The sequence below is a fragment of the Melanerpes formicivorus genome, unplaced genomic scaffold, assembly GCF_026170545.1.
Source record: "Melanerpes formicivorus ecotype bairdi unplaced genomic scaffold, bMelFor1.0.p_v2 SCAF_182, whole genome shotgun sequence".
NCBI lineage: Eukaryota > Metazoa > Chordata > Aves > Piciformes > Picidae > Melanerpes > Melanerpes formicivorus.
The window spans coordinates 271620-413493 of record NW_027142534.1 but is presented as its reverse complement, the minus strand read 5'-3'; the positions used below and the strand labels follow the sequence as shown (position 1 = coordinate 413493).

At 52.7% G+C, this 141874-nt stretch overlaps 3 gene segments (V, D, J or C); all 3 read right to left on the bottom strand.

The window, feature by feature from the left end:
• Window positions 1–35830: 35830 nt before the first annotated feature.
• Window positions 35831–130751, bottom strand: LOC137457531 (T cell receptor alpha chain MC.7.G5-like). The segment is given in 7 exon segments: window positions 35831–37256; window positions 37683–37788; window positions 38910–38957; window positions 39422–39685; window positions 56332–56407; window positions 126193–126488; window positions 130559–130751. Coding segments are annotated over 7 exon segments (870 nt in total).
• Window positions 77118–81365, bottom strand: LOC137457532 (T cell receptor delta constant-like). The segment is given in 5 exon segments: window positions 77118–77744; window positions 78903–79022; window positions 79343–79432; window positions 80104–80382; window positions 81313–81365. Coding segments are annotated over 3 exon segments (453 nt in total).
• Window positions 130752–135168: 4417 nt separating the features above from the next.
• Window positions 135169–136081, bottom strand: LOC137457549 (T cell receptor alpha variable 1-2-like). The segment is given in 2 exon segments: window positions 135169–135545; window positions 136033–136081. Coding segments are annotated over 2 exon segments (426 nt in total).
• Between the last annotated feature and the right edge of the window lie 5793 nt (window positions 136082–141874).

The following is a 141874-nucleotide window of genomic DNA, read 5'->3' as shown; positions in this document are numbered from 1 at the left end:
TTCACCTCTGCATGTTGACTCGATTCACCTTCTCCTTCAGCAGCCTCAACAACTTGTCGTGTAGGACTCCATACAGCAGCTTTCCACTTCCGATGGTTTCCTGCCACACAACACGATCCATCATAAACAGAGCGTAAGGCCTTTCATCTTCAGGTAACTCCTTGTATGGTGGTGCCTCTTGGGCATGAACCATTTCCTCAGGTGATGCTGCAAAATCTCTGCCTTCTGGCCAGTCCATAATCTCTTCCAGAATTCCTGGGTGGTTTGGTTTTCCCAGTCCAGCTCGCTGTGTAATCAGTGCTACCCACTTACTCCATGTAGCACTGTGGCATGATGAGTGGAAGGGATGTTTCCTCTGAACATCCAATGCAGCACAGGCAGCCTGGGTGCTAAGAGGAGAGGTGCTTCTGTACCCACTACTTCCAATGCAGCCCAGACTCCCTCATAGGCTGCTGAGATCTCCTTCGCAGTTGGTGTATAGTGGGCTTCTGATCCTCCATATCCTCTACTCCCAAATCCCAATGGCCGCCCTCGGGTTTCCCCTGGTGTCTTCTGCCAGAGACTCCAAGTGAGACCATGCTCCCCAGCTGCGGTGTAAAGGACACTCTGCACCGATGGTCCTGTACGGATGGGCCCAAATGCCACTGCAAGAGCTATCTCCTGTTTGATCTTGTCGTAGTTCGGGCTGGGTGCCCTCTGCTACAGGGGTGTTTCCTGTGTCCAGGAGTCCAGCCCAGTGGGTGGACACAGGAAATTAGGTTCCTACCATGATCCCTTGCACCACTGTAAGTTTTATGGTGGGGTATGGCACTTCCTCTTTCCTTCCTCTTCGCCACCTGGTAACTGGAGATCTCCCGGCCATGGGCCTGATTAGGCCCAAGGCCACGGGGGGATGGGCAGTCTCAGATCTGGCCAGCTGAGACTAGCCTAGTAGTGGTGGGGGGGAAGGAGGAGCCCTGGGGGTTTTGGGTGCACCCTCAGGTGGGGATGGGATCTTTCTGGGTCTGTTTTGGGGTTTCTTCTTGTCACTGTGTTTCTAGTTCTCTGCACGCACTCACTGTTCTCTATTTAACCTTTCCATCACTTTTGCAATCTGTTTGTCTGAGTCGTCATTTCTGCGCATGGTGGGGAGGGGGTCTGCCCCAACCCATTACAGATCTGTTCAAAAGCTTGTTGCTGCTCACTGCCCCATTCAAACTGATTCTTCTGTCGAGTTACTCGATAGAGAGGGCTGACAAGCTGACTGTAGCCTGGAACATGCATTTTCCAGAACCCCACAAGCCCTAGGAAGGACTGTCTCTCTTTCTTGTTGGGCAGCAGAGACATGGCTGTTATCTTGTTGACCACGTCCATAGGTACATGACGGCCTCCATCCTGCCACTTTATTCCCAAGAACTGAATTTCTTGTGCAGGTCCTTTGTGCTTTTCTTTAGAGCAAACCCAGCCTTTAAGAGTATCTGAATTATTTTTTCTCCCTTCTTGAACACTTCATTTGCTTTATCACCCCACACAATGATGTCATCAATGTACTGGAGATGTTCAGGGGCCTCACCCTTTTCCAGTTCACTCTGGATTAGTCCATGACAAATGGTGGAGCTATGCTTCGCCCCCTAGGGCAATCAATTCCAGGTGTATTGAACACCCCTCCAGGTGAAAGCAAATTGTGGTCTGCACTCTGCTGCCAATGGAATTGAGAAGAACACACTGGCAGCGTCAATAGTAGCGTGCCATCTAGCTACCTTTGACTCCAGCTCATCCTGGAGCTCCAGCTCATCCGGTACAGCAGCACTCAGCGGTGGTGTCACTTTGTTCACGCCACGATAGTCCACAGGTAATCTCCATCCTCCATCAGATTTTGGCACTGGCCATGTGGGGCTGTTAAAAGGTGAATGTGTTTTGCTGATCACTCCCTGGATCGATCTCCAGCTGGTGAACCAGTTCACGAATGGGACCCAGGGAGTCTGGGTTTGTAGGATACTGCTGTCAGTGCACTGTTCTAGTAGCAATTGGCACCTGTTTTTCTTCAACCTGAAGCCATCCCACAGCAAAGGGACTTTCTGAAAGGCCAGGTAGGGTAGACAGCTGTCTGTCTTCTCTATATTCACCGTGGCCACCCCAAAAACCCACTGATAGCCCTTTGAGTCCTTGAAGTATCCTCTCTTGAGGTAATCCACACCAAGAATGCAAGGGGCCTCTGGGCCAGTCACAATGGGATGTCTTTCCCACTTGTCCCGTTAGGCTCACGTCAGCTTCTAGTACAGACAGCTCCTGGCAGCCTCCTGTCACTCCAAAAATCCAAAGAGATTCAGCACCTCTGTGTCCTGATGGCATCAATGTGCACTGTGCCCCTGTGTCTACCAACACCTTGTGTTTCTGTGGCTTTGATGTGCCAGGCCCTCGAATCCACACAGTCCAATACACTCAGTCATCCCTCTCCTCCTCCTGGCCGAAGGCAGGGACCCTCTACTCCTGGTCCTCATCAGAGCATTCACTATCTGATCTGGGTGGTACCTGGCCAGAGGTCCCCTCATCAGGATCAAGGGGTGTAACCTCAGTTCTTTTCCTCCTGAGAGATTGTTGCATTACTCTCTTGGCTTTTTACAGCAGATACCTTTGCTGTTTTCTTAAATGATCCCTTTTTAACTGTTGTTTTCCCTTTCAGTTCACACCCCCGAGCTTCCAACTTGTAAGTGGGTTCACCATCCCACTTCCTCATGTCCTCCCCCTGGCTGCGAAGGAAAAACCAGAGTATTCCACGTGGTGTGCCTCTGGGGCTCCCTTTCCCTCCAACTGAGGCAGGAGGGGACAGATTTCTTGGAGTACACCTGGTGGATGGGGCACTGGCTCGTGGGAATGAGTTGGTACAGAGGCTATCTTCAACATTCTGGAGCCAGGCTGACACAGTCTCCACAGACCGTGCGTCCTCCTCCAAACAGTACATCAATGCTAGGCTGTTAGAATACAATGCTGGAGCACCTTGGATCACTTTCCTCCACATGGCCCGTGTGCATGGGATGTCCTCTGGATCTGTGGAGACACTTTGATCATCTAAATCACTATAGATAACTTCCAACACCGCTAATTCTCTTAGGTATTGGATTCCTTCATCTGCAGTATTCCACTTCCCTGGAGAACTCATAAGGTCCTCCGTGCATGGGTACCTGGCCCTCACACTTAGCAGGAGTCATCTCCAGAGGCTGCATATGCCTGTCTCCCTTGCAATGCCTTTCTCAATACCTCTGTTTCTAGCAATGGGTCCCAACTGTTGGGCCTCTTTCCCTTCCAGCAGTTGGCTGTCAGCCCCATTATCCCAGCACCAGAGCAGCCAAGCAGCAGTCCACTCTCCTGGCTGGCAACTATAATCCTTGTCTATGTCTCTCAGTTCTGCTGAGGTTAAGGACCGAGTAGCCTCTGCTTCTTGTTTAATCTCACTCACTTCCTCTGATTTCCCCCTTGATGGATCAGTCTCTTGATCATGATCTTCCTCATCCCTTACCAATCAATGAGAGGGACCCGTTGACCTCCTTGTCCACTGTTTCTTTTTTACGACTGGGGCAATGTCTCTGGTTGCTGTTTGAGTCCCATCTCCACCATGGTGTCCTCAGGTAGTGTTTGGGTGCCTGCCTCAGCCATAGTCCTCAGAGTATTGAGCTGTGGCTCGGTAAGCACAGGCCAGGCCCCAGTACAGTGCAAGAAGTTGTTTGTTCTCATTGGGATAAGCCAGGCACCCTTCTATCAGATGGCAAGTCAGTTTAGTAGGATCGCTCGCCTCTCCTGGGGTCAAGTCCCAGGCTATGGGAGGTGATAACCCTCCTAGAACCTGCCCAAGTCCTTCCACACACCCTGCCACCCGGGGACTGACCGCCTCAAGGCACACTTCAATACATCCCCACCCAAAGGCTGTCTCTTTTCATGCCATGATGGAATCAAGCTCCACAAAACCCGCCACACGCCAGTAATGTTGATTGGCAGTCCTAGAGAGCTCACATAAGGATGGATCAAAATCTTGGGGGCCTGCATAATAGAATTCTCTACATTCATTTCAGAGGGGGAGACAGAAATGATGACCTCTCTAGCATAGCTCCCACAAAGCAGCAGCCCTACAAGCAGGAGAAAGAAACACATAGCCATTATCTGCTTCGGCACGTTCCCAAACAAATGAAGTATCTCCACAACAAAGCAAAAGTTATCAACAAGCCAGGTGACCAGCACAGGAGCCTCTATCATAAGCAAGCTTATAGAAAGACTGCAGACACTACAGCTAGGTTGTATTTTCGTTTCCTGGTCAGGGAACCAAAAGGACTGTGGTGGTTTGGCTCTGGCCTGCAGGCCAGATACCCACCAAGCCGCTCTATCAATCCCCCTCTTAAGTGAACAGGGGAAGAAGGGAAAGAAAATATATCAGAAGCCAGGGATAAGATAGGAGCAATTTAATCACACTAATGAGCAAGCAGCAATAGACTGCATGGAAGCAAAAAGCAGAGAGAGAGAGGTCAGTCTCTACTGCCCAGCAGCAGGACAGTGGTCGGTCTCGGGCAGCAGGGCTCTCTAAGCTTGGGGGTTCCTTGGGAGGATAAACACCATGGACAAATCCCCACGCTTCCTTGCTTCACTTCCCTCTTATACCTGAGCTGACCTCATATGGTAGGGAAGACCTCTTTGGCCAGTCTGAGGCAGCTGGCTCAGCCGTGTCCCCTCCCAAGATCCTGCCCACCCCTCAATGTACTCTTGGAGCAGGGAAGTGTTGAAAGGACACAGCCTGGATACTGGATTCAGCCATAGCCAACACACTGCTGTGTTATCAACTACTGCTGCAAACCCCACAGCACTAGGAAGATGCTGTGAGGAGAATTAACTCCAGCTCAGTTCAACCCAATGCACTCTTCCCAGCTGCATTAACAGCATATCACTTCAAGTATGTGATACAAGTAAGGCAACTGCCCTACAGAAGTGTGGCAGTAGCTCCCCACTTAAAAGTCCTTTCCTACCTAGGGTCTCTCTGTGTAGTCTTTCCTCTGTGTAGCTTCTCTTGTCTCTGCTTGCTTAGATTGCTTCTTCCCCTGCCTCCCTGGTAGAGAAGAGCGGTGAGAGAAGAGGCTGCACCATGAACTCCAATACTGCAGCACAAAAATGTTCTCTTGCTTTAGTTTCCTTAGTGTACTCAGAAGGTACTCTCCACCTCCTGGTAGGAGAATGATCCATTTCATGAAACTGATCACAATTAAAGCACTCTGCAAACGATGTTTGGACAATGGCTATTTTAACTTGCACCACCTCCTTACCTCCACTTAGCACTGAGCAATTAAGCCTACAATACTTCTGACACTGAATTACCTTATTTCAAGCTTGCTTTCTTTCAACTGAAGCCTTGAATACTGATCATTTTTACAAGAGTGGAATCCACACAAAGCTTCACATGACCTATCTCCCACAAGTCAGCATCTATTTATACTTGTAATCAAGGTTTAGTATAGTTGCAAATTTAACCACCCCCTTCAGGGCTTCCCCTCCCCAATTTGACCCCAACTAAATGAGTCTCATTAGCTCTTTTTAAGCCACTCACCTTTGCAAGGCTAGCAAAGTAGCTGCAACATATGGACCAATATAAATGAATGTCCTTCAGTGGCTCCTTGCTACAAGCTGAGTGTAGCATACAGCAATACAAACATCACTAAGCCCTTTCAGTCACGCCAGTGAATTGCTCACCTCACAGCTTGGAAGAGATGTTGAATTGCCTTAGGGACTATGCCTGGAGAATCCTCATTTCCCATCATGGTGGATGCCTTCCCTGAAGCTATCTGTCCATAAGCAAATATTGTGCCCAGAAAGAGGTTTAAGTTTTGTTAAATACTGATGAAATGCATCACAAATGGGATTTAAACACAGCTTTAAAAGTTACCATTATAGCCTTGTACAGCTGAGTGCAGAATTGGAACTGCTACACCTTCACAGAACTGCTGAGTGCTGTCGCTTGAGCGAAACACAGGATCTCCAAACCCCAAAACAGAGCACGTGAATCCACTGCAGCACAACCCAAACCCAAGCTGTCAGCTTACTCAGTGTTTCTGACTTCAAATCCAGCAAGCTTGCATCAGACCACGGGGTAATTCAGACATAAAAAGTAACTGTGATAACTGCTAACACAGGTAAAAGGAAACATTAGACTCAGAACCAGGAGAGAGGCGATGAACAGCCAAGTCAAGCTAAGAAGCACGGACCCAGCAGCCCCGTTTAACCCTAAAAAGGTGTCCAGTTGACCTGCAAGGTTTCTGACAAGACAGACTACTTATTAAACTCTATCTTCCTGCTTGACTTTCTTGCTGTTAGAAAATGTTCCCAGAGAGTTTGTAGACATAAATAAAAGCAATTGTGATCAACATAGGTAACGGAGAAGCCTGGAGCTTGGGAGGAACAACTATAACTGCGTTAACTCTTTGCAGCTGCAAACAGACAGAGAGAAGGATTCCCACACGCCCAGGCACCTGCTGCAATCGGCAGAGCAACGAAAGAAACCCCGAGAACCACACGGAGCACGACTGCAGGGCTGCTGAAAGGGCAGAAGGGGGCAGGGAAGACCCAGAAGTGAAAGACCTTGAGCTATTGAAACCGGCTTTTGGGCTTGTAATACCTATGTCCTGCTAAGCCCTGTATCAGGAGTACAATTAACCTCGCAGCTCTCGGAAAGACCCAAGGCGGCCATGCGTGCTCTACTGAAGGAGGTCAGAGAAGTCCTTCTGCCTATCAGCAGTCAATTATGATCCAGCATCCACACTGTGCACTTTCCCCGTTTGGATTTGGGCTCCCACAGCCTCTTCTTCCTAAATGCTCTGGACTAACCCCAGTCCACTCGTAACTGGAATGCGTTTGGAAAGAACACAGATCCCGTATTCCAAAAGCGCTTACAGCACCGGCCGGGACACAAACAGCAACATCCGTGACGAAGCTGACTTCAAAGCTACATGGCTGCTACTGATGTGCAGTATGTCCCAACGGCACTTCTTCAGGATTACGATGCTGGGAAAGAGCTCAGGGGTACCACACAAAGCGAAGCCCTTAGGGTCGGGTGAAACGTTCAAGCAGTACAGTAAGGAAACTCCACGTCACCATCAAAACAAAGGCACTGCATTTGTGTTCTTACCATAGCTAAATACTTTTGTACCATGCACCTCAGAAATGGTATTGCTGTCACTCTCCCAGTGCAGTGACAATTTATCTTCTAAAGCCTTTTCCCTACAAGAAAACATATTCCATCAGTTCTACGAGGTTAGGACTGGGCTCCTGTGACACGGGTCCAACCCCTCAGGGCAAGGCTCTCCCTCCGGCCACCGCCAGCTCCGTTTTCTCAGGCTCTGTCCTTCCTCCATGGGGATGGACGCCGCATCCATGCCCCTGCCGGCCCCTCCTCGCAGGACTGTAAGGGCACCCCCGGGGGCCCCAGCAGAAGGTGCGAAGAGCCCAGCAACACCCAGGGAAGTCGAGGGGCGCCCGGGCCACGCTTCAGCCTCCCGGCCGGCCGGGGCCTCGGATGCGGCCGTCCCGCCCGGACAGAGTCTGAGCTGGCGATGAGCTGGCGATGAGCTGGCGATGAGCTGGCGATGAGCTGGCGATGAGCTGGCGATGAGCTGGCGATGAGCTGGCGATGAGCTGGCGATGAGCTGGCGATGAGCTGGCGATGAGCTGGCGATGAGCTGGCGATGAGCTGGCGCACACGCACGCAGACCGCGCCAGCAGCCTCGCCTGCCACCCCCGGGGCTAGCGAAACCGCTCACGCCTCCCGAGCGCAGCCGAGCCAGCGGCGCCAGGACCCCGCCGCTGCTATTGGCCCGCGCGGGGCAGGTGCCACGGCGGAGCGTACCACTCGCCTGGCGCTGACGGGGGGACCGCGGGAAAAGCCTCGTGCAGGCAGGCGGCCGAGGGGGCGCCGCCATCTTCCCACGCCCCCCGCCGTTTGCTCAGCGTCCTGCCGGCCAGGGGGCTGTGGGGTGGGTGGCCGCGGTGGGTTGCGGTCCCGCAGGGAGGGGCAGTGGCGGTGACCGAAGGGGCTGAACACTGCGGGTTCAGGAGTGTTCTTGCACATGTGAAAGCGACGTGTCCTGTCTCGTGTCACGGCAGTAAGGGCTTTAGCTTGGTTGTAGTTACAATTCACATAGGTGTGGCGGGTTCGGAAAACAAGCGTTCAGTGGAAGGCAGTCGGAGAGCTCGCAGCGGCGTTGTCTCAGGGGGCAGAACGCACTATGTGCGCCTGAGCTCCTGGGCAAAAGGCTGTTTAGGTTGGCCGTTAGAAGAAAAGCCTTCATGGAAAGGCTTCTCAGACACTGGAACAGGCTCTGCATGGAGGTGGTTGAGTCCCCATCCCTGGAGGTGTTCAGAAGATGCAGAGGGGTGGTTTCATAGTATCATAGTTTCATTCAGGGTTGGAAGGGACCACAAGGATCAGCCAGTTCCAACCCCCCTGCCATGGGCAGGGACACCCCACACTAGATCAGCCTGGCCAGAGCCTCATCCAGCCTGGGCTTAAACACCTCCAGGCATGGGGCCTCAACCACCTCCCTGGACAACCCATTCCAGGGCTTCACCACTCTCCTGGGGAAGAACTTCCTCCTCCCCTCCAGCCTGAATCTCCCCACCTCCAGCTTCCTTCCATTCCCCCCAGTCCTATCACTACCTGAGATCCTGAGAAGTCCTTCCCCAGCCTTCCTGTAGGCTCCCTTCAGATACTGGAAGGCCACAATGAGGTCACCTCAGAGCCTTCTCTTCTGCAGACTGAACAGCCCCAACTCCTTCAGTCTGCCCTCATAGGAGAGGTGCTCCAGCCCTCTGATCATCCTTGTGGCCCTGCTCTGGACACGCTCCAGCACCTCCACATCCCTCTTGTAATAGGGGCTCCAGAACTGGACACAGTACTCCAGGTGGGGTCTCACCAGGGCTGAGTAGAGGGGGAGGATCACCACCCTCGACCTGCTGGCAACACTTCTCCTGATGCAGCCCAGGATCTGATTGGCTTTGCAGGCTACAAGTGCACACTGAGAGCTCCTGTTGAGCTTTTTGTCCACCAGCATCCCCAAGTCTCTCTCCTCAGGGCTGCTTTCCAGCCAGTCCCTGCCCAGCCTGTATTTGTGCCTGGGATTGCCTCGACCCAGATGCAGGACCCTGCCCTTGCTCTTATTGAACCTCATGAGATTTGCTTGTGCCCACCTCTCCAGCCTGTCAAGGTCCCTCTGGATGGCCTCCCTTCCCTCCAGCGTGTCTGCTGCACCACACAGCTTGGTGTCATCAGCAAACCTGCTGAGGGTGCACTCAATGCCACTGTCCATGGCACCCACAAAGATGTTGAACAAGACAGGTCCCAGGACTGATCCCTGAGGGACTCTGCTTGTCCCTGGCCTCCACTGGGACGCTGGTTCTGAGGAGCTTGCTTTAGCAGCAGACTGGGCAGAGCGAGGTTATGGTTGCAGTTGATGATCTTGAAGGTCTTTTCCGACTGAAACAGTTCCATAATTCACTGTGCCGAATGCAGCCTTCGCCAGCAGTGGTGCTGTGGAGACAGGGAAGGACGGGGAAGGTAGCTCCAGAGAAGAGCCTACAGAAGTCCAACAGACAGCATGCACCAACTGCATTTCTGTTAAGGACAGCTAATGAATGACTAACTTCTGAGAAGACTATCCAGTTTTCAAATTTTACAACAAAATTGTCTCCCCCCCATATTTTACTCACCCTCCTCTTCATCCTCCTCCTCAGCATCTTCCCCATCTTGCCCAGCTACATCTGAGGCTTCTCCTTTGGATGCCTTGAAAGCCAATTCTTCTTCCAGAGTGGGGTCTCTCAGTGATTTCTGGCCCACTGGGGTATTCAGCTTGCACTGGCAGTGGCAGTGCAGGAGTGTGGTTCTCTGGACTGTATTTATGACCCCAGCCAAAGTACCTGTTACCAAATGTCCTGAGAAAGAAAAGTGAAAGATCACAAATGCTCCCCCTGACAAAGCTTCAGTGGAGACAACGTGCTTGCTTTGCTGTGCACAAAGTCACTGTGGTGCAGGTACACTAGAGCAGACACATTTGAGTGCTGTACCTTGATTAATACACCTTGCACCTACACATCTCCAAAGGCTAACCTGATGAAGGCTGTACTCTTCTCACTGTGTGACAATACCACTCCACACTGCTAACACGGTGCTGTTTCTGCCACCCCCTCCAGTGCCCCGTAGCAACTGTGCTGTGTGTAGTGGCAACAACAGTAGTGTAGTGGCAGCCCGCAAAGCCAATCAGATCCTGGGCTGCATCAGGAGAAGTGTGGCCAGCAGGCCGAGGGAGGTGATCCTCCCCCTCTACTCAGCCCTGGTGAAACCCCACCTGGAGTACTGTGTCCAGGTCTGGAGCCCCTATTACAAGAGGGATGTGGAGGTGCTGGAAGGTGTCTGTCAAGGCCTAAGCCCATGCTGTTGTCTATAAAGATGGGTTTCCATCCCAAGAACACTGAAAAAAGTAGAATAGGATAGGATAGGATAGGATAGGATAGGATAGGATAGGATAGGATAGGATAGGATAGGATAGGATAGAATAGAATTAGACCAGGTTGGAAGAGACCTTCAAGATCATTGTGTCCAACCTATCAATCAATCCAACCCACCTAATCAACTAACCCATGGCACCAAGCACCATTCAAGCCTCCTCCTGAACACCTGCAATGATGGTGACTCCACCACCTCCCCAGGCAGCCCATTCCAATGGGCAATCACTCTCTCTGTGTAGAACTTCTTCCTAATCTCCAGCCTAAACCTCCCCTGCTGCAGACTGAGATTGTGTCCTCTTGTTCTGGTGCTGGCTGCCTGGGAGAAGAGACCATCATCTGCCTGTCTACAACCTCCCTTCATGTAGTTGTAGAGAGCAATAAGGTCATCCCTGAGTGTCCTCTTCTGCAGGCTAAGCAATCCCAGCTCCCTCAGCCTCTCCTCACAGGGCTGTGTTCCAAACCCCTCCCCAACTTCGTTGCCCTTCTCTGGACTCGTTCCAGCAAGTCAACCTCCTTCCTAAACTGAGGGGCCCAGAACTGGACACAGGACTCAAGGTGTGGCCTAACCAATGCAGAGTACAGGGGCAGAATGACCTCCCTGCTCCTGCTAGCCACACTATTCCTGATGCAGGCCAGGATGCCATTGGCCCTCTTGGCTGCCTGGGCACACTGCAGGCTCATGTTAAGCCTACCGTCGACCAGTACCCCCAGGTCCCTCTCTACCTGGCCACTCTCAGCCACTCTGACCCCAGCCTGTAGCACTGCATGGGGTTGTTGTGGCCAATGTGCAGCACCCAGCACTTGGATGTGTTCAGTCTCCTGCCCTTGGACTCTGCCCATCTGTCCAGCCTGTCAAGGTCCCTCTGCAGAGCCTCTCTACCCTCCAGCAGATCAACTCCTGCCCCAAACTTGGTGTTGTCAGCAAATTTACTGATGATGGACTCAATGCCCTCATCCAGCTCATCAATAAAGATGTTAAAGAGTGCTACCCATAGAAGGTCCCTGAAAAAACGCACACATAAATATGTGCCATATGTGAATGTATGCTGCACATAGAGATATGCTGCATGTAGTATGTGCAATATAGTTATATAGTGAATGCTATTTCCCATGTATTTTCTGTAGAGAGATCATTCAGTTCAATCCCATTTCTAGTGACCAGTTCAAAGGTGCAGGTGAGGAGTGCCACTGAGATTCTGACACCCTATCAGTGCTGCAGCCTGCAGAGTACCTGAGGTACAACCAGAACATCCCTGCTGTAGGCTGCTCTGTGTGCGCTGTGCCCATGCAGAGAGCGAATCCACTAGTCCAGCCACAGAAAGAGGCTGAAAATCAGGGGTTTCTTCATATGTGCCCCTTCCTCCTTCCTCTTCCTCCTCTTCTTCTTCCTCTTCTGGAGACTGCGCAAAGGGCAGCAGCGCGAGGACCCCAACAGCAGCCCCTGTGTGGCAGCCACCCGTCAGCTGCAACCAGCCTCCAATCTCAAGCCAGCCACCCCAGGGAGCCTCGGGCTAGACCTGGCAGCAGCAATAGAAACAGTATTAATAGACTCTAAGCCAGTGAAAATCGCTACGGGAATAATGGGACCTGTAAAATACCGAGGACAGCCATGTGGAGCCTTGGTATTGGGACGTTCCTCAGCTGGCTTAAAAGGACTGTTTGTTTTACCCCGAGTTATTGATGCAGATTTCACTGGAGAGATTTGTGTAATTGCTATGGCATTTTCTCCACCACTGGTTGTTACTACAGGCAGTCGCATCGCACAATTGGTGCCAGCATTACAACTTACAGAAGCAGCCACAGCAATTTCTCAGAGCACAAGAGGAGAGGCAGGCTTTGGATCAACAGGAGGAATGGCACTGTTGTGTATGCCCATGGATCAACGACCAAAAGCTAACATTATTTTGGACAATGGACATGGACAACATTAGTTAACTGCATTAGTAGACACAGGAGCCGATATTGCCATCATCGACCGTTCAGTCTGGCCTGATAACTGGCCAGTTGCACCTATGTTGACAAGTGTGGAAGGTGTGGGTGGCACAGCGTCAGTCAGCAAACGTCGAGACAAAATTCAAGTGATTATTGATGGCCGCATTTGTGTATCCTTTCTGACCATAATGCAGCTACCTCCTAAGGTGGAAGCATTGATTGGCCGAGACATTCTTACTCAGACTGGGGCACGACTTGTAACTAACAGCTGTTTTTAACAGTGGTCACTACTTGGGCTTTCCCGATCCGTTTAACCTGGCTGACTGATGAACCAGTATGGGTCGAGCCGTGGCCGCTAAAGAGAGGAAGCCTGGAAGCAGCTCACCAGTTAGTTTTTGAACAACTGCAACAAGGTCACATTAAACCATCTGTTAGCCCATGGAATACTCCCATTTTTGTTATTAAGAAAAACTCTGGCAAGTATCGATCGCTTCATGACCTTAGAAAAGTTAATGATCAGATGGAAGCCATGGGAGCCTTACAACCTGGTATGCCAAATCCTGCAATGTTGCCAGCAGGATGGAACTTGCTTGTCATAGACTTAAAGGACTGCTTTCTCACTATCAATATTCATCCTGCTGATACCAAGCGATTTGCTTTTACTTTGCCAGCCTTAAATAGGGAAGCACCTGCCACACGCTACGAGTGGGTCGTGCTTCCCCAGGGAATGAACAACAGCTCCACCTTGTGTCAGCTCTTCGTTGATGCAGCCCTGCAACTAGTGCGACAAGCTTGGCCAGAAACATTAGTTTATCACTATCTGGATGACATCCTTATTGCACAAGAACAACCATTTACACATCAACAAGAATTGTTCTTAACAGAGCAGCTGAGAAAAAGTTCCCTTGTAATAGCAGCAGAAAAAATACAGCGAACTGCACCTAGGAAATACTTAGGATGGACAATATCAGATTCTGTTATACAGCCACAGAAAATTACTGTTCAGAAGGAACTCTGCACCCTGCATGATGTTCAGGAGTTTATGGGTGATATTCAATGGCTTCGTCCTGTGATTGACACCAGGAATTCACAACTGGAAATTTTAAGACCTCTTTCGAAAGGCACTGACCCTGCTACACCAGTCGTGCTGACACAACACCAACAGAAAGCAATCAGTGACACTGCAGAGTCTATTCTACAACAATCAGTATCACGGCGAATGTTTGACTTACCTATAGATTTGACTATTTTGGGTGAGGGTCTGTTTTTGTCTGGTGCTCTTACACAATCTGAAAAGAAAAAAGGGGAAAGAGTGTGGGTCTTGGAACGGATATTTGGGCCTTTGCAACCTCATAATTCAATCCAGACAAAAATGGAATCATTATCCCTGCTAATTCAGAAGGGTGTGGCAATGCCAGTGACGAGCAGTGTGAGCAATCTGGCAGTGCAGGCCTAGAGCCTGACATGGTGGTAGGCCATGTTCAGCATAAATGCAGAGTCAGCTATCAGTGGAGCAAAACAGTGCTGTGCCTGCAGCATGTAACTAAAACAAGACACTGGTAGCTATAAACATGGACAGTTATCTTGGCACAAAAGGACATGCACCTGCATCAACAACCTCATTGTGTCGTTAGTAGTTGGACCAATAATCTGTAATAGTGCAATGTGTGGTCACTCAGAGGGAACCAAGGGAGCTGTGCCAACGAGGCTCTCCGAGTTTATATAAGTTGTAGCAGTTGCCTTGCTACGCACTTCTGCCTTTCCTGTCTCCTGTTTCTTCTACACTTTACCGTGCTATACTTGCACTACAGGCCTGCTCCCTAGGCCTGCACCTCAGGCCTGCACCATAGGCCTGCAACACTGGAACAATAAAGGAACAAAACTCGATCACATTGGTCAGCCGTATAGATTCCCAATCTCCGTCGTCCTACAGAAGGGTCGCAAACGAGTGTTACAGGTGCCAGGACAGGAGCCAAACACAATCTTTGTACCTATTAGACAGGAAGATTTGAATTGGTTTGTACAACATTCAGTAGAGTTACAAAAGAGCCTTTTAGGACTAAGTGTACAAGTTGCTTTGTCATCAGTACCCTCTCCTTTAAAATGGGTAGCTAATCAGGAATGGATATCTGCACCAAAGCGAAGTGAGGATCCATTGATAGACGCACTTACTGTTTTTACAGATGCAGGAAAGAAACCTAGGAGAGCAGTAGTCACATGGCAAGAAGATGGGCAATGGCAGTATGTTCTTCTGGAAGCTGTTCCAGGAGACTTGCTGCAAACACTGGAACTTGCCGCCATAGTTTGTGCCTTTAAACGATGGCTACAGATTCCCCTTAATGTAATTTCTGACTCCTTATATGCAGTAGGGGTAGCACAGAGGATAGAAGAAGCCCTGCTACGAGATACCAGCAATCGCAGACTAGGCGAGTTATCTTTACAGCTACAGTTGGCCATTCGGCAGCGAGAAGCTCCCTATGCAGTACTGCATGTTAGAAGTCATCAAGGTACCATGGGATTGGGAGAAGGTAATGACAGAGCTGATAAACTGGTATTGCTGTCAGTACCAATGGATGCCTTTACCAAAGCTCGTGATGCACATGCTACCTTGCATCAGAATGCTAGAGGTCTGCATCATTCCTTTGGTATCACAATGGATGAAGCACAAAGACTTGTGAGAGCCTGCCCGCAGTGCAGTCGCCATGCAGGTCCGGGTCTTGGCCTTGGGGTAAATCCTCGGGGTCTCAGCCCGAATGAGGGATGGCAAATGGATGTCATACATGTGGCATGTTTTGGGAGGCTCAAGTACTCCGTGTCACCATTGATACCTTTAGCCATTTCACGTGTGCCTCAGCACAAGCTGGTGAAAAGGCAATTCATGTGCTCAGGCATCTGACACTATGTTTTGCTGTAATGGGAGTCCCTAAGCAGATAAAAACAGCCAATGGCCCAGCATATGCTGGACGCCGAGTTAATAGATTTTTGCAGCAATGGAGTGTGCAGCACCTCACTGGCATCCCACACTTACCCACTGGACAACTGTTGTAGAGAGGGCAAATCAAACCTTCAAATGTTATTGGGAGACATTTGACCATGTACAAGATCCACAGGAGAAGCTAGGGAGAGTTCTTTTTGTTTTGAACCATTTGTGTATCTTTGGAGAACAGAAGAACCCTCCTGCCCATCTTCATGGCTCTTTAGTACAGCAACAACCCTCTCCACAAATGTCAGTCATGTGTTGCCATCCTACAACTGGACTTTGGATGGGCCCAGCTCCCGTCTGGTATTTAGGCAGAGGTCATATGTGTGTGTCTACTCCAACAGGTCCTTTGTGGGTTCCCAGCAAGTGGACTCGACCGGTGCTTCCCACTACTCAGGTGACACAAGACAATGAGGATTCTTTTGCTTTTGATGATGCCCCTGATGGGTCTGACAATTACATCAATCAAGGACTAATATGTGGGTCACGTGGGCCAACCAAACGGGTAATCTGGGCTTTTGCCCAAGCTTGCAGTCTGCTGTGGAGCCTTTTAAAACATGCTTGGTGGGTGTACCTGATTTTGATGTTCATGCCTTCAGAAATTATAGTGTGTATGCTGGTTGTGCAAAGGCTAACAGCACCTCAGAGTGTGCCACAGGACTTATCGTGGGCCTGAATGTTACTTTACCCTGGGATCCACAAGAACTGCAAATATTAGGCTCTGGGCGGATTGGCCACACGTCCCATAACTGGACTCGTACGTGTCTTGTCTTTGGTGCGGTGTATGAAGCCCGGACTGCTCACTTGTATAATGCAATGCAGAACAGCTCTCTTGGGTGGGCTGTAGTTAGCCCTAGCCTGCAAGGGGAGTATAAGGTGTATGGTGACTATTGTGGATGGAATGATACAGGTAGAGGGTTAACTATAGCAGATGGCAAGATATATGTAGGGAGGATGATGTTTGGTGCTTATGGGGTGCCCAGGCTTGAAAGGGCTCAAGCCCAATACATGCATAACCAGCCTGCATTACAGTATTACACCAGGACTCTGTCTTATTTATGGAACAACAACACGGCCAAGGCTCTACCCCCTGGAATCTTTCTGATCTGTGGTGACAGAGCATGGCAGGGAATACCAAAAAACGCCTTTGGTGGTCCGTGTTATCTAGGTAGGCTTACCCTATTTGCTCCTCGATACCGAGATTGGCTTAATATTTCTGCTATATTGAAACATTGCCAGAAACAGTCCTTACACCACCTGGATGGAAGTTGTAAAGATGATGTAGCCTTGGGGACGGCTACAGCGAACGGTTTTGCCTCTCTCTTTGTTCCTAACATTGCTGTTAGACAGGCTTTAAGGCAAACTGAGAAATTGGCCTGCTGGTCAGTTAAACAAGCTAAGGTTACTACTGACATTTTAAACCAATTGCTTTTAGATCAGAACAGTTTAAGCCCTGCATATTTACAGACCAGAGGTGCTATTGATGTTTTGGTTTTAGCTCATGGTCATGGCTGTGGAGATTTTGAAGGCATGTGTTGTTTTAATTTGTCTGATCACAGTCAATCCATTCATAACAAGCTTGCTTGGTTACAGTATCACAGTCTCACAGTATAACTAAGGTTGGAAGAGACCTCGAGGATTATCGAGTCCAACCTATCAACACAGACCCCATGACCAGACCATGGCACCAAGTGCCACGTCCAATCCCCTCTTAAACACCTCCAGGGACGGTGACTCCACCACCTCCCTGGGCAGCACATTCCAATGACAAACGACTCGCTCGGTGAAGAAATTTCTCACCACCTCGAGTCTAACCCTCCCCTGGCGCAGCTTGAGACTGTGTCCCCTTGTTCTGGTGCTGGTTGCCTGGGAGAAGAGACCAACCCCTTCCTGGCTACAACCACCCCTCAGGTAGTTGTAGAGGGCAATGAGGTCACCCCTGAGCCTCCTCTTCTCCAGGCTAAACAATCCCAGCTCCCTCAGCCTCTCCTCATAGGGCTTGTGTTCAAGGCCTCTCACCAGCCTTGTTGCCCTTCTCTGGACATGTTCAAGCGTTTCGATGTCCTTCTTAAACTGAGGGGCCCAGAACTGGACACAGTACTCAAGGTGCGGCCTAACCAATGCTGAGCACAGGGCACAATGACCTCCCTGCTCCTGCTGGCCACACTATTCCTAATGTAGGCCAGGATGCCATTGGCCTTCTTGGCTACCTGGGCACACTGCTGGCTCATGTTCAATTATTAAAGATGTTAATCCTTTTGATCGATGGTTTCCATCTTGGTTTGGAAAGATGTCTCCTTGGCTGTTGGGCCTGCTCAAGGAAGGTTTGTGCTGGATTGCTATTGTTTTGTTGACTTTGCTTGCTTTGCGTATTGCACATGGATGTGTTATGCAAAGTGTACATGAGGTCATGTCTCAAGCTTTTCCTGTACAAAAGGAAAAGGAATTGTTGAGGAATGGCTTGAATCTAAGGGACATGGCTCCATGGAACCACTATTTGAGCAGAATGTGTAGGCCGTACTCCATCTTGTTGTTTACTGGTCACAGTTAGCCGTATGCTGATGTAGCCAGGTCATCGTGGCCCTGTAGCTGTGCTTGCACTGTGCTTAGAGACAACAGCATGTCATAGCTTTGTAGCTATGCTTCAAGATAACAGCTTGGAAACAAAGTACAAGTAAAACAAAGAACTAACTAGAGAGGAGCTTGTGAAATTGCACGTAGACCTAACTGCAAGTAGACTGGATATGATAATGTAACCCTGGGCTAATAGCCAATAGAATGATGACACTTGTGCATATTCAGCTGAGATGCTTTATAAGCCCTGCTTTCGAACAATAAAGTTGAAGCTTGCTTATCAATCATATTGATTGTGTGAGTTCTTCCCTTGCCGCCCCTCGCCGTGGGATTTCATCCCGACATTGGAGGTCAGACCAGGGACAGGGAGAATGACTTCCCCAGCATCCCCAGGAGCCACGTCCCCGATGGGAAGTGTGTACTGCCGCCCCGCAGTGGAGGCTTCAGATCACCCTCTGCTTTCCACTTGGCTCCCAGGCAGTGTCCAGCTGAAGTCAGCAATGCTTTCATGGGACAAAAGACACTCAAAACTGCAATCTGCTCCCTCCGGGATTCCTGTGTTCTTCAACCCTTTGGTGATGCCGATGTTCAGCTCTGGAGGACAAAAAGTGGCTTAGTACAATGACATGGGTAGGGGTGTGGACATTGTTAGCTCTGTGGTAAAGCCAAGAAGGCAAAAAACAACCAACCCAAAGCCTAGCCTTGGCTCCATTTGAATACCAGGCACTCCAAACTCATGTAGTCAAATCCTTTCCTAAGGCATGGATGTCTCATCTATAGAATCACAGAATCATTAAGCTTGGAAAAGACCTCAAAGATTGGCAGGTACAACCATGAGCCCAACCCCACCATGCCCACTCAACTGTGTCCTGAAGTGCCATGTCTGCACATCTCTTCAATGCTTCCAAGGATGGTGACTCCACCACTTTCCTGGGCAGCCTGTCTCAATGTTCCAACCAACAGCTGGTAGCTGGGAATTGACCAGATCTTCCACATACACCAACACTTCCAGGACCCCAGAGAGTCGAAGCTGCACATTAGTCAGTGCTGTCTGAAACAAATGACTTCCCAGGACCTGTGAGAGGGAGGATCTCTCCATGGTGCAGTCAAGCCGGGACACCTTACCTCTGACAAGTAGGTTTGCTGTGGCTTTGGACTTGCCAGTGGAGAGCTGCACGGTGCCTGTCATGCTGGCACTGGTTTGCAGGATGGTCAGCCTGTGGCTGGTGCCTTCTTGCTGCATGATAATGTTTCTGCCAGCCTGCAAGGCCTCTCCACACAGCAACCATTTGGGAGGTTTCACAGATGGAATGGAGGTCTCCCATTCAAACGTGGCCTCTTCAGGCTCGGTCACATCCTCGTCTCACAACTCCTTTACGATGCTAATGGATTGCTCTGGATCCAGGAGGGAACAGGAGAACAGGGATTTAGGAATCACTCATTAGCCTTCTGCACACTTCTGCAATCTTTACTGAACTTAGTGACTCAAAAAGCCTTCAAACATTCCTTTTTTCGTGCATCACAATAAACATCTACTGCTGGTTCTGGGTCAGACAGTGAGACTGTGACACTGCCTCAAGAGCATCCAGATCTTCTGAGTCCAAGTCCTATTTCTAAAGTCACCTTCCCACTCTGATCTAAAACACTTGGCACTAGAGAAAATAGAATCTATCCAATGCAGGTATTGATAGCAGAAAATATTTGAGGGAGCTACAGCTGCTTGGAACAACATCTACTCTGGAACAGGGATGTCCTTAGCAGAAAGTGCCACAGAGTCATTTGCTGCCTACAAAGACAGATGTTGCTGTCTGTATAGTCCTAAAAGGATGCAATAGCAATGACCTTCAGAAGAAATCAGCACTGAATGAACATCATAGAATGGCTTGGGTTGGAAGGGACCTTGAAGATGCTCTAGTTCAAATCCCTCTGCCATAGGCAGGGACACCTTCCTTTAGACCAGCTTGCTCACAGCCTCATCCAACCTGGCCTTGAACACCTCCAGGGAGGGGACATCCACAACCACCCTGGGCAACCTGTTCCAGTGTCTCACCATCCTCACTGTAAAGAATTTCTTCCTACTATCCAGTCTAAATCTATCCTTTTCTAGCTTCAATCTATTCCCTCTTATCCTATCACTACAAGCCCTTGCAAAAAGTCCCTCTCCAGCTTTCTTGCAGCCCCCTTCAAGTACTGGAAAGCTGCTCTGAAGTCTCTCCAGAGCCTTCTTTTCTCCAGGGTGAAGAATCTCAACTCTTACAGCCCATCCCAACATATATATACATAGTGACAATGCCAGCGACGAGCAGTGTGAGCAATCTGGCAGTGCAGGCCTGGAGCCTGACATGGTGGTAGGCCATGTTCAGCATAAATGCAGAGCCAGCTAGCAGTGCAGCAAAACAGTCCTGTGCCTGCAGCATGTAACTAAAACAAGGCACTGGTAGCTATAAACATGGGCAGTTATCTTGGGACAACAGGACATGCACCTGCATCAACAACCTCGTTGTGTGCCTCGGAAATCCATGAGGAATTAGTTCAGGACCTGCTGAGCCACTTGGACACTCACAAGTCCATGGGACCGTCTGGGATCCATCCTAGGGTGCTGAGAGAGCTGGCAGATGTGCTGGCCAAGCTGCTCTCCATCATTTTCCTCCAGTCCTGGCTCACAGGTGAGGTCCCAGATGACTGGAAACTGGCCAATGTGGTCCTCATCCACAAGAAGGGTCGGATGGAGGAACCTGGAAACTCCAGGCCTGGCAGCCTGACCTCAGTGCCAGGGAAAGTGATGGAGCAGATTATCCTGGCGGCAATAACTGCGCACCTGAAGGATGGCCAAAGGCTCAGGTCCAGCCAACATGGATTTAGGAGGGGCAGGTCCTGCCTCTCCAACCTGATCTCCTTCTATGATCAGGTGACTGCCTGGTGGACGTGGGGAGGCCTGTGGATGTGGTCTACCTGGACTTCAGCAAGGCCTTTGACACCGTCCCCCACAGCAAACTGCTGGCTAAGCTGTCAGCTCGTGGCTTGGACCACTACACTCTGTGCTGGGTTAGGAACTGGCTGGAGGGCCGGGCCGAGAGAGTGGTAGTGAACGGTGCCACATCCAGCTGGCGGCCAGTCACCAGTGGTGTCCCTCAGGGATCAGTGCTGGGCCCTGTCCTCTTCAATATCTTCATCGATGATCTGGATGAGGGGGTCGAGTCAGTCATCAGCAAGTTTGCAGATGACACCAAGTTAGGGGCAGATGTTGGTCAGTTAGAGGGTGGAAAGGCTCTGCAGAGGGACCTCAACCGACTGGACAGATGGGCAGAGTCCAATGGGATGGCATTCAACAAGTCCAAGTGCCGAGTGCTGCACTTTGGCTACGGCAATCCCATGCAGAGCTACAGGCTGGGGTCAGAGTGGCTGGAGAGCTCCCAAACGGAGAGGGACCTGGGGGTGCTGATTGACAGCCACCTGAATATGAGCCAGCAGTGTGCCCAGGTGGCCAAGAGGGCCAATGTCATCCTGGCCTGCATTAGGAATAGTGTGGCCAGCAGGAGCAGGGAGGTCATAGTGCCCCTGTACTCTGCTTTGGTTCGGCTGCACCTTGAGTCCTGTGTCCAGTTCTGGGCCCCTCAGTTTAAGAAGGACATCGAAACACTTGAACATGTCCAGAGAAGGGCAACAAGGCTGGGGAGAGGCCTTGAACACAGCCCTGTGAGGAGAGGCTGAGGGAGCTGGGGTTGTTTAGCCTGGAGAAGAGGAGCCTCAGGGGTGACCTCATTGCCCTCTACAACTACCTGAAGGGTGGTTGTAGCCAGGAAGGGGTTGGTCTCTTCTCCCAGGCAACCAGCACCAGAACAAGGGGACACAGTCTCAAGCTGCGCCAGGGGAGGTTCAGACTCGAGGTGAGGAGGAAGTTCTTCACCGAGCGAGTCATTCAGCATTGGAATGGGTTGCCCAGGGAGGTGGTTGAGTCATCGACCCTGGAGGCGTTCAAGAGGAGATTGGACGTGGCACTTGGTGCCATGGTTTAGGCATGGGGTCTGTGTTGATAGGTTGGACTTGATGATCCTCGAGGTCTCTTCCAACCTTAGTTATACTGTGATACTGTGATACTGTGTCATTAGTAGTTGGACCAATAATCTATAATAGTGCAATGTGTGGTCACTCAGAGGAACCAATGGAGCTATGCCAACAGGGCACTCCGAGTTTATATCAGTTGTAGCAGTTCCCTTGCTACGCACTTCTGCCTTTCCTGTCTCTTCTTCTCCACTTTACTTTACTGTGCTATACCTGCACTACAGGCCTGCTCCATAGGCCTGCACCTCAGGCCTGCAACACTGGATCAATCAAGGAACAATACTCGATCATATTGGTCAGCCATGTTGACTCCAATCTCCGTCGCCTCCGATAATACATATATATATATATATATATATATCTCGAGAGAGAGAGACAGAGAGAGAGAGAAATAGCTATAGATGGAGACAGACGTAGAGGGAGAGAGATTAGAGAGAGAGATGAAATAGAGATGAGAGATGACAGAGAAAGATGAGAGAGAGACACAGAGAGAGAGAGAAACCTGTTAAATAGTTTTCAAAGGAAACAACCAGGGCTTTTAGAACCAGCCTGTCCTCCTTCCAAAGCATCCTAGAGGGGCAAAAAAACCCCAAGCAAATAGAAAGCTTCCCTCCCTTCCACAAAGCAACTGGCACTGCTTTTGTCACCCAAGGCATCACCAGTGCAGGGCTCCTCATCTTCACAGCCTGCCTCGCTGATGATGAGTTGCCGACAGACTCCGGCGCTCACCACCTCGTCCTTGTCCCCGGGGGGAAGTTCCACATCCCTTTGGTACCACCTGACCTGGGCACTGGCACGAGAACCCTGACACTCCAGGAAGCCCTGGTGCTTCTCCAGGGCTATCTCATCCCTCAATGGCTTCACAATGTTTACAGGCAGCTCTAAAAGGAGGGGGAAACAAGCAAAGGTCAAGCAAACAAACACAACCCCCGAGTAATCAGCAGCATCTCCCCCCAAGCTGCCCTCACAGTCACAGGCTGATGCCTCAGGAATTTCCAGAGGCATTGAGTAGAAAACAGTGGAGTGGAATGGAATGGAATGGAATGGAATGGAATGGAATGGAATGGAATGGAATGGAATGGAATGGAATGGAATGGAATGAACCAGGTTGGAAAAGACCTTGGAGATCATCCAGTCCAACCTATCACCCAGCACCATCTGAGCAACTAAACCATGGCACCAAGCGTCCCATCCAGGCTCTTCCTAAACACCTCCAGGGATGGTGACTCCACCACCTCCCTGGGCAGCACATCCCAAGGGCCAATCTCTCTTGCTGGGAAGAACTTCTTCCTAACGTCCAGCCTAAACCTCCCCTGGCATAGCTTGAGACTGTGTCCTCTTGTTCTGGTGCTGCTTGCCTGGGAGAAGAGAACAACCCCCACCTGGCTACAACCTCCCTTCAGGGAGTTGTAGAGGGCAATGAGGTCTCCCCTGAGCCTCCTCTTCTCCAGGCTATGCAACCCCAGCTCCCTCAGCCTCTCCTCACAGGGCTTGCCCTGAGAGCTCTGGGTGTTGTTTAACTTCCTTCATCCTAGAAGTGAGGGGAGTTGGTCGATTTGTAGTGTGAGAGAGGTTCAGCAGCACAGGCACAAGAAGCAGAATTACCTTTCACAGTGAGCTGGGCAGGAGACTCTGCCTTTTCTGCTACAAATGTGATCTCTGCTGCATCCTGGACTTGGACAGGTGTGTAGGTCAGTGACTAGGTCTTGCCTGAGAACAGAGACACAACCAGACATAGGCTGACCTGAGCAAACAGCTTCACTCCCCAAGGCATGCTGGCAGACTGAGCATCACTCATCTGGTTTCAGGCCCTCACCACCTGCTTTCACAGCAGCAAGGCAAATCACTCCCACTCTACATCCCTCCATCAAAGGATAACTGAACCTCAGCTCCTCCAGGGACTGATTGAATGTGGTCCCCACCATCTGGGAAGGACTTGAAAGAGAAGGATCCCACCCATTATCAGAAGATACAAATTCCTCCCCTCTGCTGGTGGCATGGGATGGGCTCACACCACCAAATCTGCCTTAAGTTTTCACCATGTTCCTGTCCCTGCCTAGCTGCACCCCCAAAACAATAGGCTAACTCTCCTGAACCTTCCTCATTGGATTGGGAAGGTCAGACCCTTCTTCTCAGTCCTTCTTCTCAGCACTTACTCCACCCCACTCCCATTCAGGAACAAGATCCCCCTTTGTCCTCCTACCCTCTTGAGGCATCCTGATGTTGTCAGCAGCCTTCAGCTTGTTGTCACTTTTGGACCATTGGCTCTGGACCTCATCATGTGAAATGTCACAGACAGAAGATCCACTCTCATATTCATTCACTTCCACATCTTCCAGCGGGTTAACAACCCTGATCTCTGGGGCTGTGAAGGGAGAGAGGAAGATTTCCCTGAGCTTCATCATGCCTGGCTCTGCTGTGATCACCTTCTGCATGCTTGTAAACAGAACACATGGAGTGTGTGTGATTCCAGACCAACATCCCCTCCTGGCCACTTTCCTTCTTCAACACAGGAATCACATTCTATGCTTGACCCTAGAGGCACAGTACCAGCTCCAGCAGAGGATTTTATGGCTGCTAGAACTTTACACAGGCTTCAAAAGAAGTTAACCACATTAAGGAGTGAAAATCTGCCAAGGATTCCTAAACACAAGCCTCCCATCTCCTGCATCCTAATCACTGAGCAACCTGATCCAGCTGAAGATGTCTCTGTGCACTGCCAGGGGGTTGGACTAGGTGATCTTTAAAGGTCTCTTGCAAGCCAAAGGATGCTATTCTACAGGAAAGCTGGAGAAGGGATCTGGAGAAGGGACTGCAGTGACAGGACAAGGGGCATTGATTTTCACCCAGAGCAGGGCAGATTTAGATTGGACATTGGGAAGAAGTTCTTTAGTGAGTGTGGTGAGACACTGGAACAGATTGCCTGGAGACACTGTAGATGCCTCATCCCTGGAAGTATTGAAGACCAGGCTGGATGGGGCTTTGAGCAAGCTAGTGTAGTGGGAGCTGTCCTGGCAGGGGGGTTGGAACTGGATGATCTTTAAGCTCCCTTCCAAGCCAAACCATTCTATGATTCTATGAAACCTGTCCCATTCACATCCTTCTCTGCAAGCTTACAGCCTTGGTTGTGTGTCTGGACCACAGCAGCCACAGGGACATCTGCCACATGCTTTGCCCCAGCTGTAGCTTTGCTTCAGAGTCTCTTGCACTCAGCATATTCCTCTTTAACTCTGCACCTTTGCACTGACTCATCAGAACCAATTCATCATTTTGTGCTCCTGCAGCCCTTGCCTTTTGGAAGGGATTTCACCTTGACTCATCCTCAGGAGCAGGGCTCAGATGTAAAGCAGCCTGCATGCAAATAGCATCTCATCCCAGTGACAAAGTCAGGGAGGAAAGAGGAGTTCAACAGAGCAGTGGAACAGAACAAGTGTGTGTGAAGTTCTTGCCAAACCTAAGTGGCCACATGAGGACAGCATCTAGTAAGGAACAGGACACTGCCAGTTTGTCTTTTCAGAGCACAGACTCATAGACCGCTCTGAGTTGGAAGGAACCTTGAAATCATTTTTTCCCAACCCCTCTGCCATGGGCAGAGACATTTTCCCCTAGATGAGGTTGTTCCAAACTCCATCTCACCTGACCTTGAACACTTCAATGCAGGGGGCACCCATAACCTCTCTTAGGAAACTGTTCCTGTGTCTTACCATCTTCAGAGGGAGCCTAAGAGCTAATCTAAATCTACCTTCTGGCAGCTTAAAATCCTTGTTCCTCATCCCATCCTGACATTTCCCTGATGGAGGTCCCTCCCCATCTTTCCTGAGGGCCCCTTGAAGTAGTGGAAGCCTACTCTGAGGTCCCTCTGGAGTTGATCTTCTCCAGGCAGAACAACCCCAACATTCTTGGCCCATCCTCGCAGGGGTAGTGCTTCAGCTCTCCCATTTTCACCTCCCTTCAGATGCAGCTCTGGGACAAAACCATCTGCCAGGGCAGAGCAGAGCTGTCTGTGCAGCCCTACTTGTTCTGTGTAGTCAAAGCTACTGCACTAGAGATCACTTCCTACTTGAGTCAAACGTCCCATGGAGCTTTAGCGTAGCTGAGGTCTTGTCTTCAGCTACTTGACACATGGAGGTGCCCTGCTCTTCATATTCACCCTTGGGAATAATGAGGCTTCTTTTCTTTCCTTGGGAAGCAATCCCCACTGTTGACTTGGCCAGAGCTCCTTCCCATCCTAGAAGGGAAAATGCCAAACCAGATCACCATCAACTCTTCCACATCTGCAGATGTTCAGCTCTGGACTTAATTCACCTCTCTCCCATCATGAGACTGTGCCTCCTTGAACAGATGATGACACTTAGCATCACAGAGTGGTTTGGGTTGGAAGGCACCTTTCAAGCTCATCTCTACATGAGTCAGCAGTGTGCACTTGCAGCCCAGCAAGCCAATCAGATCCTGGGCTGCAGTAAGAGAAGCACAGCCAGCAGGTCGAGGGAGGGGATTCTCCCCCTCTCCTCTGAGATCACACCTGGAGTACTGTGTCCACTTCTGGAGCCCCTAGGACAGGAAGGATCTGGAGGTGCTGGAAGGTGTCCAGAGAAGGGCCATGAGGATGAACAGAGGGCTGGAGCTGCTCTGCTCTGAGGACAGACTGAGGGAGTTGGGGCTGTTCAGTCTGGAGAGGAGAAGGCTCTGAGGAGACCTAATTGTGGCCTTCCAGTATCTGCAGGGGGCTACGAGGAAGCTGGGGAGGGACTTCGGAGGGTGTCGGGGGGGATAGGACTTGGGAGGATGGAGCAGGTCTAGAAATGGGGAGATTGAGATTGGATGTCAGGAAGAAGTTGTTCCCCATGAGGGTGGTGAGAGACTGGCACAAGTTGCCCAGGGAGGTGGTGGAAGCCTCATCCCTGGAGGTGTTTGCAGCCAGGCTGGAGGTGGCTGTGAGCAACCTGCTGTAGTGTGAGGGGTTGGAACTGTCTGATCCTTGAGGTTCCTTCCAATCCTAATCAATTCTGTGATTCTAGTCCAACACTAGACATCTTCAAGTCCAACCTCTTCAACTTGATGATCTTTGACTTCAGCAGAGTGCAAAGGTTTCAAGGAGCAGCAATGGCTGAAGAACACACTTGGCTTTTGGTTGACCTCAGACACCTCTTTGAAGGCTTAAGGTGCTGTAAAGGGTTGGCAGTAAGCCCTTCAAACATTCCCTTGAAGACATGCTGCCCCATTTAAGGGAAGGATCATCTGAGCCTCAGGGAGGGTACATGAAATACCTGAGCTGATCCCCAAATGCCTGTCAGGTTCAAAGGGAATTGAGACTTCATCTTACAGAACAGTTCCCATTGAGGCTTTACATCCTTGGATGAGAACTTCTGGGCATGATGTCAAGCACAGGACTGTTACTAGCAGCAGCAGTGCTCACCTTCTGTGCAGGGCAGAGCAGTTTGGCTTTTCACCCAATAAGCACACCCAGTAAAGAAAGAGCACAGACTGTGATGAGCTGGGCAAATAAATGGACATGATGAGGAGAAGTGCACAGCACAGCACAGCACAGGCTGGAGGTCAGGAGGAAGTCTTACACAGAGAGAGGGATTGCCCATCAGAATGGGCTGCCCGGGGAGGTGGTGGAGTCGCCGTCACTGGAGGTGTTCAGGAGGAGACTTGATGGGGTGCTTGGTTGCATAGTTTAGTTGGTTGGGTGGTGGTGGATGATAGGTTGGATGCAATGATCTTGAAGGTCTCTTCCAACCTGGTCTATTCTATTCTATTCTATTCTATTCTATTCTATTCTATTCTATTCTATTCTATTCTATTCTATTCTATTCTATTCTATTCCTCCCTCTCTCTTCCTACCTCCCTTTTTCCCCAAAAAGGGTTAGAGAGAGAGGAAAGGTCATTATTAAGGAGGACATTCTGTTAGCTCAAAGCATAGGCAAGAATTAGTTTCTTATCTGTTAGTTCAAGGTCAGCTCTGTCCCACACAGCTGTTGCTCAGAGAGAGACAGAAGCAGGCTGAAAAAGACAGACTGAGCTGACTGAGATTCCAACTGAACTGAAACTTAAAGTTGCATTCTACCAAGCTACCACTGAAATTCGTTTAGAATATCTTGTCTTCATCATGTCACCAAAAGCCTTCAGCCAGAGTGTTCCAGCAGCTGTCCCTTTCTTGAAGGCACAGCCTAAGACAGTCACACACTGCAGTCTTCCTGCTGGTGACAAATACAGAGGTTCTTCTGACACCCAAGTTCCCTCATGCATGGCTCCCTGGCTTTACACTTGCAGTTTGTGCCCAGCAGGTTGTTTTTTCTGTGCCCCAGTTTCAGAAGGAAGCAGGAAAGAAGCTGCCATGGAAACTCAGTTGTCATCCACCCTTTTCATCTCCCTTTCTGCCCCTTCATCTCATGGCAGGTCCATTGCCAACATGCCCTCAGGCTTCAGAGCTCTGGGAGGGTTGGGTTAGGCTGTGGTTAGTGGTGTGGGGAGGAAGCAGAGGATGTCCTCCAGCACATCTCCAGGTCCACCTTCACACAGGCCCTCCCATGTAGACGTCGGAGATATGAATCAATACGGCTGACCAATATGATCAAGTATTGTTCCTTTATTGTTCCAGTGTTGCAGGCCTATGGTGCAGGCTGAGGTGCAGGCCTATGGAGCAGGCCTGCAGTGCAAGTATAGCACAGTAAAGTGTAGAAGAAACAGGAGACAGGAAAGGCAGAAGTGCGTAGCAAGGCAACTGCTACAACTTACATAAGCTCAGAAAGCCTCGTTGGCACAGCTCCATTGGTTCCCTCTGAGTGACCACACATTGCACTGTTACAGATTATTGGTCCAACTACTAATGACACAACGAGGTTGTTGATGCAGGTGCATGTCCTGTTGTCCCAAGATAACTGTCCATGTTTATAGCTACCAGTGTCTTGTTTTAGTCACATGCTGCAGGCACAGCACTGTTTTGCTACACTGCTAGCTGGCTCTGCATTTATGCTGAGCATGGCCTACCACCATGTCAGGCTCTAGGCCTGCACTGCCAGATTGCTCACACTGCTTGTCGCTGGCATTGCCACACTCCCATATCCCTCAGAGCACAGCTGGATGCTCCAGCTGCATGCACAGACTCCCTAAGGCCTGGTTCTGATCCAGCTGCCCAGCCACAGCGTTGGCCTCAGTCTGACGTGCTGGTCGACCCAAGGGTGTTGGCAGGGGCTGCCAGGCTGTGCCAGTGCCCTAGAGCTGCACATGAGTTGTTTTGAGCCCATGGAGGAGCTCACCCCTCAGACTGAACTTCATTCCCCCTCTAAAACACTGCCTGGTTTAAATTCAATAGCTTTGGCCCATAGCCATTGCCTCCTGAAGCCCAGGCTGGCTCCTGCCCTGAGGCCAAGGGCTCCTTTGTCCTGATGGAAAGCCAGAGCCCTGTGGTGATCTGCTCTGGGCACAGGACAAGATCCCAACTCCAGCTGGCTCCCCCACATCTCTGCCTGCATAGTTTACCTGGGTTACCTCCAGGCATGAGGTCTCATCCTGCTGCTGATCCTGCTTCGTGCTTCTTGTTCATGGTTTGTCCTGCAGGTGAAACCCTGGGTGGGGAAAGTGTGCCTTGAGGCTATGAGACAAATCCTTCTCCTCTGGCACTTGGGAGACCAAACAGGGGGTCTGGTACCTTCAGTCTCAGAGCTGAATCATGGTTTCCTGTTGCTTTTCAGCAGTTCCAGTTGTGTTGCAGCCCTGAACCCATTCAAGTGTGAAATCTCGCCCAACAGAGCCTCCCAAGAGTGAGGTGTGAGGAGCAGGATCTTCACTGTCTCAAAGGATGCTGCCAAGGCCTGTGGTTGGAACTGGTGGGCTCAGCAGGGCACATGAGAGACCAGTGACTTCAGCAAGGCTCTTGACACTCTCCCATCACATCCTCACAGGCAGGCTCTGGAAGTGTGGGTCAGATGAGTGGACAGTGAGGGGGGTTGAGACCTGGCTGAAGGACAGAGCACAGAGGGTTGTGACCAACAGTGCAGGGTCCAATTGCAGGCCTGTGGCCAATGGTGTTCCCAAGGGGTTAGTGCTGGCTCCAGTCTTGCTCAGGATCTTCATCAATGACCTGGATGAAGGCACAGAGTGGACCCTCACACACTGCTGATGACACAGAACTGGAGGGGTGGCTGACACCCCCTCAGGCTGTGCTGCCATCCAGTGTGACCTGGACAGCCTGAGAGCTGGGCACAGGAGCCTCCTGGAGTTCATCCAGGGCAAGTGTAGAGTCCTGCACCTGGAAAGGAATAACAACAGTTACCAGGACAGGAGAGGGGTGACCTGCTGGGAGGCAGCTCTGCAGAGAAGGACCTGGAACTCCTGGTGGACAGGAAGTTCCCCATCAGCCAGCAAGATGCCCTTGGACTCAAGAAGGCCAATGGGCTCCGGGGGTGCATGCAGAAGAGTGAGGCAGGTTCTCCACCTTCACTATGCCCTGGTGAGGCCACACCTGGAGAACTGTGTCCAGCTCTGGGCTCCCCACCTCGGGAGGGGCAGGGAACTACTGGAGAGGATCCAGTAGTGATGAGGGGTCTGGAGCACCTGCCTGATGAGGAGAGGCTGAGAGCTCTGGGGCTGTTTAGCCTGGGGTGAAGGTTGTGAGGATGGAGCTGGACACTTCTTGGTGGTGGCCAGGGCTAGGGCAAGGGGCAGTGAGTACAACCTAGAGCCCAGGAGGTTTCACTTCAGGAGAAGCTTCTCTGGTGTGAGGGTGCTGGAGCCCTGGAGCAAGCTGTCCCAAGTAGTTGTGGAGTCTCCTTCTGTGGGGAGATTCCAAACCCAACCTGCTGTGGGTGCCCCTGCTGTAGGAGGGTTTGGACTGGATGATGCTCAGAGGTCCCTTGAGCCCCAGCATCCCATCAGTGTTTCTATGACTCTGAACTGAACAACTGTGCCAACAGCTCCCCTCCGGCCCCAGGCTGCTGGGGTTTCCAAATGGAGCCAGCCGTGTGCTGGGAGCAGGCAGGGCACAGGGCTCGTAGCCGAGCCTGGCAGGCAGAGGCAGCCCCTCCCGAGGGCAGGAACCGCTCGGGCTGCCCTTGGCTTTTGGCAGGCCACCAGCGCCTCCCTGCGGCTCCCTGGGGCTCCGGAGCGCTCCGGGCTGGGGCCCTCCTGTGGCCACTCCTGAGAACTGCGCCGGAGCCCCTGGCCGGGGAGGAGCGAGGCGTTGCCCTGGGCTTCTGCCCTGCTCTTCCGCAGCTCGCAGCGCCTTCGCCTGCCGGACACTCAGCGCCAGAATCCGGCTCCTGTCGCAGCTACTCCCACATCGGAATGAGCTTCCCCAAGTCTGTAGCTACCTTCAAGCTCTGCACCTCATGAAGGCCATGCTCAGGCCCCTGCTCACGCTGCAGCAGAGAGCAGGAGAGGCAGCTTTTTGTGCAGGGCTGTCTAAGGAGGTGACAGATGCTGGGCAGGGCCTTTCCTCCTGCAAAACCCCTCGAAAAGATCCAGATTGGTTTCCTAACCATAGGTGGCACAGGAGAGAGTGAGCTAGAGATGGACCATGGCAACATCTCCCTCCCTGCCAGTGTGTGAGGATGCTCTGGGCTGCCTCATCTCCCTCCCCACTCTTGAGCAGAAGGGATTTTCACTGCCTGCATAGCAGGGTGCCAGCAAATTCTTGCACACCCAGCACGCTTTCTGCTGTGTGCTGTCCTCTCCTTTCCCCTGCCCCTGCTAAATGTAGCTCAGCCCTGCCTGCTGTCCCCAGAACAAGGCCCCCAGGCCCCAGGGCAGGCTGTGGTGAGGGGCAGGAAGGGAGGGTGTCCTCACCTCACTTTGGCTTGTGGGCTAACGGCTGCTGTTCCTTTCCACATGCTTCTCCTCCCTGCCGTGTGCCACACCAGCCCTGCTCCCCACACCTTGTTTTGTGCTCCACTTTCCAGAGGAAGTGGTTTCTGTGGTGGAGGAGCACCAAAAGGTGACCCAGATCTCGACTGTGGCGTCATGGAACTGGTGGTGTGTCCTCTTCCTGCCCCACCTGGGCCATGAGACCCCTTCCACATCCTGTCCCACTCTGTTATTTCCTGCCTTGGCTTTGCACTCAGGTTTTTCTTTCTCAAAATAAACAAGAAAGTGCCAAGTGGTGCTGGAGGTTGCAGGCTGTGGTGGTGCTGGGTTGCAGGCCTAGCATCTGAGCTAGACCTTTGAACTGGACCTATGCATTCAGCTTTGCACCACGAGTCAATACACCTAAGGCTCTCTGTGCATTCAGCACATCTTGTCACTGGGGTCTTTAGCCTGGAGATGTGGGGGGAGGCAGCACACTGCCCTTCCTCCTTGACCACACAGCAAGGAGTGGGGGTGAGGAGAGATGGCTGCTAAAGCTTAAGGAGCATGGAAACTTTTCTTCTGTGTCCCTGAAGGTTTCTGGGAATCTGTGAAGTCCAAAGGCTTGCTTTGCCATCCAAGCAGGGGCTAGGCAGGTCCCTCAAGCTGTGTCCCTGTCCTGTGGTGGACCTCCTCATGAGTGAAAGGCAAGCTTCAAGAGCTGTGTGGAATTTGGCTGTTAAGGAGGGGTGGGCTTCCCCCAGATGGGGAGAGGTGGGAGGGGCTGTTGTGTTAGGGGAGAGACAAGAAAATGAGTCCCTGGACACCTGTACTGTAAGATGATCAGGGTAACAGACCCAGGAGGCTGAGATTGTCCCTTGAAAGGGGTCACTCTTTCTCTGTCACCCTGTGAAAGGCCACTGCTGAATGGTCAGGGGGCAGCACCATGGCAGGAGGCCAAGGAGACTTTGTTGTGCTGCTGCTCAGCACTGTGGAGTCAGATCCCATGGCAGGGATACAGGCCTGGTCTTCACATGGGGACCTTCTCCCAGGTGAAGCACCAGGGCTTGGGGCTGAAAGCCTGAGGTCCTTGGTCTGGCTGGGAATCCAGCAGGGTGAGAAAGATCCCAGAGGGGCAACCAGCTCCACCAGGCTGGCAATGCTTCTCCTGCCACCCAGCCTGGGCAGTGGTGTGAGGTACAAGCAAGGCTCAAGCTCTGCAGGTGTGTTTCTCTCAGACCCCTCTCATTTCTCCCTCCAGAGGACTCTGGTGCTTCAGAAGATGGAGACATCAATTTCACAAAGAGTAAAATGTCTTTCCAGCCCTGCCAGTGACAAACAGAACCTGACAGGCACAAGGCTGGTCCCTTGGTGCCAGCAACACAAAGCAGGCACCGTGCTCTGCAGTGATGCTTGGGGCTGGGGACACTTAGAGCCAGGGCACTTTGGGCTGATGTGTTCCCCAGAGCAGCAGAAATCTGCCCACAGGAACCTGAGCTGCTTGCTAGTCCTCACTGTGGGCAAGCTGTGTTTTACCTTGGCCTTCAGAACTCTCCTGTGAGGAAAGGCAGAGACCTGGGGCTGATTAGTCTGGAAAGGAGAAGGCTAAGAGGGGATCTGATGGAGCAGGTCCAGAAGAGGGCCACACAAATGATCAGGGGGTCAGAACACCTCTGCTGTGGGACAGGCTGAGGGAGCTGGGGTTGTTCAGCCTGGAGAAGAGAAGGCTCCAGGGAGACCTAATAATGACCTTCCAATACCTGAAGGGACTACAAGGATGGAGAGAGACTGTTTCCAAAGGCCTGCAGTGACAGGACCAGAGGCAATGGCTTCAAACTTGAGCAGAGCAGATTGAGATTGGGTGTGAGGAACAAGTTCTGCACCAGGAGGCTGCTGGAACACTGCAGCAGGTTGCCCAGGGAGGTGGTTGAGGCTCCATCTCTGGAGATACTCAAGGTGAGGCTGGACAGGGCTCTGGGCAACCTGATCTGGTGGAGGATGTCCCTGCTGGCCAAGCTGTCAGCTCATGGCTTGAACAGCAACACTCTGTGCTGGGTTAGGAACTGGCTGGAGGCTGAGCCCAGAGAGTGGTGGTGAATGGTGCCACATCCAGCTGGCAGCCAGGCACCAGTGGTGTGCCCCAGGGATCAGTGCTGGGCCCTGTGCTCTTTAACATCTTCATTGATGATCTGGATGAGGGGGTCGAGTCAGTCATCAGCAAGTTTGCAGATGACACCAAGTGAGAAGCAGATGTTAGTCAGTTAGAGGGTGGAAAGGCTCTGCAGAGGGACCTCGACCGACTGGACAGATGGGCAGAGTCCAATGGGATGGCATTCAACAAGTCCCAGTGCCAGGTGCTGCACTTTGGCTGCATCAACCCCATGCAGAGCTACAGGCTGGGGTCGGAGTGGCTGAGAGCTGCCAAACAGAGAGGGACCTGGGGGTGCTGATCGACAGCCACCTAAACATGAGGCAGCAGTGTGCCCAGGTGGCCAGGAGGGCCAATGGCATCCTGGCCTGCATTAGGAATAGTGTGGCCAGCAGGAGCAGGGAGGTCATTGTGCCCCTGTACTCTGCTTTGGTTAGGCCACACCTTGAGTACTGTGTCCAGTTCTGGGCCCCTCAGTTTAAGAAGGACATCAAAACACTTGAAGGTGTCCAGAGAAGGGCAACAAGGCTGGGGAGGGGTCTGGAGCACAGCCCTGTGAGGAGAGGCTGAGGGAGCTGGGGTTGCTTAGCCTGGAGAAGAGGAGGCTCAGGGGTGACCTCATTGCCCTCTACAACTACCTGGGAGGTGGTTGTAGCCAGGAAGGGGTTGGTCTCTTCTCCCAGGCAACCAGCACCAGAACAAGAGGACACAGTCTCAAGCTGTGCCAGGGGAAGTTTAGGCTGGAGGTGAGGAGGAAGTTCTTCACCCAGCGAGTCATTTGTCATTGGGATGTGCTGCCCAGGGAGGTGGTGGAGTCCCCATCCCTGGAGGTGTTCAAGAGGGGATTGGATGTGGCACTTGGTGCCATGGTCTAGTCATGGGGTCTGTGGTGACAGGTTGGACTTGATGATCTTTGAGGTCTCTTCCAACCTTGGTGATTCTGTGATGCTGTGATACTGCTGCCTGCAGGGGGGTTGGACTGGATGAGCTTCAGAGTCCCTTCACACCCAAACCATTCTATGGTGCTATGGTCTGATCAAGTCTCTAACTACCTGAGGGGTGGGGGTCAGGATGAAGGGGCCAGGCTCTTTTTGGTGGTGCCCAGTGATAGAGCAAGGACCAACAGGTACAAACTGGAACCCAGGAGGTTTCACCTCAGCATAAGGAGAAACTTCCTTGCTCTGAGAGAGCTGGAGCCCTGGAGCAGGCTGCCCAGAGAGGTTGTGTAGTTTCCTGCTCTGGAGACTTTCCATCCCCACCCAAATGTGTTCCTGTGTCACCTGCCCTGGGTGACCCTGCTCTGGCAGGGGGTTGGACTTTATGACCTCTGGAGGTCCCTTCCAATCTCTAACATCCTGTGAGTCTGTGATTCTGTGACAGCAGAGTCTGCTCTTGGAGGGGAGTGAGGGAAAGGCTCACCAGGCACTGACCCAGGCTGCCCAGGGGAGTGGCGGTGTCAGCATCCCTGGAGATGTTTAAGAGCCATCTGGATGAGGAGCTCAGGGACGTGGTCTAACAGCTGTTGGGGAGATGCTGGGTTATGGTTGGACTCAGTGAGCTTAAGGTCTTTTCCAACCAGGCAATTCCATGGCTCTGTGAGAGGTGTTCTCTGTTCCACTCCCTGCCAGCCAGCCAGGCTGGGCTCTCCCAGACACAGCAAGGACGGGAACTGGGAAGGGACTTGCAGCCATTCCCCACCCACTGTGGTGCATCCACAGTGACAGCAAACAGAGCCTGGTGAGGAGAGTCCCTGCTCCCCTCCCTCACCCCTTTGGGCTCAGCTGAAGGGTGGAACAAGTTCCTCAGACTACAGATACAGAAGACAGACAAGATTCTGCTTTTTGATAAGAGTTGTTTAATGGCAGCCAAAGGCCCCAGAGCTGCTGAGACACCAGAGCTGCCCCAGCACTGGCCAAGAGCTGGGGCCTGCAGGTCTCACCTCTGGGCACCGTTTCCAAGGCCAGCAGCCATGGGCAGGGCAGCAGCTCCAGGCTTATGCAGGGATGACAAAGAGAAACTGAGCAATGCAAGGTTGGTAGAGCTGAGCAGGAGGAGCAGGAGCTTGGATGCTACTAAGCACAAGCCATGGCTGCAGCTGGTTTGAACTCAGGCAGTGTTAAGGTCAGAGAGACTTCAAAACCCCCTGCAAACCAGTCCTGTGTTGTGTGCTCAGGAGGGGAGAATCTCACTGAGTTCAGGACTCCTGGGTGTCCAGGCTTTAAGGCTGGGATGTCCTAACCATAGAGACAGAAGTCCCCCAGGGGGCTGGCCAGTCTGGCAGGTGGACACAGGGAAGTGTAATCTTTGTCACTCCATTCCCATCATGCTGAATCTTCCCCACAGGAAGGGGCTTCAGTTTGTTCTTCCCCTTTTCTCCCACTCCCTGCTCCCAGCCCTTACCTCTTGGTTGGTGTTTCAGGGGAGGCCTTTCTGCAGCCTTTGCTGAGCAATGAACTCAGTGCTACAGAATTTGGGCCTAGGCTGGGGGGGGAAGCAGGGAGGCATGGGGGAGGGGGGGTGGGCATTGAGTCCTGGTTTTTGGGGGGAAGGGTTTAGAAGGTTTTGGAAAGCCCAGGTGCAGAACTGGGCTGATGCTGAATAGGAATTGGTATTTTGTTATGTGTCTGTGAAGAGCATTTCCACCTCAGTCTCCAGTCCTGTGCAGTGTTTCTATTGCACTCCTTTGGAGGGGTGCAGTAGCTTTCTGCCCACTCAACCCGAGGCAGAGGAACACCCAGCAGCACACCTTCTGGGGGGAAACAGGATGCCTTGCTGTGGTCTAGCTAAGGGCAGCAGGAGGTGGTGGGCAGCAGGAGGTGGTGGGCAGCAGGAGGTGGTGCACAGCACCCTGGGCCAGTCTCCCTTTGCTCTCCAGAGGCCTTTGTGTGCAGCTGCAGTGGTGCCTGGGGATGCACTCCCAGAGCTGCACTCCTGATGGACACCAGACTGTGAACATTCACACTCCAGGGCTTGCAGCTTTCAGCAACCAGCACTGCCCCACGCAGAAACTGTGGCTCAGTCTCCCACAAGGAATTGTGATGTTTGGCAGTTTGCAGCACAGCCAACTGTGCTCCATGCAGAGTCAGGCTGCAGGAGCCCAGGCAAGCTGAATGTGTCGAGAGGCTTTAGAGCAACACAAAGAAAGCAGCTGAGGTGAGTGGCTGGGCAGGGGCAGAGAGCCAGCAGTGACCTCCCTTGCAGCAGGAAAACTCCTCAGCAGGGTTTTGTGGCATTCAGAACTGCACCATCTGGTCGCTGTCGTTCCTGAAACAGAAACCCAGGGCTGCTCAATCCTGATCTGGGATCCAGAGCTGCACAGCTCTAGGCCTGAAGTGCCAGGCAAGAGAAAGAGGAGGAAGAGGCACTGGGCCAAACCAGACACATTAGGTCTGAGGTCTTAAATAAGCATCAAAGTTTCCCAGCTGGAGGCTGGTCAGGGGATGAATGTGGTGGACAAATGCAGACAAGGGAAGGGCTGGGAGCAGGGGTAGGGAGATGGCCAGAAAGAAGGAAAGTTACATTTGCATGGGGGAAAGAAAACATTGGCAGACTTGAGGGATGGGTGAAAACAATCAGATGGGCAAAGGGTTTTGCTGCTGGGCAGACTGCATGAACAAAGGGAAGGAACTCTCAGAGCTAAGGGACTGACCCCGCTGGGTGCTGTCAGAGGCCTTACCCCAGCACACTCACTTGATTTTCCACATGAGCATTGTCATCAGCACATTGAACAGGACTCCTTTCAGCAGAGTGATCTTCAGGCCCAGCTGTGTCAAAGACAGCAAGTTCAGGTTTTCATCTGTACAGGAACAGAGAATGCAGTCACTGAGATGTCCTCCCTTGCAGGCTGACTTAGAAACACTTCCAGTGAGGCTCTTCCACCCTGGGTGCTGAGCCAGCCAGGACTGCAGCTCCACTCACACTCAGCTGCTCAGGGGCTGAGCTCTCACTCAACAGCCACTTTGCTGCCCAGTATGCAGCTCTGCCAACCACCCAGCTGGCTTCACACACAGCATGTCATGAGCCCAGGATGCTGGAGGTTGTTCCTCCTGCCTCTTCCTCTATGTTTTTAAGATGAGTGGGGTGTAAACAAGTCAAATTTCATGGGAGGAAGACAAAGCCTGTTTGAGTTTCCCATGACTCTGAAGCTGGAAAGCCATTTTCCTCTGGAGACAGATTGATCTGTGCTGGGAAGCAGGGAGCTGCCCTCAGGAGGCCATTTTCTCTCTGCTGTTGGAAGCCTCTCTGCAATGCCTGAGCAAAGCAGCCCAGGCCAGTGATGAGCATTTGTCAGGTAGTGTTTTGGAACCATTTGGCTCTCTGGTTCCTTGCCAGCAAATGCCTGTTTGCAGCTCAGCTATCTGCAAGCAGGGCAAGTGCAGAGGCAGGCTCAGCACTCTGAGCTAGCAGGAGCAGCAACTGCTTGGGGGCCAGCAGTGATTCATGTGCTCCACAGCCATGGGCTGCAGCAAAGCTTGCTCAGGTGCAGCTATCTTTAGTGCAGTGCTGCTCAGAGCACATGCTGCAGGAACCAGCTGCTTATCTCCTGCCTCATGAGCTGCTTGTGCACCCAAAATATAAGCAGCTCTTTGAAGCTGAACTGTGGGCAGGCAGCCAGTAAGGCTGACTCATATCAGTGCCTTAAATCATCCTGTCATGGGGAGTCCTTCTTTGGCTTAGCACCAGCACCTAGGCACTGGCTACCCTGGCCACAGAAAATTGTCAGCTCAGAGCTGGGAGACTTCATTAACCCAGTGGCTTCCAGCCTGGCTCTTTGGAGCCTGTGGGGCCCTTTGGGAAAGTTCCAGCCTGAGCTTTTGTGCTCCATCAGCAATACTGCAAACAGGACATCAGCAGAAAGCTTGGGAAGATGTCTCCTTGGTCAGGCCAAGCTTTACTCCTCAAAGGCAATGTGCATACCTGTCCTGAAGTGTGGAGACATCTCTGTGACACAGACAGAGCTGGCACCTGCAGACAGCAACGAGACATCCAATCAGTAACAGAAATGTTCTGCTTCAGGAGCTGATGAAGATCCCTCTGCTCAGGAGGGCTGGGTGAGAGCTTCTGGCCTGCAAGGCCTGCCAGAAACACTCATGTCTCCAGGTCATAAGATATGAACAGTTTCCTGGTCATAACATGTGATGCAAAGAGACTTCAGTGTCCCACTGGGCAGAGAATTCCAAGCTTTGTGTCCAGCCCAGTGTGATTCTCAGATCTCTCTGCTGTGACTGCACCAGTCTGCTGACCCTCACTCCTCTTTCCACCAAGAAGGAGGACAAAAGAGAGCAGAGGCAAGCAGGCACCACTGCCTCTGGAGTGTGGGAGCACACAGCAGCAGTGCTGGCAGGGTAGGAGATGGGAGCACATCCTGCTCACCCTGCTAGCACCCAGAGCAGAGAGCCCCAGCCCTGCAGCATCAGCGGTGCCCTTACCCCTGTCAGGATCCTCTCCCTCCAGCTGCCCAAAGCCCTCATGGCTTGCACCACACTGCATTTCATCCTTCCTGGCCCAGTAGGTGGACAGGTAGCTTGCTTCCCGCCCGTGCTCAGCTGTGGCCACCTCCACAACAGCCTCTGTCTGCCTGGCAGTGAAGTTCAGAGAGAGCTCCTCAGGGCAGTAGTCTGTGACAAGGCACATTGCCAGATCCTCATCGTCGGGAGAGGTCAGCCTGTAGACTGAGGGGGAGGGAGTGACATCTGGAAATGGAGAAGAGAAGAGTCATTAGGGGAGAGCACACAGCCCCAGCTCCTGCAGCCTCACCACGCAGACACCGAGCTCTGGAGGTTTGTCTGTGGCTCCGGGGAGCAGCTCCTGACCACAGGGACCTTGCCCTGGGGCACCTTCAGAGCAGCAAGGCAGCCACAGTAGGTGATGCAGGAGCTGCATGAAGGTTTTGTTGTCTTGTGTGGCCAGGCAGGATCCCTACAGCATCTCAAGTGGTGCTTTGGGCATCCACAGCCCAGATGTGCCTCTCTACCCTCATCACTGCCACACCTCCTGCAGCTCCACTCTGCAGCCAGATGCTTTTGGCCCCTGGCCTGGATACTCTTCTTGCATCACTGCTGGGGGATGTCCTGTGTCTGGAGGGAACTGAGCAGCCATGGGGCACTCTGCCTTCCCTGCAGATGTGGAGTCACATCCACCACTGGCATTCAAAATCCCTCTTCCTCCCCCTGTCCCAAGGATAAGCTGCCAGGCCTTGAGGCTGTCCACATTCACCATCAGCCTGATTGTGTTCCCCTAGGAGAAGGCCACTGCAGAGTGGGAGGGCATGGCTACAGTGAGGGGGAGACCATGAGCAAGTGGATGTGTCACAGATTCAGGGCATGCCAGGTTGGAAGGGACCTCAAGGATCATCCAGCCTTACCTTTCAGGCTAAGAATGGAGTTGCAATGAGCTGGCCCAGCAGCCTGGCAAGCTGGGCCTTGGCACTGCCTAATGTCCCCTCCTCCCTGGGGAGTTTATTCCAATGTCCAATAGCTTGAAGGGTTTTTTCCTGGCAGCCAGTTGGAATCTCCCCAGTAGCAGCTTGTCCCATTCAGCCCTGGGCTTTACCATGGGGCTGCACACAAAGGGAGTCTCCCTCCTCATGGCAGCCACCTTTTATGTGCTTGTACATGGTTGGGAGGTCTGCCCTAAGCCTTCTCTTCCCCAGGCTCAGCACCCCCAGCTCTCTCAGCCTGCCTTCCTATGACAGGGCTGCCAGGCCTCTGATCACTCCTGTGGCCCTTCTCTGGACCCTCTCCAGCCTGTCCCCAGCCTTCTTGTACAGCAGGGACCAAAGCTGTGCACAGTGCTCCAGGTGCAGCCTGCCCAGCGCTGAGCAGAGTGGGACAATGACCTCTTTATCCCTGCCTGTGACACCCTGATCAACCCTGCAGCCCAGCACCCTGCTGGCTTGCTTTGCCCCAGCAGCTCACTGCTCACTCCTCTTGAGCCTTTTGTCCACCAAGACCCCCAGGTCCCTCTCCACAGTGCTGCTCTCCAGCCAGCTGGCTTCCAGCCCCAGCTGCATTCCTGGGTTGTGTGTTCCCAGGTGCAAGACCTTGCACTTGGCCTCATTCACCTTCACACAGCTCCTGCTTGCCCACATGAGCAGCCTGTCAAGACCTTCCTGCAGGGTGTCCTTAGGTTCCTCCTCCTGGCAGAGCACTGCAAGACTTTTTGACCTGCAGAAGAGGGTTTTGGGGAGCTCAGGCTGCAGATATAAGACACCTGGGGTTTATTTCTCTTCTTTTGCTTCAAACTCTGCCAGGAGGTCCAAGTCAGACTTGGATTTTGCCCCCAGACCAAAACACTGCCTGTGGTTAAACTATTGTTTGCACATCTAACTTTGTAAGCTCGTGCTCTGAGCACACATTTCACCTTCTGCAGCTCTTGAGCCCTGATGCCTTGAGAAAGTGCTTCCCAGAGCCTTGTCCTTGTGTAAAGTGTTATGGGCCCTGCAGTGCTGGGAAGGTGAAGAGACAAAATAGCAGCAAAGATCCTGCAGCCAAGGAGCAGATCTGGGGCTGCCAGCCACCCCCTGGCTGCAGCTTCCATGGAGCTCAGGCTCTCAGGGTTGAACCAGAGCTTCAGGTCACATTTCTAAGCTAATGAACTGCTCCTGTGTAGGGCTGAGAGTTGTGATTGACACTTGCTTTGTCCTCAGACCAGCAAACATTGCAGAGCTACTGAAGGTAGCTGCCAGGGGAAGCAGTTCTCACTTCTTCCCATGGGGGAGGTTTGGCCTCAGCCTTGCCTTTTAGAAACTGTCTCAGAGCCTGGCTCCAGAGCAGACCTCAGCCTCCCCACTGGGATGAATGTTCACCTCTTCACCTGCCAGCTGGCAGCACCTTAGAGCAGCAGCCTGGGACGGTCCTGGGAGCAAACTGATGCACAGAGCTGAAGGAGTTGTCCTCTGGCCCTGCTCAGCTGCACTTCATCTGTCCCAGCTTTGCCTGCCTTTGAACACCCTCCTGAGAGTCTCTGCCAGCTCTGTGGGACGGTGGCTAATGTATGTCCTGAGCCCTGCAAGCCCTCTCCCCACCCCCATGCTCCCAGATTCCAGCGGGGGTTGGTTAGGGAGAGGAAGACAGGAGCAGGTAACAGCCTGGTGGCACAGACCAGCCAGGGTACATCACAGTCCTGGAGCAGAGGGATGTGGAGGGGGAGGAATTGGTGGAGCTGTTCTGCTTCTCTCCCATCACGAGTCCTCAGTGAGGGTGCTAAACCCTTGCAGTTTGTGCAGTGCTCTTCCCAGGCAGGGACACGAGGTGTGGCTTTGGCAGGCAGCTTCAGCAGCACCTTGCCAAGCTCTCATTTCTCCTTCTTGCTCAGCAGGGCTGCTGGCTTTGTTCTGCTGCCAGAGCTTCCCACCACTTCCTCTGCACATTTGCACAGCTCTGCAAGTCTGAAGCCAGCCTTGGTAAATGTCAGCTCTCTTGGTAAACCACAGCTCTGTGGCTGAACCTTTCCTGTTTTCTGCCTGGGTGAGTGGGTGTGCTGGAGGTGGTGTAGAGATCTGTGACCTGCCAGTGCAGCAGCACCTGAGCAGTAAACCATAGTGATCTGAGCTGTCCACCCTGCCTGATTTCATCTTTACTGAGGGATAACTTCCATGAGGAAGAGCAGGAGCTGTTGGGATGCTGTTCCTACAGAGAAAGCCAACTCCAGAGGCTGCTTTCAGGGAGAGAGCAGTAGAAGCCCGTCCCAAGCTCAGACTGAGCCCTGTGGCCTTTTTCCCACACAAGCTGCAGCAGATCATCGTCCAGAGACTGACCTCATCCCCTGCTCCTTCCAAAGCAAACTCTGAATCCCAGGCCAGCTGGAGCTGGAGGGGCAGAGCTCTTAGATCCCCTTACCACCCCTCAGCCTGAGCATGATATTGCAAAGCTGTTGCCCAGCTCAGAGGGAGCACACACCTCCTGACACCCTGACACCCTCTCCCAGGCTTTTCTCGGCCCAGAGGAGCCTCAACATGCACTTCAGTGATGTTTGCTGACTGCTCTGCAATGGAGGTTCCCAAAGATCTGCCAGAGCTCTTGTGCAACCTCTGCCAGCCCTGCAGGGGTGCCCACAGCAAGGGTGGATGTCCACATTTAATACCTGAAGCCTTCTCTAGACTTCCAGTGCTTGTGTCTGGAGGCACTCAGATGAAAGAAGTCAGGGCCCAGTCCTCCTTCACCAAGTCACCCAAAGGCAGCAGAGTCTGTGCAGTGTGTGCCAATGGGAGGATGCTGCTTCCCGTGCAGGGTTCAGGCACAGCTCTGCTCTCGAGCCCAAAAATGTGTTTGCCATTGCCTCTGTGACTGGCCTTGGGGAAGCCAAGGTACCAAAACCATCCAAGACCTTTCTCACAAACTCTGAAAGGGGAAGATTCCTTCCTGCACTGACCCTGAGGCTGATTAATGGAGGAAGATAGCCAGAGTGTGAGGAGAGCTCAGGTGTTGGGCTGGCAAAACAGCTGCCTGGGTGCTGCAGCAGGAGGAATCCTGGGTACCCTCTGCCCACATGAAGGAAAGGTTACAGAACCACAGAGTGTTAGGGGTTGGAAGGGACTCCCAGAGATCACCCAGTCCCATCCCCCTGCCAGAGCAGGGTCACCCAGGGCAGGTCACCCAGGGACACATCCAGGTGGGTTTGGAATCTCTCCAGAGCAGGGAACTCCACAATTCTCTGGGCAGCCTGCTCCAGGGCTCCAGCACCCTCACAGTGTCAAAGTCACCTCCAAGGCTCCTCCAAGCTCAAGAAGCTGTCCCTTTTCCCTCAGTCTGTCCTCACAGGGAGATGTTCCACTGCCTTCAGCCTCTTTGTGGCTCTTCACTGGACTCTTTCAAGCAGTTCCCTGTTGGCCTTCTTGAACTGAGGGGCCCAGAGCCGGGCTGAAGTTTCCTCCCTTTCCCTTTTGCAATGCTCTGCTTGTGCTCATGTGGAGATTCATTCATGCATCAGCTGCACTGAGGCACTGACTGTCTGTGATCTCCTCAGCTTTCAGCAACGTTAAGGAAAGGATCTGGGGGGTCAGAAGCAGCCATTCTGCTTCTCTGGCCCTCTCTAAGTCAGAGGTGAATGAGAGGTCCTGAGCCATCCCTGTAGCAATTGTCTGGGAACAAAAGGACTTGAGCCTGCTCAGGAGCCTCTGGCCAGCCTCTGCCTTTGCACAAAACATTTGTGCATCCTTTTCTCCCAAAACCAGAGAGGATTTTAGTGGCCAGGGCAAGTGTTCAATTTTATCTGCCAGAGACTTGACTCCTATGAAGCAATCCTAGGATCAGAACAGGTTTGGTTGGGAGGGGTTATCACTCCTGCTCTAGCAGCTGGGCACAGGGAGATGTTAGCTTCTTCTGCTGGGGCCACTGTGGCAGTGCCCCAGGTGTGGATGGCTGTTTCACACCAAAGTGACCTCCTTTGCTCACCAGCCTCAGTACTTAGCAATGAGATTTTGTTTCATTATGGGATAGCTACCTTCATGTTAGTAACCTCTGGGAGGTCACAGCTCTGTGTCATTTCCAAACACTACTCTCACAGCTCCAGCTCCAGTTTGAATCACTTCTGTAGTCACCTGGGAAATTCCTGCCCAAGGCAGTGCAAAACCAAGGCTTGGTCATGCACCCAGAGGTTCCTCTGCTGTTCCTTTCCACTCAGGGGAAGGCAGAGCACTGTTAGTGCCTGGCAGGCCTCAGAAGCCAAAGGCAAAGATATGCCAACAGCATGAAGCTAACACACCCGTGGGAATGCCTCATTCCCCACCACCCCCAGTCCCCCTGATCCATCTTCACAGCACCCTGCTGAGAATTACTCCTGGCTTCATTTTCTTTCAGCCTTCCCTCCTCCCTCCACTCTTCTTCTCCAAGCCTCACACACCTGGCTTGACTTTAGATCAAGCACAAATCACCTCTTTCAGTTTCTCAGTGAGAAGCCTTCACACTGCACTCCTGCCTCCCAGCTGCAAAGTCCATGCTCCTCATCCACACTCCCCAAGGAGCTGCCTACCACAGGATGGCACAAAGACAATTCAAGTTCCATTCCTTCTTTCCATGTTTCTAGGGTAGAATAGAATAGAATAGAATAGAATAGAATAGAATAGAATAGAATAGAATAGAATAGAATAGAATAGAATAGACCAGGCCAGACCAGACCAGGTTGGAAGAGACTTTCTAGATCTTCACGTACAACCTATCACCCAACACCATCTAATCAACTAAACCATGGCACCAAGCACCCCATGAAGTCTCCTTCTAAACACCTCCAATGGTGGCACCTCCCTGGGCAGCACATCCCAGTGGCCAATCTCTCTCTCTATGGAGAATTTCTTCCTAACCCCCAGCCTAAACCTCCCCTGGCACAGCTGGAGACTGTGTCCTTTTGTTCTGGTGCTGGCTGCCTGGGAGAAGAGACCAACTCCCACCTGGCTACAACCTCCCTTCAGGAAGTTGTAGAGAGCAAGAAGGTCTCCCCTGAGCCTCCTCTTCCCCAGGCTGAGCAACCCCAGCTCCCTCAGCCTCTCCTCACAGGGCTGTGCTCCAAAGGGAGTCACCAGGCATCACCAGGAGTTGGTTCCCCTTCCCAATCAGCTTTTCTCACTCCTGACTGCTCACACTCTGCCATCAGTTGTTACACTTTGCTTTTAGATTTGAAACCCCAAAAACCATGACCCTGCCTCAGGCTGAGTGAGAAAATCCATCCTCTGAGCCATTCTCGTCAGCACAGCTCAGAGAGATCATTTCAAAGATGCAATGCCCCAAGCCATCACTGCCAAACCTGCTGCAGCACCTTCCCCAGCAGTCCATTCTGCACTGGGTCACTGCCATACCAGAGCCAAGCACCTGGGTTCTAGGACAGCATCTCCACTCCAGATGGTTTTTGCCAAGGGAAGCCAAAAAGAAGCTGAAACCTGCTGCCAAGAACGCCCCCAGGCCATCTGTGCATGAGCAAATGATTTGCTGCTCCTGGTGTGAATGTGGAGCTGAAAGCTCAAACTTACTTGGGGTAACGAGAAGTGGAGTCCCAGCTCCAAGGGTGAGTTTGCCATAGCCCTGAGTGGCACACTGCTGCCAGCCCCTACACAAACCTCCAGGGCTTCCCAGTAGAATAGAATAGAATAGAATAGAATAGAATAGAATAGAATAGAATAGAATAGAATAGAATAGAATAGAATAGAATAGAATAGACCAGGTTGGAAGAGACCTTCAAGATCATCGTGTCCAACCTATCACCCAACACCACCTAATCAACTAACCCATCCAACCAAGCACCCTGCCAAGTCTCCTCCTGAACACCTCCAGTGATGGTGACTCCACCACCTCCCCGGGCAGCCCATCCCAATGGGCAATCACTCTCTCTGTGTAAAACTTCCTCCTGACCTCCAGCCTGAACCTCCCCTGGCGCAGCCTGAGACTGTGTCCTCTTGTTCTGGTGCTGGCTGCCTGGGAGAAGAGACCAACCTCTGCCTGTTTACAACCTCCCTTCAGGTAGTTGTAGAGAGCAATAAGGTCAGCCCTGAGTCTCCTCTTCTCCAGGCTAAGCAGCCCCAGCTCCCTCAGCCTCTCCTCACAGGGCTGTGCTCCAAGCCCCTCACTAACTTTGTTGCCCTTCTCTGGACTCGTTCCAGCAAGTCAACCTCCTTCCTAAACTGAGGGGCCCAGAACTGGACACAGGACTCGAGGTGTGGCCTAACCAGTGCAGTGTGCAGGGGCAGAATGACCTCCCTGCTCCTGCTGGCCACACTGTTCCTGATGCAGGCCAGGATGCCATTGGCCCTCCTGGCCGCCTGGCCAGCATGTGCTGGCAGGCAGCCCAGCAGGCACTGCACAGCAGGGAGAGCTTGAGAGCAGTGACCAAAGATGCTGATTCAAGTCACCATCAAAGCACTAAAGAAATCTCCTAGGAAACTACCAGGAGCAGAAACAGAGAGGGAAATCCTTCAGCCAGCTGTGCTGCAGCCCTCAGGGCAGCAGGCTGTTCCCAGCTCTGCTTTTTGCCTTTCCATCTATCACACCACCTACAAGCTCCTGCTCACTGAGCCATGCAGCCAGGGCCACTCTCTTTCAGCCCTTTCCCCCCTGAATGTTTCACCATTTGCTACCCTCCTGCCCCACCAGCAGCAAGGTTCCTCTCCCTGCTGTCAGCTTGCAGCCTATTCCACCCCATAATGCACAGGACCCAAGGAAGCTTTGCAAGAACCTCTTCAACCTCGGCTGCAGCTCTCTCCTTAGAGGTTTCAGTGGCACATCGTGACCCTGGCTAGATCTGAGAGCTTCCCAGGCAGTTGCAAGGCAGCCAGAGCCCTCTCACTGCTGATTCATCCACTCTCACCTGCTTAGCTATGTGCAGCAGCAGTGTGCAGCAGTTGTCTGTGCAGCTGCTACCAGCTCTGCACATCTGGATTCGAGTCTGAGCAACAAGCAGAATCCACCTCAGTGCCTGTGGGCAATACAGGACCAGCTGCAGGCAAAGCAGCTGAAGGGTGCCCAGAGCTATACTAAACATGGTCAGCATTCACTGCTCCTTGGTGGGACTCTGCTACAAGCAAACAGCTCAGCTGTGCTCACCAGCACCAGGGGATGTGCCCAGAACCACAGCCTCACAGACAGCTGTGGCTTGGAAGGGATGTTTAAAGCTCATCTGCTCCAACCCCTCTGTGGTCAGCTTCACAGTATCACTTAGGTTGGAAAGGACCTCGAGGATCATCGAGTCCAACCTATCAACACAGACCCCATGACCAGACCATGCCACCAAGTGCCACGTCCAATCTCCCCTTGAACGCCTCCAGGGTCGATGACTCAACCACCTCCCTGGGCAACCCGTTCCAATGACGAACGACTCGCTCGGTGAAGAACTTCCTCCTCACCTCGAGTCTAAACCTCCCCTGGCGCAGCTTGAGACTGTGTCCTCTTGTTCTGGTGCTGGTTGCCTGGGAGAAGAGGCCAACCCCTTCCTGGCCACAACCACCCCTCAGGTAGTTGTAGAGGGCAATGAGGTCACCCCTGAGCCTCCTCTTCTCCAGGCTAAACAATCCCAGCTCCCTCAGCCTCTCCTCATAGGGCTGTGTTCAAGGCCTCTCCCCAGCCTTGTTGCCCTTCTCTGGACACCTTCAAGTGTTTCGATGTCCTTCTTAAACTGAGGGGCCCAGAACTGGACACAGGACTCAAGGTGTGGCCTAACCAAAGCAGAGGACAGGGGCACAATGACCTCCCTGCTCCTGCTGGCCACACTGTTCCTAATGCAGGCCAGGATGCCATTGGCCTTCTTGGCCACCTGGGCACACTGCTGGCTCATATTCAGGTGGCTGTCGATCAGCACCCCCAGGTCCCTCTCTGTTTGGGAGCTCTCAGCCACTCCGACCCCAGAGCCCCAAACAAACTAACCTTGAATGCCTCCAGGAGCTGAGCTCCTACCACCCCCCTGGGCAACCTGCTCCTGTGTGGAAAGGCAGTGAGGCTCCTGAAGGGCCTGGAGCTCGGGGCCTCCGAGGAGCATCTGAGGGAGCTGGGGGTGTTCAGCCTGGAGAAGAGGAGGCTGAGGGAGACCTCATTGCTCTCTAGCTGAAAGGAGGCTGGAGCGAGGAGGGGGCAGCCTCTTCTCCCTGGTGGCAAAGAACAGGACCAGAGGAAATGGTTTCAAGCTGTGTCAGGGGAGGTCCACACTGGATGTTGGGAAATAATTCTTCACTGGAAGGGTTCTTAAACCTTGGAACAGGCTGCCCAGGGCAGTGCTGGAGCCACCATCCCTGGAGGTGTTTAAGTAACATGTGGCCCTGGTCAGACTGGATGATCTTGAAGGTCTCTTCCAACCAGATGTATTCTGTGGCTCTGTATTTCACCACCCTCAGTGTAAAAAACATCTTCCTTAACTCCAGACTGAATCTCCTCTCTTGGTTTAGAACCATCACCTCTTGTCCTGTTGCTGCAAGCCCCAGAAGTCTGTCCCCACCTTTCTTATCAGCCCCCTTTGTGTATTGAAAGGCCACAATGGTCTCACCACAGTGTCTCCTCCAGCCTGAGCACCCCCAGCTCTTTCAGCCTGGCCTCACAGCAGAGGGCTTCCAGCCCTGCCTGCACTGCTGTGGCCTCCTCTGGCCCTGCCCCAGCAGGTCCCTGGCTGTGCTGAGCACTCCAGAGCTGGATGCAGTACACAAGGTAGGATCTTAGCAGAGCAGAGGGACAGAATCCCCTTCCTCGCCCTGCTGCCCACTCTTCTATCAGCCCAGGGCACATTTGGCTTTCTGCCCTCTGAGCTCACTTTGCCAGCCTGTGTCCAGCAGTGGCACAGCCATTCAGTGCATCTTCATCTCACAGCATCCAGGACTGCTTGAGGCCTATGGCAGTGGCCTGGATTTGCCTTTAGGAGCAAACAAATCCACAGGAGAGCAAAGCCAGGCCTGGCCCAGCTGATCCCCAGAGTGCAGCTGATGAAAGCACTGAAAGCTGCCTGCCTGCAGCTGCCCCAAGGAAGACTGCTTGGACAGCTGCTGTGGAATGAATCCCACAGGTTAGGGTGAGGCCTCAGCCTCTGGCAGCTGCCATTGCCCAGTTCTTGGAGCTTATCCACAACAATCCTGCAGCTGAAGCAAGACATCAGGAGGAGTGTACCTGGCAAAACCAGGAGTCTTGCCCCAGATCCAAAGGTGAGTTGGTAACTGCTGGCACACAGTAGCACAGCCCTCTACAAGTCCTTCAAGTCCTTCAAGTCCTTCAAGTGGCTCAGTTGGTAGTGCATCAGACCCTTAATGGGAAGGTTGTGAGTTCAAAGCCTGCAGTGGGCAGTAGTGTCCTCCCAACTCTAGTCATGAGGTCTGTGGTAACAGGTTGGACTTGAGGATCTTTGAGGTCCCTTCCAACCTTAGGAATACTGAATAAGATCCAGAGTGGTCTTGGATGGGACCTTCCACACTGCACCAGAAGAACCTCTCCTCCTCTCCATCATTAGACAGCTCCATCTATCTAGGACCTTGCTCCTGACTTTCTTCTCATGTGGTGCTTTGCATCTTTCAAGCCCTCAGACACTTGTTCCTCACCATTCCCCTCCACCACCTCCATCCTTCAGCTTCCTGCAGCACAAGTTCTACCTTCATCTCCTTCTGCAGTTTTTAGCCTGCCACTCAGATTTCTCTCTCAAGATGAGGTTTCCTTCCTGACCCTGCAGAGCTCACCCAGTGACCAATGACTTCTCACAATGTCCATCCCCCAAGGCTTTGCCTTCTGACTTCGTCAAGAGTGGCTCCAGAGCAAACTTGCAATTGGCTTCTCCCAAGCAAGCAGAAGTGTGGGTGGAGAATCCCTGGGGCAGGGAAACCATTGCCTGTTCTGCCATCAAGCACTGAGGGTTCAGCACGCACTGGGGAAGCTCTGAGCTTGCACAGAGCAAGGGCTGGGGCAGCTGCATGCAGCCATGGCCATAAGGGTAACTTGGGAACATGTCAATGCCCTCAGGCAAATCCTTGATGGATAGCTCCTCCAGCCTGCTGAGAGCTCCACATGGAATCACAGAATGGGTTGGGTTGGAAGGGAGCTCAGAGATCATCTACTCCAACCCCCTGCCATGGGCAGGGACACCTCCCCCCAGCCCAGGTGGCTCCAGGTCTCATCCAGCCTGGCCTTCAACACCTCCAGGGAGGAGGCAGCCACAGCCCCACTGGGAAACCTGTTCCAGAGTCTCACTACCCTTGTGCTGAAGAGCTTCTTCCTCAGCTCCAGTCTAACCCTGCTCTCAGCTTCAAACCATTCCCCTTCCCCACTGCATGTTCCTGGCCCACAGTAGCTTTCACCATTTCCCTTGGCTTCTCTTCTACAAGAGGATTTTTGGTGTAGGATTCCTGTTCACCTCCCTCTTGCCTGTGCAAAGCTTCCCCAGGAGGAGCAGGGAGGGGCAATCCACACTCAGCCACGGAGATCCCTTCCTCTTCCACCAGCTGAACATTTGTGGTTCTATTCCTAATACATTGTGGAGGGATGGAGCAGGCAGAAGGGAAGGGAAAGAAGCAGCCCCAGGAGGAATCACATCCAAGGTTTCAGACATACCTGGCTGAACCCTGAGCTTGGTTCCAGCTCCAAATGTCAGTGGTTCATGAGCACTACACCGTGACCCAAGGCTTTGCACAATGGTGCCCTGGGGTGCAGGGCTGCAGGATGGAGCCTTGAGCACAGGGCAAAGCAAGATTCCTCCTGGAGCATCCCAAGCAGTGGTGCTGGCCACCTCCCCAGCAAGCACTTCCTTCAGCCACATGCCTCAAGCTCCTTGGCCTTCCTGGCACTCACTGGGGTGGCTGCTGTCCACCACCTGGCCATTCCTCTCCTGACCCTGCCTCTGCCTGCACACTGCAGCAGCATCTCTCAGTCTGTGTCTGCATACACACAGCTGCTGCTCAGCCTCCCAGAGCCAAGCCCCTCACAGCTCATCACTGATACTTCCCAGGGAAGATCCAATTCTCCTCTTCCTGCTTTGCCTCCAGAGGAGCAAAGGCAGCAGACTTTCTGTAGCTGTGACTCAAACCAGAGTGACCCTAACCTGGGGTTGGGAACCACCTGCAGCACCCAGGATGTCTCTGTCACTCCTGCTTTGGCAGCAGCTGCTTCTGAAGGAAGCCATTTCCCTGCTCCAAGCAAACTCTGCCCTTGGCCTTGGCTCCACTGAATGCTCTCTCTCAGCAGCTCAGACTCCCAAAGCTCAGAGTTCTTACCTGGCTTTACCACCAGCCTGGTCCCAGGGCCAAAGGCAACTTGGTAGCCACCCACACTGTGGTGTTTGCCATAGCAGAAACCTTGGCACTCTCCCAGCCACCCCAAGAGCACTGCCCAGGCAAATCCCTCACACACAGGCTCCCAGGGCTTCACCTCTCACCTCCATGCCCATTGCTTCCTCACCTCACCACAGCTCAGGTGCAGGGACAGCTCACCTGGGGCAACCACAACCTTGGTTCCACTTCCCCAGCTGGGCTTTCCCCATCCTGCAGCACCAGCACTGTGTGCCAGAGCCTTACAAGATGAGTGAAAGACTTCTGATGTTGTCTTTGCCCTAGGAAAGGTGACCCAGACACAAACAGCTCTGTGCACAGGGAGCTCCTGTGAAGGACAAAGAGTGTTGAGAGAGGAAGGCTGCACACTCACTGGGCTGGACACACACTCTGCTCCCTGAGCCCAAGGTCAGCTTGCCAAGGCCAGCTCCAGACCCCCACAGCATTTCCTGCCATGACAAAAAGCCCAACCAGCCAGGCCAGAAGCTGCTCCTCTCCCCAGGCCTTTCTCCAGCCTGTCTGGGCTTGGAGGGGCAGTCACACAGTGGTGCTGCCTCCACGGCAGCAGAGCCCCTGCAGGGATGCAGTGGTGCAGGACCTCCTCCCCTCAGGGCGTTTGAGGCTCTTGGGAACAGGCCCAGGGCCACTTTGTCCATCCCAGAGCAAGACAAGGGGCTTAGGGAGCAATCCCCCTCCCCTTAAAGCCAAGCCCATCACTGACTGGTCACACACAGGTGACCTAACCCCCAGCCAGGCTGCTCTGAGCCTGCCCCAGAAAGGCCTCAGAGAAAGCAGAGGGCAGAGGGCAGGGCTGCACTTGGGTGGCCTGAGAGTGAGCCTGGTGGCAGAGGCAGAGACAGGGCTGTAGGTGCCAGAGGCTGTGGTGGCACCGTGCTGCCTCCCTCAGCAAAAGCCTTCTCAGCCAGAGCTGGGCACCATCAGCTCCCCTGGGCACTGCTGACTGGCTCTGGGAGTCAGCCACATCCCCAGCTGCAGCCCTCCCCAGCCTGCCTGCAGCATCCAGAGCACCACTGACCCTCTGGGCAAATGCCTCTTGGGGAGCACTGCTGCAGCTGCTGAGCCACACCAGGGGATGTCCTTAAGGCCAGCATCCCACAGAGCCCTCTCCATCAGCCCTCAAACACCAGTGCCCCTCTGCTGCCTGCCCCTCTCTCAAACACCAGTGCCCCTCTGCTGCCTGCCCCTCTCTCACTTCCTCCAGGCTCCTGAGGACCTCTCTGAGGCTCTGCAGTGCACACTGCAGGACTCTGCACAAAGCAGAGAGAGGAGAGCTGCACACTCACCGGGCTGGACACACACTCTGCTCCCTGAGCCCAAGGCCAGCTTGCCAAAGCCACCTCCACACCCACACAGCATTTCCTGCCATGACAAACAGCTCAAAACCTCTCCCCAGGCCTTTCCCCAAACACTTCTGCCCCTGGAGGGGGAACCAAAGGGTGATGTCCTCCTCTTCCTCACCTCACTGCAGCTCACTCCAATGGCAGAGAAGAGCCACAAGGCCATCCCAAAGTGCTGCTCAGAGCCTCTGCTCTGTGCCTCTGGAAGCCAGAGGACAGTCCCCAGCTCTGCTGAGTGCCCTTGGCTCTGAGCAGGGAGAGCTCACCTGGGGCAACCACAACCTTGGTTCCACTTCCCCAGCTGAGTGGTTCCCAGCTTCCTCCAGCACTGTGTGCCAGAGCCTTACAAAATGAGCCTCTTCCTCCAGCCTCCTCCTCAGCAGGTGTTGGAGGCCTTGGCTCCATTCAGTCCTGGCTCTGCCTCTGAGGGAAGCTCTCAGTACCTCTCTAGACCTCCATGAGATCTTTATTAGAATAAACCTTTAGAATAAACCAAACCAGGTTGGAAGAGACCTTCAAGATCATCGTGTCCAACCCATCAACCAATCCAACCCACCCAAACAGCTAACCCATGGCACCAAGCACCCTGCCAAGTCTCCTCCTGAACACCTCCAATGACGGTGACTCCACCACCTCCCCGGGCAACCCATTCCATAGCGCAATCACTCTTTCTGTATAGAACTTCTTCCTAACATCCAACCTGAACCTCCCCTGGCGCAGCCTGAGACTGTGTCCTCTTGTTCTGGTACTGGGTGCCTGGGAGAAGAGACCATCATCAGCCTGTCTACAACCTCCCTTCAGGTAGTTGTAGAGAGTGATAAGGTCACCCCTGAGTCTCCTCTTCTCCAGGCTGAGCAACCTCAGCTCCCTCAGCCTCTCCTCATAGGGCTGTGCTCCAAACCCCTCACCAACTTTGTTGCCCTTCTCTGGACTCATTCCAGCAAGTCAACCTCCTTCCTAACCTGAGGGGCCCAGAACTGGACACAGTACTCGAGGTGTGGCCTAGCCAGTGCAGTGTCCAGGGGCAGAATGACCTCCCTGCTCCTGCTGGCCACATTGTTCCTGATGCAGGCCAGAATGCCATTGGCCCTCCTGGCCACCTGGGCACACTGCAGGCTCATGTTCAGCCTACCATCAACCAGCACCCCCAGGTCCCTCTCTGCCTGGCTGCTCTCAGCCACTCTGACCCCAGCCTGTAGCACTGCCTGGGGTTGTTGTGGCCAATGTGCAGAACCTGGCACTTGGATGTGTTCAATCTCCTGCCCTTGGCCTCTGCCCATCTGCCCAGCCTGTCGAGGTCCCTCTGCAGAGCCTCTCTGCCCTCCAGCAGATCAACTCCTGCCCCCAGCTTGGTGTCGTCAGCAAATTTACTGATGATGGACTCAATGCCCTCATCCAGATCATCAATAAAGATGTTAAAGAGCACAGGGCCCAGCACTGATCCCTGGGGGACACCACTAGTGACTGGCTGCCAGCTGGCTCTGGCACCATTCACCACCACTCTCTGGGCTCGGCCCTCCAGCCAGTTCCTAACCCAGCTCAGAGAGCTGCTGTCCAAGCCAGGGGCTGACAGCTTGGCCAGGAGTTTGCTATGGGGGACGGTGTCAAAGGCCTTGCTGAGGTCCAGGTAGACTACATCTCCTCCAGCCTCCCCTTGACCAATGCCATTGCCCTTGGTCAGCTGCATGGCAATAAGTGGATCTAAGTCACCTCAGGTGTCAGAGGTGGGAGGTGACCCAGAGCAGGGTCAGAGTAAGCAGTGAAGCTCAGCTTCCCACCTATGGATTGCCAGAGCCAAACAAATATGTCAGAGGGAGCTCCAGCAACACACAGAGAGTGTTGAGAGAGGAGAGCTGCACACTCACCGGGCTGCACAGACACTCTGCTCCCTGAGCCAAAGCTCAGCTGGCCAAGGGCACCTCCAGACCCACACAGCATTTCCTGCCATGACAAAAAGCCCAACCAGCCAGGCCAGAAGCTGCTGCTCTGTAACCAGAAGCAGGACTAGCAGAGCAAAAGGCAGGAGAGTTTCCCCAGCAGAGACAAGAGCTGCATCTGTTGAGAATTGATGAGGACAAGGCAGTGTCCCTGCAGGCCTGGGAGGCTTCTGGGAACATGCAGCAGTGAGGAAGAGTTTGGGTAGGACTCCTCCCTGAGGTGCAGGAAGCCATCACTGAGGCATTTGCTGATTTGGAGGAGAACAACCACCCAGCACCCACTCCCCTCTCCTGGATGCTCTTTCTCTCTCCTCTCCCAAGGGCAATTAACACCAAGAGAGGAGGCCCAGGAACTGTTGATGATCAGAACTGCTCCAGGAGCTGCACTGAACTCCTCCAGGAAAGGCAGCATCCAGCTCCCAGTGAGACAGCAGAGTGCAGGCCTCAACCAGCTCTGGGGCTGGAGCTGGCTGTTTAGCCCTGGCACATCAGCCCTCACCTTCTGCACCTCTGGCTGCCAGCAGCAGGGAAGGACAATGAGACTGCAGTGACTGTCCCACAGGCAGGGCAGACTGCCCAGCACTGCTCCCCCAGGGCTTCCCCCTACCTGCTTTCACCTTCAGCTGTGTCCCACCTCCAAAGGTGACTTCCCAGCTGGATGCTGCATTCACACAGTGGCAGAGCCCCTAACACAAACCACAGAGAGCTTTTGGCCCAGACAAGGCTGTGCAGGGTTCCAAAGGGCACAGCTCTCACCCTGCCACTCCAGACTGGGATGTCTCCCTGCTCCAAGCCTCTCTCTATCTCCATCTCTGGCAGACAGAAACCATTCTGAAACGTCTGCAGCAGGAGCGGAGCTCTCTTTGCACAGCACTCTGGAGGCTCCCTGGACAGTTTTAGGGGCAGCAATTCTTTGCCCTGGTTAGGAGAGCAGGAGGATCCCAGACTTGCATTTGGAACCAGAGTAACTGCTGCAGAGGTACCTCAGCTCATCCTCAGCTGTGTGCCTTTCCCAGAGCTCAGTTTCCAGCTGTGCCTCAGGAAGCAGCCTCCAGACAGCAGCTACAAGAGAGAGAAGCCTCAGCCCTTAAAAGCACAGTGCAGGGAGAGCCAACTGCCACAGACCTGCACCCCTCTCATCCCAGTGGCACTTGTGCTGTCCCCTGCCCCAGACACCCCTGCTGGCTTTTCATTCTCTGCAGCTCGTGGCAGGGCTGCTGTGTCCTCATCCCCATCTGCAACAGGACCCAGCCACTGGCATGGAGTTTACTGAGCACTGTGGTGGACACTGCAGGACCTTAGAGAGAGGAGAGAGAGGAAGGCTGCACACTCACTGGGCTGGACACACACTCTGGTCCCTGAGCCGAAGGTCAGCTTGTCAAGGCCAGCTCCATACCCACACAGCATTTCCTGCCATGACAAAAAGCCCAACCAGCCAGGCCAGAAGCTGCTCCTCTCCCCAGGCCTTTCTCCAGCCATGCCTGGCTTGGAGGGGCAGCAGAAGGTGATTGCCACTGCACAAAACAGGACACAGTGCTGTAGGAAGCCTCCACACAGGGCAGCTGGGACATGGCTGGAGGTCAGCTCTGGGGTCACTTAGGAGCCCTGGAGTCAAGCAGAGCCCCAGCCCCAGCCCCAGCCCCAGCCCCTCCTGAGCAGACAACTTTCCCCAGGCACCCAGCACTGCTGAGGCTGCAGCAGAGCAGCCTCCACTGCTGCACTTTGCTGCTCCAGGGCAGAAATGCAGCTGCAGTGTCAGTGCCAGACATCTTCTGGGGCTCTCAGCTGCAGCAGGGACCACAGATGAGATTCTGCTGCAAGCAGGAGCAGGAGCAGCTCAGCCTCACTTCAGCACAGCAAAGGACAACTACCAAGGGGCACAGCCAGCAGCAACCTACCCCAACCCTCACAGCTACACTTGGCCTTGGCACAACATGCCCAGCCCTGGGCAAGAGGCCTCAGGAGCCTGATCTGCTTCTGAGAGCAGCAACAGGAGCCCCTGGGACAGAGAGAGCCTTTGCCTGGGGAAATGCAGCACAGAGAGGAGGGGAAGGAGCAAGCTCAGGGAGGACTCTCTCAGGCTGCTCTGACACCAGAAGCCATTTGCTGGTACCCAGACTGTCCAGACAGAGGGACACAAAGGACTGGCCCTGGCTGGCTGGGCACAAGGAATGAGCACAACAGCTGTGGAACAGCAGAACCTGAACCCAGAGCAGGCATTCCCAGCCCCTGAGCTCCTCAGGGAACCAGGATCTGGTGCCTGAGGAGGCAGAGCTCACAGCTAAGCCACAGCTGAAGTATTTCCTGCACTGAATGTTCTCTCTCAGCAGCTCAGACTCCCAAAGCTCAGAGTTCTTACCTGGCTTTACCACCAGCCTGGTCCCAGGGCCAAAGGCAACTTGGTAGCCATCCACACTGTGGTGTTTGCCATAGCAGAAACCTTGGCACTCTCCCAGCCACCCCAAGAGCACTGCCCAGGCAAATCCCTCACACACAGGCTCCCAGGGCTTCACCTCTCACCTCCATGCCCATTGCTTCCTCACCTCACCACAGCTCAGGTGCAGGGAGAGCTCACCTGGGGCAACCACAACCTTGGTTCCACTTCCCCAGCTGAGTGGCTTCCAGCTTCCTCCAGCACTGTGTGCCAGAGCCTTACAAAATGAGCCTCTTCCTCCAGCCTCCTCCTCAGCAGGTGTTGGAGGCCTTGGCTCCATTCAGTCCTGGCTCTGCCTCTGAGGGAAGCTCTCAGTACCTCTCTAGACCTCCATGAGACCTCCTCCAGCCTCCCCTTGACCAATGCCATTGCCCTTGGTCAGCTGCACGCCAATAAGTGGATCTAAGTCACCTCAGGTGTCAGAGGTGGGAGGTGACCCAGAGCAGGGTCAGAGTAAGCAGTGAAGCTCAGCTTCCCACCTATGGATTGCCAGAGCCAAACAAATATGTCAGAGGGAGCTCCAGCAACACACAGAGAGTGTTGAGAGAGGAGAGCTGCACACTCACCGGGCTGCACAGACACTCTGCTCCCTGAGCCAAAGCTCAGCTGCCTGCTGCCAGAGCCACACAGCATTTCCTTCCATGACAAAAAGTTCCTCCAGGCCCTTCAGAACCCTTGCTCAGCTCTGCCAGGGGTGGGATGGGCAGCAGAAGGGTGAAACAAGGTCAGAGCCACCTGGGCCAGGAGCAGAGGTTCACAGTCTGCTTGTGGACGTCCAGGGAAGCCATGGATTGTCACAGCTTGGGTGCCTGTGGGCCTCAAAGGCTCTGTGAGACCACCCTGCAGTGACCACCTCAGTGCCACCCCAGCAACCCTTTCAAGAGAGGACTGACTGGAGCCTTGCCAGGGAGGTCTCTGGCAGGGGAGCAGGACCACTGAGGTTCACTCTTCACTGCCCAAGCTTTGCACCTCCCAGCCAAGAGGCTTCAGGAGCCTGGTCTGCTTCTGTGGAAGGCAGAGCAGCAGTGGGCAGGAGGAAGCTGAAGGAGCACATTCAGCAGCCTGGATCAGTCAAGCTCTCTGCTGCTGCCAGAGAAGGCAAAGCACAAAGCCCCCCAGATGGCAGCCATCTCCATCCACCTCACTCACACTGCTGCACGGACACACAACTGCTCCAAAGGCAGCAGGGAAAGGCTCTGGCACTTACTGGCATCTACCCTCAGCTGGGTGCCACCTCCAAAGACAGATGGGCTGCCAGCATTGTTCACACAGTGTTTGACCCCACAACAAAAACTCTGTACCCACAGCTGCCCTGCTCTGCTTCCTTCCCCCACAGGCTGCAGGCTGCTGGCTGGGCACTTCCCTTCCAGCAGCCACCGCGGGGCATCCCTTCCAGCTCTGGCAGAGATGGCCCAGGGGAGCCTTGTCCCGCCTAGAGGAAAGGTGTGGGACTGTGCTCACCACCCCACTGCCAGCTCTCCATCCTCCCTGCAAGCAGAGCTCTGCCCTGGGCTCTCCTGCACCCTCTGCACACCTTCAGAAGGCCTCCTGGGCCCTGGCTGCTCTGTGCCACACACTCTGCACAGACACAGCACAGCTCTGAGCCTCTGCAGAGCAGCTCCCAGCACAGCTCAGCTGCCCTTGCTCCCAGGGAGGGCTGTGACTCTCCTCTCCCCACTCCTTCAGGCTGGCTTTCTCCCCACCAGCTGTGTCCCTCTCCTGGAAGCAGCTTTCCAGGTATCACAGTATCACAGTATCGCTTAGGTTGGAAAGGACCTCGAGGATCATCGAGTCCAACCTATCAACACAGACCCCATGACTAGACCATGGCACCAAGTGCCACGTCCAATCTCCTCTTGAACGCCTCCAGGGTCGATGACTCAACCACCTCCCTGGGCAACCCGTTCCAATGCCGAATGACTCACTCGGTGAAGAACTTCCTCCTCACCTTGAGTCTAAACCTCCCCTGGCACAGCTTGACACTGTGTCCCCTTGTTCTGGTGCTGGTTGCCTGGGAGAAGAGACCAACCCCTTCCTGGCTACAACCACCTTTCAGGTAGTTGTAGAGGGCAATGAGGTCACCCCTGAGCCTCCTCTTCTCCAGGCTAAACAATCCCAGCTCCCTCAGCCTCTCCTCACAGGGCTGTGTTCAAGGCCTCTCCCCAGCCTTGTTGCCCTTCTCTGGACACCTTCAAGTGTCTCAATGTCCTTCTTAAACGAAGCGGCCCAGAACTGGACACAGGACTCAAGGTGCGGCCTAACCAAAGCAGAGTACAGGGGCACAATGACCTCCCTGCTCCTGCTGGCCACACTATTCCTAATGCAGGCCAGGATGCCATTGGCCCTCCTGGCCACCTGGGCACACTGCTGGCTTATATTCAGGTGGCTGCTGGGACCACACCGTGGCCCATCCCTTACAGACCCCACACTCAGCTCTGCCCCAGGGCACAGGACAGGGGTTGCCAGAGAGCAGGGGGCCACACGGGGAGGCAGCTGGCACAGCCTCCCACTGGGTGTCCCAGACCATTGCTGCCCTGCCCAAAGGTCCCCTGCCAAGGCCTGGCTGTCCAGCCTGCCACGGCCAGGGCCAGCTGCACAGGCAGCCCACAGCTGGTGGGGAGGAGCCAGCTGCAGGCAGGAGCCAGCAGAGCATGGGATGAGCAGAGGAGGAGAAGGGAACTCAGCAGCTGCTGAGCTGTGGCAGGTGCTCAGACCTGGGCATTTCTCTCAGTCCTGGGCTCCTCTGTGCCCTTGCAAAGAGCTTTCTCACAGACAAACCTCCTGCCCAGAGCCCTCCTCTCACAGCGGCTGGCGGCTTCCCCGCTCCCAGGGAGCGGACACAGGAAGGCCTCTCACAGTTTCACCCTGACACTGTGGCCTTGGACCTTTCTGGGCTGCCCTGCACAGGGCAGAAACAGCCTTGGCAGGACCCAGGAGGAGGCACAGGGAGCTCTGTCCCGGCTCCAGAGGGGCACCTGCAGGCACAGGCACTCACGGCACACACACCACCCCCACCCCACCCCTCTCATCGCCACGGAGCAGGGCAGCCTTGGTCTGCCTGGCCAGGGCCTTGCCAGCCAGGTGAGAGGACTCTTCTCCAACAGCCCAGCAGCACAAGCTCAGCTGCTCCCTCCAACCACGATGCCATGGAAGGCTGCACTGCAGGCACTCTCAGAGCCTCTGAGGCAGGGAAGGCATTTCAGGGGTGCAGGGGGTAAAGCAAAGGGGGAACATAAAGCCCAGCACCACCAGCACCACTGCCAGAGAGCTGCATGGGGGAGGAAGGGCAAGCTGGGGATTCACTCACAGGGCTGCACAGACAGTCTGGTGCCTGAGCCAAAGCTCTGCTGGGAGCCAAAGCCAGAGCCCCACCGTGCTCCCTGCCCTCACAAAAACCCTGCGAGCCCCTTCTCAGGCAGCAGCTCTTCCCAAGCCTTCTCCCTGCACCCAGGCAAGAACAGCCCCTGTCTGTCTCTGTCTCCTGCTCTGACTTCTCTCTGTGGCCTCCAGCTGGCTACAGGCAGGAAGGAGGCAGGAGGAGAGAGCTTGGAGTGCAGAAGCAGCAGACCCCAACGTACCTGGCAGGACTTGCAGCTTCCTGCCTGGCCCCAGGTGCAGCCTCCCTGTGTTGCTGCTCACACAGTGCTCCACAGCCCAGCAAGAACCCAAGGCTCAGCCTCCCCTCTTCCCCTCTCTACCCTCCTGAGAGCCTCTTCCTCCAGCCTCCTCCTCAGCAGGTGTTGGAGGCCTTGGCTCCATTCAGTCCTGGTTCTGCCTCTGAGGGAAGCTCTCAGTACCTCTCCAGACCTCCATGAGATCTCCTCCAGCCTCCCCTTGACCAATGCCATTGCCCTTGGTCAGCTGCATGGCAATAAGTGGATCTAAGTCACCTCAGGTGTCAGAGGTGGGAGGTGACCCAGAGCAGGGTCAGAGTAAGCAGTGAAGCTCAGCTTCCCACCTATGGATTGCCAGAGCCAAACAAATATGTCAGAGGGAGCTCCAGGAGCACACAGAGAGTGTTGAGAGAGGAGAGCTGCACACTCACCGGGCTGCACAGACACTCTGCTCCCTGAGCCAAAGCTCAGCTGCCTGCTGCCAGTGTCACACAGCATTTCCTTCCGTGACAAAAAGCCCAACCAGGCAGGTCAGAAGCTCCACTTCTCCCCAAGCCTTTCTCCAGCCATGCCAAGGCTTGGAGGGGCAGCCAAAGGGCCAAGAGTGCTTCCACTGTTTATGAAAGCTCAGTGAGATGCAGTGGTGTAGGACAGGGCAGCTGGGGACACCTGGCAATGAGCAGGACACCCCTTGGACTACCTGAGACACAGAAGAGTCACTTTGGACCAAGTTTCCACCTTCCCTTAAGCCAAGTCCATATTAGATATGGTCACACAGGTGACCTAACCCCCAGGCAGGCTGCTCTGAGCCAGCCCAACAAACACCTCTGGGGAAACCAAAAGCAGAGGGTCAGGGCTGCACTTACATGGCCTGGCAGTGAGCCTGGTTCCAGAGCCAAAGGCAGCTGCTGCAGTGCCACAGTGCTTCCTCTCCCAGCAAAAACCACCCCACTCCCTTCTCAGGCTGAGCTCCACTGGGCAGTGCTGACTGCCACTGAGGGTCAGCCACATCCCCAAGTGAAGCCCACTCCAGCCTGCCTGTGGGATCCAGAGCACCATTTGCCCTCTTGGGCAAACCACAGAATCCTAAAGTGGTTTGGCTAGGAAGGGACTTTCAAGCTCCTCCAGCTCCAACCCCCTGCCATGGGCAGGGACTCCTCCACCAGCCCAGGTGGCTCAAGGTCCCATCCAGCCTGGCCCCAACACCTCCAGGGAGGGGACAGCCACAGCCTCCGTGGGCACCCTGTGCCAGAGTCTCCCCAGCCTCACTGTCACGAATTTCTTCCTAATCTCCAGTTTGTGAGCACTGCTGCAGCTGCTGAGCCACACCAGGGGATGTCCTTAAGTCCAGCATCCCACAGAGCCCTCTCCATCAGCCCTCAAACACCAGTGCTCCTCTGCTGCCCTGCCCCTCTCTCGCTTCCTCCAGGCACCTGAGGACCTCTCTGAGGCTCTGCAGTGCACACTGCAGGACTTCTGGCAAAGGAGACAAGCAAAGAGCCCAGCCCTGAGCTGCATGGGCAGTCTGGTCTCTCAGCCAGGTTTTGTAACAACTGATAGAGCTGCTTCCAAAGTACCTCATGGCCTAAAGGCCTTTAGCCAGAGCAGCCAGGAGCCAGGGAAATGAGCAGACTTGTGAGAGAAGCAGCCAAGAAAAAATAAGCAAAGGAAATGTAGAGAAAACCAGTTTAGGGTCCTGATTTTCCTGTGGTTTCAGCTGGAAATGAACCAAGCAGGGGACCCAGACCTCAACCCTAGACACCAGTTTCACCTTATCTTTTGGGCAAGCAGAAAACTCATCTCAGATCTGTTCCCCTGTAGGCCTAATCCTGCCTGACATGGAGTTTCCAGGGGACAGAGCTGACAGCAGAACAGCAGCAGGCCCTGAGCTGGTCACTCACATCAGCCTGGCAGAGGAGTGGCAGCCAAGCTCTGCTGTTCTTCCCCATGCCCTCCCTCCTTCCTCACTGAAAGCAGCTCTTCCCTCTGCGTTTTCAGGGACAAAAGCACAGAGGTGCTCTGGGGAGGTACCTGCTGGGCTTCAGCAGCAGCCTGGTTCCTCCTCCAGAGACAAACCTGCAGCATCCACACAGCAAAAGCTGCCTTACAACCCCCCTGCAGCTCTGCTCACTTCAGCTTCCACGGCAGGGGACTCCACTCACTGACAAAACTCAGTGTGCAGAATGCTTGTTAGGTATCCCCACAAAGCTGGGGCTGTCCTCTGGGTTATCCTCTCCCTATCTCCTGGCAGGTTTCAGGTCAATACTTCTGACAGGTCAAGAAAGATGAAGTGCCCTGAGCATGAGATGCTTTGGCACAGCCAGGGGTAAGTTAAAACCTGCTCTGCAGGACACATCCAGGGAACACTTCCTTTCCAAGCTGTGGTTGGAAAGGGAAACACCACCAGAAGCACTGCACTGCCCTGCCCTGAATGGTCTGCAGGGGAAGAGGTAACAGAGCAGTCAGAGTGCCTGGCTAGGGCACTTGGTGCAGTGCTCACAGGAGCAGAGCTTCCACAGGCTCTTCTCTCTCTGTTAATTGATGGAATGGAATGGAATGGAATGGAATGGAATGGAATGGAATGGAATGGAATGGAATGGAATGGAATGGAATGGAATAGACCAGGTTGGAAGAGACCTTCACGACCATCGTGTCCAACCTATCATCCAACACCACCTAATCAACTAACCCATGGCACCAAGCACCCCATCAAGTCTCCTCCTGAACACCTCCAGGGATGGTGATTCCACCACCTCCCCAGGCAGCCCATTCCAATGGGCAATCACTCTCTCTGTGTAGAACTTCCTCCTAACCTCCAGCCTAAACCTCCCCTGGCACAGCTTGAGACTGTCGCCTCCTGTTCTGGTGCTGGCTGCCTGGGAGGAGAGACCAACCCCCACCTGTCTACAACCTCCCTTCAGGTAGTTGTAGAGAGCAAGAAGGTCTTCCCTGAGCCTCCTCCAGGCTAAGCAAGCCCAGCTCCCTCAGCCTCTCCTCACAGGGCTGTGTTCCAAAGCCCTCACCAACTTTGTTGCCCTTCTCTGGACACCTTCCAGCAAGTCAACCTCCTTCCTAACCTGAGGGGCCCAGCAAAGTACCTTTTGTTACAGGGCAGAGGCTTCCCAAGTCTCTGGAGAGTCATCTTCTGCTTTCTCTGTTCTTCACTTGTAATCCCACACATGGGTAGCCCTTAAGATGCTCTCCAGGAGGGATAAGTGTGGAGAGCACAAGGAAAATCCATTCTTCTATGCTGTGCAATGGCTCTTTCTACCAAGGAAAGCCATGGAGCTGGAGCTTGAGGAATGAGAGCATCCTGTAGCTTGGGGAAGGCTTGCCACAGCTCTTCTGGCACTCCATGCTGCAGTTTTGCAGGGAGTCAAGCCCTTGCTTCCTTTATGTGAGTAGGAACTTGCACTGGAATCACTGGAGGGAGGGCTCCTCTGCCCTAGCAGCCTCTCTCCACAGGCTGCTGCTGCTGCCTCGACACTCCCTGTTCCAGCCACACTTCCATTTCAGCCCCAGGGGCAGCAGGTACCCAGCATCAGGATTCATGGATTCATAGAACAGTTTGGGTTGGAAGAGACCTTAAAGACCATCCAGTTCCAAGCCCCTGCCATGGGCAGGGACACCTCCCACCAGCCCAGGCTGCTCAAGGCCTCCTCCAGCCTGAACCCCCAGGGAGGAGGCAGCCCCAGCCTCCCCGGGCAGCCTGTGCCAGGGTCTCCCCACCCTCACTGGCGAGAATTTCTTCCTAATCTCCAGTCTCAATCTCCCCCTGCCCCAAGCTTCAATCCATTCCCTCTCATCCTATCCCTGCAAGCCCCTGTAAAGCTTACAAGCTTCCCTGCAAAGGCTGCTGTCAGTTCCAAGCACTGACTCTCCAGGTACTTCTCAAGGCTTGTTCAGATCAGGCACTTACCTGCTGTAATGCTGAGCCTTGTTCCTTGGCCAAAGTGCAGCTCAGCAGCAGCTCCTGAGCTCACACAGCACCCCATTCCTTTGCAAAAACCCTTCCTGCCCCTCAGCCATGCACAGAACACACAACCAGCTCTGATGATTTCTGGAAAGGAAGGACCCAAGCTGATCCTGTCCCAGAGTTGCTCAGCACAGCCAAGGAAATCCAGGCACAGCTGAAATCTCACCTGAGCATTTCCATCGTGTGAGCTACCTGGAGAGAGAAAAGTCCTGCAGGCTAACTGCAAGCCTTTGGTCTTTGCTCCTCACCAAGAGCTCAGATCTTACATTCAGACTAAAATAGAATGGAGAGAGAGAGCTTTGCCCTTGCAGCCAGATAATTAACTGCACTCCTAATGAATCCCTGTGATGGTTGTGCACATCTCAGCCATTCACAGCAGTTCTACACCCATGCCGGTGGGGGATGCCACCACCCCTCCTCATGTGAGGAATTCAGAGCTGCAACGATGAGGATGTCATGAGCACAGCCCTGTGCAGTCCTCCCTGCTGCAGGAGTCACACCCTGCATTTTGAACAGCATCAGGACCAAACCTTTGGAAAGAGAGATGATTACCAGCAAATGCAGCAGGAGCAGCTTCACCTATGGATCCAAGGGGAAAGCTGCAGAGGCATCCTTCTGCTCCAAAGCACAGCTCAGGCATTCACAGCATCATAGAACGTTAGGGGTTGGAAGGGACCTCCAGAGCTCATCCAGCCCAACCCCCTGCCTGAGCAGGGTCACCCAGGGCAGGGCACACAGAACACATCCAGGAGGATTTGGAATCTCCAGAGCAGGAGACTCCACAACCTCTCTGGGCAGCCTGCTCCAGGGCTCTGCACCCTCACAGGGACAAAGTTTTCCCTTCTAGTCCCCTGGCACCTCCTCTGCTCCAGCTTGCTCCCAGCAGTCCTGCCTGAGAGTCTTCTACAGCAATCATCTCTGCAGCCTGAACATAAGGATTTCTTGACTAAAAGAATCCTAGTGAAGAGTGAATCTTAGTGAGTCTCCCTAGGGAAAAGTGCCTTTCATGGTAGAACCTGGGGGGAAAAACCCCAAACCCAAACCAACCCCAAACCAAACCAAACCAAACCCAAACCCAAAGCCTGCCTAGAGATATTTCATGGGGGGTGCTGCCTGGGCTGGTTTCCCTCCTTTCCTCCTCAGATATTTTCTTTAAGCCAAAACTGCAAACTGGAAATTTGTTTCCTATTCTCCTGTTCTGATTTCTTTCTTTTAAGTGAAAAGAAAATGGATTTCCCTGTCCTGATGTCTCCCCCAGGGCTCTCTGCCTCTCCACAGCAGCACAAATGACCATTTGCTCTGGGGTATGCTACAGAGAGTGAAGTCAAACAGCCTGGCAGAACAGGATAGCATTGGAATTAGCTGGAATGAGCACTGGAAGGATTATGTCTGAAAGGGAAGTCTGCTTCCAAACTTCCAATTACTTCTTCATTGCTCAGTTTGGCAGCAGCTTTGAACAGGCACTGCTGCGGTCTCACAATAGGCAGGAAGGGAGCAGCTGCTTGACTCAGCCCCTGGCAAGGTATTGTCCTGGCAATGAAAGCCTAACGCTGAAGGCCTGGAGCACAAATTCCATTTCCAAAGCACCTCACTGGGACTGGAAGGGCAGAGCAGAATCTGACAGTCTCAAACCCAACCTGATTCACACTGCTGCTGGCTTCCAGCTGAAGTGTGCACAGGCTCTGGGAGAACTCAGCTATGAGCAAAGCTATACCTGAAGGGTGGCTGTCAGGAGGATGCAGCCAGGCTCTTTTCAGTGTTACCCAGTGGCAGGATAAAGGCCATTGGATGGAAACTCAATCACAGGACATTCCACCTCAGCAGGAGATGGAGTGTAACCAGTAAACCTGGTTTGAGATGGGGGGCTCAGTCTTGGAGACAGGAGTTAGGCTGTCAGCCTTTGGAGATGAGATTCTTCACTTCTCACTTACTTGGAGTTACAGCAACTCTTGTTCCTTGCCCAAAGGATAGCTTCTCAAGGGTTCCTGTACTGACACAGCCAGCAAGTGCTTTACAAAAACCACCCAGGGACACTCAGCTGCCTTCTTAACTCCTCCTGTCCTGCAAGGGAAGCCAACTGCATCAGCAGTGTTCAGTCCATTTCTGAAGCAGGCTCAGGGCTTAACCAAAGACACTGCGCTCAGCCTGTGGTACTGAACTCTCTGCATCCCTCTCCTTTCTTCCCACTGTCAACTGGGAGCTGGTTCCTTTCCCCAGGGAGTAATTATCAGTCCATCTGATCTAAACCTCTACTTTCCACCATGAAAACCTTTATCAGAGCATTCTTCACTAGGAAGAAACCAGCTGCTCTTACCATCAGTTTGTGTCTGCTCCCGAAGGTGAATTACCAGCTGCAGGCAGAGCTCACACCCAGGGTACATGCAGTAACTCAGGCTTTAATCAACTTCGTTTGTAGTGGTACCTCATGTGCTGGCACACAAACATCAGCTCTGGCTCAAAATCCAGCTGTAGCTGCTCCACTGACCCTTGCCAGAAGATGCTGCAGCACACTGCTGCTGCTCCTGGGGCAGAGCCAAGCACAGAAGCAGCAGCAGTACTGAGCTACCGCAGGTGAGATGAAATCTGCTTTTTGCCTCACTTTTTGTAAGCAAATAAAGGAGGTTAAGTTCTTAACTGCTCCTATCAAAGAGCTGATTGTCTGCCTGGGAACAAACACCTGTGCTGAAAATCCTGATGCTGGCTGAACACTGGACAAGGCCACCAAATCACTAAGACAAATCATTGCTGGAGGCTAAAGGCCCTCAGAAATCTTGTTCAGAGGTCAGGAGCTTCAGGCAAGGACATTGATGGATTCTTCACAGCCTTCGGTGTTCTGCTTTTACAACCTCAGTTACAGGTAAATGGAAAGGCAAAGTGCTGAAATATCCCAAGCTAAGTCCTCATTTGTCATTCATCATCTCCAGTCTGGAAACTGAGAATAAAGCAAACATGCAAATCATCAGTGGCTGTGAGGAAATGGGGTTGGACCTTTGTGGACCACACCTGCATGCATGCTGTCCTCAGAAACCCAGGCACTTGCTTCCCAAAGCCTTTCACACTTCCTCCAGGCTTCCATGGGTTGCTTCTAAGCGCACTGCTCCGCCAGGAGTAAGCTCCTGATTGCCAGCACCAAAGCTACACCAGAGCAGAGCTTTGCAAAACGCTGGCCAGGGAAGGCTTTGATCCCTGGCCGATGTTCTCCCTGCTTATTAAATGGTATTTCAGCTTCTGATTGATTGTGAGCAACAGAAACCTTCACAACAGAAACCTTCACTTAAGAAACTGCCACTCTGCACTTCTCACTTGTTCAAGGAAACTCCATGTCTTGAGACAGACCAGAAATGGATCCTGCACGTGTGAGTGGTCCAAACTCGGCAGAGATGTCCTAGTGTCCCTCAGTGATCAGGAGGAAAGCACAGGCACTTCCCAACCACAGTTCTCAGCCTGAAGACATGAACTCTAAATGAAATAGACCTCAAACCCTCGTGATGAAGACAGAAGCAAATTCAGCTTGGCCTACGGATCGGACCTTGGATGGTTTGAGGGCAAACCTGTGCTGATGAGTCTGGCAGTTGCAAGGTGAATGCTGACTGTGGGAGCACAGACAATTAGGAAGTTAGAATAAACATCTCTTTATTAGAATAGAATAAACCAAACCAGGTTGGAAGAGACCTTCAAGATCATCGTGTCCAACCCATCAACCAATCCAGCCCACCCAAACAGCTAACCCATGGCACCAAGCACCCCAGCAAGTCTCCTCCTGAACACCTTCAATGACAGCGACTCCACCACCTCCCCAGGCAGCCCATTCCATAGCGCAATCACTCTTTCTGTACAGAGCTTCTTCCTAACATCCAACCTGAACCTCCCCTGGCGCAGCCTGAGACTGTGTCCTCTTGTTCTGGTACTGAACATCAAGAGAGGAAATTATCCTTCAGTTCCTGAATGCCAAAGCTCCTCCCAGCAGCATCAAGCTCAGCTTTTGAGATGATAATTGTAGCACTTACTTGAACGAACTCTCAGCCTTGCCAGCCTCCCAAAAGTCAGCTTCTCGTAGAGCCCCTCGTAGAAACACAGTGGCAAAGAGCTTTACCAAAAGTGCTGGCAGCACCTTTTGCCTCAAAGGAAAGGGTTAACTTTGAAGTGCAGACACAGAGCTCCAGGGCTGTTTCTTCTCAAGCTCCCTAGATCAAAAGCCTGCTAAAAGTTCTCATGACAGTTAGCTCCCAGGCATCCCACTGCTGTGGGATCCCACCTCACCCAGCTCATACCCCCACAGAGCAGGTTGGGATTGCATCCTTCTGTCATAACAGCAAGTGTAGAAGTCAATTAAGTCACTGTAACCATGGAGCTGGGTAAGAAAAAGCAAGACAGGGGTGGGAATTTTCTACAGCACTGCCTCCATCCAGCTCAGTGCTTAACCCAGCTTACAGCAGCCTGGACACTGAGGGACCTCACATCAGAGCTCTCTAAATGCCTCACCCAATGGAGCATCTCTTCCAGAAAGGAGAGAAGGTCACATGCAGACACACAACACAATGGCTGTGCTTGGCAGAGACCTCTGGGGGTGCTACAGCATCAGTGTAGCGTTGTTGGAGCCTGAGCAGTTCCAGTCCCGTTTCCTTCTAAAGAACACTGGCATTGTCAGCACCCCAGGTGTTGAACCAGCAGTGCTGTCAATGGCCTGGAAATTAGGACTCTGATCAACAAATGAAAATCATGGTTTGAAGTAAGAGTTTTCAGGAACTAATTTTGTAAGATATCATAGTAGCATAGTATCATCCAGGGTTGGAAGGGACCACAAGGATCATCTAGTTCCAACCCCCCTGACATGGGCAGGGACACCCCACACTAGATCAGCCTGGCCACAGCCTCAGCCAGCCTGAGCTTAAACACCTCCAAGGACAGGGCCTCGACCACCTCCCTGGACAACACATTCCAGGGTTTCACCACTCTCATGGGGAAGAGCCTCCTCCTCACATCCAGCCTGAATCTCCCCACCTCCAGCTTCATTCCATTCCCCCTAGTCCTATCACTACCTGAGATCCTGAGAAGTCCTTCCCCAGCCTTCCTGTAGCCCCCTTCAGATACTGGAAGGCCACAATGAGGTCACCTGGGAGCCTTCTCTTCTGCAGACTGAACAGCCCCAACTCCTTCAGTCTGTCCTCACAGGAGAGGTGCTCCAGCCCTCTGATCATCCTCCTGGCCCTGCTCTGGACACGCTCCAGCACCTCCACATCCCTCTTGTAATAGGGGCTCCAGAACTGGACATAGTACTCCAGGTGGGGTCTCACCAGGGCTGAGTAGAGGGGGAGGATCACCTCCCTCGACCTGCTAGCCACACTTCTCCTGATGCAGCCCAGGATCTGATTGGCTTTGCAGGCTGCAAGTGCACACTGAGAGCTCCTGGTGAGCTTTTTGTCCACCAGCACCCCCAAGTCTCTAAGCAAATGAAAATGTCATATATCATAAAGAAGGATAGGAAACCCTGAAGTACAGAAGAACTCTTTGTGTTTCCAGGCTGCACTGTAAAATTGTCTGCAAATTAAAGCTTGAGAGGAGTAAATATAGTCCAAGCCCCCTGCCAGAGCAGGGGTCCCCAGAGCAGGTCACACAGGAACACATCCAGGTGGGTTTGGAAAGTCTCCAGAGAAGACTCTACAACCTCTCTGGGCAGCCTGCTCCAGGGTTCCAGCACCCTCACCATACACAAGTGTCTCCTCATGTTGAGTTGGAACCTCCTGGGTTCCAGCTTCTACCTGCTGTTCCTTGTCCTATCCCTGGGCACCAGTACTAAGAGCTCAGCACCTTCATCCTGACCCCCGCCCTCAGATACTGATAGACATTGATCAGATCCCTTTCAGCCTTCTCTTCTCCACACTGAACAGCCCCAGAGCTCTCAGTCTCTCTTCATGGCAGAGATGTTCCAGTCCCTTCATCACCCTTGTAGCTCTCCATTGGACTCTCTGCAGCAGGTCTGTGTCTCTCTTGAACTGGGAAGCCCCAAACTGGACACAGGATTGCAGGTGTGGTCTCACTGGGGCAGAGCAGAGCAGGAGGAGAACCTCCCTAGACCTGCTGGCCATACTTTGCTTGATGCAACCCAGGATACTATTGGCCTTCTTAGCCATGATGGCACATTGCTGTCCCATGGAGACACTCCTGCTGGAGTCCAGAGGAGGCCACAGAGATGCTCAGAGAGCTGGAGAACCTCTCTTGTGGGGACAGACTGGGAGAGTTGGGGCTGTTGAGCCTGGAGGAGAGAAGGCTGCAGGGAGACCTTAGAGCTGCATTTCAGGATCTGCAGGGGAGCTACAGGCAGGCTTGGGAGGGACTGTTCAGAAAGGCTGTGAGGACAGGATGAGAGGCAATGGTTTGAAACTGCAGCAGGGCAGATTTAGGTTGGGCATTAGGAGGAAGTTCTGCACAATGAAGGTGGTGAAATACTGAACAGGTTGCCAGGGATGTGGCTGAGGCTCTGCCCCTGGAGACATTCAAGATCAGACCTGATGTGCCAGTGCAATCTGTGGCTCTGTGCTGGGCCTTGGTCCTCTCATAGTGAAGAAACCACTCTGCAGAACACTTCACAGTTCAAGCAGCAGAACTTCACCAGAAGAGCACAGCTGCTGAGTGCATCTCATCTGTAGCCTTCCTGCATGCAACAACTTGCCCTACAGTTTCTGTATCACCTTGGCACTTGATCCATCTTGATGCCGAATTTTGCCCCAAAAGGCGAGAATAACTGCCTAAGAGACTCAGTTTAAGTCAGATAGACAGGAGGTATTTTTATTGGCAACGCGTTGGAGAAATCACTAAATAGATTTCTGCCTTTCCCGTAACAAAAGCATGTCTTTTATACAGTTTTGGATGTAGTATTACATCAGATCATATACATAATCATATCTTTGCATGCATATTCATATGGGGCGTGGTGTAGGCGGAGCGTGGGCGGGGACATCTCTTTTGAGGATCTTCTTGGTGGTCATTCCGGTGGCCTTCATCATGGGCAGGGGTCTCCTGATGAGTCTTCCTCCTTAAACTTTTGAACTCCTTTCCTAATTTGGTCAATTCCCGGTGTACCTGGCTGGGTTCCGCTGACTTGACAAGGCTCTTAGGGTCAGTTTGACCTTGTTGGCTCTGAATCATGCTTAGTCCAACAGCTCTTATCAGTTTCTATTCCCTATCTCCTTTTTCTGTCACAGTGTTCCATGCCTTAGCCGATTTATTGCTCTATCTGGTTTATGCTTTCTTCAAATGCTCCACATTCTATGTTTTAACCCATTATTTCTTGAAAGCTATCTGTTTTGGGGCTTCAATCTTCTTATCAGCTGCTTCAGTGCCTGAGGCCAGAGAGTCTGCCCTGCATTCCTCAGTGCTCCAGACTTCCTCCTTGTTTAGCAAGACATCCACACCTCTGGAAGGCTCTTGTCTGCTTTAGACACACCAGTTTGTTGAGGCTCAGATGTGCCTCTTCACCCTCACAAGACATCTTTCCTCCAGCTTAGCAGACTCTGACCTCCTTGAGTACCTTTCACTTTAAAGCTTCCTAATGAATGTCAAAGGCAGAGCTGCAAATGTTTCCTGTACTCTGCTCCATTTCTTCTGTTCCAAGTCACAACTCCACAACTGCTTGAGAGAGTCCAGTCCCGAGGCACAGAGCTGCTGCAGGCAGTGGAACATCTCCTGTGAGGCCAGGCTGAGGGAGCTGGGGCTGGGAGCTGGGAGCAGAGGAGCCTGAGGGCTGCCCTCAGTGCTGGGGATAAATCTGTGCAGGGCTGGAGCCAGGCTCTGCTCAGGGATGTCCAAGGACAGCACAAGGGGCACTGGGGGCAAGCTGGAGCAGAGGAGGTGCCAGGGGAACAGAAGGGAAAACTTTGTCCCTGTGAGGGTGCAGAGCCCTGGAGCAGGCTGCCCAGAGAGGTTGTGGAGTCTCCTGCTCTGGAGATTTCCAAATCCTCCTGGATGTGTTCTGTGTGCCCTGCCCTGGGTGATCCTGCTCTGGCAGGGGGTTCAACCCCTACCATTCTGTGATTCTCTGGTTCTCACTTCAACTATTCATCTTCTCTGACCTGCATGTTCCTGACGCTGGACTTTCTAAAGCTCCTGGATCCCAGACCGAGGGTTTCCACCTGCCCCTGCTGGCAAGGCAAGAAGGCAAACGAAGAGCCATGAGCTGGGCGGAGACAGCTCCTGCTGCGGGGGTTGGGTGACCTAGCTCCCAGCTTCCCTCACTCAGATGTGCTGAGCACAATCAACACTTTCACCGGCAGGTAGCAGGAGAGATCAAGGGAAGAAACTCACTTTCCATTCACCTCCCCTGTGCTATCAGGAACGTTCTAGTGTTTCTGAGGCAGCAGAACAGAGAGCTCAGACCATGCCCTGCAGAAGGCAGGAATGGCTTTATTTTATTGCATTTTTAATGCTGCTCCAGACAGCAGAAGGATTCAGCTATGTAGCACTGGCTGTTCTCAACGCTGTGGTGCTGCTCAAAGCAGTGTCAGCACATGGCCAGTTTGCCTTCTTTGCCAAACCCTACCAGAGGTTGTGTGACCAGAACCTGCTTTGCCATCTCGGCTACAAGGCTGAACTGAAGAGAATATACTGATGGAATTTGATGTTACAAAGTTAAAACTTCCAGCAAGTGTGGGAGCTGCTCTCAGTCCCTTTCCAGTCTGTTGGTGATCGTCATGGCAAATGCAGCCCCTGCACAGGACACCAGCACAAGCAGGAGTGGCCAGAGGCACTGCTCTCAGCCCCAGCTGGGGCTTGCAGTGGTAGCACAGAGCCACCTTACATCCTGACTCATTTGCAAAGCAGCTAACAGCAAACCTCCCTCTCCTCCTTCAGCACGAAAGCGTTAAGCAAGCCCTAAGACAGGCTGCTGTGAGACCCCACCTGCAGCACTGCCTCCAGTTCTGGGGCCCCCAGCACAAGAAGGACCTGGAGCTGCTGGAGAGGCTCTGGAGGAGCTCACAAAGATAATCAGAGGGTTGAAGAACCTCCCCTATGGGGACAGGCTGGGAGAGCTGGGGCTGTTCAGCCTGCAGAAGAGAAGGCTCTGGGGAGGCCTTAGAGAAGCCTCCCAGTACCTGGAGGGGGCCTGCAAGAAAGCCAGGAAGGGACTTTTTACAGGATGAGAGGGAATAGATTGAGATCTGAGGAGGGGAGATTGAGACTGGAGATGAGGAAGAAGTTGTTGAGAGTGAGGGTGGGAGGGCACTGGAACAGGCTGCCCAGGGAGGCTGTGGCTGTCTCCTCCCTGGAGGTGTTCAAGGCCAGGCTGGATGAGGCCTTGAGCAGCCTGGGCTGGTGAGAGGCATCCCTGCCCACAGGAGGGGGTTGGAACTGGATGTTCTTTAAAGTGTCTTCCAACCCAACCCACTGTGTGAATGAATCTATGTTGTGCTGTACACACAAACAGCCTAAAGACTTGAGGGTGTTCCAGCCCTAGCGGACATGGAGCATCACAGGAACAAGGGGTCAGAAACAAGGTCTTCAGCAAGGGTGAGACTGAGCCTTCATAGAGAATAATTTGGGTTGGAAAGGACCTTTAAAGGTCATCTAGGCCAACCCCTCCTGCAGTCAGCAGGTTCATCTTCAACTATGTCAGGTTGCTCAGAGCCCAACCAACATGACCTCGAACGCTGGACAGCTATGGGTCATGCACTGCCTCTCTGCACAGCCTGCTCCAGTGTTTTGCCACCCTCAGTGTAAAATGCTTTTGTGTCTGCACATCCACGGGGCTGAGCTGGAAGGTAGTTGGAGGAAGTGTTTGTGTTGCAGCAGTCTGCCAGGGAATGCAGACCTCTGTGTGGCACTGGGGGCTGGTTCAGCACTTTTCTCTGGCAGCCTCCATCCAGAGATGTGGATAGCAACCCCCTGTCAGTGACACTGTTATTGGCTCTGAGAAAGCCAAGAGCTAAAGGAATGAGAAAGGAAAGGTAGCTGCACACATTTGTATGTTTGTTCCTCAGGCTGTTTTTAACACTCTCTGCCACTGGAGAGCGCTGTCACCGCTGGGACTGCTCAGCATGCAGCACACGCAGGTGCTGGCGCTCTGAGAGCCACAGCTTTGAGGTACTGCAGGTGAGTGTTTGCCTGCAAGCACTTTCACAGCCTCACAGATTGCATTGGGTTGGAAGGGTCCCTCAAAGGTCACCTTGTCCATGCCCTCTGCAGGCAGCAGGCACACCTCCAGCTAGAGCAGGCTGCCCAGGGCCACACCAAGGCTGCTGTTGAATGTCTCTGGGCTCAGGGCCTCAACCACATCCCTGGGCAGCCTGTTCCAGTGTCTCACCAGCCTCACTGTGCAGAACTTCCTCCTGATGCCCAGCCTAACTCTGCCCTGCTCCAGTTCCAAACCATTGCCACTCGTCCTGTCCCCACAGCCCCTTCTGAACAGTTCCTCCCCAGCCTGCCTGGAGCTCCCCTTCAGGTATTCAAACACAGCTCAAAAGTCTCCCCAGAGCTTTCTCTTCTCCAGGCTGAACAGGAGCTTGCAGGAGCCACTCTTGCCACCGTGGCTCAGAAACATTGTTTTGGCCAGCAGTGGCACAGCTCTTACTGCACACACTGACTGGAAATGAAATCTGATGGGAGCCTCAGGCCTGGCCACCAGGACAGCTGACTGCAGTGGGCTAATTCTGCTCATTGTGGGTGAGTGACAGCAGACTGGTGGTTGGGTGTTCCCTGCTTCTAGCCATAGAGTCTCCAAGACATTTGTTGCTCTTGTGGTGAGACCTAGACAACAGAGGCTCCAGTGAGTGACCTCTTAGGAGTTAGTGAGGGCAGAGTTGTTGCCACACTGACCAGTTTCTTGGTGGTGCACAGAGAGGTCTGAAAAACCTGGGCATGGAGGTATCACTCAGCTGATGAATCTCTTCATAATGGACTCTGGTGTTCTACACCAGTGTGGATGAGTGTTTGAAACAACAGAGACCAATGCCTTTAACTGGCTGGTAGATTTCTGTATCAGCCAATGCTGCCCCTCAGTGGCTGCCCCTCTGCAGATCTCTCACTTTGCTTGTGCAGCGTGGCAGGATTTTAATCCTGCCAAAGCTCTCAGGCACAGCCAAGGCCTACTCAGGAAAATGTCATTCCTTGATTTGCACAGAGGCACAGAAATGGTGCTCCTGGTTTGGGTGCTCCCAGTTTGAGTCTTGTGTGAGAGACTGGGATAAAGCATGAAGTGCAAGATAAAAAGGTTCAGGGTGTTGTCAGAAAATCAGGGTGAAAACAGTAGTGAACAGCTCCCCCTCCCCCCCACACCTTTACATTCTGGTGGTGGAATGCACTGAATAAGCATTTTGCTGGTTTGGGTTTGCCAGGCAAACCTCAGTTACCTTCTGCACAGGGTGAGGGTCTTCCTCTAGGCATCCGCAGGGGCCGAGGGGCTAACCTGACAAAGCTTGAGGAAACAACTCCATGCAATGCAGAGGCTGCCTTGAAGCCAACAGCAGCTCAGTCAGTGTGTGAAAACCTGATTGCCTCTTCAGGATGTGGTCAGGTTGCTTTTCAAAACAAGGGGGAGTTATGCTGCAGGGTGGAGCTTAGCCAGAAGTGCCGACCGCAGCATCCTGCCTGCCGCTTCTGAGGGATGCCTTGGGGCATGTGTCTGTTGGGGTCCTTCTGGCTCATGGCCAAGCTGCTGTGGAAACTATCACTCACCAAACCACCAGACAGCATTTCTCGTTGGCCTCTTCTTAGTATCAAGGAGTGGGAAACCCCAGTGTGTTTCCTTCTCTCTGGCATGTCTGTCTTTCCTTGTGCTGGCATCAAGCTGTCCCTTCCCTGGTCTGTCCTCAGAGGTGAGCCTCTGTTTGCTGTGATGCAAACTCTCTTCCTGAGGTCTCTGCACAGTGACTCGAAAGACCATCCCTCATTCAGAGCCCTTGAGTCAAGCCTGCATTTCATGGTCCTGTTGAAGCTTTTTAATGTGCCAGGGAGAATCTCCACTTCCCTGTACAAAGCCTAGAGGGACAAGTTCAGCCAGCAGGTTATCAAAGCCACATTCCTAACATCACTGCTCATTGGATACCAGCAATCTTCATCCCAAATTGGGAAGGAAAGCCATAGGACAAACCACAGCATTTTGGCTTAGTAGAACTTTATTTTGGCCTTTGCCACAGCAAGCTGAAATGCACCTGCAGGCACTTTGCAGAGGAAGTACAGGGTTAGTAAAGAAATAAATGCTTCTAGGGGTGAACATTATTGAGCTGGGTTGAATGGGATCACTTCAGAGCCAACAGAGGTCCTCTCACCTGCCCTGGGAAACTGTTGCTATTAAAGTTGTTTAAAACCCATCCAAGCTATAAATGGCAGCTCCTGTGTCTGAATTCCCTCAGCAGTGCTGCAGCAGCAATGCACTGTGCCTGTGAGAGGGGTTGCAGAGGTCACAGAGCTACAGAGGGATGGGTTTTTCAACACTGTTTGAGCAGGTTGGATGCTTCTGTGCAAAGGCTGGAAGAGTAGGGAGACAAATTCTCCTTGGCATGAGGGTGAGGAAGAATACACTGTCCCCAGCTCACAGAGAAACAGCAAAAGCAGTTACAATCTTAACCTACATGAAGCAGCTAGGTAGGATGCAAGGGTGAGAAGGGGCTGGGCTGTGCTCTGGATGCTTGCTCTCAGCAGATCTGGCACTGGCTGTTCCACCTGTGGTGCTGCTGGCACAGGCTCTCTCCTGCTGCCCTTCAGACTGCTGCTGTCTCGCTTCTCCCCTGTCTGGAAGAGCAAAATGTCTTGTTTGAGGCAGGTACCTTTTTAAAACCCCATGGAGTTGAGTCCTCCAGGAGGACCAGAAAGGTCCAGGAGAAGGACCCCAGAAAGCTGTAATTTCGTTATTCAATCCACAGTTCTGCTGTCTCTTTGTAAGCTGGCAGCAAGGCCAACTCCATCCTCTCCTCTCTCCCTTTGGCTCTTTGGAGGGAGCCCTCAGCTGCTGACATGGGGGAGGAGGCCTGCTGCTGGCCTTGAAGGGCCTGGATAATTTTTTCCTGTGCAGTTATGGCCTGCTTAGGATGGGGAGACAATGGGAGGGGAGGTGGGAGGGGGGGAGAAAAGGTGCTCTGGGGACCTGTGGTTTAGCCTGGCTGGGGGAAGGTTTGGGGGGCTCATGTGTGCTGCATATGTATTAGGTGTGAAGGTTCATGAATTCTACATTTTCCTGTGTATTTTTGAACACAATTTCTGTATTTCTCTCCAGTTCAATGAGAGCCTCTTCTATTTCACTTCCTTTGGGAAGAAAATCCTTTCTGTCTGCCCTTTAAACTGAGGCAGTCTTTTAAGCTGCATTTTCTGCAGTTGGTCCTACATGCCTTTGTCTGACGGCTGTCCAGACTCACAAATCTTAGGCTGGACTATCTTCTGTGCCTCCTTGTAGAGCTTAACTTTAAAACCCTCCCTCCCCCTCTCTTTCCTCTCACTTCTTTACATGTTTGTGTTTTGGAGACTTTGCTTTTGACTCCTCATTTGTCTTGATTTTCCTCCAGGCTTTGTGCTCTGCCACTTGGAAGGTCAATGCGGTGTCCCTCAGGCATTTCTGCCAGCACCTGAGTTGGCTCTGGCAGAACAAGTTTGCTGCAGATAAAAGCCCCAGCTGGGGAGCAGTCACAAATTGCTGAGCTGCAGACACAGAAAGGGTTTCTTTCAGTTTAGGAGGCAGAGTGGGAGGGGCTGCAGTTTTGGGGGGGTTGTTTGTTGGTTTTGTCCTCTTTGTTTTGTCCCCTGAAACCCTCAAGTTATTTAAGCAAACCAAAACAGAGAAAGGAGCAGATGAAGAGGTGTGATTGGTGGTGGAGTTAGGGAAGTGCACAAAGACAGGCAGTCAGTCCTGGGGTGTGCCACCAGAATCCCTACAGATCAAGCCACGTGCCTCCTTACCTCAGAACAGAAACAGCTTGATGCTCATCAGCGTATTGAAGGCGATGGCTTTTGCCAGCAGGACTCTCAGGCCCAACACAGCCATGGACAGCATGTTCACTTTCTCCACCTGGGTATCTGCTTGGTGTTGGAGGAAAGATGGCAGAGATCATGTCCTAGCTTGGGATGTTGTGATGTTGGCAGGAAATGGCAACCCCACAGCTAACAGTTTCAAGGAAAGAAACAGCAGCAAGAGAAGAGATGATGCAGAAACATGGCAGGGGAGGAGGATGTCTGGAGTGGATTTTGCTTCCTGCTGCTTGTCTGTTACTAAGCCTCGAAAAAGCAGGTGGTGGCTGCTGAACAAGTTGTATTCCAGTTCCTCTGCCCCTCAGAAAATACATTTCCAGGCATCTATCCCCAGCACAGTAATGTAACCACAACCTGTTTAGGTAACTAACCTTCTGTAGAGGTGTCTGTGGTGTTGCAAACCTTCCCTGTCGCTGGCTCTTCAACCTCTCCTGGGTTTTCCTCCTCCTTTTCTGTAGGTGCTGTAGGTTGGTAAACCAAAAGCCTTATGAAGTGTATCCACATTGCAAAGGATTAAACACAGCCTCCTGTGACCCTTCCCACAGGAGCACGTGGGCAGTGCAGGCCGGGGCTCCCATGCTCAGTCACCTTGAGCATTAAATTGAGGAGAAAATTTTGCAGGAAAGAATTCCTGAGCTGATTTGGTTTTAGTGTTTGAATATTCACAATGACAAAACCAATTCCCCAAAGCAGGAAAAGTGCTTTAGGAAGAGACCAAAGCCACATCACCCCTTCGACTCGGTGCCTTTTCAGGCTGTGCTCAAGAGGTTTGCTGCCATGGGCTGAAGTTTCACTCACAAGTCAATGTGCATTTGAAAAGAGATTGTGTCTCCTCCCCACACCTCTCACCCCCCCAGAGAGTAACTCTGGGCTGTTGAGTACTTAAGGCTGTTGATTTTAGGGGTTTCAAGAATCTTTCAGCTCTACTTGCTTAAGTTTCAGATGTCTCAGAATCAAAGAAACCTTTAGCTTGGGACAGGTCTTCAGTATCTCTGAGCCCTACCAACCCTCCCAGCGCTGCCCTTCCTGTCTCTGCTGGTCACCCAGGGCAGTGCTCACTGGCAGGAGAACCAGCAGGTGCTAGACGACACAGCCCTCAGGGGCAAGCTGCAGCTGTACCATGGCATCGTACCTGTTGTGCTCCCTGTGTAAAGGATGCCATCAAATCTAGCTGTGCAGGTCACCTCAGTGTCTTCTGTCATGTTGACCACTTTGATCGCATTGTACAAGCCCTCTGAGGTCAGAATGGGTGGACTCTGTTCATACACCACTTCATGAGGTGACACCTCCAGGCTGATGCTCTTTGTGTTGGAATTCCTTGCCAAACAAGCTGCTTTCCCAGAGCTGCCACCCTCTCCCAGACGCTTTGATTTCATCACAATGACTTCTGGGGTAGAATTTCTTCGACTGTCTGTAAAAAAGGGCATGGTTTGATTTGATTTGATTTGATCACAAGCTCACCTGGGTGCTGTGTCACCTATGTATAGCTGGGACTAGTTCCCAGCACAGTTAATGACTACCTGCCTTTTTTTGTCATTGTTTCTTGCTGCTGCTTTTGAAAGACCAAATCAAAGACAGAAAGTGCCTGGGAGAAGGCTTTTCAGAGGAGCTTCAATTCTATAGGATCCTAAGCTCCCTTCTGCCAGAAGCTTGTGCCTGTATGTGGGTCCTCTGTCAGTAAGGGGCCTGCAAATGAGACCTTATGGCACCGCTCCAAACCCCTAACTATTCTGCTTTCCTAAAACAAAGCTCTAGCAAGTTCTTTCCTGTGTATTCATGAGATGTGAAGGAGTAACATTTTTTCCTTTACTCTCCCTCACCTCCCCCAGATCTTCTGTTGTGGCTAAAAGGTCTAACCAAAGCAAGAGTGGCAGGGCAAAGAGAAGTCCTTTCCATTGCTTGCAGGAATGAAACACTGCTGCTAGAGCGGGGGTTCAAGGTTCACATTTCAGTAACAAATGCTCAGATGCAAGAAGGATTTTTCTCTCTAAGATGGGACAGTAGGAGGGAAGCAAACAGAAGTCTGTGAATTGCTTATCTGCACAGTATCACAGAATCACAAAATGCTAGGTGTTGGAAGGGACCTCCAGAGATCATCCAGTCCAACCCCCTGCAGGGTCAGCTGGGGCAGGTCACACAGGATCACATCCAGGTGGGCTATGGACAGAAAGCTTACATTTTAACTAGGGACTTTAAAGCATGACAGAATGGCTGCCTGAATTTTAGGAGGAAAAAAAAAGGGGGGAGGGGGGGGGGGGGGGGTTAGTGGGGGGGGGGGGAAGGGAAGTGAAAATCCAAAGAATAACAACTCAGCAAAGGCTGATGCGTAAGGAACACTTACTTGGCTCCACGGTCAGCCGAGTGCCCTTCCCAAAGACAAGAGCAGCAGTGACACACCGTGAAACCAAGCAGTCAACAAAGGCTCTCTGTGCTCAGGCTCCCTACTCACATTTCCTTTGCAGGTGTTGTAACATGCCAGAGCCTCTTAGGCCTCTGCTTTCCTTCTTACCTGAGAAGATCCTTAAAGGCTTCCCATGTTTCCTGATTTCTGAACAGCCTGCTTGCCAGTTTCGCCAGCAAGCTGCTTCTGTGGCATAGCTCCCTGGGTAGGATCTTCAGCAAGAGCAAATGTGCTCAATGCAATTGCAATTAATGAATCAGAATTATTTCTTCATCAGACCTCAGAAGCCTCAGCTGAGTGCCACTCTTCTGAAAACAGCCATGTATCCCTGACACTGCTTGCCTTTGGGGGGGATATTTGTGTCACATTCTGGCAGTGGCATTTCTTAGCACAGGAAGTTGTATTTCTTTTTCTATTCTGTTTCTTTAGTCTTTTTCTATTGAGCTTTTTTTCTCTTCAGTTCATACAAAGACAGAGAGAAGTAAAGCTTGCTGTAATCCCTTCTCACCACATTTGCCATTTCAAAGCCTAGGCATCTTGCTAGCCAGCTGCCATTCACTCTCAGTGGTCCTGGACATGAGGCAGTTGCACAAGTTTAAGCCCTTATGTAACCTCCTTCCTCCTCTGTCTCCATGCCTGTGGAATTACATATCTGGTGACAGTAGGAGTGTGGTACCAGTGTCCAGAACCAAGTTCTCACACAAGAGAGTGGAAGGTTGGTCTTAACACTTCTGTCCACTGTCAGGTTTTCACTGAGCTGTGCATTGCTGCTCCAAGTAAGGCAGTGAAAAGCCACAGGAGGATGGGACACTTCCCAGTGAATTTGGGGCAGAGAACACTGGGAATACAGACTGGGAATAAATCCTAAGATCTTAAACTTAAGTAGTGCACACCAGGTGTCTGGGGATCATGCAGTAACTGTGATATACAGAGAGGTAGCTCAATAGTTCCCGTGAAGCCTTCCTAAACAGATACAAGCAGAGGACTCAGCTTGAAACCCTGGCCAAGGAGAGTGCCCTTTAGGGAATACTGCAGCAGGAAATTCCTGCAGTGACCCAAGCCCATTGGATTCTTTTGCCCTCCCCCACCTTAATTTTAGCATGATTTTTAGACCCACAGTAACAGCACTTACTTGGTTCAACCGTGAGAGTGGTGCCACTTCCAAATATGAGGTTGTCAGACTGCACACTGCTAATCCTTATTCCAATAAAGAACTCTCCCCAGGCTGTTCAAAAGTGTTGTTCAAACCCAGCAGGTGAAAAGCAGCTAGCCATGCATGCAGCTCCATGAAGGTGTCCAGAGCCACATTTTCTTCCATAACTGGAAAGAGGGGAAAAAAATAGAAGAGTTGATTGATTTTCATTGTCTTGAGTGAGTACAGCACTCCCAAGGTCTCCTTCTCTTCTGTCTTTCAGAAACCCAGTGAGCTCAGAATTGCCATGACCAATACAAACATGAAAATAATGTTGCATTTGCCTCCTTAGTGATTTAAGTCACTCCTTTCCTTCCTTTCTCAAAACACACTGCCTTTTCACCTTCCTTGGGTTTTTGTACAGGGCCCCACGTTGTTTGTATCATTGTGGAACTCCAACCCCCAACACCGTGCTACATTACAGTACAAAAACTGCCTCTGCCTTCTCTGTCCCTGCACAGGATTCTGTCACATGACTTCTCTAGTGGCTTCTGACCCAAAATACTACATGCAGAAACAAGATGTGCCTGTCACAGAGTGGTAGGGCTTGGAAGAGACCTCTGAAGAGCATCCAGTCCAATAACCCTGCTAGAGCAGAGTCATCTGGAGTGAATCACACAGGAACACATCCAAGTGGGTTTTGAAAGGCTCTAGAGAAGGAGACTCCACAGCCACTCTGGGCAGCCTGCTCCAGGGCTCCAGCACCCTCCCAGGAAAAAAGTTTTCCCTCGAGTTCAGATGGAACCTCTGTGTTCCAGTTTGTGTCCATTGCCTCTTGTCCTGTCACTGACCACCACTGACAGGAGCCTGGCTCCATGCTTCAGACCCTCACCCTTTAGATATTTATAGGCATTACAGATCCCCTCTTAGTCTCCTCTTTTACAGGCTAAATAGCCCCAAGTCTCTCAGCCTTTCCTCATAAGGTAGAGGCTCCAATCCCTTCAGCATCCTAGTGGCTCTCTGCTGGACTCTCTCCAGTAGTTCCTTGACCTTCTTGAACTGGAAAGCCCAGAACCAGACACAGCATTCCAGATGAGGACTCATTAGGGCAGAGTAGAGGGAGAGGAAAGAAGTGATACTGGAATCAAAACACTTAAGCACCCTTGTGCATGAGAGGAGGCATTTCTGTTTCTTGAGTGCTGGGCTCCATGGGAGATGGGTCCAAAGCCTTGGAGGAAAAGTTTTGTGGCTATTTATGGAGAGCTTTTACAAAGTCACACCTACCTAATACAATTATTCCTCCTCCCTATGACACATTCATAGGGGATTATTCAGCAAAATGTTTGTGTGTCTGTGCCTGCAGGAGTGCTCGGGGGGGGGAACATCAGGCAGTGCTCTCCTGGGTGCACCTCACTGGGGCCCATGGACTGTGAATATTCAATCTGTGTACCTGATCCCTAACCCAGTCTTCATTGACTATTGGAGAGTCTTCTCTCCTCCAGGCTTCATCCAGGGTCTGGAGTTCCCAGGGGAGTTGAGGGTTAGGAGTAAAAACTGAAACAAAGAAGGTACTTAGCAGCTCTGCTTTCTCTGCACGCTCAGCTCTCAGGGCTGCCTCCTCGGTCAGCAGCGGGGCCACACTTGCCCTACTCTGCCTTTTCCTGCTGATAGATTTGAAGAAGCTCTTCTTGTTCTCTTTTACTTCCTTTGCCAGTTGTAGTTCCAAGAGGGCTTTGGCCTTCCTCGTTGCCTTCCTACATGCCCTGGCAACTACTCTATAGTTCTCCCATGTGACAAGTGCCTTCTTCCATAAACTGTAAGTTTCTTTCTTACAGGAGATTTCCTTCAGAAGCTCCTTGCTCACCCATGCAGGTCTCCTGGCACCTCCACCCCATTTTTCACTCCAGGGAACAAATCTATCTTGGGCTTGGAAGAAGTGCAATTTAAAATTTGTCCAACTTTTTCTGGGCTCCTTTACCCTCCAGAGTCTTAGCTCATGGCTGGATCTCTGAGGAGTACAAAGTTAGCCCTGCAGAAGTCCAGGGCTGTAATCCTTCTCACAGCCCTGCTTCTACCCTGTGCAATACTGAACTCCACCATGTCATGATCACTGTTGCCAAGGCTGTTCCCGACCTTTATGTCCCCAAACAGTCCTTCTTTATTACTCAATATGAGGTCCAGCAGTGTGCCTCTGCTTGTTGGCTCCTCCACTACCTGCATCTAGAAGTCTGCAAGAGTCTTGGAGGCATGTCTTGGAGGAATCTCATAGATTATGGTGCTGAGCAGAGGAGGGGTCTAGGAGAGCTACTTGACTTTCAGAGATCAGCTCTTTCAAGCTCAGGAGTGGTTCATTCTGACAAAGCACTCAAGTCCTGCAAGGTGACAGAAGCACAAAATGCTGAACAGGAGGTCATGAACACACTCATAAATGGTAGCCACAGCAAACCATGCATGAGTCAAAGTCCTTGTCCTTGCTGGGGGCAAGAGTTGATCTGCTGGAGGGTAGAGAGGCTCTGCAGAGGGACCTCGACAGGCTGGACAGATGGGCAGAATCCAACGGCATGAGATTGAACACATCCAAGTGCCGGGTTCTGCACATTGGCCACAACAACCCCATGCAGTGCTACAGGCTGGGGTCGGAGTGGCTGAGAGCAGCCAGGCAGAGAGGGACCTGGGGGTGCTGGTGGATGGTAGGCTGAACATGAGCCTGCAGTGTGCCCAGGCAGCCAAGAGGGCCAATGGCATCCTGGCCTGCATCAAGAACAGTGTGGCCAGCAGGAGCAGGGAGGTCATTCTGCCCCTGTACACTGCACTGGTTAGGCCACACCTCGAGTACTGTGTCCAGTTCTGGTCCCCTCAGTTTAGGAAGGAGGTTGACTTGCTGGAACAAGTCCAGAGAAGAGCAACAAAGTTGGTGAGGGGTTTGGAACACAAGCCCTATGAGGAGAGGCTGAGGGAGCTGGGGTTGCTCAGCCTGGAGAAGAGGAGACTCAGGGGTGACCTTATCACTCTCTACAACTACCTGAAGGGAGGTTGTAGACAGGCGGATGATGGTCTCTTCTCCCAGGCACCCAGTACCAGAACAAGAGGACACAGTCTCAGGCTGCACCAGGGGAAGTTCAGGTTGGATGTTAGGAAGAAGTTCTATACAGAAAGAGTGATTGCGCTTTGGAATGGGTTGCCCAGGGAGGTGGTGGAGTCGCCGTCATTGAAGGTGTTCAGAAGGAGACTTGCTGGGGTGCTTGGTGCCATGGCTTAGCTGTTTGGGTGGGTTGGATTGGTTGATGGGTTGGACACGATGATCTTGAAGGTCTCTTCCAACCTGGTTTGGTTTATTCTAATATTCTAATAATAAAGTAGCTAAGAGATTACTAGAGGGAAGTATCCTTTCTAGTCTCCTGTTCTTGCCCTTCATGCATCTGCTGCTGGACACTGTGGGAGATTAGGTTAAAAGCATCTTTATTCTTACCAAAGCGAGCATCAACAAATCCTACCTCCTGTGTGTGCTTTCAGGCAAAGAGAGCATAATGCTAAGCCTAAATGGAAACATCCAAATAGAGTGGGGGAGTCCCCACTCTCCTGAAGGCAAGAAAGCCTCAAAAATGCTCAAATCAGACAAAGGGGCAGGAGCCAGCAGGTCTGGTGGCTCCAGGCTTGTCTCAACATGCCCTGGGGTCCAAGTGGGCCAAGTTTGGAACAAACTGATTCTATCGCTGTGGCCATTTGTGGCTGTGCCTTTAAGAAAGAGACAGTGCTGGGACACTGGCTGAATGTTTTGAAAACAAAGATAGGTCTAAACGAATTTCATTGGTAGATTGGTAGAATGCAACTTTAAGTTTTAGTTCAGTTGGAATCTTTCTCAGTTCCAGTCTGTTCTTTTCCAGCCTGTCTGCTTCTGAGCAACTAGCCGGAGGTGACCTTGAGATAAGAAAGCTAATCCCTGCATGTGATTTTGAGCCTAAGAAGAATTCCCTCCTTAATAATTACCTTTCTCTCTCTCTCTAAGCCTTTTTGGGAAGAAAAAGGGAGGTAGGGGGAGAGAGGGGGTAGAGCGGGGGGAACCCTCCTCCTCCTCCTCCGGAGGGAGTCTTGTTCTGTATTACTTTCTTTGCTGCACATTTCTGTACATATTGTAAGTACTGTATATATTGTGTATACATTCACTGCATTTCATCCTGCTTGTAAATACAGCTCTAATTCATCTTGCTTCTGCGACTGAGTCAGCCGTGGTTTCTTTCTTTGTGGGGGAGGGAGAACTGAACCTTCTCTCACCACCACAATAGGTTAAGGTATCAAGCTTTTATCTCTGAATCTTTGTTGTCACTGCCAAAATTGTCTCAGGAGCAGGCAGATGTGTCCAGGAGCAGGCAGATGTGTCCAGGGGCAGAGAGATGTGTCCAGGGGCAGAGAGATGTGTCCAGGAGCAGTCAGACCACCTTTGGAAGGAGGGGAAGGCTTCTCGAGGTATGTTCAAGGAAGCTGTTAGATTATGTAGGAATAAAATTAGAGAGGCAAAGGCCCAGCTGGAACTGAAGCTGAACACCTCTGTGAAAGATAATAAAAAGCATTGTTACAAATACATTAACACTATAAAGAGGGCAGGAAGAACCTGCACTCCTTATTGGACCTGGAGGGGAACACTGTGACTGAAGATGAGGAAAAGGCTGAGGTCCTGAGCACCTTCTTTGCCTCAATGTTTAACAGCAAGGCAGGAGGAGTTCAGGACAAGTGGCCTCCTGAGCTGGGCAATGGGGTCAGGGAGCAGTGTAGTGCCCCGGTAATCCATGAGGAATTAGTTCAGGACCTGCTGAGCCACTTGGACACTCACAAGTCCATGGGACCGGATGGGATCCATCCTAGGGTGCTGAGAGAGCTGGCAGATGTGCTGGCCAAGCCACTCTCCATCATTTTCCTCCAGTCCTGGCTCACTGGAGAGGTCCCAGATGACTGGAAACTGGCCAGTGTGGTCCCCATCCACAAGAAGGGTCGGATGGAGGAACCTGGAAACTCCAGGCCTGGCAGCCTGACCTCAGTGCCAGGGAAAGTGATGGAGCAGATTATCCTGGAGGCAATAACTGCGCACCTGAAGGATGGCCAAGGGCTCAGGTCCAGCCAACATGGATTTAGGAGGGGCAGGTCCTGCCTCTCCAACCTGATCTCCTTCTATGATCAGGTGACCCGTCTGGTGGACGTGGGGCAGGCTGTGGATGTGGTCTGCCTGGAAATCAACAAGGCATTTGACACCATCCTCCACAGCAAACTGCTGGCTAAGCTGTCAGCTCATGGCTTGGACAGCAACATTCTGTGCTGGGTTAGGAACTGGCTGGAGGGCCGAGCCCAGAGAGTGGTGGTGAATAGTGCCACATCCAGCTGGCGGCCAGTCACCAGTGGCATCCCACAGGGATAGTACTGGGCCCCATCCTCTTTAACATCATCATCGATGATCTGGATGAGGGGGTCGAGTCAGTCATCAGTAAGTTTGCAGATGACACCAAGTTAGGAGCAGATGTTGTATAGAATAGAATAGAATAAACCAGGTTGGAAGAGACCTTCAAGATCATCAAGTCCAACCTATCACCCAACACCACCTAATCAACTAACCCATGTAACCAAGCACCCTGTCAAGTCTCCTCCTGAACATCTCCAGTGACGGTGACTCCACCACCTCCCCAGGCAGCCCATTCCAATGGGCAATCACTCTCTCCGTGTAAAACTTCCTCCTGACCTCCAGCCTGAACTTCCCCATGACCTCCAGCCTGAACTTCCCCTGGCGCAGCCTGAGATTGTGTCCTCTTGTTCTGGTGCTGGCTGCCTGGGAGAAGAGACCAACCTCTGCCTGTTTACAACCCCCCTTCAGGTAGTTGTAGAGAGCAATAAGGTCACCCCTGAGTCTCCTCCTCTCCAGGCTAAGCAGCCCCAGCTCCCTCAGTCTCTCCTCATAGGGCTTGTGTTCCAAGCCCCTCACTAACTTCGTTGCCCTTCTCTGGACTCGTTCCAGCAAGTCAACCTCCTTCCTAAACTGAGGGGCCCAGAACTGGACACAGTACTCGAGGTGTGGCCTAACCAGTGCAGTGTACAGGGGCAGAATGACCTCCCTGCTCCTGCTGGCCACACTGTTCTTGATGCAGGCCAGGATGCCATTGGCCCTCTTGGCTGCCTGGGCACACTGCAGGCTCATGTTCATCCTACCATCAACCAGCACCCCCAGGTCCCTCTCTGCCTGGCTGCTCTCCAGCCACTCTGACCCCAGCCTGTAGCACTGCATGGGGTTGTTGTGGCCAATGTGCAGAACCGGTTAGTCAGTTAGAGGGTGGAAAGGCTCTGCAGAGGGACCTCGACCGACTGGACAGATGGGCAGAGTCCAATGGGATGGCATTCAACAAGTCCAAGTGCCGAGTGCTGCACTTTGGCTATGGCAACCCCATGCAGAGCTATAGGCTGGGGTCAGAGTGGCTGGAGAGATCCCAGACAGAGAGGGACCTGGGGGTACTGATTGACAGCTGCCTAAACATGAGCCCATGCCCAGCCAGCATGGATTTAGGAAAGGCAGGTCCTGCCTGACCAACCTGATCTCCTTCTATGCCCAGGTGACTGCCTGGTGGATGTGGGGCAGGCTGTGGATTTAGTCTGCCTGGACTTAAGCAAGGCCTTTGACACCGTCCCCCACAGCAAACTGCTGGCCAAGCTGTCAGTCCCTGGCTTGGACAGCAGCACTCTGAGCTGGGTTAGGAACTGGCTGGAGGCTGAGCCCAGAGAGTGGTGGTGAATGGTGCTACATCCAGCTGGCAGCCAGGCACTAGTGGTGTCCCCTAGGGATCAGTGCTGGGCCCCATCCTGTTCAATATCTTTATTGACGATCTGGAGGAGGGGATTGAGTCCATCATCAGTAAATTTGCAGATGACACCAAGCTGGGGGCAGGAATTGATCTGTTAGAGGGTTGGAGAGCTCTGCAGAGGGACCTTGCCAGGCTGGACAGATAAGCAGAGTCCAACAGGATGGCATTCAACAAGTCCAAGTGCCAGGTGCTGCACTTTGGCCACAAAAACCTCATGCAGAGCTACAGGCTGGGGGCAGAGTGGCTGAGAGCAGCCAGGCAGAAAGGGATCTGGGGGCACTGGTTGACAGCAGCTGAACATGAGCCTGCAGTGTGCCCAGGTGGTCAAGAAGGCCAATGGCATCCTGGCCTGCATCAGGAACAGTGTGGCCAGCAGGAGCAAGGAAGTCATTGTGCCCCTGTGCTCAGCACTGGTTAGGCCACACCTTGAGTCCTGTGACCAGTTCTGGGCCCCTCAATTTAAGAAGGACATTGAGACACTTGAAGGTGTCCAGAGAAGGGCAACAAGGCTGGGGAGAGGCCTTGAGCACAGCCCTGTGAGGAGAGGCTGAGGGAGCTGGGGTTGCTTAGCCTGGAGAGGAGGAGACTCAGGGGAGACCTTATTGCTGTCTACAACTACCTGAAGGGAGGTTGTGGCCAGGTGGGGTTGGTCTCTACTCCCAGGCAGCCAGCACCAGAACAAGTGGACACAGTCTCAAGCTGTGCCAGGGGAGGTTTAGACTCTAGGTGAGGAGAAAGTTCTTCCCAGAAGGAGAGATTGGCCCTTGGGATGTGCTGCCCAGGGAGGTGGTGGAGTCACTGCCCCTGGAGGTATTCAAAAAGGGATGGGATGTGACACTTGGAGCCATGGTTTAGTTGTCAGGAGGTGTTGGTTTACAGGTTGGTCTTGATGATCTCTGAGGTCTTTTCCTACCTTACTGATTCTATGATTCTCTTCCTGCAGCCTTATTAGAATAAATCTTTATTAGAATAAACCAAACCAGGTTGGAAGAGACCTTCAAGATCATCATGTCCAACCCATCAACCAATCCAACCCACCCAAACAGCTAACCCATGGCACCAAGCACCCCATCAAGTCTCCTCCTGAACACCTTCAATGACGACGACTCCACCACCTCCCCGGGCAGCCCATTCCATAGCGCAATCACTCTTTCTGTATAGAACTTCTTCCTAACATCCAACCTGAACCTTCCCTGGCTCAGCCTGAGACTGTGTCCTCTTGTTCTGGTACTGGGTGCCTGGGAGAAGAGACCATCATCCGCCTGTCTACAACCTCCCTTCAGGTAGTTGTAGAGAGTGATAAGGTCACCCCTGAGTCTCCTCTTCTCCAGGCTGAGCAACCCCAGCTCCCTCAGCCTCTCCTCATAGGGCTTGTGTTCCAAACCCCTCACCAACTTTGTTGCCTCCAACTGTTCGATGCCAGCTTGGTGTTGTTTCACTCCTGGCACGTGCCGCGCGGTGCCAGGATCTGTGGATTATAAACCTTGTGACTGAAGGTCCTGCATTGATCTGTAGTGAGTGATCTACGAGACTGGATTTTCATAAGCATCTGTTCACAGCTCTGTTGCCCTGGAGAGCTCAGAGCTCCCCCCCCCCGTTGTGGGCACAGCTGCCGTGGTGCCGACGTTCTTCTCGGTTTTCTTTGCAGGTTAAATTACTGTTTGCTGGTTCTGGAGTTTCGCTCATAAATTGTTCCATGTTCCTGCTGCTGAGGGATCTGCTCCACAGCTGAGTATTCAGAACCAGCAAGTAGGTTTTATTAATATTTTTCATGGAGTTTTTTATTAATAAATTTATTCATATTTTTATTAGTCATTCTGCCTACTAAATATTAATAACCACCATACAATCATAACCCCTGCTGCACCAACTGCAGCTGCTGGTTAGATGTCAATAAAGAGCTGGTTGCAAGGTCCAAGAGCTTATGCCAAACGCTGAGGGAATTGCTCTTGCACAGAAAGGTCTTTCTGCTGTCTGAGTCATCCCAGAAATCACAGTATCACAGTATCACTAAGGTTGAAAGAGACCTCGAGGATCATGAGTCCAACCTGTCACCACAGACCTCACGACTAGACCAAGTGCCACCTCCAGGGATGGTGACTCCACCACCTCCCTGGGTAGCACATTCCAATGACGAACGACTCGCTCGGTGAAGAACTTTCTCCTCACCTCGAGTCTAAACCTCCCCTGGCACAGCTTGAGACTGTGTCCTCATTTTCTGGTGCTGGTTGCCTGGGAGAAGAGACCAACCCCTTCCCGGCTACAACCACCTTTCAGGGAGTTGTAGAGGGCAATGAGGTCACCCCTGAGCCTCCTCTTCTCCAGGCTAAACAACCCGAATTTGTGTATGTGCTTACAGCTGGCTGAGAAAAGAGAGACTCTGCAGGCCCCAGGTTTCCACCTCTGAGAGAAGTCAGGGAGTGAGCCAGTTTGTGTGTGGTGGTTGAGTCTCTGGCAGTCACTGTGGTAGTCCACCCAGTGGTAGAGAGTCCTACAAAAACATTTGCTTTTTTCAGGGCCAGGTGATGTCTCCTCTTTCATGTCCTTTGAAGTGCAGATAGAGCTGCCCTGAGTTCTCACTAAAATATTGTCTATACTTAGCAAAAAGGGGGGAAAAATGCTCCTTCAGAGTTGTTAGAGCTGTTCTCACTGAAAGGACACAATTACTGGCTTTAGAATCATAGAATACATTGGGTCGGAAGGGACACCTCCCACCAGCCCATGTTGCTTAAGGTCTCATCCAACCTGGCCTCAAACACTTTCAGAAAAGGGACATCCACAGCTTCCCTGGGCAACCTGTTCCTGTGTCTCACCACTCCAAGTAAATAATTTCTAGCTAATATCCAATCTAACCCCTCCCCTCTTCAGCTTAAAGCCATCATCCCTTGTCCTATCACTACATGCCCTTGGAAAATGTCCATCCCCAGCTTTCTTGTAGGCCCCCATCAGGTACTGGAAGGCTGCTATAAGGACTCCCTGGAGTATTCTTTTCTCCAGGCTGAATAGTCCTGCAGCCTGTCCCCATAGTGGAGGTCCTCCAGTTCTCTGATCCTCTTCATTGCCCTCCTCTGGACCTGCTCTAACAGTTCAATGTCCTTCTTGTGTTGGGGGCTGTCTCGGCCCAGAAGCTGGGAAGGAGCCACAGTTCTTTCAACAACTGTCAAGAGAGTTACAATGAACTCTTTTGAAGACTGTCTGGGAAGCAGCTGCCTCCATCATTAATGTTCAATTTAATTTGGTTCCACATTCTCCCAACTCCTCCTGGGCCTTCAGGCATTTCTGTTCTCAGAGCCTGTTTTCACGCCAAACAAAAGCTCAGGCCATCTTTATTCAAGAGTCAGTTTGGTTTAGCTGGTGGTGGTTTAATGGACTCCATCTGCTAATGCTGCTTTATTTAGTGAAATGTTTTACTTTTACTATTTCTTGTCATTTTTCTAAGGGCCTTGGAATTTTTTTCTTGGTTATATGCAGCATTTTTGTTCTCAGTTCTTTGATCTTTCAACTCAGATTGACGTTGAGCTGGCTGTGCTTTGGGTTTCTGATTCATTTATACGTGCCTTTAGCTAAGCTTGAGGGCAGGAAAAATCTACTAATGGTTGTCTGAAGTTGCTTTTTAACTGGATTTGTGGAGCAGTTTCTGAATCCTCAAATCCAGTTGACACAAAAGACACAAAAGGGAGATGCATTATCTCACCCTGGGCCCAGACCTGCCTGGTTCCACACTGCATTACGCAGTGTGTTGATTTGTACCTCCCTTGGTACAAAGCTCCAAGCTCTTTCTCAATTTCATTCACTGGTTTTCCACCAGTGCTGGTGTATTTTCCACTGGTAACGTGGCCATGCTCCTCTGCTCTTCCCTTTGTCATGTCCAATTGTTTTCTCCTCCTTATTGCCTCACTCCTCCAGGAAAATTGTGGAGCTGGCTGATGACTTTCAGTCTCTTGAACTGTGGGAAAGACAATGAGCTCTAAATACACCTGCAGCAAGCCTAGCTACAAACAAGTGCTTCTCCCACACTCTTCATCAGCTGCCAAATCTTCCCAGAGCAGGAAGACTGCACCCTGCTTGTTACTGAGCTCTCAGATGCAGTTAAAGCCTCTTTCCCTCTGGGCAGCCACAGAAACACAGCTGCCCTCACAGCTCCCACAGGCCACACCCCCGGCTTCGGTTGGTTTAACAGCTGAGTTCTGCCTTTGCTTTTCCTATCTCTGTCCTGCTGCATCCCCTCAAAGAAAACTTCCTGGAGGCACTCCAGTATTGCCAGGAATGTACTAGAGAGTGTTTAGGCTTCCTGTGTTCCCCTGAAGATCTGTCCCTGAGGTCTGCTTCAGAGGTAATGATAAGAGATGGAGCTCCTCTTTGCTTTAGTCTCCTCAGCAGATGAAGATAAGTTTTGGAAGGGAACTAGCAGGTGGTTTGTGTGTGCATAGTTGGCTGAAATCCATCAGCCCTAGCTGAAAGGTCTACCCTGCTTCTCTCCAGAAGAAACTCTGCTAAGCCTTCCATCATAGTTCTTCTTGACCCCCAAAAAATCTCAATTTGTATTTTAAGACAATTTTCTTTTTGGGGGGAACAGCTCCTGGCACATCCATCTGATTTCATCACACATTTGTAGAAGGCTGTGCCCATGGCTTTTATTGGCACAACTGGCCCTCGATCATCATCTCCTGGATTGTGGGGGTTGCTTTCTGCTCTCCATTCCTGTCTTCCAGACATGGATGGGCAGTGCTCAGGACATGTGTGTGTGTTGTGTTCACAGGGAGCCAAAGCCAGAAGTGCATAGCAGACATTTTTCATCATATCCTGGGAAAACTCACCTGGGCAGTGTAGTTTCTGGTGCAGTGCCACCCTCGGATCCAGCTGGCTACTGTTAGGTGCTGCAACACTACTGAGACTCCCTGAACAACATGAGCTATGCAAAAGCAACTGAGTTCTGCCCTTCCACATGCAAATTTCAATCCCTTCAATGCTCCCTGGCCTTCTTCCAAAATAATTTTAAACACCCAAACCCAAAAGATTTTTCCCTGTCTTTTTCTGTCTGTGGGAGAGAAGGGCAAGGGAAGGAGAAGGTAACAGCATTTGGGGGGTTTGTGTGTGCTCGAGAAAGTCTCTCCTGCTGCAGCCACCCTATGCCCCTTTCCCAGAAAGCCCAGCCCAGCTCATTCCTGAGAAGTCTTCTCAAAGCCAACCACAGAGGCCTGGCAGGATTTAATCCACCTCCTTCCATTTCTGCCCTGATCCTGCCTGTGTTTTCTTGTGATTCCTTGCCTGGAATCTGGCAGAGAAGGGTATGGAAAAAAACAAACAACTCAGAACCTGACCATGGGGAAAAGGAAAACAGGCTGGATGGAAGGTAGCTTTGCTTTCCAATGCAAAGTTCTGGACCCCTCCTCTGCCCAGCACCATCATCTATAGGATTCCTCCAAGCACATCCCTCAAGAGCCCAAATTCTGATCTCCTGACGTTCAGGGCTTAAGTCCCACTTCTTGCATTGCTCCCTGTTCTTTGGATCCTGAGCTCAAACACTGAATGGTGACTGCAGACAAGGCTGCCCTCATCTTCATGTCCACCACCAAGTGCCCCTCATTTGCAAGCAGAAGGTCCAGCTCATCAGCCACCTGTGTCAGGAAATGTTTGTCAGTACACTGCAGAAACCTGCTTGATTGCCTGTGCCCTGCTGTGCTGTCTCCCCAACAGACACTTGCTGTGGTTCAAGCACCCCATGAGGACCTGGGCCACTGCAAGTGAGGCTTCTTCCAGCTCTCTGAAGAAGTCCTTCTCAATTTTTGTTCCTCATGAGGTGACCAGGAGTAGCCACCCAGCAGTGTCACCCAGGCTGATCTGCTGCCTAATCCTGACTCACAGGCTGGCTCCTCTTACATCCCAAAACAGAGCTCCAGGCATTCCAGCTGCTCTCACAGACAGGGCAATTCCTCCTCCTCACCTTCCCAGCCTCTCTTCTAATCAGCCTGGCTCCATCCATTGCAGTACTTCTATGAGCTACCTCACCATGTGTCCATGATCCCACAGCTCTGCAGCCAGAAAAGAGAGCCATGTGCACTACCCTGCACTTCCCCACACACTGAAGCTCACATATGTCGGCGACAGAGAATGGAGTCAATACAGCTGACCAATATGGTCGAGTATTGTTCCTTTATTGTTCCAGTATTGTAGGCCTATGGTGTGAGCATAGTGAGTATAGCACAGTAAAGAAGGTAAAGTAAAGCAAAGAAGAAGAAGTGCCTATCAAGGTGTGACGGTTTGAGGTGGTGCCTTTAACAAAGGGACACCATGGCTGAATGTTTTATAAACAAAAGACAGGTCTACACTGATTTCATTGGTGGAGAGGCAGAGCACTGCCTTAAGTTTTGATTCCTAGTGAGACTAGTTTCAGTCTTGCACTCTTCCCCCCTCCTTTGGCAGCTTGCAGCTTCTGGGCTTTTGGCCAGACTGACCTTGGAACTGATAACCGTGAGGCACTAACACATTTGCTCTAACTATAACTACTTTTAATTAACAATTATTCCTTTCTAACCCTCTCTGGGGGAAAGGGGGAGAGAAGGGGGCACAGGGGGGAAAACCCTTCCTCCCAGCGGGAGAGGGGAATCTCATTCCTGTGTTACTTTGTTGTATATTTCTGTATATATATTGTAAATACTGTAAATTGTGTATATAAACCAGCCTTTCCTAAACCACTTGTGAATACAGCACAATCCTTTGCTAATCTGGCTGTGGTTTTCTTTCAATTTTCCTCCCTTAACTTACAGTAGGGGGAGAAGGCTGGGCCTTCCCCTCAACCCTCGACATTTTTTTTTTCTTGGTACCCAACGTGGGGCGGATAATTAGCTTAATTTATTGCTTTATTGATTTATTGCTTTATAGCCAGATTAGCAAAACATGAAGGTGCTGTGGATTTTGGAGCGTTTATTTTTTTCAATTTTTGGGGCTCTGGTTTATAGATATTGTTTGGGTTTGATTCTGGATTACCTGGGTAAATATTTGGTGCAGACAATTTATTTGTGGTGTATGTATCAAGTCAAACTTCTCTATGCACGCTGTGTGGATTTCTTCTGGCCAGCGAGATACAGGAATGTGACCTCTAGCACTCCCCCGATCGAGATAAAAGAGTTTAAGATCCCAGTAGGAGAAAGGGTAACTGTAAGTGATGGCTGAGATCCAAAGGTGATTTATTTTATGTGTGTAATCCTGCTGCTGGTGATAATTAATGTGTATCTGCTGTTTTCTTTGCATTGGGAGGGGAAGGTATCCAGACCATGTTTTGTTATTAAAACTAGATCAAAGAAAAGGCGACGTGGCTCTGGGTCAGTCCCAGAGATGTCTAGTGATGAGGAGTGTGGAGAATCTGTGTCAGTTAAAAAGAAAGCTAAAAAGTTAATTGGAAAAGCTGCTCTGAACAGTTTTGCCGCTGATTCTGGCAAGCTGCCAGGGGCGGCGGCAGCTCCCAGCATGGCGTCTCCTCCTTCTCCTCCTCCCGCTTCTTTTTCGGCCATTAATGGAGGAGGGTCATTTCCGTGTTCTTGCACGGTGGGACCGGAAGCCACTGCCCCAGCAGCTGATTTGTCTCAGGACCTGTCAGCTTCTGTTAAGGTGGCTGTAAATTCAAACACAGCTCCAGTTAAGGTGGCTGTTTAAAGACTAGAAGTGGAAAGATCAAAGATGATCCAGGAGCTAATGGAGGAGAAGAGCAGGAGACTGATCCTGGTGAGGGGCCCTCTACTAGAAAAGATCCTGCTGAGGAGGAAGAAAAGATTTGTTTTAAAGATCTAGCTGAGTTAGTGAGAGCAAAACAGGATAGAGATGCAGCTAGGACAAGAGCTGGCAGAGGTGGTTCTCAGCTTAAAGAGATCCTTGAGAGAATGACAGCAGGATTATGGGGACAGCAAGTTGAGGAAGAAGAGGATGACATTTCCGAGTGTTCTTCACCAAGGGAAGAATAATTAAATGTCTGTAAAAATTACACCAGGGCAGATAAGGAGCCAGTTCTAGCTTGGCTTAGTAGGTGTTATGATACAGGTGCTCCAGCTCTAACAGTTGGAGACAAGTCAGCAGCTCAGTTAGGAACTCTCTCGAGGGATAATGGAATAGATAGACATCTAGGCAAGTGTCGTAGGGTTGGAAGGGAAAGGCCGGGCCTTCTCCTACCCCCGGAAAGTGAAGGAAAAAAACCTCACAGCTGAATTAGCAAAGCAGTGGGTGCTGTATATTTACAAAGCAGTTTAGGGAAATGCAGGGAAATATATACAGAAATATATACAGTATTTACAATATAGAGAGAAATATACAACAAAGTAGCACAGAAATGAGAGTTCCCCCCTCTGCTGAGGGGGTTCCCCACCCCTTCTCTCTCCCTTTCCCCAGAGAGGGTTAGAAAGAGAGAAAAGAGAAAAAAAATTAAAACCAGTTATGTGTTAATTGGAAAGCAGTTAATACAGGCCTTGCAGTTTATCAGTTTCAAGGTCAAGCCTGGCCAAAAGCCCAGAAGCTGCGAGCTGCAAGCCACCGAAGGAGGGGGAAGACAGACTGACCAGAAAAGTACTGTGGGACAACATGAGATACAGGACATTAAATTGCCAGTTGCTTCTCAGACTGTGCATCACAGACAATACAGAACCAACCGTGACTCTTTGTTGCCCATTCAGAATCTGATTCGTCAGTTGGAGAGTCAGAAGGTCGTCAGCAAAACTCATTCACATTTCAACAGTCCAGTGTGGCCTGTGCGGAAGCAGAATGGAGACGGGCGTCTGACAGTAGACTACTGAGCCCTAAATGAAGTGACACCACCTATGAGTGCAGCAGTACCAGACATGATGGAGCTTCAGTATGAGCTGGAATCCAAAGAGGCCAAATGGTATGCTACCATAGACATTGCTAATGCACTTTTCTCTATTCCCATAGCAGAGGAATGCAGGACTCAGTTTGCTTTCACCTGGAGAGGAATCCAGTACACTTTCAACAGACTGCCAATGGGCTGGATCCACAGCTCAAGCATCTGTCATGCAGTGATCCACGATGCTCTGGAGAAAGGCGGTGCTCCAGAACACATCCAGTTCATCGATGATATCATCGTCTGGGGTAAAACTGCTGAGGAAGTCTTCAAGGAAGGTAACAAAATCATTGACATTCTTCTGAATGCAGGTTTTGCCATCAAGTGAGACAAGGTGAAGGGACCTACCACAGAGATTCAGTTTCTGGGAGTGCGGTGGCAGGATGGATGCCAACACATTCCAGTGGATGTGGTAAATAGAGTCTCTACCATGGCAAGTCCCACAAACAAGCAAGAGACCCTACGTTTCTTGGGGATAGTGGGATTTTGGAGACTGCACGTTCCTGGATACAGTCAGATTGTGAAACCTCTGTATGATGTGACTCAAAAGAGAAACCATTTCCACTGGGGACCTGAACAACACGCAGCCTTTGACCAGATAAAGCAAGAGGTGATTCAAGCAATGGGTCTGGGACCAGTCCGAGATGGTCCAGACATTAAGAACATTTTGTACACGGCTGCAAGCTACAATGGTCCAACCTGGTGCTTGTGGCAAAAAGCTCCAGGTGAGACATGTGGACGACCTCTTGGTTTCTGGAGTCGAGGTTACAGAGGTTCAGAGGCTAATTATACTCCAACAGAGAAAGAAATTTTAGCTGCCTATGAAGGAGTAAAAGCATCTTCTGAAGTGATTGGAACTGAATCACAACTTCTCTTAGCTCCCAGATTACCAGTTTTGAATTGGATGTTCAAAGGCAAAGGCTCCACACCACATCATGCCACAGACTCAACATGGTCTAAGTGGATGGCTCTGATAACACAGAGAGCACGAATGGGAAATCATGAAAGACCTGGTCTAGTGGAGGTGATCTTGAGTTGGCCTGAAGGCATCAACTGTGCTAAACCTCCAGAGGAGAAAGTAACTCGTGCTGAGGAAGCTCCTCCTTACAATGACCTTTCTGATGATGAAAAGAAATATGCGCCAGGAGTGAAACAACACCAAGCTGGCATCGAACAGTTGGAGGCTGCAGGAAGAGAATCATAGAATCAGTAAGGTAGGAAAAGACCTCAGAGATCATCAAGTCCAACCTGTAACCCAACGCCTCCTGACAATTAAACCATGGCTCCAAGTGTCACATCCAGTCCGTTTTTGAATACCTCCAGGGGCAGTGACTCCACCGCCTCCCTGGGCAGCACTTCCCAAGGGCCAATCTCTCCTTCTGGGAAGAACTTTCTCCTCACCTCCAGCCTCAACCTCCCTTGGCACAGCTTGAGACTGTGTCCTCTTGTTCTGGTGCTGGCTGCCTGGGAGTAGAGACCAACCCCACCTGGCCACAATCTCCCTTCAGGTAGTTCTAGAGAGGAATGAGGTCTCCCCTGAGTCTCCTCCGCTCCAGGCTAAGCAACCCCAGCTCCCTCAGCCTCTCCTCATAGGCTGTGCTCAAGGCCTCTCCCCAGCCTTGTTGCCCTCCTCTGGACACCTTCAAGTGTCTCAATGTCCTTCTTAAACTGAGGATCCCAGAACTGGACACAGGACTCAAGGTGTGGCCTAACCAGTGCTGAGCACAGGGGCACAATGACTTCCCTGCTCCTGCTGGCCACATTGTTCCTGATGCAGGCCAGGATGCTATTGGCCTTCTTGGCCACCTGGGCACACTGCTGGCTCATGTTCAGCTGCTGTCAACCAGTACCCCCAGGTCCCTTTCTGCCTGGCAGCTCTCAGCCAATCTGACCCCAGCCTGTAGCTCTGCATGGAGTTGTAGTGGCCAAAGTGCAGCACCTGGCACTTGGATTTCTTGAATGCCATCATGTTGGACTCTGCTCATCTGTCCAGCCTGGCAAGGTCCCTCTGCAGAGCTCTCCAACCCTCTAACAGATCAACTCCTGCCCCCAGCTTGGTGTCATCTGCAAATTTACTGATGATGGACTCAAACCCTCACCCAGATCATCAATAAAGATACTGAACAGGATGGGGCCCAGCACTGATCCCTGGGGGACACCACTAGTGCCTGGCTGCCAGCTGGCTGTGGCACCATTCACCACCACTCTCTGGGCTCAGCCTCCAGTCAGTTCCTAACCCAGCACAGAGTGCTGCTGTCCAAGCCAGGGGCTGAGAGCTTGGCCAGGAGTTTGCTGTGGGGGACGGTGTCAAAGGCCTTGCTGAAGTCTGGGCAGACTTCATCCACAGCCTGCCCCTCATCCACCAGGCAGTCAGGCAGAATCTGCCCTTCCTAAATTCATGTTGGCTGGACCTGAGCCCGTGGCCATCCTTCAGGTGCGCAGTTATTGCCCCCAAGATAATCTGCTCCATCACTTTCCCTGGCACTGAGATCAGGCTGCCAGGCCTGGAGTTTCCAGTTTCCTCCATCTGACCCTTCTTGTATATGGGGACCACACTGGCCAGTTTCCAGTCATCTGGGACCTCACAGGTGAGCCAGGACTGGAGGAAAATGATGGAGAGCGGCTTGGCCAGCTCATCTGCCAGCTCTCTCAGCACCCTAGGATGGATCCCATCCGGTCCCATGGACTTGTGAGTGTCCAAGTGGCTCAGCAGGTCCTGAACTAATTCCCCATGGATTACCGAGGCACTACACTGCTCCCTGACCCCATCACCCCGCTCAGGAGGCCACTCGTCCTGAACTCCTTCTGCCTTGCTGTTAAACATTGAGGCAAAGAAGGTTTTCAGAACCTCAGCCTTTTCCTCATCTTCAGTCACAGTGTTCCCCTCCAGGTCCAATAAGGAGTGGAGGTTCTTCTTGCCCTCTTTTTAGCATTAATGTATTTATAACAATGCTTTTTATTATCTTTCGCAGCAGTGTTCAGCTTCAGTTCCAACTGGGCTTTTGCCTCTCCCAGAAGGGTCCCAGCACTCCCCTCTCCCCACTGAGGGTACAGCCAAAACCCCCAGGGCTCTTTCTTCCCCCCTCCACTGTTAGGTTAATGTCAGCTGGCCAGACCTGAGATTGCCCTTCCCCCTTCTCCTCCTGGCATTAGGCCTAGCCAGGCCTAAGAGGCCTTGAGATAAGCCCCCCTCCATTACCAGACAGGAAGCAACTCCCACAGGGGCAGCGAGGGAAGAAAGAGGGCAGTGAGGGAAGAAAAGAGCAGTTCCCATGGTGCACCAGACACCATGGTGCTGTTTGCTGCTGACTCCATCACACTCTTGCACAGGCAGTTCCTTGATGTGTAGCTCCAAGACCACCTGGACAATGACTGCTGCAGCAAGGAAGAACCTATGATTGTTTCAAGGAGCAAAGGTCAGAGCAATGCTGGTGGTGCATTGTGATGACACTGGACTAGTTGGAAGACTAAAACCTTCTCTTTGACTCCAGCTGAATGTGGGAGTTTAACACCAGCCAGAAACAGCATCACACAGCTGCTTGCTCACTCCACTGCCAAGTGGGACATAGGAGAGACTGAAACCTGCCCCCAAACCAGCAAAACTCATGGGTTGAGTTACAGACAGTTTAATAGAACAGAAAAGGAGGAAAATAGCAACCATGGACATCTGTAGTGAAGGATGCTTATGGTCAGGATTGTGCCCCAAACATTTGTGTAGGATATATTTCTCTGTGTGTTAACCCTCCTTTGTTCCCCCCTCCTTTCTGGAGGCAGCAGGGGGGGATCCTGGAGTCCAGGTAAACAGCCTACCTGGGCGTGGTCTCACCCCTGTAGTACACAAGAGTCAGGCTATGTTTCCCTGGGTATAGCATATACTCAGGCCATATTTGGTAGGTGTTAGTTCATTGGTTAATCTTTGTGTTAGCAACAGATGCTTATTGGACCAGTATTCACTGGGGCAAATGGTAAATAGGGGTCGTTTGGTAAATGAGCCCCCCCCCACCTTGGTGTTGGAGCCTGTGTGTGTGCATGCCAGTGCTTCAAGAGGCCTTGTGGTCCTTTGCCACCGTCACCCAGCTGCGTGCGGTGCCGTGGACAGCACTCCGTGGGATCAACCGCTGTGTGATCCATCGTTGTAGGAGAAAACCTGGCAGCCCGTGTGAACCAGCGTTGCTGACCTGCCACAGCCCCCTCCGAGCAGGGAACCTTTTGTATCCTGGGAGAGAACAGCAGAGCCACGCGGTGCGGCCACGCGGCCGGCGCCATTTCCTGTCTCCTTATTACGGCACATCCGTGCCACGTTCTCTGGACTATGAACATTATTAAGGAAAGACTCCACGAAGTTCTCAGCTTGTGAGTAAGCCAAGCCCTACTTTATAAAGCTTCAGTTAGGGTAGTGTCTATATTGCTCCGGGTGGAGGGTTGCCGGTCACTGACCAACCCCTCCCCCGCCACTCTCTGACTCAGTTTCGATTCTAAGTTCTGTGAATCATTTTGATTTAAGTGCCCATACATAACATTCTGTAAAGATAGTTCCACTAACTGAATATTGACACCTGTGAAGGGTGACTGTAAATACCCCTTACAGAGTTTGTGTATATATAAACTTCTATTTTCATTGATACATCTGCTGCTCATTTCTGAGGGCATATCCACTACAACATCATAGATATTTTTGGACCTGAGAGACAAATGACTTTGTTTCTGCCAAGCTGACACGGCAAGGAACTCACACTCCTGCCCCTGAATCTGCTCCAAATGACTGCAGGAGGGACAAGGACCTCTCACAAGCACGTGGGGCTTGGCCTCTAGGTTTCCATCCTGGATGTGGTCTTTATAAGACCTATGAGCAGAGGGTCTAGTCCAAGTGGAAGGCATTAGGAGCCAAGCTGTGGGAGGAACAGGTAGGTGCCTGTCTCAGTGCAGAGACAGAAAGAGCCTCAGTCCTTTTGAATATTCCCGTGTCATGAAATTAGAGGCACAACCGAGGCCAAAATATCAACAACCCTTGAGGCTATTCATGACACAAAGTGGATGGATCAGAAGGGGAGAGAGAGAGAATAGAGAGGGAGAGAGAGAAGAAGAAAGGAATTATATTACCACACCCCTCACCCCCCAAGACAGTTTGAGTCTGCGGGGGAAGTCTGCTGCAGCTTTGGCTTTGTAGGAGATGCTGTCCTTGTTGGCTGTGCTGTCCTCTGAGCAGCCTCTTCAGCTCCATGAGTTGCAGCAGGCGGAACATAGGACACAGAGAGAGGGTTCCTCTTGGTCTGCTTCTTCCAGGCTCCATGGTGATGTCTCTGTCCTGGTATTCTCTCCAGTTTTCTTCACAGCAGCATGCCCCAGTCTTTTCCTTCTGTTTCCCTTCTCCTGAGCCAGTAGTTGCTCAGATCTTTGATACAGTTTTTAGGTGTGTATATTCCAGAGAGTATAGATTGGCCTCTGCCCAGTTCCAGGACAGCTGCAGTCTCCTGAGCAATCCTTACCTATGCACCTTTCCAAGAGTCCTTCCAGTGCCTCTGCCCAATACACATCAGCTGTTGTCTGGGCAAGCAGAAAATGTGATTTTATCTATGCTGAGTCACATCAGGAGAGACAAGATTTAGTCTCTCACAGTGCCCTCCTGTGCAAGGTTACACCCATCCTTGGAGGGGGGCTGAAAAGAAACCAGACCCCAGGTGGACAAAAGCAACCTGATCCAGGTGGGCAGAGAGAGACTTGGTTTTCCCCCTCCCAGGAGGAGGGGTCCCCTGGGTCAAAGGCCCAGCAAAGCCTATTTAAGGGGAGCTCTTTTCTTGGATCACTCCTTTTCCCCAGCCTCACCTGCTCGACAACTCTCTGCTGCTCCTGCTTCCTGAGCTGCCACGTGGCTTCCCTCCATGCTGCATCTGTACTTCTAAAGAACAGAATCCACTTGCATCCAGGGAATCCAATGCCAGCTGGGCCTGGGTTTGTCTATTTTTCCTATTTACCCTATTCCTTACATAGGTTTGTAACCCTCCCTGCTACTCAAATGCTATATATATTAAAAAATTACCTTTTTACTTCCAAACCAATTCCAGACCATTTCTTGCATGATTCTGCCTCTCCTTGCTCTTGCCTAATTTGCTCTTACCTTGCCAGGAAAAGGGGGAAGGGGAGGCAAAAATCTGTTCCTTTGGGGCTTTGGGATTCTGGATGAAGCTTAAACTACACCACCTCCTCGTCCCACTGCAGAGGGGGCAGGCTGGATGCAGGGGCCTGACTCACAGCTAAAGAGGAGGATTCCCCTTCCCACTGTGCTCTGCAGGGAAGGCTGAGGAGGCTGAGCCAGGGCAGGTCAGGTTGCAGGCTGTCAGCACAGCTCCACAGAGCCATGCAGAGCACTGGGGCATGCTTGCTTGTGGGGGCCATCAGCCCTTCCTTTGCCTTACCCAGGATGGGAAATAACCCCACGTGTATGGCAGTCTGCATGGCCAGGCCTGCTCTGTCTCCCCTCTCTTCGGCTTCTCTGCCTGTAGACCAGCTCTGCCCACATCTACCCTGCCTCTGCCTCTGCCACTGCCAGCTCCTAGTCCCTCCCTCAGTCGATGACACCACCGAAGGTGAGAGGCGGGGCTGGAGAAGCAGAGCTTGAAGCTGTGGGTGCCCTCCCAGGTGCCTCTCACGCTGCAGGCTGCAATAACAGAGCCTTCTGGAGGTCAGACCTTCTGGAGGTCCACATCTCTTGGTGCTGGGCGTGCTCCCCACAGATGGGAGCCTCTGAGCAGCCCTATGCAGACATGCTCCCCACTCTGGCACAGCACCTTATTCCTCTACTTGCTCTGTCCTGCTGACTCTTCTCCACCTGCCTTTTCCTTTACAAGGATCTTCCAGACCACCCAAGTAGAAGAGGCCCTACAGGGCTACAGGCAGGGGGGTTGGAACTAGATGATCCCTGAGGTCCCTTCTGACCCTAACAATTCTATGATTCTAAGTCCATGGAGAGCTGGAATTTTGTTCTGGTGAAGGACACCCTCCATATCCTTACTGTTGAGTTTGTGCCACTGAATTCCAGGCTGGCTCTCAGTGTGAGACCCCAAGTGTTTTGGTTGTCTCAGCCAGCACCGCTGAAGGGCAGAAGTGCACGTGGCAGGAAAAGAGGCTCTGCAGGTCAGCTCTTACTGCTCTGGGCCTCTCTGAACACGATGTTTCACAACTCTATGCCACTCTGGGTTTCCATGTTCAAATTTTACTCCTCCAGTGCTTGTTGTGCTTCTTAAATAAACCTTTCTCTGCTTTCTGTCTGTGGGAGAGAGAGAATAACTAAGATTAGTAACATGTTCATGGGGTTTGTGTGTGCTTCTAAGAGACTCTGCTGCTGCTGTAGCACTGCTGTGCCCCTTTCCAGGAAAGCCAGCCCAGGCTATTCCTGAGAAGTCTTCTTACAGACAACTACAAAACACCTGGCTGGATTTAAATCCCCTCCTCTCATTTCTGCCCTGGCCTTGCCTCTGTTTCAAGCATTGTGCCCTTTTCTAGCTCTCTGGTGCTGCAGAAATAGGTGCCCGTGTCTGCAGCTGAAGGTGAGAGCACTTGCAGCAACAGCTGGTTCCTGGAGAGGTCTGCAGAGATGGTGACTTGGGTCTGGAAGGATGAAGCAATGTGCTGGAGTCCTGTGAAAGGATACTGCAATGCAATATGCTGCAGGTCTCTGCCAGGAGTCTGACGGACCCAGTCCCAAGCGTAGCTGCTATCGTTGATAAGTACCCCAGAGATGTGGCAGGTGAGCATGAGAGACTCGGAGATCTTCCCTACTGTGGGACCAGAGGCCTCTGTCTGCACCTGAGAAAGGGCACCTGTGACCCAGGAGACAAGGGTGAACAGGCAGGAACAGCTCAGGCAGTTGCTTTGTCTACTCCACCAGTTCCCTGAACTTCTGCTTGTGATTGCCAGGATGCAGCAGCTGCAAACACACATGGCTCACAAGCTCTTGCTCCCTTTATAGCATCAGAACAGCGAGAGGAGACTTCCTCTTTCTTCCAGTGAGCTCCTGTAACACTCTCTGCACTTTCTTCATTTCCTCTGCACATCCCTCCAGTGGCAAAACTGGTGAGCTGGACCAAGTGCACATAAGACATACCCAAGGCCAGAGCAGGGCCATCAACACACCCCACTGGATGGGCCATGACCAAGTGTCTGCACTACAGGGAACTGACAGGGAACTTGTTTTCAGAGCTGGAGCAGCTCTGGAGCATGAGAGTAGCAAGGACTGTTATGAGGCATGGGAAGGTGGCAAGGAGGATTACCGAAGAACAGGACAGGACCAAGTGAAAAACTCTGTGTGAGAATGAAACATTTCAAAACCGTGTGCTGTAACTACAGGACTCTTGGGAGCAGTCTGCAGGGAGTCTGGGATGCAGCTCCATCTCAACAAAAAAGCCAAGAGCTGGGACTATGGCAAGAGTTTTGTTAACTCTCATCTGTGTTTCCTGTCTCTGTGTACCAGCATAGAAGTAGTTGACAGAGTCCTGGGGGTGCAGAGCCCAGAGGAAGAGAGATGACTTGGAGAGGGAACTGTGCTGGGACACCGTGGACCCTGCACCACTGCCACGTACTTTGTGGCACCAGAGAAGTGGATGTAAAACACCGACTGGAGCTGGCCTCAGCTGTCTGATGCTGCCACTGAACGGCACCAATCTCAAACCTGTCAAAGCCGTGCCCATGGCAGTGCAGGGTGACGCTCACAGCCCTCCGCCGGTCTCCACCAGCCACAGCTGTGCACACACCACTGCAGACAGAGCGCTGGCAGCCGGCTGGGTGTGACCAGGGCCCGAGGCCGTTCCCCTGCCGCCCCGGCCAAGAGCCCCCAGCCCGGCACAGCCACAGCCACAGCCACAGCCTGCCTCTGTGCCGGCCAAGCCCTGCAACCGGGGCAGTGCTCTGCCTGCCCTGCCCGCGACGGAGCTGTGCCTGGCCCTGGCCCTTGGCCCACCTAAAGCTGCTCTGGCCCTCTGCCTCCTAGCCCAGTGCTGGTCTGGCTGCCCACCCCGTCCGGCTCTCACCTGCTGGCCCCGCGGCCACGGACAAGGCCAGGAGCCACGGACCCAGCCCAGGCGACATCGGTCCCGGTGGAAGCTGCAGAGCAGCTGAGTTGAGCTGAGCCGAGCTGCACTTGGAGCTGCTCCTGACCACCCCCGACAGCCCTGCCCCAGCCTGAGGTGCTCCCAGGCAGGAGAAGAGCAGCGCGAGGGACACACGTGGGGCAGGACCAGTGGCTATCGCGGAGCATGGCCCTGGCACACGAAGGCTGCTGGCTCTGCGCTGTCCCGATTTCTGCCTCGCTGAAGGGGGTCAGAGCGTGCTATCCAGAGTGACCTCAACAGGCTGGGCTGCATCAGGAGAAGTGTGGCCAGCAGGTCAAGGGAGGTGATCCTCCCCTGCTACTCAGCCCTGGTGAGACCCCACCTGGAGTACTGCCTCCAGTTCTGGAGCCCCTATTACAAGAGGGATGTGGAGGTGCTGGAATGTATCCAGAGAAGGGCCACGAGGATGATCAGAGGGCTGGAGCACCTCTCCTATGAGGACAGACTGAAGGAGTTGGGGCTGTTCAGTCTGCAGAAGAGAAGGCTCCGAGGTGACCTCATTGTGGCCTTCCAGTATCTGAAGGGGGCTACAGGAAGGCTGGGGAAGTACTTCTCAGGATCTCAGGTAGTGATAGGACTAGGGGGAATGGAATGAATCTGGAGGTGGGGAGATTCAGGCTGGATGTGAGGAGGAAGTTCTTCCCCATGAGAGTGGTGAAGCCCTGGAAGGGGTTGTCCAGGGAGGTGGTCGAGGCCCCGTCCCTGGGGGTGTTTAAGACCAGGCTGGACGAGGCTCTGGCCAGCCTGATCTAGTGTGGGGTGTCCCTGCCCATGGCAGGGGGGTTGGAACTGAATGATCCTTGTGGTCCCTTCCAACCCTGACTGAAACTATGATACTATGAAACGCTCTGGCAGGAACCTCCTGCAGGGCACAATGAGGAGAGCAAAGGTCTGCACCTGGGGAGGAGCAGCCCCACCCACCTGACCAGGCCAGGGCTGCTCAGCTGGAAAGCATCAGCTTGGAAAGGAACCTGAGCATTCTGGTGAGCACCCAGGATCATGCTCCTGTTGCAAAGAGCCTTCATGCCATCTTGGGTGCTCTTGACAAAGAATTGGCAGCAGGTCAGGGAAGTGCTCCTTCCCCTCAGCACTGCAGAGCTCACACCTTGGGCACAGGGTCTACTTGTTGACTCCCTAGCACAGGAGAAACAGCCTCCAGGAAAGAGGCAAATGAAGGCCAAGGTGATAATAGGACTGGAGCACCTCTTCACAAAGCCATGCTGATGGTCAGTCAGGAAGGAGGTGGGGGAGGAGCTTCAGGCACCTGGGCAGAGATTTTCCTGCAGCCTGTGGCAATGCAGGCTGACTCCCTGCAGCACACGAAGGTGCATGGTGGAGAAGACACCACCGTGCAATCTGTGGAGGATGCCGTGCACCAGTCAGTGGATGTGCCCTGAAGGAAGCTTGGAGATCACTGGAGAGCTCATGCTGGGGCAGGTTCCTGCCAGGAACAGTGGTCCTGTAGGCCAGAGCCCAGGCAGGAGCAGATTTCCTTGTAGGTGCCCATGCCCAGCAGAAGTCCATGCTGGAGCAGTCCATTCCTGAAGGACTACACCCCATGCACAGGAGCTGTGCTGGAGGGCTTTGGGAAGAACTGCAGCCCATGGGAAATACTCTTGTTGGAGAAGTTCATGCAGAACTGTCCCCGTGGGGGGGGCTCTCTGCTGGTGCAGGGGGAGAGCATGAGAAGGAAGAATCATCAGAGAAAAGGGTCAGGAACTGGCAGCAAGCTCCATTCCCCATCCCCGTGCCCTGCTTGTTGGGGGGAGGTAGAGAAGTCAGGAGTGATGTTGAGTCTGGGAAGAAAGGAAGGGTGGTGGCAATGGGTACTCAGATTTGTTCTTCTTTCTCATCATCCTACTGTGATTCCTTGCATGAAATTAAATTCCTTTCCCAAGCTGTGACAGCAATTGCTGGGTCATCTCCCTGTCTTCATCTTGACTCGTGACCCTTGCACTCTACTTTCTCCCACTGTCCAGTTGAGGGTGGGGACTGATAAAGTGAAGCCAGCTGTGTATCTGCTGACCAGGCAAGCTCAGACTACCTCACCTTGCCTACTTCTCTTTCTTGTTCAGGTGATCTGTAGGAGCCTCCCACCACAGCACCACCCACACTGACCTGTCCTTCCTAAAGAGCCTGGCTGGAGCCACCACAGTACTCCTGGACGCTGCCCCACTGCATCCCCAGGAACCCACAGCTCCACAGCCAAGCCACAGAGGAGAAAATGGACAGCGCTGGGCCGGAGCCCAGGCAATGAGCACAAACCTCCACATCACCACACAGCCTCTGAAGCCTCCCAGAGATCCTCCTGCACCAGAGATACTCTCAGCCCTTCAACCACCCATGCCTGCTGTTTGCTGCCAGCACAAGGTCTGTTTCCTGCACCTGCCACCACATGACACTAACTGTGACCTGGTTAGCAGCTGCCAGTCAGCAATGCTGACACCTCTGTGTTCTCTGCCACTGCTTTTTGGGCCACTCTGCTGCAGAGCTGCTCCAGGGTGCGACTATCAGCAGTACAGTAATACACTGCTTCATCCCCTGGCTTTGCTGCCTGGATCTGCAGAGTGAATCTGTTCTGAGAGGCTTCCAGTGATCCTTTAAAGTGATTCTGGAAACCTTCTCCATAGTAATCACCTTCCCTATAAATCCATTCCAGAGTGCCACGAGGACCCTGCCGGTACCACATCATGTAGTAGCTCTCCATTCTGCCTCCTCTCATGCTGCACAGGAAGGTGCCTCCAGCATCCTCTTTCAGGTTCAGTTCCCCGGCTTGCTCCAAGGCCACCTGGCCAGTGACTGCTGCAGTGAGGAAGAAGCAGCCATGATCACTCCCAGGTTCAGAAAGGTCAGGACAACACTGGTGAGAGCACTGCAATGGCACTGGAGCTGCTGGAGCACTCAACAGCTCTCTTTGAACCCATCTGACAAAGATGGGCAGTGGGATAGAGCTGGCATAGGAGGCAGGGATCACAAAGAAGGAGACACCACAGTGCCCTCTCTCTTTTTCCATGCCACAGAAGGAGCTTTTTTTGACTCTCCCTTTTCAGGAACAAAGATTTTGTACCCAGGGTATAAATCACTTTTTCTCTGCCAAGCTGGCTAGCTGAGGAACCCACACTCCTGCTCCTGAAACTGCTCTGAATGAGCACAGGAGAGACAAAGACCTCCCACAGGCAAGTAGGGCTTGGGCTCTAGGCTGCAATCCTGGAAGTGACCTTTACAAGATGGGTTGCAGTACCCCACGGGCAGAGGAACCCAACTTAGGGAGGAGCAGCCTCTCTTGTCCCCCTACAGAGGGGGCAGGCTGGATGCAGGTGCCTGACTCACAGCTAAAGAGGAGGATTCCCCTTCCCACTGTGCTCTGCAGGGAAGACTGAGGAGGCTGAGCCAGGGCAGCTCAGGCTGCAGGCTGTCAGCACAGCTCCACAGAGCCATGCAGAGCACTGGGGCATGCTTGCTTGTGGGGGCCATCAGCCCTTCCTTTGCCTTACCCAGGATGGGAAATAACCCCACGTGTATGGCAGTCCACATGGCCAGGCCTGCTCTGTCTCCCCTCTCTTCGGCTTCTCTGCCTGCAGAGCAGCTCTGCCCACATCTGCCCTGCCTCTGCCTCTGCCACTGCGGTCAGCTCCTAGTCCCTCCCTCAGTCGATGACACCACCGAAGGTGAGAGGCGGGGCTGGAGAAGCAGAGCTTGAAGCTGTGGGTGCCCTCCCAGGTGCCTCTCACGCTGCAGGCTGCAGTAACAGAGCCCTTCCTTGGCAGCAAAACCTCTGGTGAGTAAAGGCTGAAATGTTCTAGAGCCCTTCGTCACCTTCTTCCCCAACTCCAATCCTCGCACAGCCTGGGTCGAGCCCCAGCAGCTTTGTGTTCAAGCTCAGCTGGGTTTCCTGCCTCCGTGCAGCAGCACAGAAGTAGTGGGCAGAGTCCTGGGGGAGCAGGGCCCGCAGGGACAGAGATGTCACAATCTGGGAGTTGTCCCGGGACGCCATGGCTCGGCTCTCCACGGAGTTCTCGAATTGTACTACTGAGGAATCAGAGCTGATATAGGACACCCACTGGAGCCGGCCACCGGCGGTCTGACGGTACCACCAAACAGCACCGAACCTCTCGAAGCCGTGCCCGCGGCAGTGCAGGGTGACCGAGTCCCCGGACGCTCGCAGCCCTCCGCCGGCCTGGACCAGCCTCAGCTGCGCACACACCGCTGCGGATGGAGAGCGCTGGCAGCCGGCTGGGTGCGACCAGGGACCGAGGCCGTTCCCCTGCCGCCCCGGCCGAGAGCCCCCGGCCCGGCACAGCCACAGCCAACACCTGCCTCTGTGCCGGCCAAGCCCTGTGCCCGGGGCAGTGCTCTGCCTTCCCTGCCCGCGACGGAGCCGTGCCTGGTCCTCGCCCTCGGACCAAGCGCCCAAAGCCACCCTGGCCCTCTGCCTCCTGGCCCTCTGCCTCCTGGCCCTCTGCCAACCTCGCTGCCCGCCCCGTCCAGCCCTCACCTGCCGGCCCCGCGGCCACGGACAAGGCCAGGAGCCACGGACCCAGCCCGGGCGACATCGTCCCGGCGGCAGCCTCAGGGTAGCCGAGCGGAACCGCGCACGGGGCCGCTCCTGACCGCCTCCGACAGACCCTGCCCGGCCCCTTCGAGGGGCGGAGAAGGATGTGGGGCACAGCCCCGGCAGAGTGCCGGGCTCGGGGCAGCCCCGCTGCTGTCCTGCCCGGCCCTGCCGTGGGGGGTCAGGGCATGAGCTCGGCGTGGATTCAGCCTCACAGAGGCCTCTGCTGCCATCCAGAGGGACCTCGACAGGCTGGAGACAGGGGCTGGCAGGTGATGGAGCACCTCGACTTGGAAACTTGACTGGTTTGTGGAGGTGAAGGGTGAGCAACAGAGCACAGAATCAGAGAATACATCCATTTGGAAGAGACCTCCAAGCTCATCCAGTCCAACTCCCAACCCAGCACTGAAAGGTCAAAACTGAACCATGTCTCTAAGTGCCATGTCCACATGACACTTGAATGCCTCCAGGGATGGTGACTGCAGCACTGCCCTGGGCAGCCCATTCCAATATTTGAGAGCCCTCTCTGGGAAGAAATATTTCCTGAGACCTGAGCCTCCCCTAGTGCAGCTTGGAACCTTTGCCTCTGCTCCTGTTGCTTGCCACCAAGGAGCAGAGGCTGCCCCCTCCCCACTCCAACCTCCTTTCAGGGGGCTGTAGAAAGCAGTGAGGTCTCCTCTCAGCCTCCTCTTCTCCAGCCTGAACACCCCTAGCTCCCTCAGATGCTCCTCATAGGCCAGGTGCTCCAGGCCCTTCACCAGCCTCAGATTAGTCAGGCAGGAGCTGGCTTTCACAAAACCCTGCTTACTAGGCCTGCCTGCCTGCCTATCTTGCATGTGCTGCGTGCTGGCACTCAGGCTGACCTGCTCCATACCCTTTCCTGGCACCAAGGTCAGACAAAGGCCTGTACTTCCCTGGATCACCCTTTTGGTCTTTCTTATAAATGAGTGTCACATTTGCTGGCCTCCAGTCAGCTGGGACCTCCTCAGCCAGGACTGATGACAATTAATGGTGAGTGGCTTGGTGAGCACAGCTGCCAGCTCCTGAAGTACCCTTGGGTGGATCCCATCCGGTCCCATAGACTTGTGCACATCTAAGCAGCACAACTGGCCATTGATCACCTTCTCCTGGATTGTGGGGGTTGCTTTCTGCTCTCCATCCCTGTCTTCCAGTTCCAGGGGCTGAACCTTCATGGAGCAACTGGTGTCACTGACAAATACTGAGGCAAAGCAGGCATTCAGCAGCTCAGCCTTTTCCTTGTCTTTGGTCACCAGGTTCTCTCTCTGACACCCAGCAGTGGGTGGAGATTCTCCCCAGCTCTTCTTTCCCTCTTCACAACCTTATTAAAGCTCTTTTTATTCTCTTGAATGGCACTGGCCAGATTGAGTTCTAGTTCAAATTTGGCCTTCCTAATTTTCTCCCTACAGAGCCTTGTACTTTTCCAGATGCCTGCCCCTTCCACAGCCAGGAGACTTTCCTTTTCTTCCTGAGTTCTACCCAAAGGTCTCTACTTAGCCAGGCTGCTCTTCTGCCCCAGCAGCTCATTTTCCCATGCAGAGGGACAGCCTTTGAAGATTTGGGTTGAGGAACGTCCAGCCTGCCTGGATGCACCACACCAGTCTCCTAAACCAGTCAAAGTCTGCCCTCCACAAGCCCAAGGATGTCATTCTATTGACTCCCCTTCTAACTTCACTAAGAATGGTAAACTCCACCACTTCATGGCCACTTTGTCCAAGATGGCCACCAACCTTTGCACCTCCTTCCATGTTTACAAGCAGCAGGTCTAGTAGAGAGCCATCCCTCATGGGCTCATTCACCAGCTGTGTTAGGAACTAACCCACAAGCATTCACCCCTGTCATCACCATCACCATCATGCTCCAGGCAGTTGAGGCCTTCCCCGACATACAGAGCCACTCCACTGCCTCTCCTTCAGGGCCTATCCCTTTTGAAGAGCCTACAGCTATCCAACACAGCTCTCCAGCTGTGGGATTCATCCCACCGTGTTTCCATCAGGGCAATAATATCATAGTTTTCCTGCTGGACAACAGCTTTGAGCTCTTCTTGCTTGCTGACCATGCTCCATGATTGGCAGAGGTACCTTTCAGCTGGGGGTCTTTGTGCAGGGTAGGGGTCTTCTCCCTGCTTGACCTCTCCCAGGCACTATGGCGAGCCCTAGCTCATCAGTGACCCTTGCATCTTCCATATCACATGGCCCACTGTCCCCTGCCTCCCCTGAGATAGCACTGGAGCCATCACACTGTCCCACAGATGTTCCAGGGTTGTCTCCAGCAAGCCTGGTCCTTTCCCTTTCCTCCTTCCAATCTAGTTTAAAGCCCTGTCAGTGAGCCCAGCCAACTCCCATGATAAAACCCTTCTCCCCTTTTGGGAGCAGGCCTGGAATCATGTGATCAAAAAACCCAAAGTCCTGCTGGTGGCAGCAGGCTCGAAGCCAAGAGTTAATCTCATGGGTCTTCCTCAAGGTATTTGTGTCAGTCCCTGCTACTGGAGGAATGGAGGAGAACACTACCTATGCTCCCACTCCCCTAACCAGTCAACCCAAGTCCCTCAAGTCCCTCCTGACATCCCTCCAGTTTTTGTTCTCTGGTTCATCATTGCCTATCTGGAAGGTCAACAGTAGCTAATACTCTGGGGGCTGCACCAGAGTGGGGAGCTTTCTTATCGCATTCCTAACCTGGGCCACAGGGAGGCAGCAGACTTCCCTGTGGGATGGGTCAGGTTGACAATTAAGGACCCCCTGTTCCTCTCAGAAGGGCATCACCAACAACAATAACCCTTCTCTTTTTCTTGCTGCAGGCAGTCTTGATATATGGTGCCTTACATTTGGTAGCTCCTTGGGAGCAGTTCCATCTTTGTCATTGTCTGACTGTCCCTCAGAGCCCAGAGCCCTTTACCTGTTATGTGGGGGCAGCTGGGAATGTGTGGGAAGCTGTGGAGGAAGTTGCTTGCTGCATTGAGCAGAGACCTCTTTCCATTCCCCCTCATTGTGAGCTGTGATGGTTGAGTCTGCTCTGGGGAAGGCAGGCCGTGCCTCCACTCCCTGATGCTTCTCAGCCTGCTCACCAAGTTCTGTTGCCAAGTGGAGGAGCACCTCTCCCTGGGCACGTGTCCTACAGGGGAGCTCTGGGATGCCCTCCTGCACCACTGTCATAGCTGAGCACACTCTGCAACCTGATGCCTGCATGGTTGCAGGCCTTCCCTTAAGCTCAGACTGGGCAGCTGCATAAGTGGTGGTGGGGGCAGCATGTGAGGTGGCCATGGCCTTCTGTCAGGTAGAGACCACTGTATCACAGTATCACTTAGGTTGGAAAGGACCTCGAGGATCATCGAGTCCAACCTAACAACACAGACCCCATGACTAGACCATGGCACCAAGTGCCACATCCAATCTCCTCTTGAACACCTCCAGGGTCGATGACTCAACCACCTCCCTGGGCAGCATGTTCCAATGCTGAATGACTCGCTCGGTGAAGAACTTCCTCCTCACCTCGAGTCTAAACCTCCCCTGGCGCAGCTTGAGACTGTGTCCCCTTGTTCTGGTGCTGGTTGCCTGGGAGAAGAGGCCAACCCCTTCCTGGCTACAACCACCTTTCAGGTAGTTGTAGAGGGCAATGAGGTCCCCCCTGAGCCTCCTCTTCTCCAGGCTAAACAAGCCCAGCTCCCTCAGCCTCTCCTCATAGGGCTGTGTTCAAGGCCTCTCCCCAGCCTTGTTGCCCTTCTCTGGACACGTTCACTGTTTCTGCACGGGGGCCAATCTCCTCAGTGAGAGCCTTCCCCTGCCCACTCACCCTGCCTGTGCAATCTGCCACAGAAACTGCCATGCCACGCCCTTCCTGATGTGCCACAGCCTGTTTGCCAGCACTCTGGGACCATCACTCCCTGGGGATGTTAAATAGTCCGTGGAGGCTGCATCAATGGTGAAGCTTTGCTTGTCTCTCTTGCACATGGGGCCAGCCCAGAGAAGAGAGTAAGCTGGGCCCCTGCTGCGCCTTGGAAGGAAACAATGTCGTGAAGGGAGGATGTGCTCCACTTCCTGTAGCTCTCTGAGATCAACCCATTAGCCAACTGCGCACCCAAATCAAGGTGGACTTACCCAGCTGTGTGCTGGACATCTCCTCCAGAGGGATACATTGAGGGTTGTGTTTTAATTCCTACCATTAAACTCAGTTTTAATTGGCAATAAATGACACTATGTGCAGTAGGGAGAAAACGCAGGGAAGAGCTGTGGTGCAGGGCTGACAGCACAACGCTGAACAAGAACAGCCCTGAGGCCCCTTAGCACCACCGAGATGCTGCCCTGCTGCTTGAACACCCTGATGCCCCTGTATACTGCACTGGTTAGGCCACACCTCGAGTACTGTGTCCAGTTCTGGGCCCCTCAGTTTAGGAAGGAGGTTGACTTGCTGGAACGAGTCCAGAGAAGAGCAACAAAGTTGGTGAGGGGTTTGGAACACAGCCCTGTGAGGAGAGGCTGAGGGAGCTGGGGTTGCTCAGCCTGGAGAAGAGGAGACTCAGGGGTGACCTTATCACTCTCTACAACTACCTGAAGGGAGGTTGTAGACAGGCAGATGATGGTCTCTTCTCCCAGGCACCGAGTACCAGAACAAGAGGACACAGTCTCAGGCTGCGCCAGGGGAGGTTTAGGTTGGATGTTAGGAAGAAGTTCTATACAGAAAGAGTGATTGCCCATTGGAATGGGTTGCCCGGGGAGGTGGTGGAGTCGCTGTCATTGGAGGTATTCAGGAGGAGACTTGATGGGGTGCTTGGTGCCATGGGCTAGCTGTTTGGGTGGGTTGGATTGGTTGATGGGTTGGACACGATGATCTTGAAGGTCTCTTCCAACCTGGTTTGGTTTATTCTAATAAAGGTTTATTCTAATAAAGGTGAGCCTCAGCGGGCTTGTGTTAAAGCTCAGATGGGTTTCCCGCCTCTGTGCCCAGGTGAAACGGTGCAGAAGTAGTTTGCAGAGTCCCAGTGGTGCAGGGCCCACAGGGACAGCGAGGACTCAGACTGGGAATTGTCCCGGGACACCATGGCTCGACCTGCCACTGCTGCCGTATAAATTGATGTAGGACAGCCACCGGAGCCAGCCACCGGCTGTCTGACGGTACCACCGAACTCCATGACCACCAAAGGCGAAGCCGTGCCCGCAGCAGTGCAGGGTGACCGAGTCCCCGGACGCTCTCAGCCCTCCGCCGGCCTGGACCAGCCTCAGCTGCGCACACACCGCTGCGGATGGAGAGCGCTGGCAGCCGGCTGGGTGCGACTAGGGCCCGAGGCTGTTCCCCTGCCGCCCCGGCCAAGAGCCCCCAGCCCGGCACAGCCACAGCCAACACCTGCCTCTGTGCCGGCTAAGCCCTGTGCCCGGGGCAGTGCTCTGCCTGCCCTGCCCGCCACGGAGCCCTGCCTGGTCCTCGCCCTCGGACCAAGCGCCCAAAGCCACCCTGGCCCTCTGCCTCCTGGCCCAGTGCTGGCCTCGCTGCCCGCCACGTCCGGCTCTCGCATGCCGGCCCCGCGGCCACGGACAAGGCCAGGAGCCACGGACCCAGCCCGGACGACATCGGCAGCCGCACACAGGCCCGCCCCTGACCGCCCCAGACAACCCTGCCCCAGCCCGTTCGAGGCAGAAGTGCGAGGGTGGGAAGGGGACGAGACGGATGGAACGTGGGGAGAGGTCGGCAGCGCGCCCGGCCCCGGCGCACAAAGGTAGCCCTGGGCTGTCAGCGCGCTCCGAGCGCTGTCCTGCCTTGTGCCCTGCCGAGCGCTGCACTAACGCAGGCTGACGGAGGTCTCTGCTGCCATCCAGAGGGACCGCGACAGGCACTCCAGCCTTGTCGCTCTGGCAGGAACCTCCTGCAAGGCACAACGGGGAGAGCAAAGGTCTGCACCTGGGGAAGAGCAGCCCCACGCACCTGATCAGGCCGGGGCTGCTCAGCTGGAAACATCAGCTCGGAAAGGAACCTGAGCATTCTGGTGGGCAACCAGGATCATGCTCCTGTTGCAAAGAGCCTTCATGGTATCTTGGGTGCTCTTGACAAAGAATGGGCAGCAGGGCAGGGAGGTGCTCCTTCCCCTCAGCACTGCAGAGCTCACACCCTGGGCACAGAGGTTGTAATGAGAAAATTGTTGGAATTGCCAGGGCACCTTTGTGTATCTTCTCCTGTCATTCCTGCTAGGATACAAGAAAGGGTCCTTCAGATCCCCTGTGGTGATGCCCAGCATACTACAGTTACAGTCCTGGTGGGAAAAACTCCTGTTGGAGACAGGACCTCTGTGGCTGTGGGAAGCTTCTGGGTCTGTTCCATGGAGAGAACAGGTGAAGCTGAGCCCTGCCTGAACTTTGGTTGGCTGAGCCAAATTGCCCTTTGGTGCCCAGTGCTACCAAACTGTGAGCACACCTCCAGGGAACTCCATCAGTCATCATCGTCATCCTCATCATCATCACCATCATCATTATCTTTTGTCTTAGTATTCATCAACTTCACAGATTCACAGCTTGCACTGGGTTGGAAGAGACCCTCAAAGGTCATCTTGTCCAACCCCTCTGCAGTCAGCAGGGACAGCTCCAGCTAGAGCAGGCTGCCCAGGGACACATCAAGTCTATTCTTGAATGTCTCTAGGGACAGGGCCTCAACCACATCCCTGGGCAACCTGTTTCAGTATTTTACCATTCTTATTGTAAAGTACTTTCTCCTGATGTCCAACCTAAATCTGCCCTGCTCCAGTTTCAAACCATTGCCCTTCATCCTGTCATCACAGGGCTATCCGAACAGTCCCTCTCTAGCCTTCCTCTAGGCCCCCTTCAGATATTGAAATGCATCTATAAGGCCTCCCTGGAGCCTTCTCCAGGCTGGACAATTCTTTCAGCCAGAGTGTCTTCTTAGGAGATTTCTCCAGCCCTCTGATCATCTTGGTGGCCCTCCCCTGGACCTGCTCCAGCAGTTCTATGTCACTCTCGTGCTGGGCATCCCATAGCTGGGCACAGTACTCCAGTACTTACTCAGCTTTATCAATCGTCATTATTTGATCATCCCATGGCAGTGTATACCTGTAAAAGGTACCCCCTCTTGCCTCATGGTCTGTTGATCTCTTCGATATGCCTTAGTTTTACTACACTTTCTTCAGCATTTCTCTGTGTTAGCATTTCCCAAAGGAGATGACTTTATGCTAAGGAGGGTATGTGTGAGAAACTGGTTATAATATTTGGCTTTGGTAAGGGGAATTACTGGGGACCGTGGGGCTCGATCGTTGGCCTGGATCGTTGGGCTGGATCGTTGGGCTGATGGTCTGTATTGTGTGGGGTATTGGGAGAGAAAGGGGAAGTGCCAACAAGTCTAAAGACTGGCCAGGTCAAAAGTGCAGGTTTTGTCTGTCCTGATGGAGAGGGGTGGAGAGCGTGCTGGGGAATATATGAATATGTATGTTTGAATATATTAATATGTATGTTTGCTGTCTCTATAAGTTCACCTCGTGTTGTTGGGGCACGTCTCTAGCAAGCTCGCTATGTGCCCAGCGCTCTGTTGCCTTTATTTTATAATAAAGTGGTTATAAATTTCAACAGTGAGTTTGTTTCTCACAGTATGGAAGGATCTCATTTAACCATCTGGTTAAGAAGGATACCCTGCCCAGTGCTGAGGCATCAAGGTAAAAGATGCTTTTCTGCTCCTTGGTTGCTCTGCAAAGAACAAGATGAGGATCTGTGATGCATTGGGTAGTTGTGTCAAGGGTTAGGGCTGGCCAGGAGCAAAGCAGAGACATGTCTGTCCTAGCTCCTTCCACGGCTGGGCCAAGAGCTCAGCCAGCAGTGTCCCCCCCAGCAGTGCTTGGTTCTGCAGCCTTACTTTCTGGAGAAACCAAGACGAGGTAGGGATTGTTGCTGCACCTGGACGTTCTGTCCAAGCATGTTGATCCTTTTCTTGAGTGGTGCTGGTTTCTGTGTGAGGAAATGAGGAAAGCTGAATGTCTCAGCTCATCTGCAGACAGACTCAGAGCCCTGCATTTCTACATCCCTGGTCTGAATACTTCTGCATAGATGGGATCTTTGAGGAAATAGGGAGCAGTTGGACTGGCAGGTACCGGAAAGGTTGATGTAAGAAGGAGAGGATCATTTCAGGTTTGAAAGGAAGGTTGAAAGCTGAAGAGCCTCAGCCCTCCTGCGCTGTTCTTGGCGACACAGATTTTGCACGAGTGGAAGCAGGGCTTAGCGTGACGTGGTGTCTTAGAGCACAGTGGTAAGTGGCAGTGTCCTGGAGGGAGACAGCTGCTATTTCTAAGGGGGCTGATTTATTTCTGTAGACCACCACAGTGAAGTTGCCATCACGGAACTTTGCATTGTCTGAAGTACTATAAGCATGCAGGAGAAATTTCAAGGCTTTCCCTGGCAGCTGTCGGTACCAGAAGAAACTCAAAGTGCTGATACTCTCCTCAGAGCTGTACTGGCAGGGCAGAACCACTCTCTGTCCAACTGTGGCAGACACCTCGGAGAGGAATTGCTTCTGGGGGTCACTTCCAACAAAACCTGCAACACAGGCAGAAATGTCTTTGGGGCAGCTTGGTTCCTCCTCTCCCTTGCTCTGTTTAAAGCTGTCACTGCCCCAAACCCTTCTGCCTTTCCAAAGAAAAGGAAAATCCAGGTATCTACTTCTACCCCTCTGCATTTCTCCCTGACCTCATCAGCACAGCCTAGTCCTCTCCATGGCCTACTAAAATCTGTGGAAGGAAGTGCATGGGATACACCCACCTGATTGGATTAGCAGGACACAAGCTGGCACAGCCACAGTCAAGATCATTTTCCCCACCTCCAGAATCCGTCCCTCAGGAGACTCTCAGCACACAACAGAACCAGACACTCCCAGCAGCTCAGTGCAATGGCTGCACCCTGCAGACTGTGCCAGCACATGTGACACAGTCATGCCTCTGGGGTGGGAAGGCCCACTCACGGTTTGCCTTTGATTGTCTTCACATCAGAGAGCAGACAGCATCAGTGCCTTCCTGCACTGTCCCCTGGCTTTCCCTCTCCCTTTGCAAAGTTTGCTCTGCAAGACAGCCTCTCTCTCATGCTGAAGAGTGTAACTGCCTTTGTGTGCTCCTCAGAGTGGGGAGGGCTTTTGGAAGCACAGCAGCTCCTCACAGCGTTGGGGCTCTGGCAAACAGCTGTCATGTTCTTTTCAAAAGGTTTTCACGTGTCTCTTAGTTCAGCCTCTGTTATTTGGAAGCAGCTGTTCAGTATTTCTCCACACATGAGGACTCCGAGACAGGAGGAGGAAGCTGGTAAAGGAGCCTTGCCCAGAGACTTGGGTGCTGGCACAAGTAGCTGCTGCAGAGGAACCTGCTGGAGTGCCCTGTGCCAGCCTGTGCTGCACACTGCTGGGTGCTATGGCAGAAATAACCTTCCAGCATGTAAGGAGATGATGTATGATTAGTTTTTGGTATTACACAAACTAAAAGGCACCACAGCATGGGAGCAACCCAAAAGCTCTTTCAGGATGGGACAATCCAGCTGGGTCTGCACAGTGTTGCATGAGTCCAGGGTTCCCAGCACCTGGAGGGCTGTAAGCTTTACTCATTGGCTATATTCCTATTTTTATTCTGTCTCACTAAAACAATTTGATTCCACTCTGAGATCTGGAAAGGACTCTGCACCATATCTCTCCCCATTCCCCCCTCCCTGGTGCAGAACAGCAGGAGCCAAACCAGGCTAGCAGTGTCTTCCTGGAGCAGTGTTAGGCAGGCTAGGGTCAGACCCAGAAGATGGCCACTCCTGCCGACAGGACCAGAGAAAGACTCAAAGGTGCAACCCAGACTGGTGTAATTTCCTTGATTCCTCCAGCATGTGAGCTGAGTCCTCTGCCCACTCTGGGGTGCTTTGCTCCTGAAATGCTTGGGCCTCTCATCCTGTCACAAAAAGATGCCCTCACTGAGAACATGCCTGGCATGAAACAGTGAACAAAAAGACATCAACTCAGTAAGCCAGAACACAGCCCTCAGCATTAGCTGGGAGCAAGATGAGCTTGTCAGAACACAATCACTTGTAGAAGGGATGTATCTGGCAGCCTGGGGCAAGAAGGGCCCAGGACAAAATCCAGCCCAGCTCCTCACTCTCTCATCCATTTCTCTTGCTTCCTTCTCCTTGAGAACCACGTGAGGCTGAGGCTCCTTCTCCTTCTGTCTCAAAAGGAGTTGTCATCTCAATGAACCTCTTAGAGTATCACAGAATCACCAAGGTTGGAAGAGACCTCAAAGATCATTGAGTCCAAGCTGTCACCACAGACCTCATGACTAGACCATGGCACCAAGTGCCACATCCAGTCCCCTCTTGAACACCTCCAGGGATGGTGACTCCACCACCTCCCTGGGCAGCACATTCCAGTGGCAAACGACTCTCTCAGTGAAGAACTTTCTCCTCACCTTGAGCCTAAACTTCCCCTGGCACAGCTTGAGACTGTGTGCTCTTGTTCTGGTGCTGGTTGCTTGAGATAAGAGACCAACCCCCTCCTGGCCACAACCACTCTTCAGGTAGTTGTAGAGAGCAATAAGATCTCCCCTGAGCCTCCTCTTCTCCAGGGGCTAAACAGCTGAAGTGCTTCTGTGCGAATGCGTGCAGCTTGGGCAACAAACAGGATGAGTTAAGTGCCACTGTGCTGCTGGGATGCCACGACATAGTGGATGTTACTGAAACTTGGTGGGATGAATCCCATGACTGGAATGTAGGGATAGATGGGTATAAACTCTTTAGGAAGGATAGGCAGGGAAGGAGAGGAGGAGGTGTTACCCTCTATGTCAATAGCCAGTTGGAATCAGTGGAGCTCCAACTGGGGAGGGATGATGAGCTGGTTGAGAGCGTATGGGTTACAATTAAAGGCAGGACAGGGGAGGGAGATATTACTGTGGGGGTCTCCTACAGGCCACATGACCAGCAGATCCAAGCAGATGAGGCCCTCCATAGGCAAATAGAAGCGGCTTCCAGGTCACAAGCCCTGGTCCTCGTGGGTGATTTCAGCCACCTGGACATCTGCTGGAAGGACACCACAGCAAGGCACCAGCAATCCAGGATGTTCCTGGACTGCATAGAAGACAACTTCCTCCTCCAAATGGTAGAGGAACCAACAAGAAAAGGTGCTATGCTGGACCTTGTTCTCACCAACAGGGAAGGGCTGGTAAGCAATGTGAGGCTCAGAGACAGCCTTGGGTGCAGTCATCATGAAGCAGTTGAATTTAATCTCCTCAGGGCAATCAGGAGGAACTATTCTAAGCTTATGACCCCAGACTTTAGGTGTGCAGACTCTGATGGCTTCAGGGATCTGATAGCCAAAGTGTCGTGGGACAAAACCCTGGAGGGAAGAGGGACCCAGGACATCTGGTCAGTATTCAAGGACCACCTCCTCTGTGTCCAGGAGCTCTGTATACCAACAAAGAGAAAAGCAGGTAAGAATGCTAGGAGGCCTACCTGGATGAGCAAGGAGCTACTGGACACACTATTACTTAAAAGGAAACTCTACAGGAAGTGGAGAGAAGGACAGCTAGAACAGGGGGGATATAAGGAAGCTGCCCGAGCAGCAAGAGTCCTGGTTAGGAAAGCCAAAGCAGAGTTTGAATTGAATCTAGCCAGGGAGGTTAAAGGGAACACTAAGAACTTCTACAGGTATATTAATGGGAAGAAGAATCCTAGGGAAGGTGTGGGCCCCCTCAGAAAGGAAAATGGTGACCTTAATGGAAGCTGACAGGTCCTGAGATAAATCAGCTGCTGGGGCAGTGACTTCCGGTCCCACCGAGGGAGTGGGTGGAAGTGACGTTGCTCCGTTAATGGCCGACGGAGAAGAAGAAGGAGGAGAAGGAGTAGGAGAAGGAGTAGGTGCCATGTTGATACCAGCCGACGCCCTTGGCAACTTGCTAGAATCAGCAAAGTCATTTAGAGCTGCTTTACCAATTAACTTTTTAGCCCTCTTTTTAACTGACATGGATTCTGCACACTCCTCGTCACTAGATGACTCTGGGACTGATCGAGAGCCACGACGTTTTCTTTTTGATCTAGTTTTAATAACAAAGCAAGCTCTGGACACCGTTTTCTCTCGCCACAAGGAATACAGAGAAAACACATTAGTTATCACCAGCAGCAGAATTATACGCATCACATAAATCACCTTTGGATCCCAGGCATCACCTAAAGTTACTCTCTCCTCAGGCGGAATCTTAAAACCCTTTATCTCAATTGGGAGAGTGGTGGAGGTAACATTCCTGTATCTCACTGGCCATAATAAATTAATACATTTTCCATACCATAGTCTAACTCTATACATAACCCACATATAAATTGTCTGCACCAAATATTTACCCAGGTAATCCAAAGTCAAACCCAAACAATATCTGTAAACCAGAGCCCCAAAAATTGAAAAGAATAATCGCTCCACGAACCACAACACCTTCATGTTTGCTAATTCAGCTAGAAAACACTAAATCAATCAAGTAAGAAATCAAGCTAATTATCTGCCCCACATTGGGCGCCAAGAAAAATAATGTCGTGGGGTTGGAAGGGTAAGGCCAAAAAGCCTCTTCCCTCCCCCCTGTAAAGTAAAGGGAAAGAAAATTGAAGGGAAAGGAAAAAAAACTCACAAGCTGAATTAGCAAAGCAGTGGAGCTGTATATTTACAAAGCAATGTAGGATATGCAGGGGAATATATACAAATTTGCAATATTTACAATATATACAAAGATATACAATAAAGTAACACAGAAATGAGAGTTCCCCCCTCGGCCGAGGGGGTTCCCCACCTCCTCTCTCCCCTCTCTCCCCTCTTTCCCCAGAGTAGGTTAGAAGAGAGAGAGAGAGAAAGAAAGAAGTTAAAAGCAGTTTTGTCTTAATTGGAAAGCAGTTAATACAGGCCTTATCAGGTTTGTCAGTTTGAAGGCCGAAGCCTTGTCAGAAAGCCCAGCACAGAGAGAGCTGCTGCACAAAGAAGAGGCAGGAGCAAGACTGAAGATAAAGTGCTGGAATGCCCAGTATACTTTTCTGCACTGCCAGTTCAGAAGGTGCTTCCTCCCACTCTTCCAATGAAATTAGTTTAGATTATTCTTTCCGTTTACCAACTTCCGTCCACCATATTCCCTTTCTTAAGGGGACAACGTCAACCGGTCACACCCAGAGAGACTGGGGACTGAAGTTATTCAAAAGGCAGCAGAGCCACCTGCTTGGGAAGCTGACCACAAGTGAGCACAGGAGCAAGTTGGGAAGAAGGAAAAGCAAGGGAAAGACTCGGCAAACGTGCTCCCAGGGAAGCCCCTGGGGGACCAGACAAGGATTGCAGGGCCTCTTCCTTTCAACAGGGCCACAGGAAACCCCACCAGGACAAAACTGCTTTCCTGCATTGGATTCACTTGGTACTTGAGCTGAGGCCTCTGCTGGCACTGACACATTCCTGCCATGGCCATCCTGGGGTCTCTGAGTCCCAGCACTCAGAAGAAGCCTCCATGAAGAAATGGGTTAGGCATGAGGCAGGAAATGAAAAGGCAGCACTGGGAAAACAAGCACCCAGCCCATGCCATGAGCTGGGATCTTTCCTCTTCATCAGTAGCACCTTCACAAATGGCCACTCCAGAGCCATGCAAGTTTTCCACAGCCCAGCCTCTGCCTCCACCTGGCTCCTTTTTTGGTGTCATTGCCTCAGGTTGCTGTGTAAGGAAGGCATTGGCTTGGGGGCTGGGGGATGAGGTGGGGACACAAGTGGCCAATTCATCATTGCCAGAGGAAGGAGAGAGTAGGGAGCACAGCAATGAGGCCCTTTCAGGCACTGTCCCTTGCAGCTGAGGAAGACATCCCTGGCTCCTGCACAGGCAGTGGGGATCAGGTCCTGCTTCTGACAGCTCAGCTCAGTTACAGACCCTTGGCCTCCAAGCAGGTCCTGCAGATGAAGAGCCCAACCACTGCTCTCCCTCAGTGAGCAGCTCAGTGCTGCTGGAGGCTCTGAGATGCCAGCAGCTCACAAGGCTGTGAAGAAAGGATTTCCTCATGGTTTGGGTAGCCCTGTGCTGGGAAAATGAGGCAGACCAAGAGTTTATCATCATCATCTTTCCAGATGGAGAAATCCAGAACGCAAAGAGCAGTGGCAAGGCTCCATTGTAAAGTGATCCCAAACTCCTGCATTGCCATCACCTGACCAGAGCCACTGGGCAGAACACAGACTCTGTCCCCTCCTGGAAAAGGATCTTGTCCTGCATATGTTCAGGGGAAGCAGCTCTGTCAGGGGAGAGCTGAGGGCCTCTCACCCCAAGCTCAGCCTTGCCCAGACATTTCCCCTCCCTCCCCTGGCTTCTTGCACAGCCAAGCAAGCTCCTGCACCAGGGTGTCACCCACAGCACAGAGGTACAAGGCACTGTCAGAGACCTCCACTTCCTCCAGCTGCAGCAGGCTGTATTTCCCCGTGGTGTTCAGCAGCGTGGTCAGACGGCCGCTAGCCTTGGAGCCAGCTGCTGCGTGGTACGAGAGCAGCTGGGGAGCTTGGCCTTTCTTCTGCTGGTACCAGAACAAGCCATAAAAGTTAGCTGTCTGGTAAGTGCATTTGGTGTGGAAGGTTTCTCTCTGCTTCACTGTGAGTTGTCCTTCTTGCTGGGTGACAGTGACCTGCCCCATGGTGCCTGGAAGAGAGCAAAGGTCAGGGGCTGTTGAGGGAAAGATTCTGATATGCAGAACAAGTGGAGATGGAAAGTGACAGAGGAGAAGGCTCCCACAGCTCAAGAATGCCAATTCCCTCCCACAGAGATACCCCAGAGAGAGCTGAGCTTTCACCCAGCTCTTCCCTCCTGTCATGTCTGCTGCCCAGAGTCTCCAGGGAACAGCCTGGAGTGCCTGACTCTCCTGTGCTGCCTCCAAGGACACCTTAAACAGGGTGAGGAACCATCCTAGGTCCTGAAAGATATTTTACCCTGCTTCCCCTTCCCTGCTCGCTGAGCTAATCCCAGGGTCATGGAAGACAGGGAAGAGGAACCCCTGGCACTGCAGACATTGAGGAGGAATGGAGAGCCAGGGCCTGCTGAATGACATGTGCCAGCCAGGAGAGGGACTGGGACAACATCAGAATGTCAGTGGCATCAGAGAGCTTTCATGTCCCTGCCTCAGCTCTCCAAAGCCCTCTGTGTTGGGCTGCAAGGTCAGAACATGTGCAGTGCTGAGAGGCAAAAGAGCTTCTGCAGTGCCACGGCTGTGAAACATTGGGCCCAGACAGAGCAGCAGAGAGGGACTGAGAGAGGTGGACACTTGGCAAGAGGACAGGAAGGCAAGAGGGCTGAGATGGTCAGGAGAGGAGCTGCTGCTTCTGCATCTGAGCTCTCCTGTGCCATCAGGAGCAGCACCTGGAGAAAGCAGCTGCAAAACCACCTGTGTGAGCTGAGGCTTCCCAAGCCTGGCCCAGAAGTGCAGAGCAGCTCCTGCAGAGCTCTGCTGAGGGGATAAGGCTGCCCTGGGCAGGAGAGGAACCATGCTTGCAGTGCAAGGCAGTGCTTACCCTGTGGTTGCCTCAGGAAGGCAGCCAGGAGGAGATAGGCGAGGCGCATGCTGAGACCCATCCTGCTGCGTGTGTGAGAGAGACTCCAAAGGCCACAGGTCCCAGGCAGAGCCCCACGAGAGCAGAGCTGCCGGAAATGACTCTGCCAGGGGCACAGCCACTGCCATGGGCAGGAGAAAAAGCTGCTGCTCAGCACACCTGCAGTGCCTGTGCTGTGGTCTCCTCCAGCAGTGACACATGTGGCTCCTGCAGCCAACAGCTTCTGCAGCTCCCAGGGGAGGGATAAAAGGGGGCTAGGCCTGCACCTGGTGACCAACCTCTCTGACGTATTGTCCTCTGCATGTCTTGGGGATCCCTTTCCCTGATGCCTTTTGCCTCCTCTCTCTCCAAGCTCAAGCCCATGTCTTTTTTGTCCTGCCCTTGCTCCTGCAGTGTCTAAACCAAGCTCCTGTCAGCACATTCCAAGGCTGCAGGACTACCAAACTGAACTCTGCACACCCCTCTCAGCACCCCTCTCAGCACCTCCACTCTCTAAACCAGCTCTCTGGGGAACAGATAAATGATGTTTCCTGCCACACTCTCCATCTGCTCTCATCAGTCAAGTTCCTAAATGCTCACCCCAAACCATCCAACCTTCTCTGTTGGCCCAAACCCTTGGATCAGTTTCCTCAACACCACTTGGATCTGCACTTGTCCTCTGCCTAAGTCTAACCTTGGAGCTACAAATCAGCCAAACTCTTTTCACTCTTTCCATGGCATACCTGCTGTTGGACAGGACCTCTGCAGATCAGACATTGCAAGACCTGCTCAGAGGAGGTCTCCGAGTCTGAGCATCCCTGGCCCTCCTTGCAATGCCAGGCTGGAAGGGCTCAGCCTGGAAGCATGGCCCATGTCTGCCTTTCTCTCCTCCTGCTCTCTCCTTTCCCTCTCCTCTTCTGGAATGCTTCTGATCTCTGGGTACTACTCTGACCAGCCCAGGAGGCACCTTCTGAAGCCTTACATTCTCAGGGCAAGCCAAGAGAGTTCTGTGGGAACTCTGCAACAGCCAAGGGACAACAAATCTCCTCTGACCCTGGTACCCTCTTCTTGGTGGCTGATTCCAGAGCCCCAGGTCTTCCTGGAGGAGATGGCCAGGACCATGAAGGAGGCTGTCATCCATTCTGTTTTTGTACCACTGGGGGAAATGAGACACCTGCTGCCATGAGGCTGAAGCTGGGGCTGTAACTCTGGAGAGCAGAGGTGGGGAGAGCCCAGGGATGCCCTGTGCTGGAGCTGCTGCCTTCAGCTTTTCCCCAAATCACAGAACCACAGAATCACAGAATGTTAGGGGTTGGAAGTGGCCTCAAGAAGTCATCCAATCCAACTCCCCTGCCTGAGCAGGGTCACCTAGAGCAGATCACACAGGAATGCATCGAGGTGGATGAAGACCCTCTCTCAACCTACTAACCAGAGCCTTCTAATCCACCCCAGGATGCCCTTGGCCTTCTTGACCACAAGAGCATATTGCTGCCCATGGGCAACCTTCTGTCCACTAGGACCCCCAGGGCCTTTTCCCCTTCACTGCTCTGCAGCAGCTCAATCCCCAGCTCACACTGGTCCATGGAGTTGTCCTTTCCCAGGTGCAAGACTCTCCCCTTGCCCTTGTTGAATTTCATTCAGTTTCTCCAGGCCCAGCTCTCAGCCTGGCTGAATGGCAGCACAACCTCCTGTGTCAGCCACTCCTGCCAGTTTGGTGTCCTCAGTAAACTCTCTGCACTCAACCAGGATGTTGATGTCTCCGTTCAGTTTGTATCATTGCTGCAGGTGCTGACAGGAGAAGGAGAAGGTGCAGCACCTTTACATCAACCACCATGGCAGGGATTCAAGAGGGAAACAGCAGAGTGGAAGTACTTTTCAGCTGTCTCTGTCTCAGGGCAAGACAAACCCAGTTGCTGCAGGGGCAGAGGGATGTGACTGTGGTCATTAATGGGGGTCAAGTTGAACCAATGGATAATGACTGAATGCAATGGGTCATGGAGGTGCTCCTGGCTCTCTCACAGACAGTGCAGCATTCCACACATTGGTGATCAGAAGACTGAGCCATTGCTGAGATGGTACTGCAGTACATCAGAACATGTCTGAATAAAGAGTATGACTGAATGAATTGCTGCCTGGACAGTCGAGAATAGATTAGATCATGGATCCTGTCCTGCAGATCCCTGGGTGCTCAGGGGAAGCAGCACTGCCAGGGGAGAGCTGAGGGCCTCTTGCCCCAAGCTCAGCCTTGCCCAGACACTTCCCCTCCCTCCCCTGGCAATCTCCCCTGGGGCCAGCTGTTGCGTGGTATGAGAGCAGCTGGGGAGCTTGGCCTTTCTTCTGCTGGTACCAGAGCAAGTAAGGACTGTAGGAGGTCTGGTAAGTGCATTTGGTGTGGAAGGTTTCTCTCTGCTTCACTGTGACTTTTCCTTCCTGCTGGGTGACAGTGACCTGCTCCATGGTGTCTGGAAGAAAGCAAAGGTCAGCAGTGCTACAAAACCCTGGTGAAGAAGGCTTCCTGTCCTTTCTGGAAGTGCCCAAAGCTTGCAGATGTTGAGCACCAGGGAACAGCCTCTCATGCCTCAACTTTGTGTGCTGGCACCTGCACCCCTCCCGCAGGTTGCATTGGAGCTGCTGCAAGAAAGTCATCCTGCTTGCCCTCCCCTGCCATCTCCAAGGGCTATGAGCTCCATACCTCTATGCAATGCTGAGCTGAATGGTAGAGAGTGGGAGCCCTGACTGTGTTCCCAGCCAGGAGATACCTGAAGGCCATGGCAGGTAGGTGCCAGCCAGGAGGCACTGACCCCATGTCAGTGGGAGGAGGGCTTTAAATTCCCTCTAGCAGCTTGGACAGGATCTGATTCTTGGTGTTGGAAATGGGAGCCTAGAGACAGCCGAGATCCACTCTAGTGACAGAAGGGTGACCAGAAGAGAGATGCAGAGAGAGATGGATGGAAGGGGAGAGGCAAGAAGGAGAAGGTGTCTGAGGGATCTCTCCCCTCCCTCCCCTCCTTTCCTCTCTGCAAGAGGAGAATCTTGAGCCAAGGAGTGCAGAACCCCAGGAGTGAGCTGACTTTTCCCAGCGTTTTCCTGGAACGGAAGAGAATTTCCCCACAGGCACCTGCTGAGGCTGCTCAGAGGTTCCTGGGCAGAAGAAGAAAGAGGCAGTGAGGAAGAGCCAGGACTTACCCAGCCACTGCCCCAGCAAGGCAGTGAGGATGAGGTAGGTGAGGAGCATGTGGAGACCAAGCTGCCTGTGCAGGGAGAGTCAGCAAAGCACCTCCCAGCCGCCAGACAGCAGAGCTGCCGCAAATGACTCTGCTGGGGGAGCCAAGGAAGCAGTGGGCAAGGGAAAAGATCTCTTCTTCCTCTGCCTGAGAAGCCACTTCTGGGGCCCTCCCTCCTCCAGCAGCAGCCCCTCTGGCTCCCTCAGCCAAGGGCATTCTGAAGAGTGAGGGGCCCTGGGGGCTCTCTCCACACTTGCAGGAAGATTGACTTTTGCATTGGTAGCCAGAGCAGAAGTGGAGCCAGAGGCCTCCACAGGCCACCACCCTTGCTGACCCCAGTGACACAGCCCTGGCAGTCTCTCCTTCCTTCATGCCTTTGCCTCCCCTCACAATCTGTCCTGGACAAGCTCCAGAGAGCTTTGCAATGCCTCCAGGGATGCAGACTCCACAGTGTCTCTGTGCCTCCTGTGCCAGTGCTCCCTCACCCTCACAAAGTGTTTCCTGATGCTCAGAAGGAATCTTGGCTGATTGCCTTTGTGCCCAGAGCCTCTTGGCTGCTCACTGGGTGCCATGGAGCAGAACCTGCCTCTGCCTTCTTCACAGCTGCCCTCAGCTATTTGCTCAGCTTCTCTTCTGCCAGGTAAACCATCCCAGCTCTCAGCCTGGCACCAGGGCAGAGCTGTTCCAGTCTCCTCCTCACCCAGAGAGGTTCTGCTGCTGAGTGTCTGCAGCATGCCTGTGACACACAGCTCCCAGGGACAACAGCCCCTCAGCCTCTGCACTCCCAAGCACAGCCACATTCCTGCAGCTCTCAGACATCACCACAGGCCTCAGACCAAACTCTGGCCCTGCCTGCAGCCTGGGCCCTCTCACCCAGCACCTGGGTCTCCTCCTTCTCTCTGGCCAGCCCAGCCTGATGTTCACAGGCCAACAGAGGCCCCCAATTCCCCACTGCTCTCACAGCCACCCCACACTCTCAGATCCCTCAGGCATCACCATGGGCTGGTAATATCAGCCCCTGAATTGTTTCTCCTTCTCCAGGCACTGGCACTTTGACCTTGTAGCACACAGCCTGCTCCATCCAGCTGCTGGCACCCAGGAATGAAATATCTGCAATTTATTTGTTGCTTGCCCAGTCCCTGGCTCCCAGCTCTGCCTTTCACTCCAATCCCTCCAGTCCTGGCTCCCAGCTCTCTCTTGCACTCCAGTCTCTCCAGTCTCTAGCTCCCAGCTCTCCCTTTCACTCCAATCTCTCCAGTCCTTGGCTCCCAGCTCTCCCTTTCACTCCAATCTCTCCAGTCCCTGGCTCCCAGCTCTCAAACCTACAGGGCTCAACCTGACTTTCTCCCCCTGAAAGGAAAAGGGCTTTGATCTGGCAGCCTTGGTGAACCAGCTGCTCTCCCCTTGCACATGGCCTGACAGTGCCCTCTGCTGCAGCTCCTCAGCTGAGCAAGCTCCTCAAGGCACTGAAAGGCTCCTGACCCCACAGAGAACTGGGTCTCCTGAGTCCCAGCTCTGGGGGAAAGCCTCATGTTGAGCTCAGCCACTGAAGTGTCTCCCTGCAGCACCTGCAGCTGCACTTAGCCATCGCTATCCCCTTCAGGGGGCCTGAATCCCCCTCAGGTGGCTCAGCTGGTAGCACATAAGACCCTTAATGGGAAGGTCATTAGTTCAAGCCTGCAGTGGGCAGTAGTTTCCTCCCTACTCTAGTCGTGAGGTCTGTGGTGACAGGTTGGACTTGATGATCTTTGAGGTCCCTTCCAACCTTAGGAATACTGAGTACTTTCTGTAAGATACTTCAGTTGTTCTTAGAGAGAGAACCTTGGTATGGATAGGAAGCACCTGGACTTTCTGTGCAGCATCAGCACTCCTCTGGCATTTGAGCATAATAAAAGCATAATATGAGAACCTGACTGAGTTTCTTGTCCTTCTCTAAATCACTGAGGTCTCTCACAGGTTGATGTTGAGAGGAGTTAGCCAGGCCACACACACTAGGGCTCTCCTGCCCCTCACACAGCCCCAGCTCCCACCAGACAGGAGGTCCCAAGCACAGCATCCAGTGCCCAAGCCCAAGACAGCTGCTCTGTTGTGTCCAGCCTTAACCCAGGCTTAAAGCAGCTTCCCCCGCAATGAGATCTTGTCCTGGCAGGGCCTGTGGCCGACCTCTGCCTGGTGGTCTGCTCTCCCTCTTTGCTCTTGGATAGCTCTGTCCAGCCTGGTCCCACTGCAGAAGAAATCTTGGAGGCCCAATGGAAGTTTCCAAGGCTGGAAAGAGGGCACTGAGGAGAGGAGGTTCTCCAGATCCCAGCAGATGGCCACACTGCAAGTGCCAAGTCCACAAGGTGCTTCTGAGTATTCTCCAACCTCACTGCTGGGGAGAGGCCTTGAACACAAGCCCTATGAGGAGAGGCTGAGGGAGCTGGGGGTGTTTAGCCTGGAGAAGAGAAGGCTCAGGGGAGACCTCATTGCCCTCTATAATTACCTGAAAGGTGGTTGTAGCCGGGAAGGGGTTGGTCTCTTCTCCCAGGCACCAGCACCAGAACAAGAGGACACAGTCTCAAGCTGTGCCAGGGGATGTTTAGACTCGAGGTGAGGAGAAAGTTCTTCACCAGGCGAGTCGTTTGTCTTTGGAATGTGCTGCCCAGGGAGGCGGTGGAGCCGCTGTCCCTGGAGGTGTTCAAGGGGAGATTGGATGTGGCACTTGGTGCCATGGTCTGGTCATGGGGTCTGTGTTTATAGGTTGGACTCGACTGTGATACTGTGAACTGCAGGAAGGAGCCTTGTCACATGCCATGGTATTTACCTGGTTACTCCTTGAAGCTCTGAGGGACAACCCCAGAGCAGACACCGGAAGAGACAGGCCTGCAGCAATACCTGAGGAAGCAAAGCTGTGCATGTGGTCTGCCTGGACTTCATCAGGGCCTTTGACACCATTGCCCACAGCAAACTCCAGGCCAAGCTGTCAGGCCCTGGCTTGCACAGCAGCACTCTGAGCTGGGTTAGGAACTGGCTGGAGGCTGAGCCCAGAGAGTGGTGGTGAATGGTGCCACATCCAGTGGCAAGGCCAGCGACCAGCAGTGTGAGCAATCTGGCAGTGTAGGCCTAGAGCCTGACATGGTGGTGGGCCAGGCTCAGCGTAAGTGCAGAAGGGGCTAGCAGTGTAGCAAAGCAGTGCTGGGCCTGCATCATGTAACTAGAGGAGGGCACTGGTAGCTATAAACATAGAGAGGTATCTTGGAGCAACAGGAAATGCATCTGCATCAACAACCTCACATGTCATTAGTAGTTGGACCAATGATCCATAACAGTGCCATGTGTGGTCACTCCTAGGGCACCAATGAAGCCATGCCAACAAGGCTCTCCGAGTTTCTATAAGTTGTAGATGTTCCCTTGACAGGCACTTTCCTTCACTTTCCTTTGCTATCCTATACTCACCATGCTCGCACTATACTGGAAGAATAAAGGAACAATACTGGATCCTATTGGTCGTCTGTATTGACTTCAGTCTCCATCACCGACAACATCCAGCTGGCAGCCAGGCACTAGTGGTGTCCCCCAGGGATCAGTGCTGGGCCCCATCCTGTTCAATATCTTTATTGATGATCTGGATGAGGGGATTGAGTCCATCATCAGTAAATTTGCAGATGACACCAAGCTGGGGGCAGGAGTTGAACTGTTAGAGTGTTGGAGAGCTCTGCAGAGGGATCTCGACAGGCTGGACAGATGGGCAGAGTCCAAGGCCATGAGATTGAATACATCCAAGTGCCAGGTTCTGCACATTGGCCACAGCAACCCCATGCAGTGCTACAGGCTGGGGTCAGAGTAGCTGGAGAGTGCCCAGGCAGAGAGGGACCTGGGGGTGCTGGTCGATGGTAGGATGAACATGAGCCTGCAGTGTGCCCAGGCAGCCAAGATGGCCAACGGCATCCTGGCCTGCATCAGGAACAGTGTGGCCAGCAGGAGCAGGGAGGTCATTCTGCCCCTGTACTCTGCCCTGGTTAGGCCACATCTTGAGTCCTGTGTCCAGTTCTGGTCCCCTCAGTTTAGGAAGGATGCTGACTTGTTGGAAGGTGTCCAGAGAAGAGCAACAAAGTTGGTGAGGGGTTTGGAACACAGCCCTGTGAGGAGAGACTGAGGGAGCTGGGGTTGCTCAGCCTGGAGAAGAGGAGGCTCAGGGGAGACCTTCTTGCTCTCTACAACTTCCTGAAGGGAGGTTGTAGCCAGGCAGAGGTTGGTATCTTCTTCCAGGCGCCCAGCACCAGAACAAGAGGACACAGTCTCAGGCTGTCCAGGGGAGGTTTAGGCTGGATGTTAGGACGAAATTCTACACAGAGAGAGTGATTGCCCACTGGAATGGGCTGTCCGGGGAGGTGGTGGAGTCACCATCATTGGAGGTGTTCAGGAGGAGACTTGATGGGGTGCTTGGTGCCATGCTTTAGTTGATTAGGTGGTGCTGGATGATAGATTGGACATGATGATCCTGAATGTCTCTTCCAACCTTGTCTCGTCTCTTCTCGTCTCATCACGTCTCATCTCTTTTCCTCCTGCAAAAGGATCTTGTCCTGCATATGCTCAGGGGAAGCCTCCCTTGCCTTGCTGAGACACTTCCCCTCCCTCCCCTGGCTTCTTGCACAGCCAAGCAAGCTCCTGCACCAGGGTGTCACTCACAGCACAGAGGTACAAGGCACTGTCAGAGACCTCCAATTCCTCCAGCTGCAGCAGGCTGTATTTCCCCGTGGTGTTCAGCAGCGTGGTCAGACGGCCGCTGGCCTTGGGGCCAGCTACTCCCTGGTACGAGAGCAGCTGGGGAGCTTGGCCTTTCTTCTGCTGGTACCAGAACAATGCCTCAAAGTTAGGTGACTGGTATGTGCAGCCGGTGTGAAAGGTTTCTCTCTGCTTCACTGTGACTTGTCCTTCTTGCTGGGTGACAGTGACCTGCCCCATGGTGCCTGGAAGAGAGCGAAGGTCAGAGAATGTGGAGGGAAAGATTCTGATATGCAGAACAAGTGGAGATGGAAAGTGACAGAGGAGAAGGCTCCCACAGCACAAGAATGCCAATTCCCTCCCACAGAGATACCCCAGAGAGAGCTGAGCTTTCACCCAGCTCTTCCCTCCTGTCACTTCTGCTGCCCAGAGTGAAACACTGGGCCCAGACAGAGCAGCAGAGAGGGACTGAGAGAGGTGGACACTTGGCAAGAGGGCAGGAAGGCAAGAGGGCTGAGATGGTCAGGAGAGGAGCTGCTGCTTCTGCAGCTGAGCTCTCCTGTTCCATCAGGAGCAGCACCTTGAGAAAGCAGCTGCAAAACCACCTGTGTGAGCTGAAGCTTCCCAAGCCTGGCCCAGAAGTGCAGAGCAGCTCCTGCAGAGCTCTGCTGAGGGGATGAGGCTGCCCTGGGCAGGAGAGGAACCATGCTTGCAGTGCAAGGCAGTGCTTACCCTGTGGTTGCCTCAGGAAGGCAGCCAGGAGGAGATAGGCGAGGCGCATGCTGAGACCCATCCTGCTGCGTGTGTGAGAGAGACTCCAAAGGCCACAGGTCCCAGGCAGAGCCCCATGAGAGCAGAGCTGCCGGAAATGACTCTGCCAGGGGCACAGCCACTGCCATGGGCAGGAGAAAAAGCTGCTGCTCAGCACACCTGCAGTGCCTGTGCTGTGGTCTCCTCCAGCAGTGACACATGTGGCTCCTGCAGCCAACAGCTTCTGCTGCTCCCAGGGGAGGAATAAAAGGGGGAGAGGTGACCAACCTCTCGGACACATTGCCCTGTGCACATCATAGAAGTCTCTCTTTGCTTGAGCCTGTGTCTCCTCTCCAACCTCAAGGTCCTGATGGTGTTTGCCTGTCCTTGCTCCCTCAAGCCTCTGTCAGCATACTCCAAGGCTGCAGCTCTCACAAACACAAGAGTTGAAAATCCCCCCCACAGCAGACACCAAGTGCCCCTTGGCCCACTCAGGCACTGTGGAATTTATCCTGCTATCTAAAAGAGCTGTCTCAGGAACCAATACATGATGTGTCCTGCCAGACTGCTCATCCTCTCTTATAAATCAGATTCCTAAATGCTCATCCCAAACTATGCAATCTTCCCTATTGTACCAGAACTCTTCCATGACAAGTTTACCCAAAACCAGTTGGCCCTGTCCTGAATGATAACCTTGAAGAAACAAATGAGCTCAACTTTATTGACTCTTACTGTGGCAGATTTGAGGTTTGCCAGGACTGCTGCAGGTCACCCATTTCACAAAGCACACAGAAACATTCAGGATGGAAAGGACCCTCAGGATCCCCAAGTCCAACCAATCACCCTACTCTACAAGGTTTGCCCCTAAACCATATCCCCAAGCCCCACACTCACAGCACCTTTAAACACATCAGGGTTGGTGACTCCACCACCTCCCTGCGCAGCCCTTTCCAATGCCTGCCCCCTCTCTCCATGAAATCTTTTTTTCCTCATGTCCAGTCTAAACCTACCCAGGCACAGCTTCAGGCCATTCCCTCTTCTATCACTAATTACCTGTGAGAAGAGACCAGCCCCAGCCTCTCTACACTGTCCTTTCAAGGTACCTGTAGACAGCCATGAGGTCTCCCCTCAGCCTCCTCTCTTCCAGACTAACCATCCCCAGCTCCCTCAGTCACTCCTCATAAGACTGACTCTCCAGGCCCTTCACAGCTTCCTTGCCCTCCTCTGCACTCTGTCCAGCACCTCCACACCTCTCTTGTATTGAGTTGCTCTATTTTATTCCCAGCAGATATCTGGGAAGCTGAAGTCTCCCAGGAGAAGAAGGGGCAGCGATTGTGAGACCTCTCTCAACTGCTTATAAAACATTTCATCTGCCTCTTCACCCTGGGTGGGTGCTCTGGAACAGATTCCCACCACCATATCCCTCGTGCTGGCCTTACTCCTGATTCTTACCCATAAGGACTCAACCCTCTCACCACCTCCACTGGTTTGCATAGTTTCCTCTCTTTCCCTAACACAGAGGCCACTCCACCACCTCTTCTTCCTTGCCTGTCCCTTTGGAAAAGTTGGGACTTATGGATTGCAGCACTCCAGCTGTGGGAGTCATCCCAGCAGCTTTTCAGGATGGCTGCCAGATCCTAGTTTCCCTGTAGCCCAATGGCCTCCAGCTCCTCCTGTTTATTGCCTATGCTGTGTGCGTTGGTGCACAAACTTTTCAAGGAGGGTGTTGAGTACATAGTTTTCAGCGTTGTGGTGGGGTAGACCTGGTTATCTAAGATGCCAACCCACTGCTCCACAAGCCCTGGGCTACTTCACCTAGAGTTCTTTGGGGCAAGACCAGCTACATCCTCATCCCCTTTACAATCAGTTTAAAGCCTTGTCTGTGAGCACAGCCAGCTCATGTGCAAGGATTCTTGTCCCCTCATGGGACAGATGAACTCCATCTGTCGCCAGCAGACCCAGTGCCAAGAAAACGTCCCCATAGTCAAACCCCCCAAAGGTCTCTTGGTGACACCAACCTCTAAGCCATGTATTAATCACATGGATTTGTTTCTTTCCTTCAATATTACTTCCTGTCACTAGAGGGATTGAGGAGAACACCACTTGTGCTCCCAAACGCTCAAGTAATCTCCCCAAAGCCCTGAAGTCATTTTTCATTGCTTTTGTACTCCTGGACATTGCCTCATCACTCCCAATCTGCAGAACCAGCAGTGGCTAATAGGCAGATGGTTGCACCAGATCAGCAAGTCTCTTAGAAACGTCACTAACCCGTGCCCCAGGCGGGCCCCTGTGGGACGGATCTGGCCTGCAAATCAGCCCCTCAGTTCCCTTGAGAAGGGAATCCCCTGCTACTACCACCTTTCTTTTTTCCTCTTTGCACTAGTCTGAAGTCATGGGACTGGCTGACAAGTCCTGGCTGGCTGTGTGCATGGGCACTCATCTCTGTCCTTGCTCTTCTGACCCTGTGTTTCAAGAGCCCTGTACCTCTTGTGTGTTGGCAACTGGGAAGACTGGGGGGATTTGGAAGGGATTCGCCTGCCTCTCCTGCCTCGACAGAGAGGGACCTGCCTCCATTCCTCCCTATCCCTTAGGTTTCTTCCTTTTCCCAGCTGACAAGAGGGCATAGGATCCCCTGCTTCTTCTGCCACCCACAGGAACCCTGCTGACCCTCCCCCAGGGATGGCAGAGTCTGAATCCACAAGTCTGTCTCCCCTCCATATCCTTAGCATCACAACATCTTCCTTCATCTCTGCCAGCAGAGTGAGCAGATCGTTCACCTGCTCACATCTAACCCATGTGCTGTCTCTGCAGCCCTGCATTGCAAGTGCCAGGCTGTGGCACTCACCACAGCCAGGAGCCTGGACACCTACAGGTCTGCTCTGAACCTCTGTCTGGGTACCCACAGCTCTACTGACAGCAGCCCTCAGCCTGGTTGTAACCGTGGCTGGATCTCTCTCAAAGTTTTGGGCTTCCCAGTTGAAGAGGGACAGGGATCTGCTGGAGAGGGACCAGCGGAGGGTTACAAGGATGCTTAGGGGACTGGAGCACTGTCTGCTGAGGGGAGGCTGAGGGGCCTGGGGCTTCTTGTCACCTGATCAACAGTGGGTGGTACTGGTTCCACCCAGGCAGATGGGTGGTGGGCGGTGCTGAGCAGATGCCCTTTGGTGTCTTTATGTCTCACTTAGATTTGCTGGGAGATGCTGGTTTTGCCCACTCTAGCTCAGCAGCCTGTCCACAAGCTGCCTGCCCCTGGAACAGTAAAGCTGCTTTTCCCAGCTTGAAGAAGTCCTAAAGAGAGTTGTTTGAAGGCTCTTTTGGATACAGATCCCCTGCCCAGCACAGCCTTACCTGCACTGAGGCTGATTTGGTCTACCTGGACTTCAGTAAGTCCTGTGACACCGTCCATTGGCCCTCCTGGCCTGAATTAGGAATAGTGTCACCAGCAGGAGCAGGGAGGTCATAGTGCCCCTGTACTCTGCTTTGGTTAGGCCGCACCTTGAGTACTGTGTCCAGTTCTGGGCCCCTCAGTTTAAGAAGGACATTGAGACACTTGAACGTGTCCAGAGAAGGGCAACAAGGCTGGGGAGAGGCCTTGAACACAAGCCCTATGAGGAGAGGCTGAGGGAGCTGGGATTGTTTAGCCTGGAGAAGAGGAGGCTCAGGGGTGACCTCATTGCCCTCTACGACTACCTGAAAGGTGGTTTTAGTCGGGAGGGGGTTGGTCTCTTCTCCCAGGCAACCAGCACCAGAACAAGGGGACACAGTCTCAAGCTGCGCCAGGGGAGGTTTAGACTCAAGGTGAGGAGGAAGTTCTTCACCGAGCGAGTCATTCGTCATTGGAACGGGTTCCCAGGGAAGTGGTTGAGTCATCGACCCTGGAGGCGTTCAAGAGGAGATTGGACCTGGCATGTGGTGCCATGGTCTAGTCATGGGGTCTGTGTTGATAGGTTGGACTCGATGATCCTCGAAGTCCTTTCCATCCTAAGTTATACTGTGATACTGTGTGTGATACTGTGATCTCTGCATCAAATGAAGAGATATCAAGTCTCTTATCAAAGCAGCAATTAGATCAGGTCAGTCAGGGCAGTGCCTGTGAAGTGAGGAAATTATCTAGAACCTGCACACCACCTCTGGAAGGAGCACTCCAGTGCTGGAGAATTTTCAGGCTCAAACTAAAAAGTAAACTAAGCCAAGTTCCTCATATCTAAATAGAATTTTCCAGGTTACTAATGTTGTCTGTTGCCTCTTGTCCTACCACTGTGCACTTTGAGAAGAGCCTGCTTCCATCTTTTCCACATCCTCAGAGCACACACACACTCACAAGGTCTCCCTTGAGCTGCGTTCTTGAGCTCTTAAACTTCCCTTGAGGTCTCTCACGGCATCATTTCCTTAAATCCCCTCAATGCCTTGGGGGCTTCTGCTGGACTCACTCTCCCCTTTCCTACACACCCAGGAGCCCCAAACTGAGCACAGGACCCCAGACATGGTCCCATGTAGCCAAAGAGAGGAGCAGGCTCCATGCCGTGCCTCTGCTGCTGAGGCCTTTGCCAAGACATCTGAGGGTGCAGCTGTTCTGCCTTGCCACAAGGGCACACTGCTGACTCACCTTCAGCCAGTGCCCAGCGTGCACCCCAGGCCATCCCAGCTCTGACTCCATCACCATCCAAAATCTATCAAGAAGCTGAAAGGTGCCTGGTCCCAGAGGAATTGGTTGCTGCTGTCAGACAAATTCTGTTCTGTTGTGTCCAGCTTGGATGGTCCCTTCCAGTGGGAACTGCAGCACAAATCCCTTGTGCACATAATCTATGAAGCCAGAAAGGAATTGCAGCTGTGCCTGGCTCCATGGCCATCTCTCCAGCACCTCAGCAGCTTTCTCCCTGGGATCATTGTCCTCCTCACTCGTCACCAGCTGCCAAAGGCTGCTCCATTAGTCTGACCAGGCTGCAATTGCAGGCTGAAGGCTCAGGCAGTTCCCAGATGCAGGGCAAGAAAGGATTTCTCCTCCTTGGGCTCATATGCCCCAAAAAGGGATAGAAAATGGAGTGGAACCATTGCTGGTGATGCCAGAAAGGAATTGCAGCTGTGCCTGGCTCCGTGTCCATCTCTCCAGCACCTCAGCAGCTTTCTCCCTGGGCTCATGTGATGAAGAGATTATTCCATTTATGAAAATAAATATGGATTATGAAAATATTATTTTTATTACTTATCAAATTATTAATAACCAATGAATCACTAACCTATATACATGTTCTAGTGCATGTTTGTGAAATACATTCCATGAGTGACTGTAATGGGGTGGGGCAGACCCCCTCCCCACCACTCGCAGGAATAAAGACTCAGTGACGGAAAGTTTAAATAGAGAACAGTGAGTGTGTGCAGAAGGCTAGGAACACAGTGACAAGAGAAACCCCAAAACAGTCCCAAAAGATCCCATCCCCACCTGAGGGTGCACCCAAAACCCCCAGGGCTCCTCCTTCCCCCCCCCCCAATGCTAGGCTAGTCTCAGCCAGCTGGATCTGAGACTGCCCATCCCCCCGTGGCCTTGGGCCTAACCAGGCCCATAGCCAGGAGATCTCTCCCCCAGTTGCCAGGTGTCGGAGAGGAAAGGAAAGAGGAAGTGCCAGACCCCACCGTAAAGTGTTATAGTGGAGCAAGGGATGATGGTAGGAAATAACCTAATTTCCTGTGTCCACCCACTGGGCTGGACTTCTGGAGACAGGAAACACCCCCATAGCAGAGGGCACCCAGCCCTCAGTTCTTCACTGAGCAAGTCATTCGTTATTGGAATGGGCTGCCCAGGGAGGAGGTGGAGTCACTATCCCTG